At 37.6% G+C, this 140092-nt stretch overlaps 5 protein-coding genes across 5 annotated transcripts; 2 read left to right on the forward strand and 3 right to left on the reverse strand.

Annotated features, from left to right (window-relative positions):
• Positions 1–4634: 4634 nt before the first annotated feature.
• On the reverse strand, positions 4635–53435 carry LOC149081438 (TOG array regulator of axonemal microtubules protein 1). The gene is made up of 15 exons (XM_089238370.1): positions 51386–53435; positions 50127–50214; positions 46248–46364; positions 44533–44684; positions 40406–40443; positions 18029–18300; positions 17607–17824; positions 16449–16839; positions 13435–13501; positions 12132–12296; positions 10056–10248; positions 9453–9601; positions 8492–8647; positions 8163–8289; positions 4635–8062 (listed from the first exon to the last, which is right to left on the reverse strand). The coding sequence occupies exons 1-15, from the start codon at positions 53210–53212 to the stop codon at positions 7973–7975; spliced, it is 4050 nt and encodes a 1349-aa protein (XP_089094496.1). The 5' UTR covers positions 53213–53435; the 3' UTR covers positions 4635–7972.
• Positions 53436–55760: 2325 nt separating this feature from the next.
• Positions 55761–60274, reverse strand: LOC149081439 (THAP domain-containing protein 5-like). The gene is made up of 2 exons (XM_089237337.1): positions 59997–60274; positions 55761–56598 (listed from the first exon to the last, which is right to left on the reverse strand). Exons 1-2 carry the CDS (start codon positions 60093–60095, stop codon positions 56413–56415), a joined length of 285 nt encoding a protein of 94 aa, XP_089093463.1. The 5' UTR covers positions 60096–60274; the 3' UTR covers positions 55761–56412.
• Positions 60275–85356: 25082 nt separating this feature from the next.
• myd (stromal cell derived factor mayday) lies at positions 85357–99886 on the forward strand. Its single transcript, XM_089238372.1, has 6 exons — positions 85357–85800; positions 93055–93191; positions 93321–93428; positions 95017–95172; positions 95275–95438; positions 97778–99886. The coding sequence occupies exons 1-6, from the start codon at positions 85481–85483 to the stop codon at positions 97952–97954; spliced, it is 1062 nt and encodes a 353-aa protein (XP_089094498.1). The 5' UTR covers positions 85357–85480; the 3' UTR covers positions 97955–99886.
• Positions 99887–102271: 2385 nt separating this feature from the next.
• On the reverse strand, positions 102272–121577 carry Prim1 (DNA primase small subunit). Its single transcript, XM_089238373.1, has 9 exons — positions 121333–121577; positions 111897–112054; positions 111610–111784; positions 109570–109706; positions 108265–108323; positions 106142–106254; positions 104507–104604; positions 104205–104410; positions 102272–102544 (listed from the first exon to the last, which is right to left on the reverse strand). The coding sequence occupies exons 1-9, from the start codon at positions 121451–121453 to the stop codon at positions 102388–102390; spliced, it is 1224 nt and encodes a 407-aa protein (XP_089094499.1). The 5' UTR covers positions 121454–121577; the 3' UTR covers positions 102272–102387.
• A 48-nt stretch (positions 121578–121625) lies between these two features.
• LOC149081442 (mitochondrial inner membrane protease subunit 1) lies at positions 121626–127018 on the forward strand. Its single transcript, XM_089238374.1, has 2 exons — positions 121626–121758; positions 126488–127018. The coding sequence occupies exons 1-2, from the start codon at positions 121756–121758 to the stop codon at positions 126962–126964; spliced, it is 480 nt and encodes a 159-aa protein (XP_089094500.1). The 5' UTR covers positions 121626–121755; the 3' UTR covers positions 126965–127018.
• Positions 127019–140092: the final 13074 nt, after the last annotated feature.

Below are 140092 nucleotides of genomic sequence, written 5' to 3' on the forward strand. Positions count from 1 at the left end.
GGGTAACTTGAATAATGTAGAACAACACTGGGGGGCCGCTTAAGTGCTCTAAAACTTCGCCACATGTCACTCAAGGGATCTCTAAATGTGTTACGGATCGTTTAAGTGTTCTGGAACTGTGTTGTGGGTTACTTTAGTGATCTTTGAGGCCTACTTTAATGATCTGAAAATGTGCCACGGGCCAGTCAAATGCTCTGGAATTGTGCCACGGGTCATTTAAGCGATTTGCCAATGTGCCGCTTAGTTCATTTTTACAAAATTAGGTTTGAGGGGGGCAAGCCACATCAAATAACCTTCAGGGCCACATTTGGTCTGTGGGTCAAGGATCTACCATATATGGCTTAAAGGGTGGATCGCAATGAATTTTTTAAAGAGAAATTTTGAGGTCTCAGCCTTCAAATAGCACTGAAATTAACAGAAATCGATCATAATAACGTATAAAATTATTATTTTTTCGTTTTTCAAAATTTTAATTAAAAAAACAATATTTTTTGCATAAAATTTTTTTTTCTGTCTGCGGGGAGGCGTCCCCTATGCCCACGTCCCGCGTACGTTTCTGATCCCACCAACATGCGTTAGGAGGTAGGGGATAGTGCTGACGAGGGGGAGGGGAGGACAAGAATGGCTAAAAATTTGCTGACGTAATACTTGAACGGCTCCTTACACAAAACCAAAAGTTTTGCACTCGTTTTAGCACCCCCCCCCCCGCAGGACGTTACGCCCTACGCATTTGCAAAGGGTGCCAAAACCGCTACTGACCAGGGCCAATCTTGTAGCCAAACGACCATAGTACAACTGCCGCTCTGCCATCGTGTGGTCACAGTGACGGACTCGCATCACGAGAGCATAGGTGGAGATAGACCACGACCTCCTATATAACTAGGTGGTCGTGGATAGACTAGGGGAGGCACGGTTATTACTGGTGGGGGCATGATGATGTGCGATGTCACAATTCATATATACAGTATATCAGTCGACTCCACCTTCGACGCTGGGGGAGGGGGGCAGTATCTTCTCTCTCAACCTTTGGAAGTTCGTGGCCCGGTTGATATATATATTCCAAAGGTTGAGAGAGAGAATCACAGTTTTAGATTATTTGTGTAACTCACTCGTGCTCCTCGCCAGATGTAAACTATATTTTGCAAAAATATTTAGATATTTCGACTGAAGAGTTTAGACATCCTTAAAAATTTCAGCCCATCAAAACATCAAATGTAAATTTAATTTCTGTCGGTCCGCAAAAAAATTTCACCCTACCATGTGCGCGTGTAGCAGTCACATAAGTTTAAAATCCCAAAAAATACTCTCTAAATTTTTCATTTCTGTCTTCTGCCGTCAGCTGGTACGCAAATCTCTTTTGCAGGTCCACATTTTTTATTTCATTTTTGTCGGTTTACAAATTGTTCGCACTTTTTATCTTTTGCCGGTCCGCAAAAATTATTTCTCCTATTTATTTACATTTTGCAAGTCCGCAAAATGTTCCTCCAATTCATTCAACTCTTTTACTCGTCAGCAAATTATTTTTCCTTATTATTTATTTTAAATCAGCAAGAAAATCATTCCTCTTATTTGTTTATCCTTTGCCGGTATGCAAATTATTTTCCATATTGTTTTATTTATATAGGCTTACATATTTTGCCTAGTTATTTAGTCTTTTACAGAGTACGCAAATTATTTTTAGTACTTATTTTTTGCAGATAGGAAATTATTTCCCATATTGATTTTTTGCCAGTATGTAAATTATTTTTCCCATTTCTGCCGGTCCGCCGGTGGAAAAAGGCTGTGAACATCACCCTCTCGAAAAAAAACCCCTAGAAACGTGAGGTCCTTACAAGCTAGATCTGAAAGAAATTTGCAAAAATATCTTAGAGGTGGTGTATAGGGATTCACTTCTTTTACCTCCTCTAAACATGGAAACACTCCCAAGATAAACTCATAGAACTCGACGAAAATTTTACAGGCGTTAGCAGATGGTCAAAATATGTACTGTGAAAAAAAGTAGCTGCGGAATTACATTAGGAGAGAAGTAAATTGATGTTGAAAATTGTTTCTGGGATGCCAAACCCGTACAGTTAGCATCAATTGGCGAATTTGCATTTTCTTGAAAAATTAACGCAAACATCTAATGCGTTTATACTATCAAAACGTGCTTTATGCTGTATTTAGAGGCGTTAATATTTGAAAAATAGCTTCTCAAAAGTATCACTCGAAAACCAGAATATGCAGATTAGATGCATCACTACTATCTTGCATAGTTTACAAAAGTTATAGTTGATTACAATTGATTCAGTTCGAATGTGAAAGGGTTATAATTACTTTATAAATTGAAAGTGTTACAAATATGAGGATCACATTGAATAAATGCATAAAGCAGAAAGATATTTTACACCAGCTAGAGCGAGCGAATATTCTGGATGCATAGTTTCGTTCTTAGCAATCCAGTGCGTTGTTTGCAATAAATATGAAATCAGGATTCTCGAAATACCCAGGATGCGTTTCTGTATATAAGCATGCATGCATGCCATGAATATTTCCCACATGTTGACAAAGCGTGGTGAAGGAAACTGGTTGCGTGCAATGGATTGCACTTTAAAAATATTGTCTCGATGAAAAAAATCGATTTGCATTTGTTCAATCATAACTAAATCTGAAAATTTTCGAACGAAATTTTTCCACACCTGAAAACCGTACGTACCTATCAAGCGGTTGTATTAGATGAGTGGTTTTAGGTGGCATCACAACACACATGAACGATTTTACCCTGTGGCATAACACTATCAATCAAATCATTGTTTTTGAAGGGTGACCACAAGAATCCACTAAAATACGATTTCATCGGGTGTGCTCTTTTAAAATACACTTCCGATAAATATTCGAGCAGTTCTTTTTTGATACAATTTTCCCCGATTACGAAGCGGCGGTATAAATATTGCCAGCTTGAAACATTTTCTGCCAAACTTGAGTTCCGAATTGTCCTTTAGGTTCAGAATACACAATAAATAAAGACGATAGCAGCATTCCATCTTTGTTGATTGTTGGCATTTCAGTATATGAATGGATCGTAGCATGGCTAGATTGTGCGCGCAGCACTTTCAATCTGATTTGAACCCAAAAAATCAAGCGTTCTTTCTCTCCGAATTAATTTCTTTATTAAAACCAGATTGATCAGTATTAAACACCTGGTTATCCTTCAACTGCGAATTCTTAAAAAAAACATACACCACTTACATATGCTTTTGAAGCATTTATAATATGATCCTCATCATAAATATGCTTTTGAGCGATCATTTCAGTCATTTTTCTGCTAATAATTCTACATTTCTGTTTAAAATTACAGAGCCATTTTCCGGAAGCTTTAAATGGTATTTTTAAGGAGTCTTATTACAAGCCCAGCTTTTCAAATCCGAGTCATGCACGTTTACATGCCTGAGCCTTGCACCCTGAAACTTTAGAAAAACATGTTTTGGAATTTCGTATAGTTTGTGCCTCTTATCACCAAATTTGTTGACTTGATTTTCCCACAAATACATTTGAGACAAACTTTTTACAAATCTTTACTTGCTTTCATTGTTTACTGTGATTGCTTTACAGTGTTTAATTTTTTTACTGCTGCGCCAGTATTCAACGGCTGCTCTTTTAGTTTCAAAAATGGGATACTCTGGACTTCCTCATTTATCTCTTCATCTACATACATCTCAAAGTGAATTCTCAAATTCACTTCAGTCAATTCGATGACCCGAAATCCAGAGTATCTTCTACTTCATCACTAAACATTTCCAAATGGATCCAGGTTCTTTTAAAATTTCCATTATTTAATTTTTTATATTTATTTCGGCTTCTGTAAAATCTGTCGGCTACATTTCTTTAACAGAGAATTCGTGGTACAGCATCCACACCACATTGAACACATTAATATGTGGTGGCATTTTCTATTTGAAAGCCACAGCTGGTTTAAAAAAGTAGATTCAAAAACATTGAGGTATACAACAATGCATTTTCATGCGAAAGACTTTTCAGCATTAAACAAAACAACAAAAACTTATTGCAACTCGCTAATTTGTTTCACTTGTGTAAAATAAAAGTGTAGGAAATGCACAATTAGACTAAAACATATATATTCAAACTCAATATTTCAAACACTTTTGAATGCAAAATACCCAAAAATAACTTTACAACCGATTTAAACTCATTCGGAGGAAACACGGACAGTTCATTTAAGAATTTGCCGCTTTTCTCTGAATCCTCGCCAAGTAAATGTTGATTTGTATTCATTTTTCACAGCTTTTTTGTTGCAATTTCGCAGCTACTTTTTTAAGATTACATATTTTGAGCTATCAACTAACGCTTGTAAAAGGTCGAATTCTATGAGTTCAGCTTGGGAGCGTTTCCTTATAAGAAAAATGTAGATAGAGCGAGAACTTTTTCTACAGTAAGAACAAAAAATCAAGATCTGCATATAATGAGAAAATTCAGTTATAGCAACATTTTTTTAAAGCAATTGTGAGCTCTCGTCATAACGGGCTTTTAATTTTAATTCGCTTTGTTGGTAGAATCCACGTAAAAATATGAAGTTTCACCAAATCTTTTTATTCGTCACAACTTTCCAAAAATAATAAATGTAAACATTCCTTGACTAGGCAAAAAACTGAAGTATTTTTTTAATAAAAAAGGCACATTAATTCACCAGTTTATACAATCAATAAGACACATTGAATCAAATCACTATAGATAGGAACAAACAATGACATATGCGGGAAACTTTATCACAAGCTTATTGCACACTTTGATTGTATAATATATACATATATGTTCACTGATACAGTAAAACCTGTCAACTTGGACACCTCCCTTCATTGGACGGTTTTAAATGGAAACTGCCATAATTCTATAACACTGAATGTCCATGAGGCTGTACCTCTGTAATATCTTGGACAGATATGCAGGTGTGCAACTTAAACAGGTATTACTGTACATTTTTTGAATAAAATTTATTTATATTTAACAACAACCTAAATTTTTATCCCTAAGCGCACAGAGTTATGAAAATAACCGTCAGAATATAGTTATTTCACAGGGAGCACCATTAATCTCTCGTCAAGAAAGCAATGCATAGGTTTTTGAAAAGTCAGGAAATATTTAAAAAAATTCACGCCTCATGGAATATTGAAATAAGCACAGACACGCAGGAAATTGGGCTTGGTGTTTAAAAAAAAAGAAAGATGAGATTTATTATCGGCTGACAATACTGATGCTATGTTTTGTTCTGTTTCTCTCAAAGTTTGTAGACTTCTCGTCATATTGCAGGTAGTACAAGTTCGAATGTAGTGTAACCCCCCCCCCCCCCCACAAACAGAATTACCCCAGACACCCGTACACCATTCCAATTTTAATATTAACTTGAAAATGTTGTCCAAGACAGTGCATAACTTCAGGTTTAAAAAAACTTCATTTGTGTGCGTCTGTATTCAAAAACAAAGTTATTGGGAATATTGACAGGAAGGGCTCTCTCTCTCACCCAACATTTATACAGATATTAAGAAGATGAGCGCCAAATATTTGGGGAAGAGTCTTTGGTGTCCATCGGCTGCATACACGCTTACCCTGATGTGTATATTTTTTTGCTCAACTTTATATCATTCCGTGAAACATATATTTTTTAAATGTTTCCTGATGTTTGAATAACCTTGCACAATGTATCTACAGGGTTACCATAATTGAACTGACACAACTCAAGACCATTTGTAGTTTGATGTAACTACTGGAAGGACATTTTGTACAGGGACATAAGAAGCAGAAAACTTGCATAAAACGCAGGTAAGATAATTTACAAGTAAATGTGAATTCTTGTCTACATAGGCTTAAGTAACAGCATCACATTTGGTCTACAAAAGGATGGGGGGGGGGGACTTCAATCAGGACATTCAATTATTGTCAATTATTATTATGCATGTTATGTTGCCCCTCAGAAAGTGTGGTTAGTGAAATTATTTTACTTTCATGAAAAAATTTTGGAAACAGAAGTTTAAAGAAACTGGATTGCCTGCAGTCGTTCCGGGTCGAGGTCCGAAACATGAAGTCTTGGAAGACTTAAATAAATTGCAACTAGGATATTTGAAGACGCAAAAGAGTTCTTCAGAGATGTTGCACTTAGCTGCACAGAATGTTGTGCATAGGACGTAATTCTTGGTCCATGAGAATGATGTGTACATTGAACATGAATTTCAAAGTCACGAATAAAAAGTGATGTTTCAGTTCAGTTTCGCCACTGTACTTAATACCTTTTGCTGTCTAAGTCATTAACTATTTTAAAGCACTATATTTACCCTTATCAGCGAATTTTGAAACTAAATGAGCCTATGCACAATTACGCACCATTTTTAGATCAAACTTTGAATGGCTTTGAGTGTCAGTTTAATTATGTTTATACACACACAATTAACCATCTGTTGACTATCGATATAAAACATATCGCAGCCTGTGAGACTTCTCAACAAATGCTCTCACAGAAGCAAAAAGGGTGAAAACTTCATTAACAATAATCATAAAACTATTAAAAAAATTACCCGAAGATTGAAACAAAGGTAAAGCACACAATCAAAAATACAATGCTAAAAAATAAAATTCGGGAAAAGCCTATAACATTTGCAGTACCTGCAAAGCTTTTTAGATAAATGACTAGATTTTTATTTTCTTTGATTTTTTCATATAAAACATTTTCTAGTGGCAACAGATAGAATAACACATTCTCATATTGATATACATATTCTATTCACATTTTACAACAAATATATACAAATTTGAATCATTTCATTAAAAATAAATGACAGCGTTCAATATATTTGAATTGAAAATAAAAGCTTCAATGCTGTAACTAGTGTTTTCTCTGGACTTAGCAATGACGTAAGTCTTTGTGAAATGGTGGACAGTATACAAAAATGAAAGGCATATAGGTCAGCATGCATAATTTTTTTCTCAAAAGGCACAATATTTCCGGCAGGAACTATAATTATTTCAACATATACAAAAAAATTGCACGTCATTCGGGCATAGAAGGAATTACTGATGTTCCAAAGCAAAGATGGCTTAAATGTTTGTCTTATTTAAACTCGGGCATCTTCAACCTAATACTCGCAAGCATTACAGTGCTTACTGAAGAACCCAAGAGCACACATGACAATATCTTTGATTCAGTGTTAGTGAAATATTAATAGATTTTTCACCTCAATGAAACAAATATCACATTCACGAGGTGTTTGAAAATTAGCATTTATGTTGATTTCAATTCGTCTAAATGTCTCAGTTGCCACATAAGTGTTTTTTTTTATGATTGGAACAGATGCCACTCGAAAAGAAAAAAAAAAGATTGCAGCAACTCCCTTCCTTAAATTGTAAAGGATTCTTAAATATAAAAAGCATAAACCTGCTGAGCACTTATGGCAGGAAAGTATGTTTCATATAACCATGTGAATTGATAGGAAATCTTTAGTGTCATGCTGTCATAAGGCTACTCATTTGTTAGTGTCTAAATCAATGGACCAGATGAGTTCATTATCAGAAAAAATGATCTTCATAACGGGACAAAAATGACTAGCGTCTCAAATTATCGAGGAGAATTACAATACATAAATTAATGTTTCTAGCAGTTATACTGTTATCACATAAATTTAGTATTCAAATGGATCACATTAGCTATGTTAATATATATAACATATATTTTTTTTATGTAGTTTCATTGAATTTCTATAAAAGAAAGCTACAACTTACAGATAAAAGTATAGTTTCTTGGTAGCGATTGATATGTGAAAAAAAAAGGAGGAGGATAAAAGTTTGATGAACGAAGTCCACCTTCCTACCCACTGATGAAACATGTTCAAATGACGAAATGATATGATGGAGAGAGAGGGACTTATATCCAAGTGACCTCAGAACAACAGTGACTGTACATATCGTGATAACTGCAGTATAGACCAGTTTACATAGTCCTATTCAGTAGACCACTCCGTCTTGTGTTAACCCTGTGTGTCCTGGCCGAAACTTTTTCTCTTGGCATATCTCCAGCACCCTTGTTATTGGTAAGAGAATTGTAACAATTAAAAATAAACATTTTTCACACAATTAAAAACTTACAATAAACTAAAGAAAAAGAGTTATCAAGAGCTTACTTTCTTTCGAATTGTTTCTAAGATGTTGCTAATGTTGCGCAACGTGTTTGATTGCACATATTTCAAAAGGAATTTATCGAACGAAGGATGTTCCATCAGATTTTCATATATCCTCCGACCATAATACCTGTGAAATTAATAGGGATTAGTTTAAGGGAAAAACATCAATAAAACATCACTCCATTTTGGTATAACTAGAGATTACTGTACTTGGGAAAAGCATGTAAGTTATGTTACTGCAAAAAAAGGGAGAAAGTTTTAGAAATACATGCATATTTAAAAATGTTCACTTTTGGTAGTTTATCATGTATATAAATTTTTTCCCAAACCTTGTTAATGGAGTTCCATCCATGAGAAATTGTGCAGTGATAGGAAATACTTTTTCCGTGACGTCTTTGGCAGCTAATACTCTGGAGGCACCCATCTTTTCAACCACACCAAGCAACGAATGGGCGGCGGTTTTACGAACGGCACCATTTCGATGGCTGTAGAAGAATAATTGTAAAAATTAGTTTTTTTAAACGTATCATACAGTAAAAGATAGACACCATCTTTGAAGGTGTTTGCGGAGAATTTGCGACATCAGAGAAGATAAGCTATTCCGTGCGTTTACAACTCTATTGGAGAAAAACTCCCTGCAACACAACAACCTGGAATCATCCTTAACTAATTGAAACTGGTGTTCCCCCCTCCCCCGAGTCATGACATTTGAAAGACGGTGTGACAACATTTCATGATAGATTATATCAGTCCCCTTGAAAATCTTATATACTTCAATCATATCTCCACGATGCCTAAGTTGTTCCAAAGGAAACATATATTCAACAAATCAAGTCTCTCTTCATAGCTTAAGTCTTGCATACCCGGCTGTGCTCTAGTGGATTTTCTTTGCACCCCTTCAACAAAGTCTGTATCCTTCTGAAGATAGGGTCTCCAAAACTGTACGGCATACTCTAGGCCAGAACAAGCTAAGCCTCTGAAAAGCAGAATTATGACTCTGGGAGAGCGCTACGAGACCTTTTTAAGAATCGAACTGAGCATTCTATTCATTCTTTTGACAACTGTGGAACAATATTCAGTGAACAATGTAGAATTATATGAGATAAACAGTATATTATTTTTGAAGAATCTCTCCACACCATGCTACTAATTATGTCTGATTATAATCAGACGAACAAATATTTATTCATCGGTGAGCTATTCCTAATTTACTTCTTTTGACGTCTTTTTTAGGATAAACCTCATATATTTAAATTTCGGAACACTACGAAAGAATGAAACAGGAAATACCTGGCTCCACCAGCAATGATGGCTAAAGCAGCTTTGTTTGGTGTGACAGCATCCAACAGCAACTTCATTACTTTCTCAATGTCCTCACGGATAAAACCGACAGTTTCACCCGATTTGCTCAGAAGCGTGCTCGCAACAAGATCTAGATCCTATTGAAAAACATGGAAAATATAAGGGTTCAAAAGAAGTTTGACTAAAAATTATACTGATTTACAAAAACAGTAACCAATATAACATGAGGAATTAGTAATAATTATAAAAAAAGATACACATTACGAATATCAGACACCACAGAAGTAACACAGGATTCAAACTACATGCCTTTATTACCCTTTCCAGACGAAATATGCCCTAGTAGGCAACAGTGTGGAAACCACATGTGGCTTGGTCAAGATGTACCGATTCATACGGGGGTGGGGGGTGGTAAGGATCTAGCGAAATTCAAGTCCTTTTAGGATAACTTTATGTGGTCAGCAGTATTCCCAAAGCTATTACGTCTACTTAAATCGTGATAACCTGAGTTTACATACAGCAATCCCTCTCGAGTTTATCCTAAGAAAAAAAAAATAAAGGTGTCTAGTTTAAGCACAAGAGGAAACAAACCTGCTCCATATGCCTCTTCAAGGATGAGAACAGTTCCCCGACTGCCATTATAGCTGACCTTGAGACAGATGAACGCAGATTCTTCACTTCGGCGAGGAGACCAAGAACAACTGCATGAAGTTGGGGCAAGAGGGTATCTGGATGAAGTTGTGCCAACCTTGATATCGTTTGGATCCCTTCAATCTTTCCCATCCTTGGAGAAAAGACATGAATAATTATAATATTTATGAAGCAAGAGAATAATTATAAAAAGCGATCACATAATAACATAGGCATCCCTTGCTTTACGTGATTGATTGGTTCTGCCAAATAATTGTGTAAAGTTAATTGTATTTAACATGGGTGAGATAGGAAGAATGACAAAAAAATAAATTTAACTTCCAGCAGCAAAATAATTTTGTTTTTGAATGAATTGATTTTTCAAACTTTTAAATACATATTGAAATTTAAGTTATATGAATGAATTTAATTACAACTTTTCTGTTTTCAGTAATTCTGGTGTGTGAGTGTGGATGTTATCCTCCCTGAAGAGCCTGGTATGATACAGTCTAGATTCAGGTATATATAACAAGCAGCATTCTTTATTTCTTTAAGAAAACTTCAGTAACATGAGAATTCCCACAGGATTCGGAATATCTCTTGAAAATGTGAAAATTCTAGTTTCATTAGGATCTTTTCCTTTAGTTAAAATTTGATAGCATTGTCAATGTTATCAAAAAATGTTGATTAGTGAGATCTGGTGAATTGGATTAGAGAAGGGGTTTTCAAACTGTGAGCCAGCAATCTTTGTCAGGGGCACCACAAAGTGATGGACCTAACAAAGATTTTATGAAGAGATCCTTTGTTACACTGCTCTGGGGAGTCACAGATCAGCATTGATAGGAGGAAGGGAAGCCACGGGCGGAAAAAGTTTGAGAACCCTTAGATTAGAGCATTTGTTCCACCTTTAGCTCATCTAAATTATGAAAACAAATGGATTTTGTCATTTTAACTACGTCATATCTTTAATTTGCAAGCCCATTTTCATTTTTTCATGATTAACGTCAAACCCTAGGTCAAATTCTCCAGGTTGCGATTGCTAAAATCAACTTTTCAAAATCGTCTTATAGCAAAATCACGTACAGTGAGAATGCATAAAACGAGAAATATAATTAAAATATTATAATATATAAATACATTGCTGGAACTCACAAGAGAAGTGATCTCACTGAAGGAAAATTACGAAAAAATATATTTCGCTCCACCATTGACAAAAACCTGGCTACGCCAGTGATGATACTTTCAAGTACCACCAACTTTTCAATCCTGTAACATCTCTTACATTCGTTGTTGGTGTGTTAATATTTGAAGTATAAGGGCTACTTACAAAGTATAACTACTTTACGATTTACAGATGACAGCTGAAGTGTAGGACAAATAGTTTTTTAAATATGTTAATTAATAAAATTCAGTTAGATGTTTCGCCCTGTAAAACTGTTTACTGTATCACACAAAAATGTAATGCAGTAAGACACTGATTTTATAAAATGTTCTCTAATAAATTTATAAAAACAAATTTTATGGCTTTCTTTGTGGTAAATTAAATAAATATTCATTATTATGTATTATTCAACATATTTGAATTTTTATTTTTCTATTTTAAGCATATATTCTGACATCAATATTTATTTATGGCCATCTTTAATCACCTGATTGGGCATTTTGCCTTTTGTGGCCTTCGTATAGCGCAGACTAAACTTTAACGTACCAGGTAAATTAAATTGTTGTGTGCTAAATAAGTTTTTTTGAAAAAAATTTGAGGCCTTGCAGAACTAAAATGACTTACCAAAAAATTGACACGATGATCATTTCATTTTTTCATAATGTAGTAGATAAAGGTTAAAAGAAAAAAATGTTTATTAATAACTCCTCCAATAACTATTTGCTTATACCGTGACTAAAATCCCAGTGGAGTACATGATTATAGATCATGATAATTATCCTGTCTATAGTTTAGACTTAGAGACAATAAAAGTCCTATCATTTAAGAGACAGCCATTATCTTGAAATTAAGAAAAAAAGTAATAATCGCCTTACCAGGTCTCAGTTGACAAGCACTTCAATGCTTTCTTCAGAGCTTCATCTGGATTCGGATAAGGTGATAAACTTGCGTTCTGTGTGTCATCATAGAGATTCATGGAACTCGCAGCCAAATTTTTCTTGGACATTTGGCCATGGTTTCGCACCGCAGATTGTGCCAGTCTAAATTGAGAAGTTTGATAAAATGAATGGAAAAAAAACTACTTGTTTTTCTTTCAAAATTGTGAGTGTTATTGCGTTGGTTGGTTATGTTAGTGTTCATCATCCTTTCATACTTTAAGAACCCTTTACCCCCAACAAATTCATAGGAGGCTTGCATAACAGATATGTGTGTAAGTGCACTCCTAGAAATACATAAGAGGCATGTGTGTACTCCTAGTAATGGGTGAGACATTCCTACTCCTAGTAATGGGTGAGACATTCCTACTCCTAGTAATGGGTGAGACATTCCTACTCCTAGTAATGGGTGAGACATTCCTACTCCTAGTAATGGGTGAGACATTCCTACTCCTAGTAATGGGTGAGACATTCCTACTCCTAGTAATGGGTGAGACATTCCTACTCCTAGATATAAATTGGAAATATACAGTATTTGTGCCATTAATGCACAGGAAACTTTCAAACTACTAGAAATGCATAGTGGAGGAATGCTTACTCCTAGAACTTCACAGTCAATGCTCATATCCCTAGAAATGTGTAGGAGGCATGCTTGCTTCTAGAAATGCATAGGTGGCATGCATTATGAACGAATGCCCCAGAAGTTCTCAAACCCTCTATAATTGTGTGAAAAGTATACATGTTCTTATAAAAGTGTGGGAGTTGTGTGAATTCCTAGAAAGGTACATGAGACACAAACACCCTCTTGAAACATGTAGAAGTTGCTAATACTCCTAGAAATGACTAGGGGTTCTGTGTATCCCTAAAAAAATACCTATGAATCTTTACCCCCCCCCCCCCCCTTTTTGTGTATAGGAACAAATGTATATGCATAACTATCATTATACACTTTATTTTAATATTTTACTCATTTTATTTGTTAATAGTTTTTAAGTAACCACTGAATGACATATATTGTCCCCTGGGGATATAGGTATCACTGGGAATTGTAGAACAACAGATGACTGAAACTAAAATGTGCTTAATGATTTCCCAAGCACAAGAATATTTTCTAAAATCATCTTCTTTGAGTTTTGACACTGCATAGAATGAACGGTACTCCCTCATTATATTTAGCTGTTGAGGGGCATCATCAATACAAATGAGAATATGAAGGCACAAAAAAAACCATTGTCTAACTTACTGTATATTTCTTCTCGTTGCACTGGTCATTTTCAAAGAGGAAGACCTGGTAAGAGTTTTTGCAGAATCTGCAAACATAGTATGAAAAATCAATACAACTGAATTTTTTTTATTTAAATCAGATATTTTGATTTGAATTAACTGACTGCTTACTAATTAAAACAAATCTTGTTAATCAATAAGAATTAAGGCCATACCGAGGGGGAAGGACTTAAGGGGTCAGCCCCCCCAAAAATGTGAATGGATGACTGGTGGCAACTCAGTATCACATATGGTGCTGACAGATTTGCTGAAATAAGTAAATGCATTTGCTGCAATCAACAATTCGAGGGTGCAGGGCATTGTAATGTGGTAGGCCTGGTGCAACCTGGGTAACGCAAATTCTACTACAAGTCATTGTACCACTTGATTATTGCTTGGCACAGTATAATCTTGATGGTCCTTGCACCAATAAAAAACGAACTCCAACCCAAACCGAAGGTGCATATGCACCCTTGATTGGTTGATAGCAGGTATCTCAGCAAATCATTGGTGAAATATGATATTTGTTTTTGGTGAAGTGCTCTTGTGAACTCTTAAAAATTTGTCCAACGAATTTAGAATCACCCTGTATATTTATCAGATCTTCTATACTTCTTTTAACAAACTTTACTACATATCAACAACATGCATACCATACTAGGGGTTACATTTATTTCAATATTAATGAAGTTATATAAAGGAAAAATGGAATTTTTAAATTTTGTGATTTAAATCAATGATTTAAAAAATATCAAATGATTTAAATTGTGATTTTAATAACGATTTAAATTAAATTGGCGTACTGCAAACCAATTTAAAATCTAATTAACTAGAAATTGTATGAATCAAAGAAAACTAAAATAATTTACACGTATACAGTCAAATCTTGATATAGTGCCAACCCTGCTTAACACCAAAAATGCTTAGTGAACAAATGTACCATATATAAAGATTTACAACACGTTTAATTGAGGTTCGTTATAATGCTAAACTAAGATTAGCTCGTTTTGCAGAATTCTGCATAACCAATGATGTTGTTAAATCAGGGTTTGGTTAACTTAGTCAAATGCAAAACTTCAAGTGCTTGGCATAGAATGTCATACGTTGAACAGTTTAAAATTCAGACAAACGACCATTTTAAAACATCCTATTAGGCAATGATAAACATTTTTCAGCACAGGTAAAGCTTTTTGGAAACATTGCTGGAAGCCATCTTTTGAAATCACCCATAATGTCCCCAGAGAGATTTTGCTTTTTACCTCATCCGATGTCATAAAACGACATCCCTACAGATATTGTTTTAACAGTGGGAACAAGTAAACTATAAATTAATGATGTGCCACTGTCCACATGACCAAATCTCAGGCCGTTTGTAACTAACAGAGATTTGCAAAAAATATAAAATGCCTAGATAATACTTTTCATTTACCGTTTTATCTTCTAGAACCAAGTTTCGCAAACTTTTTGTTTCACATCACCCCCTTCTTCAGAAATTATTTTCTCTCATCTCCCCCAACTCAAGCGAGCCCATAGGATCTTATGTTATACCTGTAGCTTCTATTGCCCCCTTGGACCAATTCCATTGCCCAAGAGGGAGCGATATTGCCCACTTTGCGAAACAGTGCTCTAGAATAAAATTACATCATTTGCAGGAGTACATCTCTTATAAACATCCTGATGTGTGGCAAAGTCCACAGCAGTCATTTTAAAATGGTCCCTGGTCATGCTCAATTTATGGTTTATCGATTTCCACTGTTTAAACAGAATCTGCAGCGATGCAATTTTGTGTCATCAGACAAGGTAAAAGTAGCATCATGGGGCACATTCAGTAATTCTTCCAGAAAGTACATGGCAAGTGGAAAAACGGTATCACCCTAAAAAGGGATTATTTTGAAAATGTTCATGCATGAGGATTACAAAGTATTTAAGGTGAGGAATTTCATGCCAAGTCCCAGAACTTTTGAGCTCTTCTACATCCATTAATAAACACTGTTCATTCAACATTTTCTTAACGAATTTTATAATAGAATGAGAAAAAAAATAATGTTTTTAATTTTTTTAGGAAAGAAGAAAACGCTCCTGTGTTGTGTGAATCCTTCAATACAACTTAATGAATGCCAGGACTCTGCCACTGGACTTATCCCATTGCAGAGATATTTTCCAACCCAGCTTTGTGGCAGAGTCTGAAACAAAGTATGTGTGCACCTAACAGTCTGAGTCAACACCACCTACAGAACAAGGCCTCCGTTTGTGACAAAGTTTGTGACGTCACTGAAGAAGAAGGAAAAAAAAGGTAAAGATATCGCATGCTATATCCAATGGAAATAGTAAAACGGCCTTCTTAAGTGAAGTCACAAGCTTTGTGCGGAGGCCTTGTTCTGTAGGTGGTGTTCTCTGAGTGCATCTCAAGTGTTGTGTCTGGTTTCTTAGTGTTACCATATATATTTTGAATTGTGAATTAAATGTAATGATTGAGTATTTGTATTGTTGTAGGCCTGTTGCTCTCTGTGGTGAGACTTTTTACCGGGAAGATCAGTTCGCATTCATGCCTCAAAGTATTTTAATAGAACTGAACGTTCACACATTCAATTGGAATAAGCTAAAATCCCATCCATAATATAGTGGAATAGCTATTATTTATTCTCAAAAAACTGGGAGAAAATATTATCCACTTTAAATTATACTGTTCAACAGAATTAGAAGTGTTAATACAGAATCTATCATAATAATCCAAAGGTACACATATGTGTACCTTGTTTTAAATGATTTTCGCAATTACTCCTTTTCAAGTTAAGACCTGAGGCACATATATGTGTACCTAACTTAAATGGCCCTAGTAAACATATTGACATAAATTAATTAAAAAATAATTATTTTTAAAGGGCATTTTGACATACAATAGACGCAAATCGACCAAAAAAAAAAGAAGAATTTTTAGCAGTTTTGGCTCAGGTCAGGTGTGAAGAGAATATGTTAATAATGAGAAGTGTATACCACTTTTCTTTGGAGTGATCTGTGACGAGTTCTTCAAAGTGGGCTCAGGTGGCACAATAGGAACAAATGGAGGACTTGGCGATTTTGGTGGTGTAGATGACTTAGAGTGGCACAAAACATGGCTGCCATTTTGATCATTCCCATTAATGGTGACACTCTCATGCTGCGCTCTATGATCTTCAGTCTTCTCACTTTCTGTGGAATCGTCACTATACTGCTGCCGTAACTGCCGTTCTTTCTCCTCGTGCAATCGCCTCTCCAGAAGCTGTTTGTGTTCTTGTTGAGCTTTCTCTCTGGCGATTCTCCTTTCCTCGCTTTCTCTCAGCATTTCTTGTTTCTTCCTCAGCATTTTTTCTCTGGAAATTTTGGTTGTTGCGATGTTCAAAGCATCCTAGAATATAATCCCATACGTACTTACATGTAATAAGCAATCAATCATTCAAAAAAATTAATGTTGAACACAAACTGGATAAATGTTTCGCTGAAACTGCTAAAGGCTTATTTAAATTTGTATCCAAATTTGTGGCTGTACTGATGACACAGGACACCCTATTTCTTACTTACAGTAACATTAATATCACATATTCATTTTCTATTATTTTAGTCCAAGCAAATATCACCTCAATCACTTCAGATCATCAAGGCTCTACTATATGTAGGCTCAGTTTGGGACATAAGACTTTGCTTCCCAAGTACATACGTTCAAACAAAAATACTGTTGGCAATGAAATTATTATTTTCAAGTAAAATTTACAAATTTTTGGAATATTTTAATACATATTTTCCAAGTATATCACATTATAAAAATGTTTATCGTGTAGTAGAGCTTTGAGCTTCTATCGACAGAGGGATGTAGCTGGGCGAAGGATGGCTGGTCTGGTAATCCCTTCAGTGACGAATCAAGTTTGCCTCAGCAAATGCAAGAAGCACCATGGGGTTAGAGAGCTGGGTTTCCAATAAATCTATAACTTATAAGGACAAAATAAATTTAGCTGTGATCAACAGGGTTTTTTTTTTCATTCACAGGGATCATCTCTATTAACCAAGGTCATTGATATGAGACCCGCTCTCTGATTTAATTAGAATTCCTACTGCAATCACGGTAATCAATGAAATTAAGTTTATCATTAAAATAAAAGTCAAATAAAATTATAATACCGAGCCATTCAGAGGAGATGCAGGTGTCCGCTTGTCTATAACTGCTGGAGCAGAGAAGTTCGAATTTCTCCGCACGCTATACACATCTGGCATGCCAATGATAGGCGTTTGTCTTCCAGTTGTTTTGTAGCCATTGCTAGAACTGAGATTGTAGAGTTCTGCAGAAGGCCAACTTTTTGGACTTGGGCTAGAGGGTTGCCTGGCGTGATCATCTAAAACTAGTAAATAATTATTTTATTGTTATAGATTGAGGAAAAAAAAACCAAATTGAAAAAATAAGAAAGAAATTCTTTTTTCCCCCTATTTAAAAAATTATTAAATATAAATTGTAACAATTTTCATCACACGCGTCACTTATGACTTTAAAAGCCTAGAGTAAAAAAAAATAGCTGATGATAACAACAACATGGATACAATCTTACCAATGACATTTATATCGCTGACATTATCTAAAAGAACAGGGGCTGGTTGCGCCACAATGACATCACCGATCCCAGAACGAAAATATGATCCAATATTACCCATATGCTTGGATGGAGAAGCTGATTTCTCATTTGAAGATGGCGCCGCTGTTGAAGCAGACAGTTGTTTTTGAGAATCCCAATGAGGTAGGTGCTCGATCTGATTCAGTGACGGAGAGCGGACAAGGATGGTCTTACTCCCTACTGCAGAACCACTGGGAGATACTTTCCTCCTAGAAATTCGGTGAAAAAAAATTTGTCAAATTTTCATTCAATTAGTCTAAGAATGATAAAGAACTGCATTCTGCCAGTTTAAAAAGAGTAATCGTTTTGAAATTTGCTCATAATTTCAAATCATAAATCAAATGCCAACTGGGGGGTTTGCTGGAAAAAACAAAACAAAAAACAGCTCTATTTTCATAATTTTAGAAAAGAACTGTTGAAGTTTCAGGTTTTAAGTTAAGTGAAAAAATATTTTCCTGGTTATTATTTTCAGTTGTTCTGGGAGCTTGGAGCTACTTTCAAATACAAACGCTAAAGCCACAAAAAGCAAGTTGCCTAACAAAGTACAGAGGCGGGTTTATGGCTTTGACACCTTTGGACTATACAAATTTTACTGTCCTTCTGCTATTTTTGTCTAATTCTTTTGACCACTCACTCCTCAAATTTGTCATCCCTCTGGAATTGCCACCCTGGGATATAGACTGCTTAGCTGTCCCCCCCCCCTTTCATCCAGTAGATACACCTTTCTATGTATACATATATGTTCACAGTAAGTCGTTGGTACAGTAAAACCTGCCAACTCGGACACCTTCCTTCATTGAATGGATTTGAATGGAAACTGCAATAATTCTATAACACAGAATGACCATGATGATGTACCTCTATATAATATATTGGACAAATATGTAGGTGTGCAATTTAAACAGGCATTACTATACATTTTTCAAATAAAATTTATTCATATTTAACAACAATCTGAATTTTTATCCCTAAGCCCAAAGTTGTGAAAACAATTGCGAGAATATGGCCATTTCATGGAGCACCAAGTCAATCTCTCGTCAAGAAAGCAATGCATGGGTTTCTTGAAAAGTCTGGAAATATTTGAAAAAATTCACGCCTCATGGAATATTGAAATAAGCACAGACACATAGGAAATTGTATTTGGCATTCAACAAAAAAAAGATGTGATTTTTCTGAATCACCCTGTATAAGTCATTCTTTTGGTAGCTCACTTGCTTTCACGCTCTCAAAACACCTCTTTTGGTCACTCGCTGAACTGGGGATTTATGCAAGCCCCGAAATATTTATTATACAGGATACATATCAAATTATAACTGGATAAGTGTGAAAAATTTAAACATTCTTGACCAAAAGTTACTAAAATTTTCACAACTACAGAATTGCCATCCTGGGCTTCAGCTTATTAGCTCCCCTTCGCCATCTGCAAATACGCCTCTGGCTCCAATACCACTGGACTAAAAATTCATCTCACATATCTGCTAGTTTAAGCGGTCCCGGCTCCCCCGTAATAATGCTTCATTTCCCTTCGACCGGCGACTTTTCGGTTATTTTAGTAATAATTAGCAACTTTGCTCACTTTTGGCATCATTTCTGGCAGCAACTGGCGATTCCCCATGCTTTCCCTGAAACATTGTCAAATTTAGGTCCTCTTCCTCTTAACCAGATCATTACCCGCCGCTGTCTCAATGAAGAGATTTTAGCAGCTGTTTTTGAAGACCTGGGCTATGCTGTGGAAGCTGTGCATGCGTGTGTTGTGAACCTAACGTGAAGATTGTTGCTGTGTAATGCTTGTTATGTGTAGTGCTGTCATTTGCCGTCAATTCTTCCAACTATAGGTGAAGTGTAATGATTGAACAATTGTATCGTTGTGTTTCAATGGTGTTTTGTAAACGAGCAGTCTTACGTGTTTTCAAAATATATGAACCGTTTATGAATGATAATGAACTATAAATGTTTAATTTAAGAAGATCATTTCTTGCAAGAAATGTCAAAGCAGTCATCGACTGACGGACGAAGTTCGGCCGTAAAGCGGTGACTACCCGAAGAAGAAGAAAAAAAAATTGAGAAGCTTTTTTCACGATTACTTCGCACTGATCCCCGAGCTTCCGAAGTCTGATAACCAAGCATGTAAATATAGCCACAAGCCTCTCATTTGACCTGTCGGTTCAACAAGAAGAAAGTCCGAAAAGAACCGATTTGGTGAATCTCTCGGTCTTCATCATCTCCTGTGCTGACAGTTCATCCTGAATAAAGAATAACCAAGAAAAGAATCGATTCCATAGATCGATTATGTTCTGCTTGCGTAGCAATGCAATTCGAGTCGCGTACCAACGTGATCCCACCTTCGTCCCACAAAATTGATCTAGGGTTTATTCGAGAATTTTTCCCAAAAAAAAAAGACACTTGAATTCGAATCTTCACTGAAATCATGTGCAATAGTGCTTCATTTTCCACGATAGGCAATGTTTCGGTGAATTTAGCGATCATTGGCAACACTGCTTACCTTTGCTTGGCATAATTTTTCGCGGTAGTTGGCAATTTTCGGCATGTTCAATTTTCCGTATTTTTCCCTCTGGAAATATGGTCAGCCTAATTTCAATCCAATGGGATTGATTTAAATGGCCATATTTCAGAAGAAAAAACAGGCAAATTTCATTTATTTATTTACACATCTCAACAGGCTGAGCCCAATTACAGAGATGGGAAACCACCATGGACATTAAAAATACGAAAAATTAATAGGAAAGCGAAATAATTATAATTCATAGAATTTTACACGTTAAAAATAAAATCAAAAGTGTAGGAAATTGCTTGATAAAAGATAAATTATAATATTGCAGTCCGAAGAAGGGCGAAGACTCGGTTGCTCTCATTTCCGTTTTTTGTTCTTGCTGTTTTCACGACGAGTTCCATTACAGGCCAATACGTGACGACATTTCTCACGAGAGAGAGGCCGCGACATCCTAGATATCTTTCCGAGCCACAAACACTCATCGGTCACAAGTTCAATGGAACGGGTACGACCAAAAAGATTGGGCTGAAGAGGGTGGATTAGAGTTGAGAAACGCGCCCCGAAATAGGGCGGAACGATGTCCAAGTTATGTTTTTGTTTTTTTGCCGTCGAAACACAGAGCTCTTCGAATACAGCAAGCAGGGTAGGGTTATAACGTAACAGCGGGAAGAGTCGCGACTGGCATGTAGCCCGATCCGCGACCGTCACTTCACGTGCCAGTATGTACGTATGTTGTGCGTGTGTCTTGTTACACTCCCACGCAATACACGCAACACAATGAATAATAGAACATGGTGAAAGGAGAAAAGAAAGGGTAAAAATTTATTTCATCAAGGGGAATCTTTCCCTACTTTCAGTAATTTCGACAGAGAGACTTGACCTTAATTTTCTGGAGCAGCAAAAAAATAAATAAAGGGAAAACCCGAGTCCAAGGATAGGAGTTATATTAAGCACAGAAGTAATAAAAACTCAAAAATTCCTGCCGATTTCCTTATTTCAACATGCATATGCGACCAAAAGAAATTAAAATTACGGCTGGTCCGATTAATCGAGTCGGTTAATCAATCGTTAAAAATTTTAGTTGAGTTATTCGACTCGATCAATTCGATTATAATTTTTATTAAAAGTTTGTGAATTAACTTGATTTTTTTTTGGAAAAAAAACCGATTAGATATAAATTATGTTTTATACAGAACATTTTGGATAAGCGACAATATTTAAAATATTTGAATCGACATTTTGATGAAATTAGATTCAACGGAACCTGATGATTTCGGTTTCAAATTGAGCTTTATGGGAATTATAGAAGACAAAACCAAAATTTATCGTTTCCACTATGAGCAGTACATTTTCCGTATTCTTGGAAGCTCATCTCCTCACAAGCACCATTCTAGAGGAGTTTCTAGGCAATCAAACAACAGTATAATCGAAAGTAGTTTCGAAATCAGTCAAAAATAACCGATTTCTTAAAAAAAAAAGACAAGATCCAAGTGAAGAAATTACAGGTTTTGGCATATTAAATTGCTTGAATCGGGCAGCCTTAATTTCTATATTTGTTCCCATGTACAGGAATAGGTGAGTAAAATCAACAGAATATATTTTTATACCATCTTAACAATATATGATCACAAAAAATATTCGATTAAAATTCGATTAATCTATTAAAACTTTTTTTTATTAACCAGTTAAAAATTTTTTATCGATTCCCACCCCTAATTAAAACCATCATAAAGGGATATGTATATGTTACTGCCGCAGCCCGAAATCAGCCATTTCACGAATTAGCCAATTTAGTTGTAAATTGATCCGGTGAATGTTTGAATTTCGGGCTTTGGTTAGCCAGTTCACGAGCACCCGAGTGGCGTGGTGGTAAGATGCTCGTCTACCACCGTGAAGGTTTCCATCTGGTCTCTAGGTTCGATTCGGTGCAGTGAAAGAATATAGAACAAGCTATTTTCCCCCCTATAAAGCTTGAGGTGACCAGTGATACATGACGTCTTCAATTCCAACACAACTCGTTAACGGTTATAAATTACACTATAGCGATATGGTCGGAGCTGGTGTGTAGTGAAGAAGTAGCCAGTTCAAAAAGTGGCTGGGGATCCCTGGCCAAAGTCCGAAAAGAAAAGGCATGATTCGGGTCATCGCCATTTGGCGTATCTTTTGCGATAATTATGTCCACGTTAATTTGATCATTTTTATCGCACCACGGTCATTTTCTGCACACGAGGGCTAATTAGACCGGGACCTACAATTTATTGCCGATTCGAACACGGCAGCCTTTTTTTATACTTATCGAGAGCTTGGTGAGCAAACCCCTCGACGTGGGACTTCCTACGGTAGCAAGTTTCTGTGGTCATGTCGCCGTTTCCGTTGTACCAGTGTCAGGAAAGTTTCTGACAATGAAGAACCGGGTATCGAACTCGCGACATCTCTAAACATCTTTTGCCACTTCAGGCAAATATCTGATCGATCTGGGCTACCGCGCCCGTGTCCACGTTAGCTATGGCGACCCATCATATCGCAGTCACGATGCGATAATCATTTTTTTTCTTAAAATTTGACAGAAAGAACTATTGTTTTTTCCTCACTATCAAATTTCTCTCTTTTTCTATCTATCTTTCGTCACATGCAGCTAATCCAATACAAAAAGCTACTATATAGACATGCATCATGCGTTAGCGATAAAAAAAAAAAGAGTTAGGGTCTACCAGACCGTCTTACATCAGCACATCGAACATTGGTCAGGGGATCTTCAGCCACTTCGGGCTTTGTCATACATATAGATACACCTTATATCATTGTATCACAAATAATAATATATATTTTGTGTGATTATAGGCTTACGGTGATGCATAAAGCCTTCTTCCAACTGTTTTTGTTTTCATCAAGGATTCAATATGCATTCTTTAGATAGTTAGAGGGAGTGTAGCCCAATTCGGACCGACTTGGCGCATATATCGGACACCTATCATAACTGAATTCTGAACTTGAAATTTCTAAAGTAAGAACGATCTTCAAGACCTAGCATCGCCTCAAAGAGGGCCCTGGCAGGCTAACAATCGAAGAAAAATTCGATAGCAAGCACGTTTGACTGATGCAATCATTTTTTTGAACGAGGAACTTCGTGGCATCATAATTAGAGTGATTTGTGTTGTTGGCATTCACACACATTATCAATAGGCTCTAAGCCAGTGTTTTTCGACCGGTACCGGTCTCCGTGGGAATTTAATCATTATTTTCCCCTTGCCTCTGTCCGCAACTTATTTCTCCCATTCACTAATTTTTTGCCGGTTCGCAAATTATTTCTGTTGTTTACCATACAGTAATACTTATTTTTGACTGTCGGTCCGAACATTTATTAAGTTTTTCCGGTCCTCAATTTTTCTTCCATTTGTTAATTCCGATGCCGATCTGCAAATTAATTCTCCCATTTTCGCCGGTCTGTGTAATTGTTTGACCACTTTCACCGGTATGCAGTTGTAAAAAAGTTAGGGAACACTCACTCTGGTTATAGTGCCGGACTCGTGATGCGAGGATCCGGGTTCGAACCCCACAGCGGTGGTCGGCTGAAGTTGGTTTTCTGTGGTTCCCAACTTCAAGGCGCAAATGCGAGCCGATCTCCCCGTTAAAAAGTCTCGCCACAGAGAGCAACAGTCCTACAACGGTAAATCATTCAACCATAACACTTCACTCATAGTTAGTAAAACTGGGGGCAGATGACAGCACTACACATAACAAGCATTACACAGAAAACAAAACTTTACGTCAGGTTGCACTACACGTACACGCACATTCCCGCATGTATCGATTCGTTGGGGGGGGGGGGTGGTGTAGCAGTAGTAGGTAGGGGCTCGGGGATCCATGATGCAGCCACCTCGTTGGGCAATTTGCCTGTTGTGGCGTTGTATTTGTATTTGTATTTGCTTTACGCTATTTTAAACATTTAGCAACAGCAGCAAAAGAAAAATAGTCACTACATTTTCAGAAATTAAATTTATCTGACTACATTTCACCATGAAAATGTTTATCAATGTACTTCAAAATTAAGATTAGCAGAAATATATAAGAATGTTGCCCTCAACTGGAACAAAAATAGTTGCCTAAACTGAAGCAGTCGCGTTCAGTTGAAAGTATAAGTTCCGTATAACATGCAAACAATAAAATTTCAAACATAAGATTAGGCCAACCCTAATAAGAGCTGTTGTGTCGTTGTCTAAAACTTGCACTTCAATTTTGCTCGGGGATAGGGGGGGGGGGTTAATCCTAGGAAACCAATTCTTTGGACTTATGAAATGATATTGATATTAAATTTTCTAAACTATATATTTTTTTAAAAATTAATTACATCATTTCAAGAAAACAATAAGCATAATGTACGTACTTCATACTACTACATTTCGATAGATTGAAAAAATATTTAGGTGGTGTAAATTAGGAAACTTTCTCTTACCATCAAATTGTATTAATACATATATATTTTTAATAATCAAAGACCTCGCCAAATTATCAAACAACTCGTAAAAGGAAACATTTCACTGTATTGCCAGACACTGCGTAAGATGGGAGAGAAAAGTATGCTGCATGGAGACGGCATCACAGAGTAAAGTAGATCAAACACATCCTTTGTTTTTACACGTGCTCCATTGATCAATGATTGATGTGTGTATATGTGCGCCGAATCCAAGATTCGCATGGCGTCGGCAGACTATTATAGTACGGTTACCTACTCTGACACAAAAGGTATTTTTTTCCGGGTCTTGAAATCATACTAGATCCGTAAAGGAAGAATCTATGAACTTTTTTCCTCACACACTAGAAATCAGAGAAAAATAAAAAGGCCACAAAACGCAAAATACCCAACGAGGTTGCTATTTGAGAAGATAGATGATCCCCATAAAAAAAATATGGATGTCAAAATATTATCTTTACTTTGAAATAGGGCTGGGAATCGATAAAAACATTTTAACTGGTTAATCAAAAAATTTTAATCGATTAATCGAATACTTTTAAGTAGCTCCTATATTGGGGGGGGGGGGCGCGTATAGTATTTACTTACTTACTGTAAACAAACTTATTAGCCAACTTTTTTTATATTAATTGATGCTACAAAAATATATTTCATTAATTTCTCTCTCACCTATTAGCTAGATGTAAACAAATATTAGAATAGATTAAGAATTAAGGCTCCACACGCTTGAAGCAAAAGATGAACATTTTTGTCTCCCAGATCCTGGAATTTCTTCAATTAGGATCTTGGTTTGTTTTAGAAAATCAATCATTTTTGGTCAGTCCAGGGGTTCTCAAACTGTGGGCCTCCAACCTTTGTCAGGGGCACTGCGGAGCTATGTACCTGACAAAGGTTTTTCTAAAATATTCTTTGTTAAAAAGCTTTGGGGAGCCGGCGGAGCTCGCGGATAAGCATTGAATAGAAACATTGGGGCGCCGCGGGTGTAAAAAGTTTAACTCCTGGGTTAGTCATCTTTACAACTACTTTCGATCTTCATACTGTTATTTGTTTCCTTAGAAACAGCTCTCAAATGGTACTGGGTGGAGGGACGGGGTAGAGCTGATGTTTTGTGAATATGAAAAATACTGTTCACAATGGTGACAACAAATTTCACTCGTCTTCTAAAACTGAAAATAACTGAAAGAAAAACTTTAAAACTGAGCTGAAACTTTAAAGCTGAAATCACCAATTTTCGTTGAATCCATTTGTATTTCCTCCCGTCAAAAAAAATTTATCTAAATATTCATTAATATTTTTAAATAGGGTCACTCGCCTAAAATGTTGCATCTAAAAATATAATTTCAGACATCTAATCGGCTTCGTTAAACAAATAAAAATAAACTATGAATTTTTTAATTAAAAATTTTAATAGAATTAATCAAGTCGATCAACTCCACTAAAATTTTTAACTGCGATTAACAATTGATCGATTAACCGACTCGATGAATCGGTTAATAGGATCAGCTTCACTTTGAAAAAATCACATTGAGTATTAAGATATTTTTTCTATATGCTTCACTCTCGCGAAATTTGACAGTGTAATACAGGGATGCACAACCTCAAAGTGGTTCTTTACTATACCATGTTATTAATAAGATTTTCTGGCATAAAACCTACAAAAATACACTAAGGACGAAATCCTGTGTTGGGCTTTTTACGAAATTCTTCGATCTGAACTGGAATAAATAAATATGATGACATTTTATAACCGAACTCCAACCGAGATTACCGTTGTCCAAGAAATAATTACGAAACCCCGATTTAAGAAAGAAAAGGTCGTTACCTAAGATATAATCGGTTCACTCCAATAGGCATGGTTGTACGGGAAAAAAACCTCCGTTATTCTAAGAACACCACCAGATGTTACTGAACTGTTGAATAACCATAAATAAATACCGGAACCAATATAAGCAAAGCAAAACGCCTACTAAACACGTGGGCACCCGCACAGCACGGGATACGTGCAGAGAAAAATAAAATTCAAAGGATCACTTACCTGCATCGAAGAAAAATAACAAAAATATATACACATATCCGGAAGTAATCTCACGAATTAACACTAAAAAACGAGAGGAAGGAGAAAATATTAATAACACCAAAACCACTTTAAGCAGCCTGTTGCGCACTTTCCGTTACACTCACCCATATGGAAAACAACACTTCATCCGCACTTCAAAAAGTCCATTAGCCAAAAAAACGCACTAAACACTGCGTATGTATATTAGTCAGGTGCTTTTTGCTTCCTTTTCCCACATTTCCATAAATGAGTTCTAGTACATTGGGAAGTGGAGAAGGTTCACACGATAAATAGAAAAAGACAAAAGAAAAAAAAAATAGTGGGGAGAAAGAAACAATGTTCGTGGAACTTTTTCTCGTTGAAATGAATACAGATATACAATATATGAGAGTGTTGAGCACGTGGGTAAAAAATAGAGAAGAGACTTCCAAAGATTCTAACAAAAGGGAATGAATGACAAAAACGTGTGAGAGGAGACAAGATCTGTCTCAATACAGCAGTATCTATGGATACCTCGCGGACAACAAAAAAATGCCTGCCTCCTCGCGGGAAGAAAACACACTATGCAACAGAAAAAGGGGGACGTAACAGAGAAAACTCCAAAAATATAACTTTTCTCTCCTGAAACCAAACACATGAAAAAAAAAACCCCTTTCTTTCCATCGCAACTCGAACCTTAAAAATTATCAAGCTACCCGTTAGTAGATTCAGAAGGTTTAAATCATGCGTACACCAGGCTACTTCAACTCTAGACCTGCATTCGGTCTAAAAAATTATCTGAACCAGGCTACATTAAAGTAGGATGCAAGACGTTTGAAGTCAAATATAATAATGCAATATATATGAGAAATTATTAGGTAAACCTCAAACATTGACTTTTGTGAGGAACTCTGAACATCAATTGAAGCGAGTACTATCATTAACATACTCGTATGGCATGATGTCGCTCTCCACTTGTTTATGCAAGATATACTGAAAACTGGATGTTGTGTGAAGATGCTTATTATTACTTTTTTTTTGTTGGGAAGATGTAGATTTTTTTTAAGAAAGAAAATTCATCTCTGCCTCTACCGAGACTGCAGAAGGGATAGAGGATGAAATTGTCTATCTCCTCTGTAGCCAGACGATGAGAGTACACGTCCGGCAAACAAGAGGCCCAGGTCTATTCCCGGTAGAGGCAGAGATGAATTTTTCTTTCCTAAAAAAATCGACATCTTTCCAAAAATAATAACAATAGCAATCTTCACACACACAATATCCAGTTTTCTGTATATCTTACTACAATTAAGTTTATATCATTGTTTCCCAAATTGGACGATATCACCCCTTGGGAAAAATGGACAGTACCGGGAAAGGAGGCAATAGTTACAGATGCAATGTAGGATCCTATGGGATCAATCAGAAAAAGGGACGATGATACTTTTTTATATTCTTTCTTGGTTGGGGGGGGGGGGGAGGGGGGCGATGAACAAAAAGTTTGTAAAGCTATGGTTCATATTGATTCCAATCAGCGAGTTTTCACTTATATTTTGGCCCTTGAAAAAGAATTTCAACTCATATGGCCTGCAAGACACAGTCTGTGCTTTCCTGATTCAAATGTGACGAAGATATCGACGAGAATGAATTCACAGTATCAGGATATCAATTTATATGTGTGTGTGTATAGAAACTGAAGGTGAAACGGCCAAAACCTTATGGGATGGTAAAACCACGGGCCCTCCATATCCAGCAATAGGGCCCTAGGGGATGAGATCTGTCTTCTCAATAGTGAATTTTTGATGTGAAAAAAAAAGGAATTGCCCCGGGCTGGAGCCCTGTCAGCTACACTCTTGTAGAGGCCATGGGTAAAACGAATATGAAATCAATACGGCAGATATCTTTGATCCGTATAAAATCCTCTCCTGAATCATTCTCCCCTTTCACTGAAGTTTTTATTTTTGTCGCACCACAATTTCAAGACTAAGTGGGTGGCCACATTTATTGTTCCCCAATAAGAGGATAGATAATATACCCATTACATATACAGTATAATGATATATCCAATAAGAAGATAAACCTTTCTTAAAAAGGCTTTAAAATAAACATTATCAAACCTCTATTAAGGACAAAGATACACGATTCATACTAAAAGGCGCGCTTCCGCCATCGGTTCTGAGCGATTATGTAATTTTTAGGTCAAGCATTAAAACGATGTATTCTCTACGCTGTGCCGTTTAATTATTCGATCCTGCCAGGAAAGGAAAAGAAACCATGATATCATCAAGCTTTATATGGCGTTAACAACAGAGGCTCATCATACATTCCATTAGATTAAAAACTGGGATAAAGGCTCCCAAGAGAATGCACACCGAAAAAAAATAAAATAAAATAAAAACACGGGTTATGCGCACGCAATACCAAAAGCGTAATGATTTCGGACGCAGGAGGCGGAGTTGAAGACCGAAACTCTTGCGAAAACTAGATACAAAGAAAAATATAGGAGTGGGAAAAACAGGACCAAACACACGGTTGTGATACAAATTGATACCAAACACAATATTGTCTAAAAAAAAACCCGAGGGTGAGCATTGCATTATCGACTTGAATTCACAAACGTCACGCAATCGCCTTTTTTTTGAGGCCAAAAAATCCTCGCCAAACATTATAATCTTCTTTCATTTATGTATATTTATTCGTCATACACTGGCTTCGAATAAGACCAGATAATTCCATCGAAAAAAAAGAGAATGCAGTTTCCAAGAATATAATAATCATGATAATATCATTGGAGTCGATCTTGAATGATAAATAAATGATGGGCCCAATATTGTATAGTAAACCGGGTTTCTGTTACGCGAAACGAAAAACAATACCTAACCTAAACCGAAAAAAAACTACTACTATTGACAATATTCTCTGCGTGTGTGATGCCGAATACATTTTTTTTGGGTCCAAAATTTAAACAGGTGTGAAGAGTGGGGCCGCAAAACGGAATTAAAACACATTTATTTCACATTATCATACACGTACTATTTCATTTGGACCACTCAAAAGCACCCGATTGAATGATAGTAAGACTTGAATGATAATTTTGTATGATAGCAGCTAATTGGACCAGGATCTACATTTTAACCCTTTCCACTAATTTTAACTCCCGTAACATCCCTTACAAGCGTTGTTGGATGTTGGTATTTTGAAGTATAACGGCTGTATAACTACTTTATGGTTACCAGATGACAGCACAAGTGTGAAATAATTAATTTTTTTAAATATGTTAATTAATAAAATTCAGATGATTCGCTCCTGTAAAAATATTTATTGTATCACACAAAAATGTGATGCAGTAAAACAACTGCTTTTACAAAGTGTTCCTGAAGAAATGTATAAAACAAATTATGGCTTTCTTTGTGGTAAAATAAATATTCATTGTTGTGTACATACTTGGATTGTTTTTTTTTCTATTGTAAGCGTATAGTGCTGACGAAATTTTAAAATACCAGGTTAATCAAATCGTTGTGAACTAAATAATTCTTTGAGAAAATCTGTATTTTTTTGTTTTTAGGCTTTAAATTAGAACTAAAATGGCCTAATAAAAAATATACATGAAAATTTCATTTTTTTCTTAATGTAGTAGTGATAGGGTTAAAGCCGAATCGGCTGCGATGGCTTAACAGGCGACTTCAGAATCGATGCCTATCATTGGAAGTCAAAGCTTGAAAGCCCATAGAACCGCAGACGAGTTGATGCCCCAGCCGGGATTCGAATGGGAAGTTAGCGCACTAACTAAAAGATTGGTACTAATTACACCACCTTACTGCACAATCGAAATTGTGTTCATCAGGCTCATTAGTAATAATATATATATGTTATTTTGAAATTTCTAGAAATACTGCAATATGCTGATAGAAACTGATCCAGCCAAATCTGAAAACCCATCAAATTCTGAAGAAGGATTTTGTTCATCAGAAATTCGCGAATCATTTCATCATTTCCATTTGCTTATGTTATTATTGGCCTACATTCTATGCATATAACATGATATTTTCACCCAATATTATATTCATGAGACACCTATTGCAAAACTTCCGGTCCTTTTTTTTTCATCGTGAAAGCGATGGTGCATCGTTCAATGACCATTCAATATGAGTGGCAGCTCATCCGTCTTTCATAGGGCGTGTGTGGGGGAGGGTGGGAGGGAGTTACACGTATCGATGTTCAGAAAAACAACTCGGTGCATCTCAAGGCAACGGAAGGTACGAAGTAATCAGATAGGTGTTTTATGTAAAAACGAAAATGGCAAAGACGGTATTGATCTTTGCAGATGTTTTTGCGTCACCATTATGACCTGCGCACGATGGAGGTTTGTTTACTCATCTTCTACTAAAAGAAATGTATTATTCTCTTCCTCCTCCGATTCTGCGAATAACTTCCTCTTTCACTTACCAAGACCTACTTTACTCCTCTCCCACACGCACTCACACATTCAAAAAAAAAAAAAATTGATGATCCATAACAGACATCGAATTATAGCCATTAAAGAATCTGGGGACCATACCAATATTTAAGAATTCTCAAAAATTATTGAAAAATAAAATTTCCATCTGGCAAATGAGCCTAATTAGTAGCTGAGAGAGGCATTTTACCCAGTATTAAAATCGAGATTTCAAGTTGGAGGGAGAAACTTTTGTAAGATTGTTTTTCCTCACGATAATATATAATGCGGTGAAACCAACTAATGTAAAGTTTCGAAAAAATTGAGAAGGAAAAAAAAATAGCTACAAGGCATTCAAACTTGCTTAAATAAATACTTTTCTTTTTTTATATAAACACAATTTCTGCTAGATTTCAATTATAGTTTGCCACGGAAAAGAGAAAAAGAGCTTCGCTCATTTTTTCCCCACTTAAAATAGAAATTTGGCTTCAAAATGCTCATCAACTATCATTTGCATTCAAATTGCGACTCAAAACAGTTCTTTTTCCCCCTCCCAATGCGACCCAGGAAACCAAAAAAGTTGGGTACCACTGACGTGAATATGAAAATTTCGAAATTAATCGAGGCCGTAGAAGGCTATTTCTGCGCTATTCCGTTGCTCTGAAGAAATTCGATGTTTATATTTATAATATGAATATGAGACTCACCTCATAAACTGCTGATCCATAAATTTAATAAAACTTGACGGAACGAGAAGCGATTTTACAAGTTTCAAGACTAGCTGAACCTCCTCTAAGGGCTGAGCGCTTCACCCAGCCATTGATTAATGTTCCAATTCGAATCGCCTACCCTCGTCTTTCATCTTAAAGAGCCACCGTTAGATACCAATTTTGTCTACTTTGCCAGTAATTATTTAAGAAATTATTTACTATTATGAATTCATTCGCTCATCCGAATGCCCTTAAAAAACTCTTGTCTATTTGCTTGTTCCGCAATCACAGTGAACCAGGGATCGTTGAAATCATCTAAATGAGGTCTATCCGATGAAATCCATGCTACCCATATAGGTTTGCGAATTTTGATAAAACACTTCAAAATACAAAAATTTGACCCAAACAGTGTTTTTTCTTTTGTCGGTAGCAGAAATGTACAGTAAAGCCTTCGGATTTTCTGGGCCACATTGGCAAAATAAAAGTTTTATAAATGAGTTGATTTGGGTCATACATAAATAGCTGATGAGAACAATTTCACAGGCCAAACCTTCCATTCCCAGATAAGTAATACGATCCGAGCTCTTTTCCTTCAACTATTAAAAAAAAGAAATTTACCCGAAACGGCATTAAAAGTATTATTAAATTATTAATTTTGTGTTAGTTTGTAATATTCTTGTTGGGACACTCAGTGTCATCTCGATTTTCGATTTATAAGACATTCACGTCAAAGGTTAGATATCAATTTGTACAAATTAGTTGGTTGACACAAAACCACAGCATAGCGTGAGGGTCAACCAAAAATTCTAGTCACAGCTTGAAAACCGTCTGGTATTTTTTGAGGCATTAACCGAGGAGTTAATCATGGCAGTCAATGTAACGACGTTCGAACTTATGATGCTCAACTTGCTATCGACAAATGTTTCTCTGTAACGAAGTCACCGTGATCTTCGACATATTTAGCGGTCCTTCTCCTTGCATAAATAATGATGTAAAAAAGTATAAACACCAATAACCGGGGACTCAATGTCGCCCACGTGACTCTGTACGGGACAATCGCGTGCGGAGGTGACGTCAAACAAGTCTTTAAACAGCTCCTGTCACGCGATGATCGACCACGCGTCGTGCAAACATGTTGCGAATGTTCCCTTCTCACTACTCTACACACACACACACACACACACATATATAACGAACCGGTCGATCCAACGAAACGAATAAAACCGAATTCTGAAGAACGTACGACACATCGGGAAGAGAGACATAAAAGGGTGGGAATGGTAAAAAACATTTTTTTTTTCCTTTCCATTCGGGGTCATCTTTCGTGAGCCGACGGAGACGACAACACAACTATTCGATTACACGTTTTCAAACCAACACTGCAATAGTCATATAACAGCCAAATAAATCGTCTACGGATGAAAGTTGTTTGTGTTATAATAAAAAAAATGTCTCTTGCTTTTATGCGTCCGTTGGAAATGTTACGAGATTCGCTTCCCGGGTCAACATTCTTTCTTTGTATTATTAAATCGTGATTTTTCCTGTGAAAGAGTCACTTCAAAATCACATCCAAGAAACTGCTATAGTAACAGCAGAGGAATTTCGATTGGGCATCAACCAAAATTAATCAGATCAGAAGTTTCAAAATGAGTTGATACCCATTGAGGAAGACCAAGCATCTAAGACAACACATGATAAATAAACCAAAATCCTCAAAATAACTACCATGGAAATAACTTACATATCTATAGGTGACTGTGGTCGATAAAATATCTCAACCTTTCATTAAATTAAGACTCAATTTCACGTAACTCAGCAGAAAAAAAGCGTATAATTTGAGCAAAAACTTAATTAATGTTTACAATATTTATAGGCAAACACAATATTTGCCAAAAATGAAAACTCACAATTGTTTTTTATCCACATCAACAAGTATCGAAGCAACTAATGTTCTCTAAGTTCTTAAGGCACGTTTACATTAGTGCGCTGATCTTGTAACGTACGACCCCCTGCAGCGGTTCTAATCCGTTGGTGGGCACACAAACTTCCTTTGTTCTACTTTTCTTTCGTTTGTGTTTGTTGAAAAACAGATTCCCAGTGGGTCCAGTTCAAACTGCTCAAGAATCGTTCACAACCCCCCGTATAAATTTCTGAACAACCAATTTCGAATGCCTTACATTGCTTGATCCACGCGTTAATACAGGCCTTTAGACCAATGATTCTCGACCGGGAGCACTAAAATATTCCAGGGGAACCACGAATGAAAATCTCGCAAAAGGGGAGCTACGGTTGCTGATACGGGGGTCACAAAGAAGTTTGTGAAAAGAGTGACTAAAAAAATTTAATTTCAAACAAAATGCATAGAATATATTTTTTACAGTTTTTTCCCCCTATTCAAGTAACATTAACATAAGGAAATAAAAGTGCTGCATGTAATCTCGGTGGTTTACGACTTGGGCTGACAGTAGGCACTGACATAAACTATACAAGAGGTTTAAGCAAAATGGAGTAAGTAAATGGATAACTGTAAAGACAGGAAATTGTGTGTGTTCAAAGACTTTTCATTCAAAGAGGACTGCCATAAAGAAGGCAGACAAAGATTTGTTGACCATTCATTGACATAAAGCTATTTTCAGCCGGGCACTGAGTGGCCTGTTGGGGGTCAGAAAATCGAATAAAGAATGATTGCTCTGGGGTATATTTTATGAATTTTGAGAGGGGTGCCAATCTATTGCCTCTGCTAAAAAAGAAATAAAGTTGAATCCAGTTATAACGAACTCCAAGAGACTAAACCATACATGAGGAAAAATACCCACAAAATTTAATTTGTAAAACTACATTGCTGTATAACTTAAGAAACTGTAATCGGATCGGCATAAAATTGCTGTTGTTTCAGTCACAAGTCTTCATATGCAATTTATTTCAATATAACATATTTCAATAGAAAAATTTAATTTTAAATATATTTAAGACGGCCTTATCATCATTTGGTTTGCTGATTAGTTTCTATGTGCAATCCAAGCAGCTAATGTATTAAGACTTCCTTTAAGATTGACACCACACTCTTAAAAGTTTTTTAAGCAATATTGTAATGCTTCCTATTAACTGGCCAGCAACATCCCAAATAATTTCAATGTACTTTTCCTATTCGGCATGAACAATGTTGTGGACAGTAGAAAAAATTCTAAAAAGGCATATGACCACATTTCAAGCAATTTAAATCTGTTTACTTGAGTCTCACTGCTCTGCTGATTACTCAGAAAAGTGTAAGAAATTCTCACGTAAATCTTCACTTTGAAATGTCCATAAATGACTCAATACGTCTCTTTGTATCTGTCAACATAAAATTTATGGTATTTAGAGTTGATAATACGCATGCAAAACCAGAGTTCAGTGAACCGTTTTCACAATCTGCATAAACTGCATGGACTTAATGAAATATTTTAATATTGAAAGCTATATATAGGGATTAATCGTGGCCATAGTCAAACATTTCATAAATGTGAAAGTTGCTCATAAAACTGGGAGATTTATTCACTGAGGTGCGAATCCCCTTGAGCACAAGTGGAATTTGGAGGCATTTACAGACAACCCAGCCTCTCTTGGCCATTTTTCCTTTTTTCACCATACAATTTTTCCCTTCTGTTTCCTTCCTAAATTTACAAAAGGGGCTGTTTTCAGATCAAATTTCTGAAGCTGAACTATTTTAGTGCAAAAAATGTCCAATTTTTTTGGTGGGGGAGAATACAGTTGAACCCCGTTATAACGAACTCCAACAGACCGAAGAAATCACTTTGTAATAAGGAAATTTAGTTAAAAAGGAATTCAAGATTTTTATATTGTTCCTATGTAAACTTATCTGGGGGATTAGAAAAGTTTTTATTAAAACAAGATTTTTGCTATAATGGTATTCGTTAAAACCGGAGTCGACTGTATTTTATCTCAAACTATTTTTTTACGTGTATACACAGGGTGCATAGGTGACATGGCATATGACACTTCACTGGCGAGTTGTTGGTCCTAGAGACATACTTCCAACTAGATCCAAACCACATGCCCAACTCAGATGTCATTCATGTTGTGAGGGGTTGTATAGTTATCAAAATAAAAAAAACTTTTTATACTGTCCCCATGTGCCAAAGAACCCAATTAAGAAGTTATTTTGCTCTAACTTTCCAGATTCCAACTAAAGAGCAGTCACATTATGAAAAAAAGCCACTTCATGGTAGTTTATCATCCAATGAAATATGAGATTTGTACTGTATCGAAATTAAAATCAACAAACTGATGATTTTCATATTTGGAAATCTGATTATTTATATTTTTTGATGGGCTTGAAATCTTGTTAATGAATTCTTATATGTTCCCGTGAACGGTTTTGTCACTGCATACATGATTTTTCCGGAATGAATGGTTCAAACAAATATTTAAAAATTTTTCACACTTATTTTAATTCACTTTTTTAAATTCAGAGTAGGGCTACAACATGAACCTATATTCTTGATAGATGTATTATAGTTGAAAATGATGTGAAAGGTTGAACTTTTCAATTGTGACTCATTTGTGTGGCTACTCCCTCATTACTACTTTATCTGAATGAAGAGAATAAAATAAATAAAACTGCTTGCTACCACTTTTTTGCGATCATTATAAGAATGCATATTTTGGAAGCCACAACTGATATTTCTGAATGAAACCATAATCACTTACATAAAAAAAAATATATAATTTGTAAATAATACAAATTTAATCTAGTACAGCAACTAGATGACATTGTGCCATCTTCAAGCACAAAGTGTACATTGATTGAAAATAACTTATTCTATTTTTTTACTGCATTTTATTATGTTTATTTTGCTTTTTGTTATTTTCATAAATTAAAAATTAATCAAATTAAATTCAAACATATTTAAACTTCCGACAATATATGAATAATTATCTTCGAATGAGAAAACGGGGCAAGGAAGGGGGGGGGGGGAGTAGAAAATTAGTCATGTTCGCAAGGGGCCACAGGAATGAGAAATTGTGTGACAAGGGCCATCAACAAAAAAAAGGTTAAGAACCACTGTTTTAGACCCTTCATTCTGACTTACCTCAGCGTCTAAAGTGATCAGACATGCTATCATTTTGTCTGCTGAACAATCAGTGCAGAAGTGTCAGGTTGGTTTTCATGGGGACCCCCAAGTCAGCAAGATTATATGGTCGATTGTTAGTTATCTCTTCTTATGAAGATAACACTCATTATGTGTCAAAATTAAATATTCTTGGGATTAAAAACTTTTATTTCCTACTTCTGTTTATTGTAGGGTCTGAAAATGTAATAAAGACAAATTTTCGCATAAATTCCAATTACATCGCTCCAGACCAAAGGGGTCGTTCAATCAAGTATTACATCAGAAAATTTTTTGCCATTTTTGACCGCCACCCCCTTGTCAGCAAAATTTCGTCATAGACTCTGTCCCATGCCTCATAACACATATTGGTGGGATCAGACACGTATGCGGAGGGAGGGGGGGGGGGCATAGTGCGGCTCATGCCCCCCCCCGACAATCAAAAATTTATTTTTTTAATGCAAAAATCTTTTTTATAAATTAAAATTTCAGAAGAAAATACCTTTGTGTTATTATAATCAATTTCTGTTAATTTCAATGCTATTTGAAGAACTCAAAATTTAAGAAATTCATTGTGACCCACCCACAAGCTCTCACCAGCCCTCGGTCCGCGGACCAAATGTGGTCCTGTACCCCTAAAACCTAATTTTGTAAAAATGAACTAAGCGGCACATTTACAGATCGCTTAAGTGACCCGTGACACAATTCCAGAGCATTTAAGCGGCATGTGGCACATTTTCAGATCACTTAAGTGACTGTGAATGTGTCATGTAGTATGAATAAAGACAAACCTAAACCGATAATCGTTCAATTCTCGTCCAAGCCGGTGCGTGATCATGTGTTGAAGAAACTGAAAAATAAAAAAGTAAGTGCCTCACGAATCAATTACAGATGATGCAGTTCCAGAATACTTAGCGACCAGTGGCACATTTAGAGATCCCTTGAGTGACACAAGGCACAGTTTTAGAGCACTTAAGCGGCACACAGTGTGGTTCTGCATCACTCAAGTTATCCGCGGCCCATTCCCAGATAACTTAAGTGATCCGCGGCATAATTACGGATAACTTGAGTGATGCGCCGCACGATTACGGATAACTTGAGTGATGCGCGGCACAGTTGCAGAGCAACCACTTAAGCGGGCTGCGACACATTTCTAGAGTACTTTAGCGGCCTGGACAAATTTCCAGATTACTTGAAGGATCCGCGGAACATTTAAAGATCACTTAAGTGGCTCTGTAGAGGTAAAAATCTTATCAATAGGGAGAATGTTAATTCAGGTGCCCACAAACTATCGAAAGATTTTTCTCGTTTTTGGCGCATTGAGTAAGATGCCATAAAGAATATTTCATATTTTCATTAAGGAGGGGTTGATGACGTAAGCATCATCCAAATCCACCTCCCCCTTGTCATCAAAAGTAAGCAAACTGGAACCCCCCTCGATGCTGACGTAATAATTGAATGACCCCAAAATGTTTCAATAATGTTTTCTTATTATGAATACTAAGCTCACAAAATCTTTCTACATACTTTTCCTGAGCTGTTAAAATGTGAACATGCCAATATTTCAGTACTCAAACCTTTCAAACTAGGCATTTCAAATAAGAATTAAAAAAAAAAAAAAAAAAACACCATTTGAAACTTTGCTATGAATTGCTATAACAGATTTACAGAAAATACCTGTACTTACTCAATACAGGCACTGGGGAAAGGGGGAAAAATGCAAACAAATTATTTATATGCACCAAAAGTTTATTATTTACACATGGTTCCACCTGCTGAGATTTAAAGAAAAGAAGTTATATATTTATTTAACGCAATAAGTTTTTGATTCACATATAGCTTGACATCTGATGTAATTCTTGACCACATAACCAACTTTTTCTTTATCAAGAAATGAAGCTTTAAAAAATAATGAGTTGCATTATGCAGCACTAAAAATTTGTTAGGAAAGTTCCAGTACTGATCCTGTCTCTGCAAATCAATAAAGGGCTCAACAAAATCACATTAATCATCTTCAATGCATCAAATTCAATAGCAAAACCTGCAATTGTCCCTTTATTTAGGTCAAAAGCCCTAAGTCGAAATTCCTTGGGCTGAATTTTTTCAGTCTGCATTTATGCTATGACAAATGATCTGCAACTTATGCAAATGTAGAAAAAAACAAATATGCTAGCCAGATTGAGGAGAAGAAAAAAGATAAAACAACAGTTAAGCTTGAAAAAATACAATGAAATTGCTTCATTCCATTTAAAATTTTGTTATGGGAAACACTCTTTCCAATATAAAGTAAATCTGCAAAATGCGTTCAAGTAAAAATTTCACGTACTGCTGTACAAAAAAGTGGCATATGGTAGGTTCCATACACATTCACTGCACTAAAACTGTGAGGTATTAGTAAAAATAGCATGTGAGACATCATTAGAATATTTGGATTGGATAACACTAAGTTCAGACAGACATACAATTAAGAGCGTATGGGTCACTTGTTATGGCCTCTAAACACGTTCAGGTTTGCTTGTGCAAGTACACGCATATCTAGACAGTTTGATACATCCACATCATCCGGTTTACTTGTACTGGAGGAACCGATTTTGAATGAAGAAGCCAGTTCGTTCAGGTAAAAAAACTGTGCAGGCATACAAGATGACCCTTACACACATTCAGATTTGCCAGCACTGGTAGATTTGAACATGTGTAACAGCATTTAGAGAGGAATACGTGGAGTCATTCAACTCTGCCTCGAGCAACAAGATTACTGGTGAAAAATTCATGCAACTATGGCTAAAAATAAGTGTTGAGATATTGCATGGCATCATAAAACTTATTGTCATAACAGATGCAAGCTCAATTTATGCTGAAGGCAATCCACCAAAGTGCTGGAATTTTTTTTTTTTGCCAGGAAGTAATGGAAGTAAATTTTTATAGAGAATGTATTGTATATACTGTCTCAAACAATGTGTAGTTTTCTGAAGCGATGTGTTTCATATATTATTAGGAAAATGATGATATACATTTTTCACAATGAAAAAAATATATAACTTACGGGAGTATTGAGTCTTCAACGGCACTCCTCATTTCATTCTTTAAAAAAAGAAAAAACATTATTATTCTCCCAATAAATAATCTTAAAAAAAGCTGCTCAAGGAAAAATGTTTTGATACAGTTAAATTATCTAAAAACAAAGCACACTGTTTGGCAATGACTATATACTTTTTTATGGAACTCAAATTTGCATAATAGTAAAACCATATTATACCACAGATGTCAGAGAAAAATGCTTACTCCTGGGTTATAACATAACCACAAATACACTAAAGGTAGATTCTATCACTTCAATGAAATAATGTGGGGAATGATGTAACCTGGGATATATGCAATCATGAGGTATAATGATTCTTTAAAACTGATCCAGTCTTTTCTTTACACACAAGAAAAAATCCTATGCCATCCCTATTTAGCACCCAATGTTTATGCAACAAAGACACTGCAATAACAGATGACGATATCATTAAGTGATATATGTATATATTCACGTATATGATATGTATTAGAGTTTTAGTACATTTCTAAAAGATGCCAAATGAGAAAACTTAGTTGCTAATGTGTGAGACTCGCAATGCGCCGTCCCTTTACCTAAAAGAAAAGAATGAAATTGTACAATGTGATGTAGGCAATCTGCTTCTTAAGGTAGAAAAACCGACATAATTTTTGGAAAAAAAATTATGCTGTCAATAAACTCAAATCTAGAGATCATGGATTGGATTGAGAAATTTAGGCCACAATAAAAATTTTCTCATTACCACAGTGCCTTGGTGCCTAGGATTTGTCAATCCCTGCTCTGGCCTGTTCGTAGTACCCATGGCTTTAGTCAGTCCAACACGGACAGCCAGTCTGACTATTCTCATGTATAACATAGCTGTGGCTTTGGGGTTAGCCTCATCCTATCCTGACATTAGCTTTGAGATGTCAGTAGTGTAAGTTTGATTTCCTGTATGAACTGATGAAGTTGAGCAACCTACTGTGCATTTTGCTTTAAATATTATTATGATCTAGGCCAGAGGTATTCAGACATTGTGGGCCAAAACAAAATTTCCACGAAGAATGAGGGCCAATAAGCCATACAGCGGTATCTAATTTCACTCAGTTGTGTCTTAACACATGGGTCCGGTTGGGCCAGGGCTCTGATTCAAACAGGCCTCAACTATATTACTTGAGAATTTTACTTATTTTGAGATAGAATATCAGTTTCTATTATTTCTGAAATTATTTTCTAAGTGAATAGGCATTTCATTACACTTCTGAAGTTATTTTTACATTATACATGAATCTTCATTAATTTCGGAAATATTTTTCACTAATCATAGGAATATTTTTCATTAATTATGATTTTCATGACTTACAAAATACTTTGCCTCTAATTCGGAAATTATTTCTCTCTTTATTCTTCGCATTAATAGTTATTGAAGGAATAAAAATATTCCTTTCAATAATTTTAAAATAATTCCTATATTTTGAAATCATTTCTCTCAATAATCCTATAAATATTTATTTCAACAATACTATAATTATTTTTTTCAATAACTATGAAATTATTTTTCTGATTAGTAGTAGTTTTTTAAAAATAATTTTGAACTCAAAAAGTATTTTCTCATTGAAATTTTCTCCCAGCATCTATAAGTTTTGTAACGAAGTAAGCCTTTTTGTGAGTGGGCCATTGCAAAAAGCTTTGAGGGCCACATGTGGCCCACCACCCATGTGTTGAAGGACCCCCCCCCCCCTGATACAGGCATTCAAAGAAAAAAAGTTTTTCTATCTCCACAGGATGTAGGTTTATACAGCAGACATTGCAGTAAGAAGATTATAGACAAAAGAGCAGTAGGTCAAAGAGATTTGCCTTTGTCTGCAACAAATATGGTCAGACACAACAATGTGCTCATCTAAGTGCTGGTTACTTGCAGAGCTGGAAAAATCGTAGTCATCTTGTCAGCTGAACAAATTTTATAGGCACCCAAAATTTTTCACTTACGTCAGCTGAACAGCAATCTGATAACACCATATTACTGCAGGGCCAGACAAATTTATTGTGCCAGGTCGCCATGGCGACTAGAAAATTGGTATTGGCACATAAACTTTTCTAAATGTGGAGATAGAAAATGAGTTGATCAAATATGATTGTCTCACTTTCATTTTCCCAAAGAGGAGTCACAATGTAAATTACACGAAGCCGTGATCCTTCAGCCTGAAATTTTAATGCTTCTTTCCCCAATCAATTCTTTGACTTGTCTGTAAGTTGCACTGAATTTTATTTATTAATTTGAGAATATTCAGATGTTCTAGACGTACTAATATTATAAGGGTGGGATTATGTCACCATAATAAATAATTATTTTGAAGATTAAGCAGTATGGAAGCGTAAATAAACCTTTGCCCAATATACTTTCAGAAAGAACTAATGAAAAAAAAAAAACTACAGAGACAAAAACCAATCACAACACATTGCATTAGACTTGCAGTTAGGCTCTCAGCTTCCTTCTAACCACGATGTTTGATTTAAAAAGATACATTTTTTCTGCTGAGCAACTGTGAGTTAAAATTTGGTAACCAACAAAAGTGGGATCTCGAGTAAGCGTGATAGCTGTCATATTTATTCTCTGAAAACGGCACCCTTAATGTGTCGAAAAACATGAATTTCATATTTTTCTTCATACTTTTTCATTAGTTCCTTCTGAGAGATTAACAAGTGTCTATCAAATATTGTGAATGATCATGGCTGGCATCAGAACATTTTAATGTGGTCAATATTACTCCCCCACTATTTAATAATATTTGCCTTCAGTGAAAGTCTATCCAATCTTGTGCTTTGTTTTTCTACATGTAACATGTTTATTTTCCATTCCCTGATATTTGCATAAACATTATTCTGAGAAATTTCTAATAAATTGTTACATGCCGAAATGTGTGTGTTGTGAGTGTACGTGTGACACAAACATATTTATGTTGTCAGAGTTATGCTTGTTTCATGTTCTTTTGGTGGTGTCATCAGTCTTCCATTAATAACTACTGGATAACTTGCAGAAGTGTCAAAGTGGTTTTGGACCCGTGAGCGCTCGACTTGAGTTTTACATAGAATACCTACAGTTTTGAATTCATTTTGGGGAGGAGAGGGGTGCTCTACCACATAAATAGAAAATTTTGTAGGTGCTCAAGCAACCACAGCACCCCTGGCTCTGATGCTACTGATAATTAGACAATCTGAAACAACTCATGGGTAAACAAGTATCACCACAGCAACTGCATTCATGATTTGTTCAAGAGCAGTAAAAAGTGGACTGCCAGCCGAAGAAACTTGGTCTCAATGAAAAATATGCACTCATCATTGGCAAATGAAAAGTGACTGGGTTTAAAGTGTGCAGATGTAAAATGCAACAGTACAGCAAATTACAACACATCCTCTCAAATGGTCTCTGACAGCATTGTTTACCATACAATGAACAACATGGGGTATGAAAGTGAAAGACCTGTTTTATGGTCACAATATATCGGCCACTTAGAAATTCTTGTTTATGTTTCTGATCTAATTTTAAATAAAATTTGCAGCTTGCAATGCCAATTATCAATATCATCATAGCACTTGAAAAATTTTACTTTGAAATTTTTTGGGGTTTCACATTGTAAAATTTCTCGCTAACTTTTCAGGTTCATTGTCTCTCTTAATTATCATCTCTCAATTTTAGACAATGAACCCTTTTGGACAAATGAAACGATTCTTCTCACATTTTTCAGCAACAATCAACTTCACAAGTTTCATCGTTCTTTTTCTAACCCAGTGTTTTTTAATCTGTGGTCCGCAGACCTCTTGGAGTTCGTTAGTAGAATTGTTTGTGAAGGGTTTCGCAAGATTATTTTTTTCATTTACAACCATTGCATGAATGACACATTTTTTACATTTACATCGGAATTTATTTAATTAATTTTTGTTTGCAAATAATAGAAAACATTAAATTTCAGATTTTACAGGGAAAGGCGGCTTTGAAATGGATGTCAGATGTTATGGGGGGGGGGGGGGTCTGCAGCATCAAAAAGGTTGAAAAACCACTGTTTCAAGCCATATTAACCTTGGATTACGAAAAGATTCCATTGTAAGTCATTTAAAAAAAAGAATCAACTCACATGATAATCATTACAGTGAATGACACATCGCCTTGTAGCCGAACTAATGTCATATCGAACTGCTGGTTCAGGTAGCGGACTCGACATGGTATGCCTGCGGCTGGATACCCTTTCGAATGCTGGGCTGTCCTCATCTGTAGAACTTTTACGAGCTGTAAGACATATTGCAATAACATTAATCTGGATGAAAAACATAATTTGATGATATCAACATGAAATTAACATCATTAAATCCAGAGATTAAAAAAAATCATAATGTCTTTTTGTAGAAATTGTTGCCATATGCCACCAATACAGTCTATCAGCTGTTAAGGTTACAGCCAGGGCCACAGCTAGATGCTTGGTCAGCATGCATTTTGGCAACCCCTTGTATTTTTGAAGGAGAGGTTAAAGGGTGAAATTCGCAAACTCTCTCGTCTGGTGCCCAGACCTGCCCACTTCCCCCCAGTTGCTACCCTGTTTACGGCTGCAAAAACGGACACTTTAATAATTGTACCCAACCACCGATCTATTGGCATAAAGGAAAATTTACCATAGTTTTACTGTCTAAGAGGGGCAGCATCAGAATTATTCACTGTAAAATCTAACCTGTGCATTTATGTGAGTGTACTGCACAGGGTCGCAACTAAATGCTTGGTCAGCCGGGGCAAGCACGAATTTTGGTGCCCCTTGCAATGTTAAAGGAGAGATTGAAAAGTTTGTGTTACCACTAGTCCCGGGCACCAGACCTGCCTGCTCCCCCTAGTTGCAGCCCTGGTATTGCATGTGATGTATTCAGGTGCTATCTTCTATATGTTTATTAAAGACTTGTGTGTCTGGTCTTTTAATATCTTCTACAGTAAAGCGTCGATAACTCGAATTGAACAGGACCAGGGTCAGGTCCTATTGAACAACCCAAAAAGTAATAGATAACTAACTTTTAGTGGGTTTTGGGGGGGGGGTACCTGCTTTGTCCTTGATTTATTACACAACTGTCAAAACACATGACCTCTTTATAAGCGAGACTGACAGAAGCTTGAGGGCCTAAAAGAATAATTATTAATGGGGGCTTTTTTCTCCTTTTTCTAAATATAAATTTACTATAGACCTGCCTGTGAAAAATTCTGACCTGGAAAGCCACTGAAGAACCCAGTCAAGAGCTCAAGGGCCCCTTCAATCACTGTTAAGATTCCCTTAAGACTAAACTTACTTATTTTGTAAAAAAAAAAAAAAAAAAAAAGACACAAAATGAAAGAAAACTTGTTATTAGTATAAAACAGAGAGGCTTTGAAAAAGGAATTTCAAATAATTATCCAGAACCTCTAAGTTTCAAGACTTGAATTATTGAGACTACTGTATCTTTCAAATTGGAAGCAAGAAACTGGCATTGTATGATTATTTTCTGGTATGCACTTTAACTATTAAAGCCTGTTACTCAATGTGCCATGATTTTTGTCAAAGGTGAGACCGCCTCAAATTTGATCTAAAAAAATAAAATAAACTTCAGCCAGCCATCATTGTGCTACTTGCAGGGATCTAATGTAAACTTCAATGATGTGAAAGTATGGTAATGCAGTCTATGCTCAATTTTACAAATGGCACGTTTTACAAACTATTTTTTTTAAAGATCATTCCCCTTTTTACAAACTTTTGATTTTACCAACTAGTTGTTAAAAGTCTGTATGAATTCGAAAAAACAAAGGTCAACTGTACTTTTTTTTATTTCTATTACTTACATTGATTTCGAGTCAAAACTGGAATTCTGCTTCCAGGAATAACAGGTCGTGTCTTTGGACCATCATTTGAAAGTCGCATCCTATTTGGAAGCAGGTTTTGACCTAAATTAGATTGACCTGTAATGGAAATAAAATTTGCAATAACTTTAATTAAAACAATAACATTGGTTTGCTGTTTGAGAATTTTTCGTAATTACTCCACATCAAACACAAAATCTTTTCTAATGGTTTCCATGAAAGTAAATTTCCAACATGAAAATAATTTCCCATGCAAATGAATATACATGGCTTAACAATAGAACTTTTTTCATCCATCAAAAAGTGAAAAAGTTATCACTGTATATTCTTTGCATTATCCGGCATGTCATAAAACTTGGGGCTCACCAGCTTTTTGAATGTTCTGTCGAAGTCATGATATGTTCCCAGCATGGCAGGAAAAGTGAGGTTGCTATACTTTTAAAAAAAATAGCAGAAAACTTAATGGATCGCAAGTATAGCAGTAGGTTTATTTTTTCTGAAAAAAAAATTGCCTCCAACAACCCTTTTCACATTCAACAAGATTTCATTAATGGTGAATAAAATTTGCAAATGCCGATTATAAGAAAGCATATTTTTCTCATTGAAATAAAACTTGCATCTGGGGATTGTACGCCAATGCATACTATATGCAGGATGTTATGGAGGATGATATGCTGATGAATCAATCTGAAACAAATCAAAAATTTTAAAAGTATCGACCAGCTTTTTTTTAAACTTTTTTTCTTGATGATTTCCCATAGATTGACTAAGAGATAGGATATCAGGGTTATGAAAAAAACCTAATTTAAAAAATAAAAAATTTGATTTTTTGATTTATAATTAATTAACAGTTTACTTATTAAAACAAATCTTGTTAATCATTAAGAATGCATATTTTCATATCACCTACCTATTTTTTCATCTAATCTCTCAAATTTAATTTAGCATTAATTAATAAACTACAAACGAACTACAACAAAAAATAACATTAAAAATTTGTGTTTTTGTAACATGAAAGATTGTTGAGCCCAAATTTACTTCATGGATTAACATTTTTCTCAATAAAGAGCGTTTTTACTCATGAGGCCCTCCACCAACTTTAAAGTGAACGCTAGGAGGCAACTTGGTATCACATGTGGGTGCAGGTTTTCTCAATTCATTCAATATACAACCAAAGGGTCATTCAACTTCAAGTGATTGGAAAACATATTCTATTGACAAGACTGTTTCTTGCACAATTGATGAATGCATTTATTATGTGTTTCTGACTTGCATGATGTTACTTAGTAATTAGACATTTGCATTCTTCCACAGATTTAATGTTTTGGTAAAAAAATGAGTAAACTCTAGACTTTTCATTTTTTCTACTAAAATTTCAAGTGCAACAATATTTATTTTGGTATAACATATATTATTATTTTAAATCAGTAATTAGGGCATAGAATTCAAGGCTTTACTTAAAAAAATAACTTCGCTTTTTTTTTTATCAGGGTAACCCTATTGCCCCATTGTAATGCACTGAAAATACTTAGTACAGTAGCTTTTTATATTTTCTGAAATGTTTTCCATGTGCAAAATCTAGAAAGAGAACAGCTATCTTTCTGCAAATGTATTTGGGAATTCCGCTCAAATCTACATTTACAAGATCTTCTATATTTTCAATCACAAACTTTACCACATATATCAATAACATATATATCACACACATATACTAGGTTACTTTTAATATCATTGAAGTTAATACAAAGTAGAAACAAAATTTGAATTTTGTGATTTAAAACAATTTTTTTTTAAAAATTCAAGTGACTTGAATCATGATTTCAATTATGATTTAAATCAGTGTACTCTGTAGGATATTAACCAGATATTAACTAAGTAAGATTACCAGAAGCAGATTTATGCGTTTGCCGCCGGTCTGCTACACAAATTTTGCCACCTTCAATGCTAATTTTCTTCACCACTCATTCTCTAAATTTGCACCAATAGACAAAAGCCCAGTGCACTTTCTAGATTGTTATCAACCTGGCTCCTCTCTCTAGGTGACTCACTGACTTTGTTGCTCACTGTCTAGGTGATTCACAGACCTGATAGTTTGCTCTCTAGGTCACTCTTTAGGTCATTCACATGCTTGCATACTGTTATGATTACTCACATACTTGCACACACTCTAGATCACTCTTTTGGTATCTAGGTATCTCTTTGGTCTTGGTCACTTGCTATCTAGGTCCCTGACTCTTTTGGTGACAAACTGACCTGGTCTGAAAGTTAAGGTTTAAAAAAAACTTAACTTTTGGTTGTTCCTTGACCAGGTCCTCTTTGCTCCCTACACCACTCTTCCAGTCGTTCCCCTGCCTGGTCCCTTGCTCTCTGGGTCCCTGACTCTTTTGGTCACTCATATGCTTGCAAAATCTCTGGGTCACTCTTTTGGCTGCTCACTGGCCTGATCCTTTGCTCTCAAGGTCAGTTTTTTGGCTGCTCACTGACCTGGTCCATTGCTCTCTATATCACTCTTTCAGTAAGTCACTGGTCACTGACTTAAATTCTTGCTCTCAAGGCAGAGGCAAATTTATAGTTTCTCTGCCTGGGCTACAAAAATTTTTGCCACCCTTCTTCCACTTTACTAATTTTCTTGACCATTCATTCCCAAATAATTTTATTCATGTCCTCCCGCTAATTTTCCACCCTGAGCTATAGCCTGCTAATGCTAAGCAATGCATCTCTGAAGATTGCAAGATTAATTTATCTAATCAGTAGAGTCTGAAAGTTCAGGCAAAATGACATAAATCTATTTTTTCAAACTTTCTGGTAAAAATGCCTTTTTTTTAAATTTTCTTGCCATAAATGCCTATTTTAATGCAGTTTTAAGTTTATTAGTGAATTTCAGAGAATTTAATCTGTAAAACTTGGATATTTTGGGCATTGAAAACTTCAAAAGAATCGTTTTTTTTTAAATTTTCCCACTCTCAGTATAAATTATCATCAGAAAGCGCACCCCCCCTCCAGCCCCATTCAGATGCAACTAAGTGATCTGAGAGATTGTTGGCATGCATTAATTTTGCTTTGACTGGATGGTGTTAGACGTGAATGATTTTGTTTCAGATGAACACAGCTCGTGTAGAAAAGCAGAGGAAAGTTAGAAATTTGTTTCCCCACAGCCTTCACATAATATGTCTTGCTCAGTTTTTATATTGGACTTGAAATCAATTTAACTTGGATAATAATGTAGTTATTATGCACTGTAATTAAAACAATAGACGGATTAAGTGCAATAGATTTTTCAGCTTGTTTTTTGACCCTTAATACCTTAGGCCGGGATTATAGGTACTATAAAAGTTTTGTAAACTTGCTTTTATAAAACTTGAAAAATACAGCTAATAAGCTGATTGATTACATTCGAGCAAATGCAACCCTTCTGTTCATTGGTTGTACTTTTCAAGTTTCATAAAAGGACATTTACAAAAGTTTTACAGTGTAATCCCGGTCTTAGTTTTTAGTTATTTGTAGTTAATTTTTCTTCCTTGCCTATTTTAGGCATTTTTAGTGTTTTTTTTCCCCACTTATTTCGACCATTTTTAGTGCCTAAACTTCTGGGCTCTACTAATCAGTAAACCAACAGGTTGAACAAGATTCCTTTCTTTCTTTATGCTTAGCACCTAAGAAACATGGCATATTCATCTAATATTTTTGGAACTCCCAGTTATTGGGATGGTGCTTTTTTTAGAACACTTTTTATGGTAGCCCACATTCTTATTTGTGCTAGCGATTGAAGGAAAAAACAATTATAACAAATAGGTACATTGTTAACAATACATATGTAGGCATTGAAGAAAATGATAGACCTTATTGATTAAGTTATCATACCTTTGACTGTTTTCAGAGCGAGACCAGAAAGTTCACGATAAACAACTCGATTTTCAAGGGGAGACCTTCTTAAATAACTTGCGGAGTCCTCGATATGAAAAGAAAGAAACAAATCAGCAACATACTGCAGAATGCAGAAATAGATGTCCAGTGATTTCCTACAGAAGTTAAGAAAATTTGATTTGATTTAAAGCAGGGGTGCACAACCTTTCCAGTCCATGGACCAGATATACGGTATTTCTACCTCTCCAGGGCCAGAAACTTGTATAAAAAAATGATTATTTGACCTTCTTTGGGACATTCCCCATAATTTCGCGCGCTAAAACTTTTTCATAAAAAAGATGTCGTTTTTATCCCAGTAATTTCAACAAGGCTTTGCTGCATTTTTTAAATCAAGAGGTAAGATTGTTTTCATGACTCGTAAATTATATTATAATTATAACCCTATCATAATTATAGTCAAATGAATATATTCATGTCACATATTTGTCAAACGTATACGTTTTTTTGGGTGAAAAACATTTTGATTTGCAGTACCAAACATTTTTCCCGATTGACGATTTTTCAGCCATTTTACAGATAGTTGGCAACTTTACTTGCCTTAAAACTTTTTCAGCTGTAAAATGGGCAACTCAACCTGCTTTTGACAACTTTTTGGCAGTAAATGGAGACTTTATTTGCACTGACAATTTTTTTTACTGTAAATTGAGATTTTACTTCCCTTTGACAAATTCTTTAGGCCATAAATGCCTATTTTAATGCAGTTTTAAGTTTATTAGTGAATTTCAGAGAATTTAATCTGTAAAACTTGGATATTTTGGGCATTGAAAACTTCAAAAGAATCGTTTTTTTTTAAATTTTCCCACTCTCAGTATAAATTATCATCAGAAAGCGCCCCCCCCCCTCCAGCCCCATTCAGATGCAACTAAGTGATCTGAGAGATTGTTGGCATGTAAAGGGCACCTTCTGTAAAGGGCAAGTTTTGTTTCTAACAACTTTTCTGACTATAATTGGCAACTTGTCCTTGACAATTTTTTTGGCTGTTAACAGCAACCTTGCTTGACCACGTTTTTGGGGCTATCTCATAATTTTTATGAAATAAACATGGACAGCCTAGGTATTTATCATGCATCATGTATTGAGACTTGTCTATCAAAATAACTTTCACGAACTGGATATAACCTCTTGGCGGGATGAAGGATGTGCAACCCTGTTTCAAAACATTTGATTCAATGGATTTGACTGACATGGACACTCACGACTGTGTTCCTCGTTGTCAAATTGACATTAAGCTCTTCTTCTTCATCAGATCCTGAAAGCTGATCGCCCTCCGCTTTCACCATAAGAATTTGATCATCGCTCTTCGATTTCCCTGCTTTTGTTCTTGAAAACAGAACCCCAGAGTCAGATGTGTCCCTGCTTCTCGACGGAGGAGTGGACGAACTGGAGGAGCCAGATGCAGACATAATCCAGTCTATATCAGCACCATAAGAAAGAACAGCTTTATTTTGGCTGTTAGCGGAAGATGGTATGGAGATAGCATACGTTATGGTACCATCCTCTGGACATTTGGGTAAAATGCGGCGAGCAAGTCTTGCCTGAACAGCGGCCATGAGACCCTCGCCATCAAAACGCAGCTCTATCGAATCGACAGCCGCTACCAAAGACATCAAACGTGATGGGCCCATAGCTTGAGCTAAGACAGCAAAACATTCCAATGCAGCCAAACGTACCCTTCGTTTGGAATCGATCAATAATGGTGCCACCGCTTCACACATTGATGAAAACTCTAGGCTGTAACTGGGAAAAGTCAACACTGCTGCTGTAACCCTGTTGACTATTTCTTCTCTTAGTCTGGGATTACGGTGGTTTTTCATTTCGAATATGTTGTTAAGTACATCAGATGGTCTGACATGATGCATGAGCTTGTGAACGACTTTGATTGCATGTTCCCGAATGACAAGTTTGGTATCGCCTAAATGTCTTGCTACAGCTGACACAAACGTCTTTAAAAAACGTCTAATCTCTTTCCTGTATTTATCGATCAATAACTCATAGATACTCAACGTGAGGCTGACTATCTTGAAGTTTGAATCGTTGAGGAGGGACGCAAGAAACACCAAGAATTTGTCCATATCTGACATTTGATCACACAAGTCAGGCGTTTCTTTCAGTACTGCTTTCATATGCTCCACACCATCGATGCGGATCTTCCAATCACTACTTTTAATATCTTCCAATATCTCCGGTTCGAAGATCCCGAAGTCATACTTCAATACTTTATTTTCATAAGAATACGGCAGCTCATTAGGATTTCCCGAGAAACTAGACCTACTTCCCGAACTGCTGCTTAGACACGAATCGGAGAAATAAAACTTATTCAGAACCCTCTTGTAGGTACTCACTGCTTCTTCGTCAGATCTCTGCAAGTAAGAGTCGAAAATAGCCAGACCAATCAACTCGCTTATTTTCTGCAACGCGAGGAAGATGGGGTAAAACAACGAAGCGTCCCCGTGAACAAACTGCTTGGCCAGACTCTCGACGACGAGGCTCAGGTTCTCGTTGGCGAACTCGCTGGTGAAAAGTATACCGATACTTATGATGCAACCTTTGCGAGTGACATACTCTGGACTTTCGAGACCGTGCTGGATGAACATCTTGAGGAAACGGTGGAGATTATTCGTGAACTTCATGTGGAGGTGGAGAACTTGGAGGGACGACCTGCGGATGTTGGCGTTTTCGTGTCCGAGGTTCGACATGACGCGCGGCATCACCTGGAACATGCACGAGTCTATCTCGTCCTCGGAGTTCTGGACGATGGCGGCGATCAACAGCAAGCAATGGTACCTGACTTCCCACCTCACGTCGTCCAACACGTGCGAGAGCACCTCGAACACCGCCGTCCTGGACATGTTCCTGAACGGGAGCCGATTGCTGCTGCTCCTGATCAGCTTCCTCATCACTATCAACACCTCTACGCGCTTCGAAGAATTATAGTCCAGCAAATTGTGAAATACCGCGGTGGCATCCATGTTAGAATTTGGATTCTTTTTCGATACGAATATTTTGGACAGGGTACACAACATTTGACACAACGAGATCGCTATGAGAAAAATCAATGTCTAAAAAAATACCATTACAATTTTTTTTTCCCCTTTCTCGCAAATGTAGGACACTACGTTCACGTACCACCGGTCATTCAAATTCAATTGGAAATTAATTAAAATTTCAACGTTTACAATATTTCATAATTATATTGATTCTGGGAGACACCGGGACAGTGAGGAAATGACTCTTTTGACGTGTTTATTGAAGGGTTACAAAATAAATAATAAAAAAAAAACATAAACAATCTAGGACAACTTGCATCTTTGATTTTTATTATCCAGGTTTATTGGCTGCGAAGATCTTTTTGGGGCCTCTTCACATTGGAGGTCATGAATTGAATGGCATATGCGATGACCATATTTTATGAGAACTACCTCGTAATCGATTTCAATCTTTCGATTAGATGGCAGCACTTAGTATAAATTAAAAAGCGGAATATTTTCCTTCACTTCTCGTCTGCTTCTTCTAACGTTCACAGTTTTGGATAACTCCTTAGAGCCGGGTTTCCCTAGGAATATGTTTTTTGCGCAGCGTGAACCGAATTCAACCATTTCGCGCCGGCAGAAACGTGTTACATGATTACGCTACGCGTTTGTGTTTTCCTAGCGAGGCGCATCAGATCAGGGCGGCTATATAAAGTATATGGCTTTGGCATCAGCTACTCTGTCGTCTGCATGCTCCGGTTTGAAGGGAAGGGAAGGGAAAGAAGACGTGCGTCTACAGCCTGCGGTAGACCTAAGACGCCTTCATATACGAGCGGAACCATCAGGCATTCTGGTCCTCGCCGAAGGGTTGCTGCACGAAATCGTCGCTTCGGAAATGACCGCCAAACAGAGGGAAAAAAAATCGCGTCGGTAAATCTGGCATAGCAACCTAACAGAATTCCCCGCGCGCTAAAAATGCTTGGCAAAAGCGTATGGAAAATTCAATTTGTGGGAGAAACGAGGAATTTCCAGTAACGGATTTAATATGGGAAATAAACCACGTTTCACGAAATTATGATTAATCACGAAATTATTGGTAAACAACAGGTTGAATTCGTAACAGTTCGTGTGATGACGATCAAGTAATTAATCTTAAACACAAAAGTATATAGCAAAAAAAAAAATTCTTAACTTTTTTTCAGGTTTTTAGTGAAAATAAAATATTCCTATACATCCCTTACCCCGATCCTTAATTTCAGGGTAAAAGTGGCATACAAAAATATATATAGTCAATTTAGATTACATGAAGAAAATTTCTTCTGGATATTAAATGATTGTGTGAAGTTAAGGATTTGATAAACTACTGCCTCTAGATATTGGAAATTTAGTAAAAAAATTCTTAAATATTTTAGGAGCATTTATTTTATCAGAATTTTCTTCAGTAAATTACAAATTCTGAATAGCACACACAGGTTCAATAATGTAAATTGACGAGCTCAATGAGTGAAGAAATTTATTTATTAAAAAAATATTGAAACAATGTACATAACTGATGAAAGCAAGATTTTACAAATATCATTCACAATTTCACATATTTTTCTACACCATGTAATCAATTATTACGCTGCTTTAGAGTACCAGTAAACTTTGGGAATTACAAAAAAAATATGCTTAAATAACAGAAATATAGTTTTTCTTGAAACTGCGTGACCCAACAGCAATTAATCTATAAAAAAAATAATATATATATATATATATATATATATATTCAAAAGCAATACTTCAAGAGAGTCAAGATAAAAACTCTACTGAAAATTGAAAATTACAATTATGGCAAAAAAATAGTCTACGCGTACATGGTAAATACCCATATTTCGTTATCTTTGACCCTCGTAATAGGTGAATACAGGGGCGCAACAAAATACTTTGTCCCCCGGGCAAGCCAGAATTTTGGTACCCCCTTGCATGTAGAAACAGTTAAAGGGTAAATTCTGCACCCCTTCTGGTCCAGCGCCTGGGGCACCAGACCCACATGCCTCCCCCCCCCCCCAGTTGCAGCCATGGGCCAATAATAAGCTAATCTTAAAATCCTAATAAATGTATAAAAACATCACCACATTAGGATAGATAATCACTAGAGCCCGGATTATATGCACTAAAAAAAGTGGCAAAATATGCTCTAAAAATATGCAAAAATATGCACTTAAAAATTCAAAAATATGCACTTAAAAATGCAAAAATATGCACTTAAAAATGCAAAAATATGCACTTAAAATATAAAATTTGCACTGAAAATTTTAAAATATGCATTAAACACCCCCAGAATATGCATTAGAAATCTTGAAAAAGTCAAAAATTCCGAAATATGTATAAAAAAAAGAGAAAATATGCATTAAAAAAAGAGAAAATATAATTAAAAAAGAGAAAATATAATTAAAAAAGAGAAAATATAATTAAAAAAGAGAAAATATAATTAAAAAAGAGAAAATATAATTAAAAAAGAGAAAATATAATTAAAAAAGAGAAAATATAATTAAAAAATACACCATGCAAAAAAAAACGAATGTGTTTTTAAAATACATTTTTTCTATTAGTGCATATGTATTTCATTTTTACCAAAAAATATCCCCTCATATATATGTATACAGCATATGCAAATAACTTCTACATATTTTTTATTCAGGCATGTTTTTAGTTTTCAGTTTGTTGTAGCTGCTCAATAACGAAAATAGCAGTAATAAAAGAATTTCGACACTATTTCTAAAAACAAAATTAACATTTTGACACATCTCTAGAAATAGCCTTACAATAAAAGTTAGTAGTCGTAAAATACTTTATAAATATGTATTAATTCACTAAATGTTTTTCACATGCCGGGAAAAAAAAAAAAAAAAAATCGATGTTATGAAAATATTATGAACAATATTTATTTGGAAAATTATAAAAAAAAAAATTGAGTGAGCTTAAGTAAACCTTTAAAAATATGCACTTATACTGGAAATTCTTTGATTTTATGCATTTATATGCATTAATGCTAAAAAAGGCCAAAATATGCAAATGCATATGCACATATGCATTTGCATATAATCCGGGCTCTAATAATCACCAATAAAATACACACATTGATTCCTTTTAATAAATATATTTGTCTGTAGCTAGTATCCTCCAAACCAAGCTTTCTCTCCCCATCAAAAAAGTAAACAAATAAGCAAAGACGATTTTCTGGCTTTATAATGACAATTGAGAAAATAAGGTTATTTGAGAATATCACATACATAATCATCACTCAGAACTTTTGGAAGGCCTATATTCTTCTTCCGTTGAGGAGTAAGAAGTTTCGGTGGATTAGGAACCTGGAACAAGGTCGGCACAGCAGTTTGCTTTAACTTCTTGCAGCCATCTTGCCTTTTCAACTCATACTGGTTTTCTTCAAAATGTACCTAATTTAAAAAGGGACAATAACGAAAAATTACCACACAGCTTTTTTTTATACCTTAATTCAAAGTAATGTCAGGTAAGTGCATATTGCATCACACATAAGAATGATAAAACAGCATAACATACATATTTTTAAGTGATTAATATGGTACAAATATTAACGTCCAAAACAGTCAAAATTCCTTTTAAGGAATACACATCTGTTTTTCAAAGATGAAAAATTCTGCCCCAATTTCTCAGAATAGGAATTAAAATCTTCATTAACCATCATAATTAATATCTAAATACTGGACACTCATGGAATTCTTAATACCTATCCTTAAAGTATTTTCTTCAATTACAATAATGGGGATGTCTGAATCTGCTCTAAAATAACGCATCTGAATTTCCAGTAAACATAGTAAATGGCCTATTGATATCCTAACAGGATCTAAGAAGAAACCTTATCTAAAAGGATGCAAGCACCTTTACTTTATCACTAACAAACGTTGAATAGATTTGGACCTCACGCAGTCTTCCGTACTCTGCCACGAAGCTGGGCTACAAGAGATCTCATCAAAAGGATAAGTCCAGTGGCAAATTTCTGGTGCTCATTCACTAACAAAACAGTGTAGATTTGAACCTTCCGCTTACGAAATTGCCTAGATGTGTATTGAGTGAGCTGTGTAATATAGAGCTTTTCTATGAATTTGTGAAAAAGAGCTTGAGATGGACGATCTGACTGAAATCTGTAATCCCTATAAAAACACTCCCTACTAATCCCTGCCATTCACAATACTTGCTCATGAGTCTTTTTCTTCATTTAGTTAAAGGAAAAAACAGTTACTTGTAGCAGGACTTGACAAATACCACCAGGGCGCCATGGCGATGAAATGCCATTACAGATTTTATAAAGTAAATCATGTGATAAGTAAATTTGAGTCTTTTAATTTCAAGGCAGCATGTGTCTCCTAAAGTAGGAAAAAGATATAGAAAGTTGAAAAAAAAAAAAAAAAAAAAAAACATTATTCATTACCATTTTATTTGAGATTAAGATCACCCTTGGCTCCTAAGAAGTTTGACTGGCATTAATTTTTTTCCCTCTTGATTTGTCAAACCCTGACTTACATTTTTTTTGTTTGTTTACATTTTATATTTCGTATATCATTGAATCTATTGTGTACTTTTGTTTTACACATTACCAGTTTATTATTACTTCCATAATTTTTTTCATGCATGGTTATTTGTTTCTTGTTCAACGAAATTATCCTTTAATTAATCAAATTAACAGGATGGTATGAACAGAGTTTTTGGAACATAACCGAGGTGGTTGTGTGACAAAGGAAAAATATCAATGGAGATGTATTCCACATACTAGAAATATAGGATGCAACAGTTCATATCTTTATCTTTAGTATATACAAGTATTATCAGTGTGTTTACAATCTGGTCAATGAACTTAAAACCATTTTCATGAAATGGGGAAAATTCCACAGATGAATAAATAATTATAATAATACCACTTAAAACAATGGAGGCAGCACAAAATTTATATTGACGGGCAGTGTTTTGTGTGATTTGTTGTGAATTTGTGTATTGTGATAACGGGCATCAGAAATAAGTATATAGGTAGTGAATGAAAAAAAACTGATTTTCAAAAAGGTTTTTCTTGCTATCATTATAACGTGTTTCGCAATTGCATATCCATGCAATGAGATATGGTGGTGACAGTTGACGAAACTTCTTCTACTGAAAATTATGCACACATTGTTGAGTTTAATACTCATTTAAAAAAGTAATTGTTACGCATCTTTTGTATCACACTTACCAGAAAATGTGTTCATGCCAATGTCAATGTAAAAAAATATTAACATTTATAATGCGTTTTGACGGTTATAATGTCAATTTCTATTTTTTTATCTTTCTCATAGTAATTGCTAATTTGCCTCAAATATTACTCTCGGAACATATTAAATAGATAACAGACTGCAAAATAAATTCAATTGAATTTTTACCTCATCAGTTTTTTAATCTATGGCTTTTTTTAATTTGCTGAGCATCCAGTGTTTGAAGCGGCAGGCTTTTCAAAGCATTAAAGGGATAAATAAAAGTAAGATAGCAAGATAAAAAAACAGTACGTTATTGAACATTGAAGTTATTTTCATGTGTCTGTATGGTGTTGGGTCTGAGAAAAAAATTTAAACATTTCTGCTTCACAATACTTAAATGCGTTTTTCTCAAAGTGATTACTGGCGAATGATTTGACATTGTTATGCAATTTTTCACACTTACTAAGCTATTATAGGGATATAGATAGAATTTTTGAGATTCATTGAAAATTTTAAAAATGTTTAAATTTAAGAAAAATTATAAAAATGTCTAAAATTTAAAAAAAATAGAAATTTTAAATTCCGAATTTGAAAAAATTACTTTCCATCATACTTTCTTGAAACTCCAAAGAAATTGGAATGTATTATTCTTGAGAAAGAAGAAAAAACCAGTTTTTGCATGGGCAAAATTTAATCCTTGAGGTATTTGTTTCAAAACTCATGCATGTAGTGCGAGTGAAAAAATTTAAAAACCTTTTTCCAAGCAAGATAATGATTTAAGCTGAACATGCAATTAATTTTAAAATAGTAAGATTAAATTAATTCTTTGTAATTAATTTGCAAAGTAGTCACTGTATGTGCCTTGCAGTGACTTGCAGGAAAGAGGGAGTGCTCACCAGTCCAGTAACACAAACTAATGATACCAATCACAATTTTGTAGTCTGTTAAAAGAATTATGGGGCACAGAAAATGAAATCAATTGAAATACGACGTCTATCACATTAATTTTTAATCCCATTAAATTTGATTTTCAGTGAAGATACAATTTTAGCTAATTACTCCCAATCTGCAAGCGATAAGTCGCCAAACCAGCAGAGCTTACTACAGCAAGCAAGGATGATTGAAGAACCGATTTCCAACTGATTTGAAATCACCTTGTTCTCTTAGTTGAAAATGCCAAAATTAAAACATTTCTATTTTCCACAGAAAATTTGCCTCAAGACATAACAAAATAAGTTAAAATTCACTATAACAGTAATTCGTCGTAGTAGCGATAAATCGCCAAACTAAGAGCCGAGAAAGTGAGCATTCCACAATAAATTCATAAATAATTTGAATTTAAATTAGTTCTCTTGGTCAAAATTATGTACCTATGCATCTTTTCTCTTAAATCAAACGGAACAAAAAACCGGGAAAATGATTGAAAATCACCATAACTTTTATATCTAAACACAACACGTGAGCAATGGCGCCAAATATCGTCTGCTACCTCCAAACGATTTATTTTTTCATATAGTTCTCATTTAAAATCATTATCACAAATACGATTTTGAAAAAATAAAATTCACACAGAATAATTAAATTTAACTCACTTCACACAGGCGAGCTCCGTTTCCTGGTATGAAATCGTCTCTCCTGGAGTTCACGATCCACTTCTCGCGTCGTTCTTTTTCCGCCGGAAATCTAAACATTCTATAAAACCTTTTTTGTCGGAATTGGAACACTTTGGAGCCGGACAACAAGGCATTTCTGAAGTTATTTCACGAAAAAAATCGATAAAAACAACTACAAACACAATAAATTTAACTAATATATAGGAGCGTTGAAGGGACCCTACAATGCGATGATAGTAAGCAGTGCTACAAAAAGGACCAGAATGCCGCATGCGCCAGCCTGTGTATTAAGGAGTTCTAGGTAGACCCAAAACCAGCAACCAATCAAAAAGCAGCATTTTACGACGTCAGTAAATAGGGAGTGGAGAAGGTTTTTTCCTCTCATCTTCACTAGAGCTTTATCGCAGGATATGATCTTGGTTATTTGGCACGATTGTTGATTGACGCCAGCATACTTGGCGACGTTTAATGATAGATACGCTTAATTTTACAGGTGTTTTATAACCGCAATTAGTACAGTGGGTTAGAGCGTAAGGCCGGCGTTACACTATAAAAGTTTGATAAATTTTCTTTCATAAAACTTGGCAAAGATCTTTTATAAATTTTGTATTCAATTTTTTTTTTAAATTTATTTTATAAAGGAAATGGACCACATTACACTATATAAAAGATTTATATGCAATTGTTTTTGCAAAAGTTTTCGTCTGTTTGTCAGTCTTCGTTAGGCTGGTATTACACTATAAAACTTTGATAAAAATTCTTTCATAAAACTTGAAAAATGTAACCAATAAACACATCTGTTAAATTCGAGCGAACTTAACTGATCCGCCTATTGGTTGCATTTTTGAAGTTTTATAAAAGCGAACTTTTATCAAACTTTTATAGTGTAATCCCGGCCTTTGTCCTGTGCTGTTGCTGGTAGTAGTTATGGATGAAGAAATTTTTTTACCATTTGCTATAGGAAATTTATCATTTGCAACCTCTGTAATGGCCTCGGTTTTAAAAAACATGAAACTTATGTGGATGATTGTATTGGATGGAGTAATTTGCGGAAGAAGCTAATTATTTTGATGCATTACATCTTTAGCTAGGAACGCAACTTAATGAATAATGAATATGTCAGTTTATGAAGAAGTTGAGGAATACAACGCTCAGAGTAAAAGTTTAGCGACTAAATTGCCCGTGTTTCATCATATTAATATTGCGTCTTATATGTAACGGTAAAATCCCAAAGACTCGGGTTTTACCAAAGCAAGTTGGTGAAAGTCCAAAAAACGCTTGTAAACGTTTTCATTTCGGATTTTTACTAAGTCAAAGTCCGTTTTAAATGAATCAGTTGATCATCACGAACTTATTAGTTTCTGATGATGATTAGTTTATGAATAATAATTAATTGATTATAAACAAATAATTAATTAACAAACGAAATAACCACCATGATGAGTTTTGGATGCTATTTAAGTAATTGATGCTTATAATTAATTTACTCCTACCAGTTAAAGCCCGTTTTAATTAATTTAACATCATTAATTCAACCATCTTGATTAATTGATAATTGTTTAATAATTATAATTACTAGTGTGAATGATACTTATTGATGAATTAATAGTGATAAGTATTTAAGTAAAACTTATTTCGTCATGAGATGGCGCGTGGGGGTGCCGAGCATGGGGGAGATACGGGGGAGGGGGCATGAGGGGCATTGCCCCCCAGCATCAAAGATGAAGTCGACTGATCTAATCCATATATGTATAGATGAATTGACACATCATCATCATCGTGCCCCCAGACTTCCAAGTCTATCTCCGCCTATGATGCCGAGTGCGCTTTGCCCACTGATCCGCCTCTCCACGCATTGAGCGCATGATGACCCCGCACCCCTCTGGAAATGTCGGGACCCTAACTAATGGCCTTGAATACAAGTGAACCTAAACCTGGATGAAATGAGTAATTTTGTGGGAAGCGAAATAATCTAGTTGATCTATAGCAAAAGAAATGAAATTTCAAATTTATGGATTCGTTATTTTTTATTTCGTGAAGGGTTCGTTTTTCGGATACGGAATTTTGTGAAGGGTCCGGAAAGCGGACCCAAATTTTGGATGAACAGACCCCTAGTAAGTGTAAGTTTTTGTGCGCCACATTCGGCTCGGAGCCCTGGGACAGTGTCCCGATTACCCCAGCCTAGTTATAGATTCTTGCGGGTTTTTTTCAACAATAAATGTGATAGAAAATCAAGTTTTTCTTTTTTTAATCCAAGAAATACACACGGAAAAGAATCTTTTTTTCTCCCCAGAGAAGGGAGTGGCAAGTGAGAGGAGAAGGTAACGTAACAACAGGGTCGCAAATAGGGGGGAGCAGGCGGGTCTGGTGCCCCGGGCGCTGAACCAGAAGGAGGTGCCGAATTCACCCTTTAACTGCTTCTACATTAAAGGGGCGCCAAAATGCCGACTTGCCCCGGGTGACAAAATATCTAGTTGCGGCCCTGCGTAGAAATAACAGGTTTTTTAAGAGTTAATACGTCACAGTGCAGGATAGGAAGTGCATCAGCATAACTCTTTTATGAAACATTGATGAGGAGGCAATATTTGATAAAAGATTTCCACCTGATATTGGTTTACTATCAACTATCTTAGATGATAATGAAATAAATGTATCATCTATATGAACCAACAAATCCAGTGATGTGTCAGTCGAGCCGGATATAGCGAAGTGGCACGTGAAAAAAATTCGACAGATCCGATATTCGTGAAAACCGATACAACGTAAATATTCGAGTTTAATGAAGAAAACTGACTCCTCAACCTATTCGCGATGATGGAAGACGTGGTCCTCGAACAGACTTAAAAATTTAAAAAAATTAAAATTATTTACGTATGTATCACAAACATTAAAGATGTTCACGTAGCTTTTGAATAAAATATTAATACCCGTGTACTGCAAGTCAGTTGTTCTCAAAGTGTGAGTCGCAGCTTCTATGGGTGAGTCACCAGCCTTTATCAGAGCCAAGCATTGATGTGTAACTGTTCAGTGATTTGAAGTAGTACTTCAAGTATTAAGAGAGCCGTGGGTAAACCGTTGACTGAGACAAGGGAGCCATGGAATCATGGCTGTAAGTGATCCATTGAATTCTTATCAATATTTCAATGGTTCTAACGTTTACAAAGACTTTCTTTCAAACCTAGCAAAACTCCGGTCTATCGTCATGGGCAAGTTACTAGCGAATGAGTTGTGCCGGAAATGTACCTAACAGTCTGAGTACCTATCTAGTGTTGTCTGATTTTCCAGTACCTGATTGCAAGTACCAGAAGTATAGGGCCTAATTTACATAAATACTTTACTTTCGGAAATAATATACCATGCCATATATACCAACCAAATACCATAACCCAATTTCATATTTTCTTACCCCTCTATTTCTCAAACAATCATCACTAGAAGTCCTTCCCCCTTCCCCACCTTGTCATTAAAGTCAGCAAACGCGAGACCCCCCCCCCCTCCACCACCGCGAGTGGTGACGTATTACTTGAAAATATGAGACCCCTTGTAGCCCATATATATAAATGTGACCATTCGTTATAACGATACATTCAACATTATTTTAGTATTGCATTGCAGGTTCACTAGGACAGAATTGAATTCGTTATAACCGATAAGCATCCAACTGTTTGTTTCTGTTTTTGTAGGCTGATGTTCACGTATACGGCATTAAGATATTTGTAGCTCCCACTGACTACCTTACAACTCATTTTCTAATTTCTTTATGAAATCATAAAGTATAGCCTATACGTAAACTTCAGCAATTGAAATTATAGTATAGAAAGCATCAGCATTAATCTTTTTTCAAATATAGGACGAGGAGGCTAACTTTGATAAAATAAAACTTGAAAAAGAGCGACTTTTATCGAAGTTGCCCATTACACTATGAAATTTTTTTGTCAAACGTATTTTATAAATGATCTTTGACAAAGAACTTTCATAGCGTAATACCGGCCTAAGACACGCATTGCGAAGGTTGTGGGTTCGAACACTAACTCGACTGAGGTTTTTTGTTTTTCTTATTACTATCTTCGTTTTTTTAATGTATGATTAAATGTGATTCATTCATATCACCAGTATCCAATCAAAATAAGCATGCTTTTATAAATAAATGTTCTATTTATATCATGGCCCCCACAAGGGGTGGGCTGACAAGGCTCCAGCCCTGGGGCCCGGGACGATTTTTACCTTTTTTGTTTTTTCACGCTGTAAATTCATCATAAAGGGGGCCCGCATAAAATCCTGGCTTGGGGGCCCGGCTCCAGGATGTGGGGGCCATGATTTATATTATGTCTGACATGATAGAATCAAAACAGGATGAATCTTACTTGTTTTTTTTAAAATCATATCAAGTTATTGTCAATAGTACACAGCCCAAGAAATTTTAAGGATCAAACCCCTGTTAAAGCAGAAAAAATACAAATAGAAAAAACATAAAACTTAATTTTTTCAATATTTAAATTGCAAAGGTGATTAATAAACTAAAAAAGTAAGGGAGATATAGATGGCTTCTTTCTCAGCCAGAGATATCAAGGAAACAGTTATTTTCCGGATATTATGCTGAGGTGAGCTCGGAAAGAAAAGTCATCACGTCTCCGCCGGGACTCGAACCCAGGCCTCTTGCATACCGGGCAAGCATGCTACCATCTACACCACTGGAGACACATTAATCTGCCTTCCTAATTTCACGCACTGTGTCGTGAGGCGCTGAAGTAGAGGCATTAGTAGCCTCTCTTAACTTCAGGAAATGGCCCCCGGGTGGGACGGTTTAGAGAGATATAGATGGCTTCTTTCTCAGCCAGAGATATCAAGGAAACAGTTATTTTCCGGATATTATGCTGAGGTGAGCTCATCAAGGAAACAGTTATTTTCCGGATATTATGCTGAGGTGAGCTCGGAAAGAAAAGTCATCACGTCTCCGCCGGGACTCGAACCCAGGCCTCTTGCAGTGTCTCCAGTGGTGTAGATGGTAGCATGCTTGCCCGGTATGCAAGAGGCCTGGGTTCGAGTCCCGGCGGAGACGTGATGACTTTTCTTTCCGAGCTCACCTCAGCATAATATCCGGAAAATAACTGTTTCCTTAAAAAAGTAAGGGTTTTAACGCAGATTTCGCATGAATAGCTAATATGAAATGACATAAATTTTTTTTTTTTTCCATAGATTTTTTTTTTTAATTATAAAAAAATCCATGTTTATAATTTTTTTGAGGGAAAACTCATTTGTTCTTGATGTATTATATCCTCGTAACAGAAATTTTATTTTAAGTTTACGTAACAGAATGCACTTCTTTCAAATGTTCTCTGTAATCACAAAATGTTCTAAACTTTGCACACAGAACAGTTCCCTTCAAAGCAAGAAATGGAACCTTCACATAAAATTTTGTGGACATTTCTCACGTGTTTCCTTAATAAAGGGGGGGGGGGATTTACTTTTGAAATCCTTTTTTGCAGGCGCCACAAATTTCTCTCGCCAACATGACATACAAGTCATGGAGGAATGAATGTTATTCATTCCTCCATGCATACAAGTCCTTTATATATTCTAGAAACTTGATACAAGTCGCCAAGCAGGACAAGTCACCGCTAAGCGAGGAAGGGAGGGGGAATCTCCCTTTTTGGTGACGTCAAAATGATGCTTTTTGATTGGTTGCTGGTTTTGGGTCTACCGCAGGCTGCAGACGCACGTGGAAAGAAGACACACAAGAGTGAAGAGAATACCGGCAAAACCGCGGTGCATTTGACTCCTCCAGAAGCAATCGGCCAATCACGCCCGACGTAAAGCGCTGTCGTGAGGCGTATCGTGCCCTGTAGGGAAACGGTCCTACTGCTTTTATTGACGAGTGGACGACGTGTCGCGCTAAGAGATTCACGTTGCGCAACACGCCGTCCACTCACCAATAAGAAAAGCAGAATGACTGTTTTCCTACAGAGTGCAATACACCTCACGACAGCGCTTCACGTCAGGCGTAATTGGCCGACTGCTTTTGAAGGAGTCAAATGCGTCGTGCGCCGCGGTTTTGCCGGTATTCTCTTCACTCTTGTGTTTTCTTTTCCTTCCCTTCAAACCGGAGCATGCAGACGACAGAGTAGCTGATGCGAAGGCCATATAATATAATATAGCCAACCTGATCTAATGTGCCCCGCTAGGAAAACATTAACGCGCAGCGTGATTATGTAACACGTTTCTGCCGACGTGAAATTATACATTTCGGTTCACGCGGCGCGGAACACCTTGTGGTGTATATCTAGTGCGGCCTAGAAACAACAAATCGTAGATTCAGTAGTGCCTGAAAAATCCATCTCGTTGAAATGAACCTTATAATCGCCACGTGAATGACTTTTAATATTTTGGCTAGATGGCAACACCAATACTTTAGATCTAGGTTAGGGTTACCAGTTACGAGAAATGAGAAAGAAATGGAAGCTTGTGTGCACACACTAGATAACGTCTCACTTCTCTTCAAGAAAAGAGAAAAAAAAGAAACCACAATCATTTTCCCTACTAAAACTAGGGTTACCTACCGCCTCCTTTAGGAGGACATGTCCTCTTTTTGATGTCATTTCAAGCATCCTCCTACGTTTCGGAAAATTCGCTCTTTTGTCGTCCTTTTCAGGTTTCCGGAATTATTTTTCTGGGGAAAATGTTTTTTTTTCCCACTTAGAAACATATAGGCCTATTTCTTCACTGATATGCGTGTTTTTGTTTTTTCCCCACGAGCATTCACTATATAAAACCCGCCGAAATTCCCAGAATTTTTTCTGTTTCTGTTTTTTTTATCGATTCTGTTCTAGAGTTAGGAACCTTGAACCTTCACTCGTACGTCGGAGTGCTGTAAATGAGACTTTAACAGCTCATAACCCCTTCATCATCGCTCTGCCAACGCAGTAGTGCACTGAAGCCATTGTTGGTATAAGACAGTGGTCGGCAAACCGCGGCTCGCGAGCCACATGCGGCTCTTTGGCCCCTTAAGTGTGGCTTTTCCTCAAAATACCACGTGAGAAAATTAAATACCTCATTTGGCCCACTTGGCTCTATTCGTCGAAGCTGCGAATAGGCTCATTCGACGGGAAATAAATTGTACGATGTAAATTCAAGATGTCAAGTCTATCGACCCGTAATTTCAGCAGAAATTCAAATTCTAACGAAAATTCTAGATTTTTGCAAAATCATGTTTAGACACTCATTTTGGTCATTTTGTTCTCGCTCCTGTCCCCTCCCGAGTGAGTCATATTTTTCTCGGGGTTTTGCCAAAAGAAGGAATGAAAGCCTGACGCTGCTGTCACGTGACACTTCCGCGACCAATCAGGAGGATCGCAACTGGGAAGTTCGGGAAAAAGTGGTCGAAAACGAGAATTTTTAATAAGCGATCATTTAAGTATTACGTCAGGATTGGGGTGGGGGGAGTTTCTGATTTGCTGACTTTTGATGACGGGGGAAGGGGGTTTGACGGTTGCTTCCTTCATCAACCACCTTTTTTTGAAGATGTGAAATATTTTGAGCTCCGGTAGCAAGCAGTTTTATTAATTTTGTTCTCTTCATGCGGATAAAAGTAGTATATAATGAGGGAGTAGCCACACAGGAATGAATCACAATTGAAAAGTTCAACCTTTCACATCGTTTTCAATAATGTATCAAGGATATAGGTTCATGTTGTAGCCATACTATGAACTAAAATACGTGTGAGAAATTTTTAAATATTTGTTTGAAACATTCATTCCAGAGAAATCATGTGCGCAGTCACAGGGCCGGATTAACCATTAAGCAAAATAAGCACGTGCTCAGGGCATCCATCAGTACTAAAGGGGCACCATATGGCATTTTCTTCTTAATGCACGATTTTTCTTCAACATCCATCATCCGATAGAAGATCCTAAAATTTCAAGAACAATTCATTGTATAGTTGAAGATCATTATCACAAGAATGGCACGAAAGATGAGAATCTAATAATATTGCAAACTAGACTTCACATTATTGCCAAGTTTTTCGATTAGCTTTTCTCAATTTTCATGAAGTACGCCCAGGGCTGTCTTAACATCATCATACGCCCACATACAAAGCGACTTTTCTGAAAGAGGCACTACTACCTTGCTAAAAATTCCTACCTACCTATTTGCATATTTACTCTTTAAAATCGGAACCAGATCTAATCGTTACTTATTTGCCAGAAGTGACCAGATGGGCCCCATGCAGCAGAATAGTTCTACAGAATAAGTACTACATAGTATACCACAGATTAATACGAAGTTCTACAGAATAAGGACATGATTTTTGTGGGTCATTAGTGGATCAACTGTGTATTTTGATCCATAGAAGTAAAAGAAATGCTACCAGGTGTAAATTACAAACTTGACAATGTATCTAAAAAGAAAAAATACCCAATATATATAATGGTGAATCGCTAGAAATAAGATACCTATTGGCAGGGCCGCAACTGGATACTTGGTTAGCCGGGGCAACGACTCATTTAGGCACCCCCCCCCCCGTAATACAATACAAATACAAATACAACGCCACAACAGACAAAATGCCCAACGAGGTGGCTGATAAAAAGATGCCCATAAAAATACGGATGTCATATGTTTCAAAAATACAGCAACCCCATAAAAATGCAATTAACACAAATTACAAACAATATGTACACATGATAAAATATTATACAATGCCCATAAAGAATACTTATGGTTGTCTTATTCTAAGAATGGATAGCTTCTCGATTTAGCCCAACATGTTTATCGTATTTCTTTTTAAACGTGTCAATTGTGTTACAATTTACTACCTCCGAGGGTAAGCTATTCCATTTATTAACAACCCTATTAGAGAAAAATTCCCTGCGACACCATAACCTTGCATTGTCCCTCACCAATCGATACTGGTGTCCCCTTGTAAAAGCAGTTGATTGGCGGTGTACTAAAAGTTCATGGTCCATCCTATCCATCCCATTGAAAATTTTGAACACTTCGATCATATCTCCTCGACACCTGCGTTCATCCAATGTAAACATATTCAAAAAATGAAGTCTCTCTTCATAACTCAAGCCCTGTGTGCCAATAAGGACACGCGCAGCTCTTCTCTGCACCCCTTCAATCAAGTCTATGTCCCTCTGTAGGTATGGTCTCCAAAACCTTACAGCATACTCCAGTCCAGGACGAACTAAGCCTCGAAAAAGCGGAAGAATGACTTTAGGAGAACGCGAAGAGACCTTTTTGAAAATGAGACCAAGCATTCTATTCGCTTTTTTGACAACCGCTGAACAATGTTCAGAAAACTTAACTCGCTCGTCAATGAGAATTCCCAAATCTGTGACTCTAGTTGTATCCGGGATAGTGACACCATTCAACTCGTAAGAGAACCGTGGGTTGTTCGAACCAAAATGAGCGACCATGCACTTATCTACGCTAAACGTCATGCTCCATTCATTTGCCCATGCTGCAATCTTGTTTAAGTTGGTCTGGAGCAACTCCCTATCGCTTTCATTCCCGATTACCCCCATTAGCTTCACATCATCTGCGAATTTGCTAGTAATTCCATCGATACCCTGATCGAGTTTGTCGATAAAAAGTGAAAAAAGTATGGGGCCAAGGACACTTCCCTGAGGAACTCCACTTGTGACGTCTGTCCAACCAGAGAATTCCCCGTTCACCATAACTCGTTGCGACCTATCTCTTAACCACGATTCTATCCAATTCAGCAAGTTGCAACCAATCCCAATCTCGCGTAAACGCTTCAAAAGTTTACCATGTTGGACTCGATCGAATGCCTTCTGGAAATCAAGGTAAACAACGTCGACATTTTTGCTCTTACCCAAAGCCTTAGTCACGTAATCATAGAAGCAAAGGAGGTTAGTTACACATGACTTCCCCTTCCTGAACCCATGCTGATTATCCGACAATACATTATTCTTTTCTATCCACTTCACCTTTTGATGATAATTTCCAAAATTTTCGAGAGGGAGCTCGTCAAACTCACTGGACGATAATTAGACACCACTTCTCTACTACCCTTCTTAAATATCGGAACAACGTTAGCCAGTTTCCAATCTCTCGGGACGATACCCTCAGCAACACTACTCCTGTATATCTGTGCGACTGGCCCCAACAATTCATTAGCACCTTCCCTGAGAACCCTGGGATAGATATCATCTGGTCCTGGTGCTTTGCTTGCACATACATTTCTTAGAAGATTTAGGACCTCCACGTCTTCTACTTGAATATCGTTGAGGGTTTTATTACCCCATGCAACACCCGTATATCGAATATCCTTATCTCCATTAAAAACCGACGCGAAAAAGTCATTGAAAGCACTACACATGCCTACATTGCTCTCTACCTTAGAGCCTCCTATCGAGAGGGGGCCAACTGTCCCCTTACATCCATTATTGACGTATCGAAAAAATGATTTTGGGTCAGAGCCAATGTTATCTGCCAACCTAGATAACATTGCTATCCATGCTATCCGCACGCTATCCGTGAACCATAGAGGGTGTGATGCTGAAGGATAGGTTGAATGGTTGAATTTGCGCCCCTTTTTGTAATGTGCCTGGGGCCCCAGACTCACCTGCTCTCCCCCCCCCCCCACTAGTTGCGGTCCTGCCTATTGGTAATATTATGGCCATTATAAGATTCAATGGTTTCTCCTTGGAGTGTTAGTACAGCCTTTATCCATCAACCGTTCGTCGTAGTGGTATGGTTCTAATTTTAAAAATTCTCAAAGTATGACCAAAAATCCCCCTGTATGAGTTTTGAGGATGAAAATACAGTGTACGCAAGATAAAAAATGAAAATTTTTTTGCGATCCCCCCCCCCTCTAATTTCCAATCAGACAGTTGTTGCTCTTTCTCTTCTGAGCCCAACAAACAAATCGCATGTTTTTAACTGCATTATTCCCTGAGATATTTAAATTCACAATCGGAGGCAGGTACGGGATCAGGAGAATTTCGCAACCCAATGCAGAAAAAAATTTTTGCGGCTCCCTCTAAAAACATTTTATGTAGTTGTTCCCGACTTACAAACTTTTCGAGTTTCGAACATAAATCTTGGAGGGGAATTTTTTTTCAGCGAGAACGCCTTTCATTACTCTAATTTTTCTTCATTATTTCAGGAACGCGTTGATGGTCTGGATCGTAATCAAACACGATCCGTTGAGAGAGAATGACATTTAAATAAAATTTACAAAATTCATAGATTATTAATAATAATTAGCGCGTGGTCCATCTGCTGACACTTCATCGTGGCTCGAACCATATTGAACAGTCATAAAAATTCAACTACGTCTCGTTTCTCTGAGGCACTTCGGGCACGGCCCGGGGTGGGGGAAGCATGCGTTAAGAAGACACTGCCTAAGGTTCGCACCAGGCGTCCTCCTTTTTCAGTTTTGAATCTGGTAACCCTATCTGAAGACCACATAATCCGTGTTATATAATGTTAATAATCATCCATACTGTCCGAATGTTTTTGTGGAAAGAAATAATTATTTTTTCTACATAAAATCGATTATTGCAAATGCACGACTTTTGTTGCCGAAATTTTCGTCTCATAAAAAAATTTCATGCCAAAAAATGACGAAGAACTCTTCCATCATCTCATGAGTTACCTGAAATTTCGAGATTAAATGGCAGCACCAACAGTATATAAATCAAGCCTCTGGAGAGAGTAGGACGTCAGCGGTCTCCGCCTTGGTAGTGCTGAGAACTGCGTCCCCCAACATCTTTCGTCGGAACATCACGTGACTCGGTGAAAACAAACACGACACCCCCCTCCCCTCGTTATTTTCTTATGACATAAATAGGAGTTTAAAACAATGAATGAGAAAAATAATTTCAGCTTGGACGAGATAATTCCAAAATTAATGAAAGTAATTCAAGCATTAAAGAAATTAAAGATAATGTCAGCATTAATGAAGAAAATATTCTAGAGTTAATGTAAGAGATAATTACAGCAATGATAAAAGTGATAATTCCAAAATTAGTGAAAGAACTAATGAAAGCGATAATAATAAAATTAATGAATGATAATTCCAGAATGAAGGAAAAAGGTTATTCCAAAATTAATGAAAGAGACAACTTCAAAATTCATGAAAGAAATAATTCCAGCATAAATGAAAGAAACAAATCCAGAATTGATGAAAGCAATTATTTCAGAAGTAATGAAGGAAATAATAATTAATAAAGGAAATAAAATTCCAGAATTAATGGAAGAATATTCAAAAAATAATGAAGGAAAATTCAAGAAATTATGAAAGAAATGATTCCATCATTAATGAAATAAATAATTTAATCTTTTTTCATCTCCCTTTAGATGAGTTCTTCTCTCCATCCTTTTTTTAAATCTTTAAAACCCAATATTTAGAGACCGAACTGTACCTTTCTATGGGGAAATTGCCAGGCGGGAAGTTTGTTTTGACCGAGTAACGTAATTTCCTTGCATTTGATGTCGCTGCAGTCGCGGTGACTGGATGCTCCCTCTAGTAATAAGTCCGATCAGTAATGTCGTCTGCTTCTCTCCAGGTTACTCGTTTTCGGCGTCTCCTTGTGTTTTGAAAAAATTACTGAACTGGCAGTTCGAACTTCCAGTTCTGTTTGTGAGCTTAACTCGTAGGGAGCCGACTTCTTGTCAGTCGTCTGCTCATTAAGAGGCTTTTTGTTTTGGACACCTCCTTATGCTCAAATAAAATAACCGAACTTTCAGTTTAAATTTCCAGTTCAGTTCACGAGCTTTGTTTATAAGGAGCTGAGCGGAATAAAGAATATAATTTTTTTCACTTTACACTTCATCATCACCACATGAGTCACTTTTAAATTTGACATTAGATGGCAGCACATTACTATAAAGTGCAATGTGGAAAAATTCACTTTTTACGATCTTACCTGTCGTCTACTTGTGTGAGGGTCCTATGTTTTGGATGTCTCCTTGGGTCTTGAAAAATTTACTGAACTGGAATTTTGATCTTTCAGGTCAGTTTATAAGCTTTGTTTATAAGGGGCGTAGCTGAATGAAGATTTAGTTTTTTATACCTGAGCTTCTCGTCATCACCACATAAGGCACTTCTGATTTTGTAAGTAGGTAGCAACACCAACAATATTTTTAAAAATGAATGTCTTAAAGTATTCGTGAGTATTAAATTAATTTTAATTCCCTTTTAAAATTGTTAGTGCCATTGTGAATTCGCGGCAAATGCTACAAGGCAAAAAAAAACGAAAAGAAACTGCTATTGGCGGACGGCGTAACATTTCGAGTCACTGTTCATGTGAACATAATAGTGATTCATTATCAGGATTTCAAACCCATCGGAAAATATAAATAAGGGGCCATTCAAGTATTACGTAAGCAGATTTTCAGCCATTTTTGACCCCCCCCCCCGTGTCAGCATAAGTCAGCAAAACACTGACCCCCCTAACCCCCCCCTCCTTACCCCGTCAGCAAAATTTCGTCAGCAGCTTAGAATATTTCATATCTTCAAAAAGGGGTGGTTGATGACGTGAGCAACCTTCAACCCCCCCCTTATCATCGAAAATCAGAAAATCCGAAACCCCCTCCCTCCCCTCGATGCTGACGTAATACTTGAATGACCCCTAACCAGATTTTCAAGTAAGAAAATTATCAATTTGTTGACTTCAATTTCGATACGGTGAATTTCGTTGGATGACAAGCTGCCTTCAAGTGGCGTTTTGGTTCGTAATATGGCCGCTCTCTCGCAGGCGAACGAAGCAACGTGCGAGTTGGATTTAAAAACACAACACAATATTTCACATAATAGTCCGTACTATATTTAATATACAAGGCGCATAGGTAACGGGGCATATGGCATTTTACTGGCGAACCATTGGTCCTAGAGGTATACTTCCAGTTGGAAAAAGTTCCCGAATAATGTGTAGTACTCAGATATTTGATTCATGTTGCCAGGGGTTATATAGTTATTAAAATAAAAATGTTAACTTTTAATGCAGACACCCTGTGCCCCAAAACCCAATTGGAAAGTTGTTTCCCGATCTCCAACGAAAATATTCAACGTGTCTAAATGCAATATTCACTGAGATATTCGAAGAAAATTGGAAAAAAAAACATCATTAAATGCGAAGAAACCATTTTACCCGCATTTTATGCTGTTTTTTTCCCCAAATTTCCTCAATTTTTCGAATTTGCATATCTCGGTGAATATTGGACACTTAGAAACGTGAAATTATTTTAGTTGCCATCGGGAAAGACAGAGCAACAACTTCTTAATTGGGTTCTTTGGCACACGGGGATGGTATAAAAATTGGTTTTTTTATGTTATAACTATAAAACCCCTTACAACATGAATGACATATCTGAGTTGGACACGTGATTTGGTTACTTTTTCTAGTTGGGTATGTCTCTAAGATTAATGGCTCACCAGTAAAGTGCCATACGCACTGTTACCCATGCAGTCTGCATATACACGTAAAAAAACACAGTCGACTCTCGTTTTAACGAATACCGTTATAACGGAAAAAATATCGTTTTAACGAAAACTTATCTAATCCCCCCGGATAAGTTTACGTAGGAACAATATAAAAATCTGAAATTTAACGAAATTTCTTTATTACTCCGGTCTCTTGGAGTTCATTATAATGGGGCTTGACTGTATTCCCACCAAGAAAATCTGATATTTTTGCAATTTTTGATGGTGAAAGCAGTCCTTTTTATAATGATTATGTCATTTTACTTTTATAAATTTCAGAAGGAAACAAAAGATAGAAAGGGTGGGGAGAAAAAAAGAAAAATGGCCATGAAGGGGCTCGGTTGTGCGCAAATGCCTCGAAATTCCACTTGTGCGCAAGGGGATTCGGGCCTCACTCTCAGTTTTATGACAAAATTTCACATTTATGAGACGTATGCCTACGGGCACGAGATTAATCTCTATATATATATAGCTTTCAATATTAAAATATTTCATTTATACGAAGCACAATTTCAGTTATTTGGCATTTTCATTTTGACTCGAACTCCGAATCTTTGGCATTTAGACATCATTTCCAACGATCAAATCCACGAGGTTTTTGCAGATTGTGAAAAATGTGTCGCTGAATTGGTTTTGCATGCGTATTGTCAACACTAAAAACCACAAATTTTAGGTTGACAGATACAGAGATACGCATTGAGCCGGTTATGGACATTTCAAAATGAAGACTTGCGTGAGAATTTATTGCACTTTTCTGAGAAATCAACAGACGCAGTGAGTCTCAAATAAACGGATTTAAATTGCTTTAAATGTAGTCATACGCCACATTTTAGAATTTTATTTTTCTAATGCCCACAACATTGTTCTTGGAGGATAGGAAAATTGTATTGAAATTACTTGTGATGTTGTAGGCCAGCAGCAGGCTTATGTAGTAGGGCAGTTAATAGGAAGCATTACAGTATAGATTAAAAAAACTCTAAAGATGTAGTGTCAATCTTAGTTACTAAGTCCCAATACATTATCTGCTTGGAATTGCGTATAGAAACCAATCAGCAAACCAAATGACGTTAAGATCGTCTTAAATATGTTTAAAATCACGTTTTTCCTGTTAAATTGAAATGAATGGCATATGAACACTCGCGATTTTGAAACAACAGCAAATTCACGCAATTACAGTTTCTTAAGTTATACAGCAATGTAGTTTTAAAAAATTTAATTTCATGGCTATTTTTCCTCATGTATGATTTGGTTTCTTGCAGTTCGTTATAACTGAATTCGATTTCTTTTCAGTGGAGGCGATGGTTGTTGGCACACCCACTTCCCAAAAATTCATAAAAAAATACCCCAGAGCAATCATTCTTTATTCGATTTTTATAAATATATTCCCCATCAGACCACTCAGATTTAGAGGTGCCGCGAGTTCGATACCCGGTTCGCCCTTGTCAGAAAACTTTCCTGACATAGGGGTACAATAAAAAAAGGCGACTTGACCGCAGCAAAAAATTGCTACCGCAGGGAGTTCCCCCATCGAGGGGGTTAGCGCACCAACCTCTCGATGAGTATAAGAAACAAGCCTGCCGTTCGGAATCGGCAATAAATTGTAGGTCCCGGGGTCTAATTAGCCCTCGTGTGCAGAAAATGACCGTGGTGCGACAAAAATGATCAATGATCAGACCACTCAGTGCCGGCTGAAGATAGCTTTGAGCTAAACTATGTATGGCTATCCGTCTGTAATTGCATGAAAACGATGGGTTTTTTACAAGCTTTCATTTTTCACCCATCTACTCCTCGGATTGCATTTACTACCAGCACTCAAAAGAATGTCAATGAATGGTCAACAAATCATTGTCTGCTTTCTTTATGGCAGCCCTCTTTGAATGAAAAGTCTTCGAACACACACAACTTTCTTTCTTTACACTTACTCCATTTTGCTTTAAACCTCTTCTATAGTTTGCGTCAGGGCCTACTGTCACCCCCAAGTCGTAAACCCACCGAGATTACATGCAACGCTTTTTTTATTCCCTTCCTCATGTTAATGTTACTTGAATAGCGGGAACATTGCGAAAAATATATTCTATGCATTTTTTGTTTGAAATTAAATTTTTTCTAGTCAGAGTGACTAAAAAAATTTAATTCCACAAACTTCTTCGTGGCCCCCGTATCAGTAGCCGTGGCTCCCCTTTCGCCAGATTTTCATCCGTGGCCCCACTGGAATATCCTTCGGCCCCCCCTGAGGTCATATGGCCCCCGGTTGAGAACCACTGCTCTAGAGTAACTCAAGACATTCATTTTTAAAAACATTGTTGGTGCTGCTATCTACTTTCAAAATCAGAAGTGCCTTATGTGTAGGGTGACCATACGTCCCGTATTTCCCGGGACAGTCCCGGTATTTTCTGTTTTTTTGACTGTCCCGACTTTTTAGCTAAAGTGTCCCGATTTTTCCCGTATTTTGCACGAAGCCTACTTGAATTTTTATTCTTTATTGAAGTCAAAGATTGAAATTATTTTCAACTTATAAATTATATTATGATAACTGCAACTATAAATGAGTATATGAATCTCCCACATTTGTCTTAGTGAAAATTTTTTTTCGTGGAATTCATTTTAATCCACTGCAATTAGCAGTAATGCTGCATTTCCCGCCATTGTGATTTTTCCGTTATTTCAACAATATTTGGCGACTTTGTTCGGTTTTGGCGTCATTTTTGGCGATGTCCCGTATTATCCCGTATTTGGAATCCCCATGTCCCGTATTTCTCTCGAGGAAATATGCTCAGCCTACTTATGTGGTTATGACGAAGCTCAGGTATAAAAAACTAAATTCTTCATTCAGCTTTCTCCTTATAAACAAAGCTCCAAGGAGTAGTTCATAATTTTTTCAGGACCCAAGGAGATATTCAAAACAAAAGACCTCCACACAAGCAGACGACTGGTAAGATCGTAAAAAGTGAATTTTTCCACACTTCACTTCATAGTAATGTGCTGCCATCTAATCTCAAATTTAAAAGTGACTCATGTGGTGATGATGAAGTTTAAAGTAGAAAAACTATATTCTTTATTCCGCTCAGTTCCTTATCAACAAAGCTCATAAACTGAACTGGAAATTCAAACTGAAAGTTCGGTTATTTTATTTGAGCATAAGGAGACGTCCAAAACGAAGAGCCTCTTAATGAGCAGACGACCGAGAAGAAGTCGGTTCCCTAGAAGCTAAGCTCACAAACAGAACTGGAAGTTCGAACTGCCAGTTCAGTAATTTTTGCAGGACACAAGGAGACGTCCAAAACGAGTAACCTGGAGAGAAGCAGACGACAGATTCTGAGGCTTGCATCGAGCTTATACAATTGGAGGGAGCACCCAGCCGCCGCGACGGCAACGATATCAAATGCAAGGAAATCACGTGACCCGGTGAAAACAATGTTCCCGCCTGGCAATTTGCCCATAGAAATGTACAGTTCGGTCTCTAAATATTGGGTTTTAAAGATTAAAAAAAAGAGAAAGGTGAAAAAAGATTAAATTATTTATTTCATTAATATATACTGGAATCATTTCTTTCATCAATTCATGAATTTTCCTTCATCAATTCTTGATTTTCCTTCATTAATTCTGAAATTTTTCTTCATTTATTCTTGAATTTTCTTTCATTAATTCCGGAATTTTCTTTCATTAATTCCGGAATTTTCCTTCATTATTTCTTTCATTACTTCTGGAATAATTGCTTTTATTACTTCTGGAATAATTGCTTTCATTACTTCTGGAATAATTGCTTTTATTACTTCTGGAATAATTGCTTTCATTACTTCTGGAATAATTGCTTTCATTACTTCTGGAATAATTGCTTTCATTACTTCTGGAATAATTGCTTTCATTACTTCTGGAATAATTGCTTTCATCAATTTTGGATTCGTTTCTTTCATTAATGCTGAAATTATTTCTTTCACTGATTCTGAAATTATTTCTTTCACTGATTCTGAAATTATTTCTTTCATTGATTCTGAAATTATATCTCATTAATTCTGAAATTATCTCTTTCATTAATTTCGGAATTATCTCTTTTTTATTTATTTTGGAATTATTTCTTTCCTTCATTTTGGAATTATTTCTTTCCTTCATTCTGGAATTATCTTTCATTGATTTTATTATTATCTCTTTCATTGATTTTATTATTATCTCTTTCATTGATTTTATTATTATCTCTTTCATTGATTTTATTATTATCTCTTTCATTGATTTTATTATTATCTCTTTCATTGATTTTATTATTATCTCTTTCGTTAATTTTATTATTACCTCTTTCATCAATTTTGGAATTGTCACTTTTATCAATGCTGAAATTATCTCTTGCATTAATTTTGGAATTATCTCATCGATGCTGAAATTATTTTTTCATTTATTGTTTTAAACTCCTATTTATGCTATAAGAAAATAACGAGGATCGTGTTTGTTTTCACCGAGTCACGTGATGTTCCGACGAAAGATGTTGGGGGGGACACCGTTCTCAGCACTGCCAAGGCGAAGACCGCTGACGTCATACTCTCTCCAGTAATATAAGCTCAATGGAGGCTTGATTTATATACTGTTGGTGCTACCATTTAATCTCGAAATTTCAGGCAACTCATGCGATGATAAAAAGAGAGAGAGAGAGAGAGAGTTCTTTGTCATTTTAAGCATAAAATTTTTTTATGAGACGAAAATTTCGGTAACAAAATTCGTACATTTGCAATAATCGATTTTTATGTAGGAAAAAAATTCGGACGATTTGGATGATCGAACAAATAAGTGAAAATACGAATTATGTGGCCTTCAGATAGGGTTACCAGATTCAAAACTGTAAAAGGAGGACGCCTGGTGCGAACACTAGGCAGTGTCGTCTTAACGCATGCCTCCCCCACCCCAGGCCATGCCCGGAGGCATAGGTGGAGATTGACTTGGAAGTCTGGGGTGCACGATGATGATGATGATGATGTCAATTCATCTATACATATATACATACATTAGATCAGTCGACTTCACCTTTGGTGCTGGTGGGCGCCCTTCCCCCCCCCCCCCGTATCTCCACCCATGCCCTGAGGGCTTTAAGAGAAGAGGTGCCTCAGAAAAACGAGACGTAGTTGAATTTTTGGAGAATTTTTCATGTAGGGCCTGCAAAAAATCCCTTGGCTCGGGGGTCTATGATGCTATTACGACGATCCTTCCCGTCAGCCCCACCCTTCTGGGGTCATGGAATTCCAGTGCTTTATTCCTATTAATTTACATCAATTAAACAAAGACAGAAATAAAAAATTCGAAAAATGATCAGTTATCGAATTGCAACGTATATTTGATAAAGTGATGATGAAGCGCCCTATAGACGTCATAATCATCATCAGCATCGCTTTGAGGGGTCAGGAAAAGGGTGATCCTCATAGAAATTAGTGTTAAAATATCCGATTTTACTGTCGAAATGCGGAAATTTGGTGGGGTTTTCTGTCACATCGATAATTTTAAAAATTGTATAGGATTCTCAATTTTCGAAATATTGAGTTCGCTTAGAGATATACGAAGCCCAGGAGATTAAATATGAAGTAATCAGCCGGACCTACTTTTGAGTTTGATGTTCATGCAATAACAGTGATTTCGACTTTTTATTTATATCTTCTCAAGCACGAAAATGAAAATGTGTGTGTATTGTCTTTTAATATTCAACTGCATAAATTCATATAGTTTAGGTTGTTTTAATTATGGGCCCATAAAGTGCATCGAAAAAAATTCACAGCTTTAATTAAACACTTTTGGAAGCTGAAACAGGCAGATGTGGATAATTTGAAGTTCAGGAGGGGGGGGGGGGAGAAATCGAAATACTTAGCGCCCCTTATGAAAGTAAAAAAATATATATAATATTCATTTTTACGTTTCTTTAAATCTAGATTTGTTTATTTCATGAGTCGCGCAGGAAGCCACCATATTGGTTAACTTAGACGCAGTTTGCATGTCCCTCGAAGAAAGAGGGAGATATCACGTGATCCAAAAAGCCTCATTAAAGAAAACCCGGGAAGCGCCGGGTATTATAGCTAGTGAAAGAAATAATTTCACCGAGCTGATAAAAATTCTGCATTAAATACGGGGGGGGGGGGGGGGGATAATTTCCAGATTCGAAATTATACTTACTTTTCACAGGATTAAGATAGTTTATCGATAAGACATTCTATATTAAAATTATTTATAATTAATTCTACTATTCTTTATGTTAAAATGTTTCCGCATAGCCTATTTCTCGTTAATATGAAAATTCTTGTTTCTCTGTAATTGCTTTTTTTTCTTCGATTGAATTACTCACGGCATTGACAATGTTACCAAACACACTTTTCAACAGTGAGATCTGTTGGTGCTCTGTTGCATCTGAGAATTTGTCTCAGCTACATCAACAAACCCAAAGCATTTCGTCGTCAAAGGATTTAAGTATGTTATATACAGGGTGCAGGGCGTATGGCGAACCGTCGATCCTAGAAGTAAAATTACTAATACTTCCAATTACAAATGTATCAAAATAGCGTATAGTACTTAGAAATTTATTCATGTTGCCAGGGGGTTGTATAGTTATTCAAATGCAAAATATTACCTTTTTATACTGTCACCGTGCGCCCCAAAACCCAATTAGGAAGATGGTTCCTAATGATGGTCTCTCCTGATGTCAACAAAGAAGAAGAAAAATCCAATTTTTCTAAGTGCAACATTCACTGAAATAATCCGAGAAACGGAGGAAATTAGGGGAAAAAAACAGCTTTAAATGCGGGTAAAACGGTTTTTTTCCATTGCTAATTCATTGATTATTATAAATTATGTTAAAGTTATCAGTTATGTTGCTGAATTCAGAATTATGCTGCTAAATGGTAAATTCGATTGCTAAATGGTAAATTCGATTGCTGAATGGTGAATTCGATTGCTAAATGGTAAATTCGATTGCTGAATGGTAAATTCGATTGCCAAATGGTGAATTCGATTGCTAAATGCTATTGCTAAATTCTGAACTCGATTGCTACATTCTGTTTGCTAAATTCTATTGATAAATTCAAAATTTCATTGCTAAATTTTAAATTCTATTGCTAGATTCTAAGTTATGTTGTTAATTTCGGATTTATGCTGCTAAATGCTGAATTCTAATACTAAATGCTAAATCAGATTGATAAATGCTAAATTCGATTGCTAAATGCTAAATTCGATTGCTAAATGCTACATTCGATTTGATCACTCATTCCTCAAATTAACGGTCCTGAGTTATAGGTCGTTATGCCCCCCCCCCAAACAAAACACGCCTCTCTCTCTCTCTCTCTCTCTCTCTAAAGTCACTCTTTCCATCACTCGCCATGCTGGCACATTTCCCTGATCACTTTTTTTTTTATCATTCTTTTGGTCGTTCGCTGACCTAGTTTCTGCTCTTCTATGGTTGCGCACTCTCTACGTCACGCTCTCTAGGTCTCTCTCATTCTCGTGTCATCTCTGGGGTTGCTCTTTTGGTCATTCACTGACTTGGTCCATTGCTCTGTACATCATTCTTATTGTCGATCTTGTGATTCCTCACAGCTTTGGTCACTCACATGCTTTCCACATGTTCTAAGTCACTCTTACGATCGCTCATCCACCTTGTCTCACGCTCATGCCATGGTCAGTCACATGCTTACAAACTCTTATGGTCACTCTTGATCGCTATAGGCCAGGGGTTCTTAACCTATAGGTCGCGACCCAAACTTGGGTCACCGGGCTCGCAAGATGGGTCGTTGTCCAAATCCAAACAGTCCAAACCCATTAAAAACCAAGGAATCCATTAACAAGCATGGCTGGGGGTTCCAACTGAAACGTAATTCGCAGGGGCTTCCGAGAAGGGTCGTACGAATCCACTAAGCCAGGGACTTGAGCTATGTGTCACAACCCAAACTTGATTGGCAGGGGTTTTCGAGCTGGGCCATAAACATCCACTAACAGCCAGGGTATCTTGAGCTGTGGATCACTACCAGCACTTGTTTGCTAGGGGCTTCCGCGGTGGGTCGAACAAATTCACTTACATCCAGGAATTCTTGAAATATGAGTGACTTCCGAAAGTTGTTGTGCAGGAGCTTGCAAGATGTGTCGTACAAATCCACTAACAGCCAGGCTCTCTTGATATTGTGGAGGACGACCCAAATGTGATTCGCAAGGGCTTCCGTGATGAGTCGTACAAATCCACGTGCAGTACTGTTATAAATGCACTTATTGCGTCACTTTTTTTCACTAATTTCGAAAAACAAAGTCACGTGGGTCGCGAAGCTGATCTTGTTGCTGATTTTTGGTCGCGGCTGGAAAGGGTTAAGTAAGAATCCCTGGTATACGGTATAGGATTGGTGAATGTTGTATTTATATCCTATTTTTTTCTTTGGAAATAGTTGTATGGCAATAAAAAAAAAAGAAAAAAGAAACTACAGTACAGTAATACCGTACAGGACATCACGAAGATCATTATATATGTCTTTTCCAGTTGTAGTGCCTGTTAATGAGTGTTAGAAATAATTCCTCTATCCGTCCATCAGCATCTATGCAGCGCATGAAAACCATGAGTTGTGCAACCGATGCATAATCGGTGGACTCGTCTACAGCTAAAGAAAAATACGCACATGTTTTCAATGTTTCCAGCATTATTTTCTTGATGGAAGACGCAATGGCATCAAATATCATCTTGCAACAGTATACGAGTGATATTCTTAGCAGCATTAACCATGGTTTTGCGACATTTTTCTGGTATAAGTTCTGCAAGGGTGTCAACTGCAAAAACTATTCAGAAGCTACTAAGAAATAATGAAAAAAATTACTGAAATGATTAAATTTCAAAACTATCAACAAGTAATTTAAGAATTGATTAAAGCATTCGAAATGGGGAAGGGGATGGATCTCCTGTTTGATTGAGGGTCTCTCTGGCCCCCGACGAGAAATTAAAATGCTGTTATCCTGGGGCAGCGGAGTCCCGTTCGCGAGACGGATAACTCTCCGCATTAGAAATTTTTGAATTTATTAGGTGAAGCTCAGACACTTTTTTTTCACTAAAAAACAATTTAATTTATATATATATATATATTGTTACGAACTATGGACGATAGATGGCGCGCTCCTTTATCGCAACCTTCCGTTGGCAACGAGAATTGATGCCGGTTTCGGTTTCTCGGAGGAAGATGCTATTGGTGAGAAGTCCCGCCCCTCCAGACATAGGTTCAACCCCTCCGTACAGTGGCGCCACCGACTAGGAAACTGTAAAATAAAATTTTGTGGAATGTTATATTTCTCGAAGTTTCTATCCGGGTTATAAATACCGTGGCGCTCACAAGATGGCAGGCAAAAAGAGACTCGAATAGAGAGATTCGATGGAAAGTCAGTTGTGTTTAAACTTTGCGATTAAGTTTTGATAGCTCTCAAGCCTGAAAATACGTGTAAATTGTTGTTTTGTAAACAAATCTGTGTTTGTCCGTCGAACCGCTTCTTGTTTTGCAACCTCGAAGTCTTGTGGAAAATTATCCGGAACAATATATATATTTCGCACTTTTATTACCGTGAGCTCAGGGACCCCTGAAAGCGAGGTTCCGATGCAATCGCACTTGTCAACCCAGGCCATTTATAAGAATTTTAAACTGGTGGGGCACTAGGAAAAAGGGCACTTGAAGCGGAGTAAGCTCCAGTGTGTTCCGTACAAATGACATAGCAGGCAAAAATTTCAAATTAAAAAAATAATAATTTATTTTAAAAGATTTAAAAAGACATTTTTTTTTAAAGCCTGTGTACCAGAAAACATGCTCACTGCCGACAAGGCCAATCAGATGCCTCCATGCAGAATAGTTCTACATCACGTTTAGTGTACCACCGTTCCAGTTTCTTTGGTAGTCACACCAGCCAGGAAGTAGTTACTGTTAAAAACAAGCAAAAGGGGGAAAGGACCCTCAAGAAGAGAAGGACTGTGCATACTACTCAGTGATGCCCTACAGATGAAGGAGCCTGTTTCTCGCGTAGGCAAACCGGGCACGTGCCCCGGACCCACAAATTTTCAGAACCCTAAAATTTGTTGCCTATTTTATTTTATGCACGGCCTACATGCCCTTTTACCCTGCGTACGCTTTTCCCTCAAAGATAGAAGAGGCCGTCTTAAGAGTATCATGGGCCCCCGGACGGAGCGATTTTTCTGAGGCTTCCCACACTTGGCTAGAAACGCCTGCCCACCTAATTGCATGCTTGCTCCTGAAAATTTTTTTATCCGATCTAGTTTTCATGAGGCCCCACCGGGTAGTGTTTGGTTGTGCCCGTGCGTTAAGTCGGCACTGATAAGGGGAGTCCTAAATATTCATATTTGCGCACGGCTAAAAAACTTATAGGTTAGGCCCTGAAGACCGGCACATCAAAAGAAATTTATTTTTGGAGTCACTTGGATTTTGAATCAATGCAAGGCTGTGGCGCTGCGATCGCAACCGGGTTCTGCGTGGGGGAAGGGGAAAGAGAAGTAAAGTAAAAGTCTGGATGAGTGTTCATTTATCACCCCGCGGTCGTGACGATTAATCTCATGTACACAAACAAGTCGTCGCATCCTTTTTCCCAACAATATCAAATTTTTCAACGTTTGGAAACTTTTTTCGGCGAGAATTGACACTGTTCGGATTTGGGATCTCTATTTTTCTCGATTCATACTTAAAAATTTGTCTTTTTTTTATGCGGTAAATTTTAATTCAATAAGATCTAAAGTTTTTCAGCAATTTTAGCGAAACATTTTCAATTTTAACGAGACGATAGGCAGTGTCCCGTATTTGCTTGAAAATATATGGTCTTTTTAGTTATGACGTCAGCTGGAAGGATAGTACCCAACAGAAATCAGACGATCGATTTTTGTTTTTTCAATATGGCAACACTCTCCTTTTGTTTACATCACACAAGGATTTTAAATGTGTTTTGGGTGATGTATGAGCATTCTTCCCTTGAAGACATTCGACGTCCGTATTCAGCCATCATCGCAGGAAAAAGGAAATAGATGTTCATCGTCACCGCGACGCCATTTCTATGCGCTCTTCTCGCTTGCGGTTATCCTCACCCAGTCAAGTTGAACAAGTCTCTGGAAGAATCCCCATCGCAGAGGCACAACACTAACAATGTCGTCGACAAGAATCAGAGGGGAGCTTTCCTCCCGTCGAAGCTGAGTTATGACGTCGTCAAACCCCCGGATCACTTGACCGGGGTCAAGATGGAGCGGGATGGCCATCTCAACAAGCAATTCAGGAAAGAGGTCATCGTCGGGAGTCCCGAGAAGAGAGGCGACAGCGACGAGGACCTACTGACCTCGATATTTGAGAAGTAATCCATTCCTCGTGCTTTTCACATTAAAATGTCATCACGTGTTAATGTTCTTTATATTCAATCCGTTTGAAGTGTACCACCATGAATGTGGCCTCAAGAAACTTATTTAGAACCGCATGGTGATAACAATTATTTAATTTACTCATCTGACTCCATGAATTGTCACTACTCAAAATCTTGATAATCAAATAATTAATTTATTAAAAACATAACTTCAGAACTGGTTAACATGTTAAAAACTTATATAACTTAAAACGGATAACGGGGATGCATAATGTAAAAAGTTAAATACTGGAAAAGAGAGAGAGTAAGAGTGAAGAGCGAGTCGTCAACCGTATTTTATACAACACTAGCGGTGACGTCACATCGACATAACACAAGGTGCGATGACGTTACAACATAAAAACGTAACATAAAACATTCACACAGCGACACCTACAATACTCCCCCACGAGTCCGGAGGACGGTACATGAAAAATTATATCATTTCAGCACAAATCTAACTTTACGGCCGGATCTCGTGACGTAGGGCTTAGGTTCAGTAATAGAATCTGAAATTTTAGGATCAAATTCATTATTGAACATATGAGCAGGTTTTAACCTATCTATTGAAATAGTTTTGACATCATTATTAATTTGAACTTTGAAAAATTTATCAGTCCTTGATAGAACTTTGTAAGGTCCTTGATATGGTTGCTGAAGAGGACGGCGAACGGAATCCACTCGGACGAAAACGTGTGATGATTTCGCCAGGTCCTTGTTTATGAACACTTTGGATGAACTATGGTGGCTAGAAGGAACTGGACGCAGTTCGGACATCTTTTTGCGAAGTCTCAGAACGAAATCTGAGCGAGACACATTCTGACTAGAGTCTCTGAAAAAATCGCATGGAAGACGTAGAGTAGTACCATAGACCATTTCGGCTGGAGTGGAACTTATGTCCTCTTTGAAGCTGGAACGTACACCAAGCATTACCACTGGTAGGACGTCTACCCATCGTTCAGTAGCATGACACATTATGGCAGCTTTGAGTTGTCGATGGAACCTTTCAACAGCGCCATTGCTCTGTGGATGGTACGCTGTCGTGCGAATGCGGTTAACACCAAGTAGTCGTGCTAGAGACGTGCAGAGTTCGGATTCGAACTGGGTTCCGCGGTCGGTGGTAAGCACTTCAGGAACACCAAAGCGTGCAATCCAGTTGGCGAAGAAGGCAGCAGCAACAGTCTCAGCAGTTTGGTCAGGAATTGGTATGGCCTCAGGCCAGCGAGAAAATCTGTCACAACACGTTAATACATAACGGTTGTCTCTTGATGGAGGAAGAGGGCCAACTATATCCAAATGAATATGTGAGAATCTGGCTGAAGGTAGGCCAAACTCTCCTATAGGAGACTTAGTATGCCTTCCGACTTTAGAACGTTGGCAATGAAGACATGTCCTGCACCATTCTTTGCAGTCCTTGGTGAGAGACTTCCAAACGAATCGTTTGGATATCATTTCCACTGTTGCCTTGGCACCTGGATGGGATAAACTATGAATAGAATCAAACACTTGTCTTTGAAATGTTTTAGGAACGTAGGGTCGCACATTTTCAGTCGACACGTCACAGTAGAGTTTAACATCGGAATTAGCGAAAGTCATCGGCCTAAGCTCAAGACCGGTACCGGAATCGACAATCGATTGCAAATCAGTGTCCCCAGCCTGCGCGCTAGCCATCTCAGTAAAATCAATTACAGTAGGAACTTTAATTTCTGCTATGCGCGAAAGAGCATCAGCGACTGAATTTTGTTCGCCTGACACGTGTCTGATATCAGTCGAAAATTGACTTATGTAATCGAGATGTCTTATTTGGCGAGCGGAGCATTTCTCAGTTTTCTGAGTGAAGGCGTATACCAGAGGACGATGGTCTGTGTACATGGAAAAGTTACGGCCTTCTAGCATGTGACGAAAATATCGTACTGCTGAGTAAATGCCTAGAAGTTCACGATCGTACACACTGTACCTTTTCTCAGTTGCTGTGAGTTTACGTGAAAAAAATCCAAGTGGTTGGACTTGTTTTTTTACCACTTGATGTAAAACCGCTCCCAAAGACGTATCCGATGCATTGACTGTGAGCGTCAAAGGTGCATCTAGTACTGGGTGCGCCAAAAGGGCACAATCAGCGATCTATTTTTTGCACAATGAAAATGAATTTTTCGTTTCATCCGTCCAATTGATCGGCGTTAGATCTTTTTTGCGTTTCCCTTTCACGAGTTCATGTAAATTTGCCTGGGCATGAGCAGCACCTTTCAAAAATCTGTGGTAAAAATTAATCAAAGCGAGAAATCTTCTCAGCTCATCCACAGTTTTAGGCAAAGGATAATCAATTAATGCTTGAACTCTATCGGGAATGGGAGAAATCCCTTCACCATTGACAGTTACGCCCAAAAAATTGATTTCATGTTCACCAAAAACACATTTTTCAGGATTAATGACTAAATCATGATCGCTCAATCGTTGAAAAAGTTTTTTGAGATCACTTTTGTGACTTTCCTCATCAGCAGATGCGACGAGCAAATCGTCTAAGTACGCATAGACAAAATCTAGATCAGATAGAATACTGTCTATAAATCGCTGGAATGTCTGAGCAGCATTTCGCAGTCCAAAGGGCATGCGAATGTACTCGAAAAGTCCGTGAGGTGTGATTACTGCTGTTTTTTGAATATCTTTCGGTTCGACAGGAATTTGGTGATAGGCCTTTACGAGGTCTATCTTAGAAAAAATAGATTTTCCTGCAAGACCAAATGAAAAATCTTGAATATGCGGTAGGGGATAACGATCGGGTACAGTTATGGCATTGAGCCTACGATAATCTCCACAAATCCGCCACTCACCATTCTTTTTGGGAACGAGATGGATTGGACTCGCCCATGAACTTTTTGAGGGGCGAACGATGCCCTGCTTAATTAAGCTGTCGAACTCCTTTTTCACAGCTAAAAGTTTTTCAGGCGATAGTCGCCGGGCCTTAGCAAAGACAGGAGGACCATTTGTTTCGATATGGTGAGTGACACAATGGGATTTGGGATCAAAATTGAGAATAAATCTTGTTAATTGAGGAAATGCGCCTAGCAATTTATGGTATGGAGATGTTCCGGAAATTATGGTCAGTCCTAAACTAGGTCCTGGACATTTTAGACCAGCAGTGGTCAAGGTAGTTAATTTGTCAATAAGACATTTGTTTTTTATATCTACCAGAAGTCCAAATTTTTCCAGAAAATCTGCTCCTAATATAGGATGCGAGACATCTGCCACAATAAATGCAAATGAAAATTTGCGCCGTAAGCCTAGATCTAACTCAAATTGCTTGTTGCCATATGTGAGGATTTTTGATCCGTTGGCGGCAAAAAGACAAGATTGTTGCGGCTCATTAATTTTCGTATAGGCCTTTGGATAACAACTAATAGCTGCACCACTGTCAACAAGGAAACGTAAACCAGAATTTTTGTCACAAACAAAAAGGCGACTTTGCCCCTGGAATTGACCTGCCGTCGCACTAACAGGGGGGCTAGTCAGTTTTCCGAATATTGACATGGTTGCACGCATTTATTGGCTTTTTGACCAAATTTTTTGTGGTACCAACATAAAAATCCTTTTTGTAAACGATCGTTAAATTTTTTGTTGCGTGAAGTTGATCGGCTGCGATCACTTCGGTTATCTCGACTTTGAGAACGAGTTCGAGAGAGCCTTTCGACTTGTTTAGTCAAATTTTCGATTTGGCTCTGCAATGATTCAAGAGTCGTGCTTGATGGACCTACACTAGATACAACTGAGTGTGAAGGAGAAGCCTCTATAATTTTATCAGCTATGACAGCCAATGATTTGAGTGGGTCCTGGCACACCGAGAGAATTTGTTGTACATTTATTGGTAGCCGTTGTTTCCAAAGTGTGGCTAAAGCCTCATCGGAAACTTGATTCCCCGACAAATTTTGCATTTCATTCAAGAGCTGTGAAGGCTTTTTATCACCGAGTTGTAGCTCTTGAAATAGCAATTTCAATCTCGCAGATTCCGACTTTGCGAAACAACTCAAAACTCGATCTTTAAGAGTTAAGTAACAGTTTTCAGTGGGAGGAGAGCGAACCAGATTACTCACGTACGAAAGTACTTTTGCATCTAAAGCTGATACCACGCAATGAAATTTCGTCAGATCCGCAGTGATTCCTGCTGTGATAAATTGACTTTCAAGTTGCAAGAACCACAAGTCAGGATCTGAATCCCAAAAAGGTGGTGCGCGAAAAGCGACGCGAGCAATACCGGGTTCTCCAACCACGGTGTCAGATTTATCTGGCATTGTTTTGCAAAACAATTTTTTTTTTTTTTTTTTTTTTTTGAATTTAGAATAAATTTGAGATTGCACACAAGTTTATCTACGGTAGATAATTTCAGTGAGATGGCCAGCGAACAAGACCGAAAACCGCGATCCACAACGAAAACCGAGACCGGCACGTGCCTCGAGAAAAGACCAAAAAACTTTCACTTACCGACTAAAAACTGTCCTTTTACAATACTTGGCAACGTTGACGACGGACACAATCGCTCTATAACTAGTTGACTTGGAGCAGCGATGAAAAAGATTTGAGCAAGCTTTCTGTAGTCACCGTCACAATCTGCGAGTCCGGTTTGACCATTTGGAAGTCCGGTGAATCAATTTGTACGTCCGGGTCTACCATTTTGTACCACCATGAATGTGGCCTCAAGAAACTTATTTAGAACCGCATGGTGATAACAATTATTTAATTTACTCATCTGACTCCATGAATTGTCACTACTCAAAATCTTGATAATCAAATAATTAATTTATTAAAAACATAACTTCAGAACTGGTTAACATGTTAAAAACTTATATAACTTAAAACGGATAACGGGGATGCATAATGTAAAAAGTTAAATACTGGAAAAGAGAGAGAGTAAGAGTGAAGAGCGAGTCGTCAACCGTATTTTATACAACACTAGCGGTGACGTCACATCGACATAACACAAGGTGCGATGACGTTACAACATAAAAACGTAACATAAAACATTCACACAGCGACACCTACAGAAGCATGGTTTATATGATTTTGAGTGTTTAATATTTGTACTGGCTTTTATAATAATAATTCAATTTATTATTATTTTCTTGACCATTAATTCCACAAATTTGACACCAAAGTGAAAAAAGCCAAAGCTTCCTCTCAGAGTGACCCTCAGAAAAATTCACCAACAAAAAAGGCAAATAAAGGAAATTACAAAAACTCTTTATGCATTTTGACGTGCTGTGGGTGTCGTCTCCAGAGGATAAACTCTCTCGCTGACCGAGGATCCCGCTTGGATTGAATACCAAACCTTAGCTCTCGGTTGCTCAGCGGAACGAAAAATATATGTCTGCTCACGTCAAATGTCGTGAACAAAATTAAGTTGAGTGTCTGCGTGTAAGTGTTCTCTACTGTCCTGATTGGCTGCTCGTGAAATAGAGCCATCTGATTGGTCTATTTGAATTTTCGTACAATTCCTGCTCGTAATGAACTTCAGCCATGGCATTGAGATGGGGGGGGGGGTGTTGATTTATTGCCGTTTACCAATTTATTTTTGAATGCCCGAATATATGTACCTTCGTAGAAGTCTAAATCAGTCGTGTACTTTACTTTATGAAAAACTACTGCTTGCTGAAATTTGAATCTATGGATCTCTTGCCAGCAGTGAAGACGACACCCAGAGCATGTCGAAATGCATAAGAAATTTTCGTAATTTCCCTTATTTTCCTTTTTCGTTGGTGAATTTTTTGAGTATTACTAGGTAAAGTTTATCTATTCCTCCATTAGAGTGACCTACATTACACAGGGGTGCTGAAATTCATGCTGACAAAGTCACATTTTTGGTTTTTGTCGCCTTTGAGGCTATACAAATTGTGCCACCCTTCTCCCATTCTAGTCTAAATTTTTTTATTTATCTTACCTCAAATTCACTACCCTGTGCTATAGCATGCTTGGTCTCGCCATTCCTGCAAATACACCTGTGTCTCTAAGTCATACTTTTGGTCACTCCCCATGCCCATCCTCTGAGTCACTCTTTTAGTCATTCACATGTTTGTACATGCTCTAGGTCAGACTTCTGGTCACTCACTGGCATGCTTCCTTGCTTTATAGGTCTCTTTTGGTCATTCACATGTTTGGTCGTGGTGTAACTCACTATTTTTCCCACTCGTGTGCTTGCAAACTCTAGGTCACTCACTGACCCCTCTGAACTTTCTGCCCTGGGCTATATACAAACTTGAGGCAACCACAGATACATTGTGTCTACATTTCCAACCCATTAATCGCAAAAAATTTCAATATAGTGATATGGCCAGAGCTGGTGTTTGGTAAAGTACACTACAGTCGAATCCCTTTATAATAAATACCGAGACAGGAGGAATCACTTTGTTAAAATGAAATTTCATTATAAAGGAATTTCAGTCAGGTTACCTAGCATTGTTCCTATGTAAACATATTTGGGGGATTAGAAAAGTGTTTGTTAAAACGAGATTTCCGCTATAACGGTATTTGACTGTATAACAGGGGTGGCCAACCTTTTTCTGAGCTGCGCTAAAATCATGATTATTTTTGATGCACTTGCCACTCTATGTATTTAACAGGGGTGGGAAGTGACAAAGTCCATTTCGGAGCAGCAAAATATAGGATTCTGAGCAGATATTTATAAATTAGAGCAGCGAAATTAACTTGCAAGAATATTTTCATTAACCCCCACCCCTTTCAAAATTAAGCAACTGCACTGTGGTTTGTTATCAAATATCTTTTCATTAGCTTATTTCTTGTTTTTGGTGTTTCAGGCTTTTGAAAGTGTTGTGTCAATCACTATCTGGCCCAGAAAAATACGCAAATACACTATTGGTGCAGGATGGCACAAGATGTTAATTTTGGCACAGTGTGGTGCAATTGGCGCAGAGTTCCCACCCCTGATTTAAACATGCACACCATATGTCCCATTTTTACATGACATAAGCATTCTTGCCATTCCTGCAAACTATTGTTTGGCTGCCCTCTCATTTTTTGCAAAAATGCTCAGTTTATTACTCTTCTAAATTGCTTTTATTTTTGTCATAAATTTGATTATTGCAATCTAGATTGTGCTTGTACGTATATTGATAGAAGTTCGGACAATTCAATTATTTTGCATTCAATATGTTATGATAGATTATTTAAGACGCGATAATGTAATAATGAATCAAAATGTTCTAGGGCAGACGTCAACCGAGATGCATATCTAAGCCAGGAAGAATTAGAGACGTGGATTGCTCAAAAGGTCAAGGAACATTTTGTCAAAGCCGTCCGAGAAAATTTCTATATTTTCACATCTTTGGATAAAGATCATAACGGTAAACAACTTTAAAATTTCAATTTATTTTCTTCCTCATGCATTTCGTAATTTTACCCTAGTTACATGATACATGTGCTTATAAGTAGAGTGTTTATCATATTTGTGTCTGAGACAGTTTTTCTTGCAGGTAGAGTAAGTTGGGACGAATATCATATCAGTTTTATGATGGATCAAGGCTTCAACGAGTCGTACGCTAAGAAACATCCAGAAAATCACAAAAGTCTTCAAAGGAAAGGTAACAGCAGTTTTTGCTTACATTTAGATTTCTTTAACATGTGTATTCTTGCATTTATCCTTTGTTTAAGATAGTGCTTTAACTCCCAAGAGCATGCAAAACTGACAGGCCCAAATTCAATTTTTTTTTTTTTGTGGAGCCAGAGCTGGATTTAGGGCTTTGCCACCTGTGGGTGATTCCGCCGCAGTTTTCCCATTCTAGTCTGATTTTCTTGACTGTCTATTCCTCAAATTAGCTTCGCTGGGACATAGCTTGCTTGCCCCGCTGTCTCTAGATGCGCACATGCTTTCACACTCTCTATGCCACTCTTTTTGGTCACTTTCTGACCTGGTTCCCCACTCTCTCTCTATTTTTGTCATTCACATTCTTGTACACTGTTTCGGTCTCACCTATGGTTGCACACTTTCTCGGTTGCTCACTGACCTGCTCCCCGCTATTTATGAGAAAGCGTAGAAAACTCTTTTGGTTGCTCACTGACATGATCCAATGCTTTCTAGGCTGCTCACACACTCTCTAAGTCACTAACTGACCTGGTCCCAGTCCCTGCTCTCTCAAGTGCCTTTTTTCTTTTTAGCTCGCTGATCTGGTTTTTCACTCTATATGCAAAACCAGATTTATGGCTTCACCGTCGGTGGGCTATTTTTTTTTGGGACATTTTTTCTGCCCTTCTGAAGTTGCTGCCATGGGTGTAGCCCCACTTAAGCTTTTGGGCCAGCTTTTGTTAGCCATGACCGGAGAAGACAGCGTTAGACAAGCACAGTCATTTTTGTTCATGTTAATTTGTATGAAACAACATTTCACTTTGTCTGACTAACCAGCGTGCATTGCGCCATACAAATCAATGTGAGCAACAATGACTCAGCTTACCCATCTAGCATTTGTACCCGGGGAAAGAAAGCATACATAATCTTTTTTCTCCTATAAAGTTCAAAGAGTGGGAAAACTCCCTTAAAAAAAGCAGCATAAAAATTATTTGTTCCCATCCGATATTCATATCCCCCCCCCCACCTCGATTCCATGTCAAAAGTAACCATTGTTCAGAGGTTTTTTGCAATGATGTCTATGGGACGCGTTCGGTTCCAACAAAATGTGGCCGTTGTTTGGGGATTACCATTGTTCAGAGGCAGCCATTAGAGGAGGTTTTACTGTACTTACATAACAAGAAAATTCATGCACTAACCTATCTTTACTTCAAATTATGGTAGACAGATGGCAGCAGTGAGAATACAAAACAAGTACTACTCAGACAACATAAATGTGTTAGGACCTCACAAACACTCAGAATACACATTCCAAGGTGTACAAATTTGTTGGAAATTCTGCAGTGCAATGTGTACAATAAAGTAGTAGTCCTCATCATGTACTGCATCAAAGCATCAGAAATTATACATTGCAGATACAGGTTAGTGTAGTCCATGAATAGATCCTGTGAACAAAAATCTAACAAAAGTCTTCACATTTGGTTGTCTATGCTGTATAATAGTCTATAATCAGCACAAGTTTTATTCATGTCTAAAACTTGCAGCTGTCTAGATGGCGCAACCCACCCATTTTTCTTTTAAAATTAGTGTCCTTAATTCATTTTTAGTGAAAGAAAAAATACTCTTGGATAAAGCTGCATGGTCAGAAGCCGCCAATTCCGATCCGGATGCGCTCAACATAGACGAGTTCTTGACATTCCGACATCCAGAACACAGCCACGTTTCTCTACTCAATATGGTGAATGATATCATAGACAGTTTAGGTATTCTTTTTTTTCTCCTTCAATATCAGTTAACTGTGAGTATTTGAAATTTTATCGATAAGATTCTTTTTTATTACTTTAAATATTTTCTGCTGCTCGTAGATACCGACGGAGATGGAGTCCTGACGGAGGAAGAGTTTTCGGAAATGCCAGACAGTGAAGAGAGCAACAGGACAAGTTCCGAAAGAAGGATTGATAGGATCAAAGAATTCCACGAATCGATCGATCTCAACAGAGATGGTGTCGTGAACAGACAAGAGCTTTTGGTGAGTATTTCTATGAGAACAAGTTCCGAACATTACTTAAAATTCATTCACACAGTAAACTAATTTGACTTTCAATTTATCTGTAATTGATTTAGAAATATAAAGAACATTCTCATAACTCTTCACAGAGTATTATACTTGTAATTAATGTCTGAAAGATCTGTAAAATAATCGATAATGTAAAAACTATCATGATGTTTTGTACAATAACACTATGTAACAAAAAAAAATGTTTCTGTGTTTCAGGGTAAACCTTGTTATTTCTATGTTTGTTTGGCTTGAATAATCATGAAAATGCTATTATTCCCCCTCTAACTTTGCTTTTGTGGGGAGGAGATCGATATGAATTGGTCATTTAGGGGTCATTCAAGTATTACGTTAGCATCGAGGGGGGGAGGTTTTGGATTTGCTGACTTTTGATGACAAGGAGGGAGGAGCGTTTGAAGGTTGCTTACATCATATACTTTGTCTCCACATTTTAGCTGATATTTTCAATGTGTTCATCCTTTATACTCATGTCAAAAGTTGAGCATAAGGCGTAAGGTGTTTTCTTTTGATGTTTAAATTTTTAAAATTTAAATTATTAAAAAATGTTTTCGATTTCTGATGGTTTTGTAGAACAGCACATGCTCTTTCCCCCTTTACGTACTCCTATGACCAAGTGTCCACCAATTCTGACAGGGAAATCACCAGATACAGTATAAACCAGTGTTTTCTAAAGTAAGCATTATCGCATATGTGGGAAGATAACGGATACAATGTAGGATGTGTTGCTCAGAAGAGTGAGAGAGGCGATGAGATGAGAGTAACATTTTCTTGGGGGGGGGGGGGATGAGGCAGCGATGAACAAAAAAGTTTGAGCAACTACTATGATCTACACCAGTGTTTTATCCACCGCGAGGCTGCGGCCTGATACCGGGCCCTATCATCAGTCAAACCAGGCTGCAAGTGATTCAATTTTATTTTTCCTCATTTATTTTCCATTAGTTGTGTGTGTATATGACTTGTGGCTTTCCGCTCACAAAAAAGAAATCAACCAGGCTGTGCGCTTCCAAATGTTGAGAACTACTGATCTACACAAACCATATATGTATTTGGCGATTTTCCCAACAGAATTGGTGGGGACACGGTCATATGGGGTATTCAAAAGGGCTGCATATGGGAGGGTGAAGGGGGGGGGGGGCACGTGCTTTCCCACAAAACCATTAGAAATCAAAAATTTTTGTGGGAAAATTTAGAATATCAAAAGAAAACATCTTTGCATGCCATCTTAATCAATTTCTTTAAATTTAAAATGCTTTTATAGAAGATTAGTAATTCAAAATTTCTTTAGAGGAGATTCTTGTGTTCCCCCTTTCCAAATCTTGTCCCACCCCCGTAAATTTGATCCTGTGTACAACACAGAACATATAGTCCTTAAATGCACAGAATATAACAAAGTGTTGGTTTGTGCATTATGCTTAACTCTTGGACACAAGTTGAGAATTCTTTGGTAAAGATGCTCATTTGGGTAAGCACCTATCTTTTCTTTGAATTTTCGAGAATGTGATTTGCCATTTGGCAAAACATTGGATTTTTATACATATTTTCGTTTTTCCACAAGCTCAAGTTGGTTTTTGGTCCAGCTGTTACGTAAGAACCAGTTAAGCATGCGAACAGATATATCCCAAGCTTCTTTATCGGCCTTTAGCTTTTTTGGGAAGTTCTTTATATTCCACATTTTTTAGTGTAATTACTGTACATATGACACATTACATCCTCATGCTCATATAGAAAAATTCAAAGAAGGCATGCTCGCTTATCCAAAAAGAGGATCTTCACAAAAAAGATCTTGACTTGGTACACCTATGTAAGAGAGAACACATCTCCCCAAAATAGCTTGAAAATTATTTTTGGGAGCAAAAAAAGAATATGTGAAGTATGTGAATTAACAAATAATATGGGAACTACGATGGAAAAAGTCCCATTATTTCTTAAATTTAGAATTTTATTTCAACTCTAATTTTATTTTCTGTTAAATCATATATGATGTGACTAATCAACTAAATCTTTATCAGTGTGAAAAGTTTTTAAAAAAATTTTCAGTATCCCAGTCACCCAATGGTAGATGGCAAATTCTCATATATCAATCTCATCACCACAAAAGCAATTTAAAGCAAGAAATTGCTATATTCAGTCTATTTTAGCCGTAAACCATTGTGAAAGATTGGTCCGCTAACCAAGAACAAAAGTTGTTACATAGTGTAATCATTCCAATGTCTTTCTGATGACTGGTAGTTTTTCAGTTATAAGGTCTTGGAAACTTTTTATTCCTGAGCAGACTTTTCACTTTGTTGCAGATGTATAATGACCCAGAAAACCCGGTACATTCCAAAATCGAAGCAAAGAAATTGATGTTGCAGGCAGATCTGAACAAAGACAACAGATTATCGTTGAAGGAGATGTTGGCAAAGAAAGGCGCCTTCTTGGGAAGCAAGATGATAGACTCGGCACGTAGTTTTCACGATGAGTTTTGACTGTGATAGGACTTTTTATTTTTTACACATGCATATAAGAGATTATTTTTATCAACAGGTCAAGCTGGTTATCGTTTATGTTTATACAGGGTACTTTGAGATGAATGTAAAACAAACTTAAGAAATGGCAGAGACAAACATTTTTTGTCATCAAATATGAACTATGTAGTTTAATTTCAACAGCAAAGGCAATAGAAGACTCTTTTTTGGTATATAACAGCGCTAGGAAAGAACGATTACGTCTTTCTTGCCACGATTGGCTGTGCCAATCACCTTCACCATTCTACGATATATATGATTTCAGCATGGTAGAGCCCAAGCTTATTTTCAAAGTGAAATGTGGAAGTAATTAAACAACTGTGCTTTTCTGGGCAAAAAAGCATTGGGGACGGTTGGCTTGCACTTCTTAACCTCCGCAAAAGTTCTGCTATCAACATATATCAATCACACAACATGAAAAGTACCTAAACTGACCATGTTTCTTTCATAAAAACACAGGATATAAAAAAAAAAATCTAAACATGAGTAAAACTGGCATTTACTGCCGAAAAAATTATTAAAGGCAAGTAAAGTTGCCATTTAATCCAAGAAAAAAATTGTCAAAGGCAAGTTAATCTGCCAATTATCGATAAAATTGTTGAAAAATGATCAATCGCGGGAAAATGATGGGTACCACAGATCAAAATGTAATTCACAAAAAAGGGGGAAAAAACTGAAATGTTTGACAAATATCTAAATACAGAAAAAATTGCTACAGCAGGGAGTCTCTCATCGAGGGGTTAGCGCACAAACCTCTCGATGAGTATAAAAAAAACAAGCCTGTCGTTCAGAATCGCCAATAAATTTTAGGTCCCGGTCTAATTAGCGCTCGTGTACAGAAAATGATCGTGCTGTGACAAAAATGATCAAATAAGGTTTTATTCAAATACATTTTACATAACTATATGCAATTATGATAGTCATAATTATCATAATTGTACTTCATGAAAATAATCATGTCTTGTTGAAAATAAGATGAAAAACTGGACTTTTTATAATTAAAAAGAGTTAGGGCAGCCAAAATCAGGGGAATATCTCGTTAAATACAGGTCATATGGTCACAATTTACATACAAGTTTCTGGCCTGCGAGCAGCAAGAATACCGTGTATTTGGCCCATGGACTAAGTTGGTTGTGCATCCCTGCTCTAGACGAAATGTTTGGCCACCCAGAAATTTTTATCTAACATTAAATAAATATTTGAGGCTCCACCTGGGAAATTTTTGCCAAATTAAACTTTCTTCGATCCTTGATAATGAAATAATTTCACTTTGGATGGGGAAACGATTTTTTGAAAATATGTTCACCACCAATAATGTGATCTCAAAGCCGCAAATCTCATCTTCCACACATTTTATCATTACTGAAGCTCTTATGACCGCCCTGTATATACAGGGTCCATACTTTGGTCGTCTTTAGTCCTTTTGCCCTTGCGTATGAGCAATACCTCTCTCTGAGATGTGGAAGCAGGGTGTGTGTGTGTGTGTGTCTGGTCCTCTAATGTTGACCCATGTTAGGACAGTCTGGAAAAAAATATGTACCCTTTGTTTTTTACCATTATGGCGACTATTTTCTGTTGTCTATGTGTAAAACATGCTTTCCAAAAATCTCTTGTATTATCAATATAGAAAATTGCGAAATAAATTCACATTTCTATCGCTAATAGATCCAAAGAAATGGCAAGGAACGTTCAACTCATTGCTAGATTTCTTGAATTTTTTCAGAGCCAAAATTGAAATTTTCTCGTTTAGATTGACCAGTTTGACCTGTTGTTGGTGAATGCTTACTATTATAAATAAACATATATATATATACAATATTATATACAATTATATATCAATATGCACATTATAGCGATTTTTTTAGAACTGATTAAAGTTGTGTTATCAACTAACGGCATCAATCTTTTCATTATTTTGACATTTTAACTTCTTTGCTGCAAGATAACAAGGTGTGTTCAAAAAGTTGCAGAGCTTGTCGCTGTTGAGTTTTCACCTCATTGGTACGGATCATCTTCAAAATTATCTCCCTGGGATCAGATATGCCGATTCCAGTGAAGGTCATCCAAGAGCTGTCTTTTGATTAGGTGCCCCATTTAAATTGGTAATGCTACCCTAAATTTCTGTGAAGACCCAGAATTTGCGTTCTTTTAAACTGCCATTCAATCTAGTCACCAATTCACGTGAATGGGTGTGGGGAGAGGGGAAACATAGTTTATTTAAAAAAACTGCTGTATTTTGACAGAAACACAGTTGTAGAATGGCTCTTATAGCTCAATCGCTCTAGTTAGTAATGTATTTTGACAGACTTGAAAAAAATGCATCTTTTCGGGATTTATACTCATTTTCATTAAAAAAAAATTCCCTGACTTCTTCAGGTTTTCTAGTCAAATTTTCCAAAAATCCAGATAATTTTTTCAATCAGAAGTTATATATAATTAATTCATATTAAAGATAATCAGCCAAAAATGGCTGAAAATCTGCTGACGTACTACTTGAAAATGGCCCCTTATTAGTAATTACATTTTTCACATTTATTCGGGTGTGGTAGCCCAGGTTGATAAGATACTCACCTAAAGTACAAAAGAATGTTTAGAGGTGTTGCGAGTTCGATACCCTGGGCTCGCCCTTGTCAAACTTTCTTGACACGGATACAACAGAAACGCAGACGACCGTAGAAAAAGATTGCTACTCCAGGGAGTCCCACTTCAACGGGTTAGCACACCACCTCTCAAAAAAAGCTGTCATTCAGAATCGCGAATAAATTGTAAGTCCCTGTCTAATTAGCCCTCGTGTGCAGAAAATGACTGGCGCGACAAAAACGATCAAAATGATACACATGCATTTGTAACATATCACCCTTTTGGGCCCATATTTTTCATTAATCAGCATTCTAAACCCTAGCATTTAACATTAAATGATTCTGCGGGAGAAGATCCGGTAGAGTCATCAGATCTGAGAATATACATGGTGTTTAAAAAAAAATCACTGTTTCATCTGTGACAGTCAAATATATAGTTGGCTTCATTACTACTACTAAACTGCACATGCACCTCATCCATATTCCTCTGCGGAACTTTTAATGAATTGGTGCATGTTGTGAACCCAACATGAATTTTGTTACTGTGCAGGGCTACCAGGTTCGAAGCACACTATGACGTCACTTTCCCAAATTTTCACAGATGGTACCACAAGGAATCGGCATTGAATTTGCTTGAACCTGTTTTCTTTGTTTCTGAATGGAATATGTTCCCCCCCCCCCCCCACTTCCCCTTCAGTGCACAGCATTAAATGTTGATAAGCATGCAATGGTATTCTTAAAATTGGAGATGGTCATTTGATCATTTTTGTCGCACCACGGTCATTTTCTGCACACGAGGGCTAATTAGACCCCCCAGGACATACAATTTATTGCAGATTCCATGGCAGGCTTGTTGTTTTATACTCATTGAGAGGATGGTGCGCCAACCCCTCGATGGGGGACTCCCTGCGGTAGCAATTTTTTCTGCTGTGATGTTGCTGTTTCTGTTGTACCAAAACTAGAGATGGTGCAGTTATCTTCTTCTAAAGCAGTTTTTCGGACTGTCTTTTTCATATTATCCTGGGGCAAACTGAGCCATAGAATAGCATCTGTCCTGCTTGAAGGCAACTAGAGTTCTTGTATTCTGGGAATTTTTTGAGGGCGATTGGTCAAAGTGTGTAAACATGGGTGGAAAGGAAAAAAAAAAAAAAAAAATACACGTAAAACACTATAGATGAAGAGATGTGCAATGCACAGGGTTTTTATCAGCCCATTCTAGATTGAAAAGTTTTCTTACCATTGATCGTTTTCGAAGAAGAAATACACATGTGGAAATCATAATATGCACGCACATGCACCATCAAGTGTTGCTCACTGAAGTTACCTTACAAAATGATCGCGACTGAGCTTTCCTGATATTTTTAGACACGCTTCCTATGATGGGCAGTTGCAATAAGTTTTCGAAAACACTTTGTATGGAGTAACGATAAGATCGCAGCAATATGGTCTTTCACACAGACTTCAGAAATCTTTGTTTCTCTTTGGCAGTTTCTATGGTTTTTTTGCATTCCACTGCAAGATTTTAGTAAAAAAATTTTTTCCTGACAATTCTTGGTTTTACCTGACCCGTATAAAACCCTATTGTATCTTTGATATAACAAATTTGTCACGCCAGACGAAAAGGAAGAAATTCGAAACAGCTAGAGTAAACAAAAGTTTGTGCAAAATTCTAAAATAAATTTCGCCAGTTATGGAATAGTTAATGAAAAAAATAAATTTATTCACATGAACAAAGAACTGTGCAAATTAAAGGAATACTCCAACTCGTTTCTTGCAGTAAACACTTCAATATGTATAAATAAAGTCACGGGACTTTCACGAATCGTTACATAGTTTTTCTACGAATTTCTCGAAAAGCTTGATGCTATGCTTCATACTCGTCTTATGAGCTGCTTGAATCTTTTCACCGTCATTTTGTGTGTCTTCGCTTTTCATTCGGGAATCATAGGAATTTATTTCTTCACACACTTGACTATGAAGAAAAATGAGAGTGAAAAAAAGTCAATATATTAGGTATGTTGAGAAAAAATATCCATAAGCTTGGATATTTGAAACATGATGAGCATTTACTAACGTCTAACTAGCGATTCGGCTGCTTTATTTCACTAAAATAACAAACTAAACTCTTTCAGACATCTCCCCAATAAGTTTCTGATAATGTACAGGTTGTCTATAGTTAAAATTATCACATTCTGAGCTGTCTGCAGCTGTAACTGCTCACCACTAACGCACTATCTGTGATCTCTGATGAGCAGAGTTGGTCTGATTTTGCCTAACTCGAAAAACCCACCAAAAACTACCCCTCAAAACTGCACTTACTCGCAGACATTCATCTAAAGAGAAATACATTGATAAATCTATGTAGGCCTATTTAACCCAATTTAGATTATAGGGGGTTAGAGGAAAAAAAGCCCTTGAAAAAACCCATTTTATAAACTCATTATCATAATAAGATGCAAAATGATCCCCCCCCCCCCAGAATTTTCCGTAATGAGCTACCACTGATATAATAAATAAATAATTTCCATAAGCTACAGCATTTTCCTCAGCAACTTATTTTCCTCGTGTCTCTTTGTCATAAACCCGAGAAAAACCCCAGGCTTTTGCCAACCCTGCTGATGAGTTTCTTCAACTGAGATAAGTTAGGTTGCAAATCTGTGTTCCATAAAATATTGCATGGAAGCATTTCGGAAGTGTTCAAGACAATTCAAGATGGAAGTTTTCGGCCATTCACCATACAGTCTAATGATTTGCCCACTTATCTCTTTTTTTGAAGTAACATCTCGCAAGACAACACTTTCAGAACAACGACGAGATAAAAAATTTAGTTGAAATGTAGTTGTAGTCTGCAACAGAATTCTATGACTCTGGGCTATAGAAACTAGTACAGTCAATTAGTCCCCGGCTCATATCCGGGTGCTCCCTATCTGAGCACTCGTGACGTGGTGGTAAGATATTTGTCAACGACCATGAAGGTTGCAGTCAAGTCCCAGGTTCAAACTGGGGGAGGGGGGAAATATAAATGCAATATTTTTCCCCAACAAGCTTGAGGCAACCACCGATAGATGGTGCTTTCATTTCCAACTCAACTGGTAAATGACAATAAATTGTCATTGTACAGCAATGTGGCTGGAGTCGGTGTGCGGTGAAGCAGAAGTAGTACAGTCTATTCACGTTTTTATGAACAGACTAAGACAATTAGTTGGTAAATGGGAAAGCAAAGGCTTTCAAAGAAATGACATACTGTTCGGGACCAGAGGACTGGTACATAAATTGGAAGTTCGTAAAATCGAAAGCAACTGCATCTGGACAATTCTAACAGCGTGTATAAAAATAATGCATCAAATAATTTGCAGCCGATTTCTTGAGAATGAATACCAGCTATTGTATTTTCACTTTTCGCAGCCTCTCACATACTATACTATACTTTTGTGTGAATGGTACAAGAAAAATATAATAAGGTGCATGCCAATTTGACTCGAGCACCACACTTTTGAACGATGAAACTGAATTTCAGTGTATATATACATAATACACGTTACCTTCACCAATAACATGCTTTCAAACACTTTAAAGATATTTTGTATGCTCAGAACAACGATGCAAGTATTTAGATGGAAAAAATAAATTACCTTATAGTTGGCACACTGGTTGGATCAAACTCGTCAGCGCGCCTAACATCAATGGGCACACAAATCCTGCCCGTCTTTGGGTGAACACAGAATGGAGCTTTCAACAAATGGTTAAGACCTTTGGTCACGTTAGCATCTAGACGAGGGTAGCAAAGCTGGAACATAACCTCCAACGGGAAATGCTTGTTTTTCCCAAATTTATCTTTCTATAAAGAAAAATTGTAATGTCAAATAATTTAAAAGACTAGAGTTCCTGATAGTTATCTAAAACGAGAAAGTGGAAGGAAATGAATGTCACTCACTTGGTCGGATACTGTATCAGTCACCCTCAGAAGCTCTTTCCACCTACTTTCGCTGGACTTCTGTTCTCGCAAGCTACTCTTTAAAAACTTTTGAGCTGGTGGAGCTAAAGTCAAGGAGAAACTAAAAGGCGCATCAAATGGAAAAGATGTGAAATTATCAATTTGAATTCGACGAGGAAGCCATAGCTGCCAACTTTGGAGCATGTGAATTACAGAGGTTTATCTAGAATTCAAATTCTGTACAAAAATAAATATAAAAGGGATTTTTGAAAAACACTGTAGGGATCTTTCATTAATTAAAGTAAAATTGTCTCAGATTTTTCCCCCAGGTAAAAACTTGACCACATGCAAGCCATTACCAATTAGCATGAAGTCGCCAACCATCACCAACTAGCAGTCATTATTGGAGTTATTTGAGAGTGTTAATGAAATAATTAATTTCATCGGGCCCTGAAATGGGGCATATGGTCAAAGCAGATACAAGTCATCTAGTCAATTTCAAATATCGAAAAGCCGAACTGACACCGGGTCTTTGACAAATATTTTGCCCCCCCCCCAAAATGAAATATTTTTTTGCGATTTGACACAATGCAGACAATTTAAATTATGCTTGTGATGCCATTTTAAAACAAAAGCAGGTCTTTCTCCTTTGTAAACTTTTCGGGAATAATTCTTCCCCCCCCCCCCCAAAATAGAGATTTCTCACAATCACGGTTGAAATTGGCCAGATATACAAATTTTTCAGGAGCCCGAGTTGAGAGATGGAGTAGAAATTCAGGAGACTTGGCAGATATGGGCAGCTCTCGCTTTACGCTGTTCCTGTCACTTTAAAACAAGTTTTGGTGAAATAAGGATTTTAGTTAATTCTTGGCATAATGATACCTGCATTACATCTACAGCATAAAACAGGGCTACACAGCAGAAAGCTGTAATAACGAAAGCAGTAGTATACATCCAGCAGAAGCATGGGCTGTTTTCTTTTAAACATGAGGTTCGCAGAAAAATTTATAAAAATAATTGAATATGGATTAAGATATCTCTCAGTACAGCTATGCACAAAGAACCTGCATAAACGATATCTCGATATACAGTCAATGCTCGTTATAATGACCATTCCATTACAACGACCAGCATGGGCATCAACATCCAGCAGCAGGGTCCTCAGGCTGGGATCTTTGGAAAAGGACCATAAACCAGACTTTTTAAACGCCACTCTGTAAGGTATTTATAGCATGAAAAAAATGATGAAAATCTACCTAGGCACCTGACTTGGAGCGAAGTCAGCTCGTCTCTTGTGGAGGACATGAGGACCAGTAAGACAAGTCCCAAAAGTTTTTGTATAGCGACATCCTATGTATTCTTTTTCGATGTACACCTGATAATCAGTTTTCAACCGAAAGATGGGGGTTGTTATAACAAGCATTGACTGTATTTAATATGTACAGTCAGACGGGCTTATAGCACAGTTAAAGGGGGCCACAAAAATATTTGTTGTATTTATCAAGATGCCAAGAACTTTACTTTTTAGTAATCTGAAAATGAATTCTTCCATTATTACTATAAAAAATAACACACACCCACAAAAAAAAAAACAAATGTAACGATATCAATAAGTAAATCATTTGTAAAGGATATCAGTATCTCTACATAACGCAGCGATCTTATCTATGCTTTCATTCGTGTCCAAGATTTCTTGTTTTTTCAGCATCAGGTCACTGAAATGTGCCTCGATAATCTTTGCAGCTTCTCTAAAAAATAAAGATATTTATTAATGGATAAATATAATTCAGGCAAATTCGCAACCATAAATTTTAGCATGCAACATTCTAAGTCACATTTTTCTTATAATTTAGAAAACCAAAAGATGGCAGTGTTAATCTCTCGCAAGATACATTAGAATAAAAAATCAGGGGCATTTTCCTCATAAAAGTATGTACAACAACCATTTTCAATATGATACCATGGCCAATGTACGGAGTCACATAATCCAATATCAAAACTCACAATGAAACCACATCCCAACAGCAACACTAAGTTCATTGCCAATTAGGAAACAATCTAATAGAGCAAAATCACAAGCATCAGCTCGCTTTTATGTTGACCTCAGCATTTGACTTGACTGCACATTATTCTCTCCATTTGAGCAAAAGAGCCCTTTAGATTCATGGAGGCAACTGGGAGGGGCTCTGGTAGGTCCATCAATGGGGACAGTTAACAAAAAAACACCAAATTCAGAGGATGCAAAAACCTGTATAAGGGGATGCATGGTTTGTGAGGGCTCTTCAGTTCATAGAATCTGCATTGACTATTAACAGCTTTAAATCTCAGACGGGATAGATTTAGGGTTTTGCTGCACTTTTCCTATTCCGGTATAAGTTTTCAGACTACTCATTCTTCAAATTTGCAATCCTAGGCAATAGCCTGCTCAGCCTTCACCCCTAGAAATATGCCTAGTCACTCTTTTGGTCATTTTCCATGCTTAAACACTCGCTTGGTAATTTATTGGTCATTCTGTCATTCACTCTGAACTGGTTTCTCTCTCTCTCTCTTTAGGTCACTCTCACGATTACACACTTTTTAGATCACTCTTTTGGTTGGTCACTGATCTAGCCGTAATCTAAGTCACTCTTTTGATTACTCACATGCTTGTACACTGTCTTTGTGGCTCACATGCTATACATCATTCTTTTTGTCATTCACCTGTTTGCACACTTTGTTTGTCACTCTTTTGGCCATTAACTAACTTGGTTCCTCACTCTATTGGTCACTCCTATGCTTACACATTATCAAAGTCATGCTTTTGTTTGCTCACATGCATGTACACATTCCCAGTCACTCATCAACCCGGTCTCTCACTCTGTAGGTCAATCTTTAGGTAGCTCACATCTTTTACACTGTTTTGATTATTAACATGCTTGCACACTGTTTTGGTCACTCAATCTCTCGGCAGAGGCAGATTTAAGGTTTTAAAACTTGTGACCTAAGAAGAAAAAGTTTGCTATCCTTCTTCCATTTAAGTAATTTTCTTAACCACTCATTCCCCAAACTTGCCACCCTGGGCTATAGCCCTTTAGGTACCCTGTTAATAAGCTTCTGATCCCAGATGCACCCACCCTCCATCAACGCTTTGATATCTCAAAGGAGAAGTTAAGCTGGAGGTGCTTCGTCCTTCGATATCAATGCCAGTTGAGCAACCAGTAGAAAATGTCAAGCTAGCCCTAATGGGAATTCCCAGCTCAGCAATTTCATGTGGTCAATCTTTAGCTATGCCTTTCCCGAACATGACAATCATTGTGTATCAAACAGGTAAGGATTTAAACATTTTATTTGAAAATTTCCATTGGTTATAGGGTCTAAGAATTTATTCACACTGTCTGTAAGTCGAGCAGAGACAATGATGCTATTGGTTACCATACAAGCTGTAAGGTGGCAGTAAGATCTCAGAGATGCGGATTGTAGACTAAGTTTCAAAGGTTCCCCAGATTTACGCATTAGCTGTGATTACTGAATGGTTTTCGAATACATATGTGAAACTATTTAGACGTTATTGAAGTCATTACGTAAATTTTTTCATTACTTCTGACCTCATTTTAATAAATAAAGCTATCTTGAATTGCATGAAGACTGAATCTCAGCCCTTGTTTTCCAATTTCAGTAAAGTATTTCAATGTCAGAGCTTTGAAAAAAACCCACCATAAATACATCTAAAATTGTATATAACACGAATATTGACATTTAAAAATTCCCATTTGACTTACTCAATGCTCGGATGCAAGATCTCTGGAAGAAAGACTTTTTTGGCGACTGAATCACCGCCCTGAAAAAAATGTACAAAAAATTAATATTAAGAATGTAATCATATGCAGCGCTTAATGAATCGAAGAAAAAAAAAATGCAAGTGACAGTCAAAATTTTTTAGAAGCCACATGATTTTTTCTCCTCTTCTTTTCCACACAAGACTTGACGATATATTTTCATGTTAGCAAATACATAGACATAAATCTTGTGTTGCCCTCAGACTCCAATTTGGTCATCACACATGATAAATCACAATTTTGGACACCAAAAATTCTTTCCCAACCCAAGAGAAAAACTCCAATATAATTTTTTTGACTTCTCCCTGATTATTCTAAGGCACATTTCTGTATTATCCTCAGACACCAGGGTTGTACCTGCTTCAACTGGGGACAGTTTAAACCAACCTAGTCTATATTAGTTTTGGCCATTCTTTCGACCACTTCAAGTGGTCAAAACTCAAACTTCATCCACTTTTTTCCCATTAATTCTTATAAAGTAGTCATGACACTGCAAACATGATACCGCCTTTTGCTTTAATAACTCAAATTAATGACTGAAGAAATGAAGTATGAATATCTAAATGTATATACATATTAGTTAATCATATTTGAGTAGAGATTTACTGTCAACTCAAATTAAATCGAATTTTAAAAAAATCCAAAATCAAAGAATTATCAACATATATATCAGGGTTGGTAAGGTTTTGTGGTCATTATAGTAAAAGCCAGATATATATCCCGTTATAACGAATGCCAAGAGACCGGAGGAATCACTTCGTTAAAACAAAATTTCATTACAAAGGAATTCCAGGTTACCTAGCATTGTTCCTATGTAAACTTATTTGGGGGATTAAAAAAAGTGTTCGTTAAAACGGGATTCGATTGTATATATACACACGTTTTTACCATATTGTCCAAACCTTTATTTGAGAAAGAATCTATTTTTGCAGGGATAGTTTTTATACATCATGATTTTTATTTTTCTACCATATCTATGACAAAAACTTTGTGTTTGACAAACACAAAATTAATACACATTGAAATTTTAGGTGGCAACACAAATTTTTTAATATATCCCATGGCGACCTGATACCCAAAATTGGCGTGATTTCACAATGATTAAAAAAGCGAGTCTAATTTTTTTTTAATTATCCGAATTCACGCTCAAGCATTTAAAAATTTTAACGGTGAATCATTTCTATTCATTATCATGGGTAAGATTCTTTGCACGCAAATAAAGCTTCATACAGTGAAACATCATCATACCTTCACAATGGTCAAGTATTCGACAATGGCCACACGTGCTGCGGGAGAAAGTTTCCTGGCCTTCTCGTCGCAGATCCAGCAATGAATACCTCTCCGGCCCGAATATACCCAGAGTAAATGCTCGAAACCAAAGTCCTCTGAAAATAAAAGTCAATTTCAGATACAATTTTCCAATAGATACATTAATGTGATTTATAAACTTAAAAAAATCTGTGAGTGATCACTACTCTGCGATGAATTAAAATTTAAGACAATGAATTAGATCAGTTTGTCCAATACGGCGGTAGAAGCTGAATGAATGAATGAATGCCAGAACTCTGTCACCGGAATTATTCCATTCCCAAGTTCTCTTCCAGTCCAGTCCAGCTTTGAGGCAGAGGCTGGAATAAAGTATGTGTACTTAACAGTCTGAGCGCATATCTATTATTGTTCCTGATTTTTCGGTGCTGCCATCTATATTTCAAATTGTGAGTGAAGAGTAATGACTAGAATATTCACGTGGTTGTAGAACTATTGCTCTCTGTGGTGAGACTTTTTAATGGGGAGATCAGTTCTCATTCTCCCCTTGAAGTTGGGAACCTCAGAAAACCAAACAATCATCACTGTGGCATCTGGCGTTTGTACCCAGATTCTCATGTGATGAGATACCATCACTATGACTACTCAACCACCATAGCAGCTAACATTTCAGCAGTATGGGATGTGGCTACAGCACACCAACTCCAGTCATATCATCATAGGGCAAATTTTCTACTGATGCAGTTGACTGGAGAAATTAAAATATTGGTGGTTACCAACAGACAGCGCCTTCATTTGAAACCCAATCTCATTAATGGCAGTAAATGAAAAAAAAAACCAGCAAGGTTTCACTGTATAAGCATTGCAACAGATCACGATCTACGAAGAGTGTCGCATATTGTTAAAACGCTTGAAACCTTAAAGTTTAGATTAGTGTTTCCCTGTTGTGTTGAATTGTAGTACGTTGGAAGATTAATCGATAACTATATTCATAATTACGAACTTTATTTGGCATTAATTGAACAGGAAAAATATTTTTGAATACACATCAAAGGTGAGGGAGATGTTAACGTCATTGTCGCCATATATTTAACTGTTGTCAACTAAGACAAACGCAATATAATCAAAATGATCACTGATTACTACGCCCTCTATCAGGAATTATTGTAACTAAAACAATAATAAAGATACAACATTCCAAAAGGGTTTGAGATGCACCGTTCCCTCCATGACCAGCAGTGGCGGTAGAAGTTGGACTTGCAACATGGGATCTTATCAGATGCATAGGTGCCAATGCCCAGACTCGCAAAAATCTATAGTTTGTCGCGTGATGAAACATTTTGCTAATGAAGGAAATACATCATACAAATGAAAGCAAAAATTAAGATCTTTCCGGGTGACCATATGACCTGTTTTCCTGGAACATTCCTATATTTCCCAGTGAAAATATTTTGGCACTCCCAACTATTATTTTTCAAATAAAAATTATTCTACGAATATTTTGTTCACATATTTGTCAAGTGGGATGGTTTTTTTTTCGTGAAATTTATTTTATTTCACTGTGATTTGCAGCAGCACTTCATTTTTTACCATTGGCAACTTTTTTTGGCAAACTTAGCAATAACTGGAGACTTCGCTCAGTTTTGGTAATTTCCAACATTTTTCTTGAGAAAACATGGTCACTGAGATTGCAAGGAATGAGGGATTTTTTTGGGAGATTTTTAATTTCTGCGAAGCACGATTTGAGGATTTTTAGAGATTTTTTATATGAAGATACAAAAAATCGAAAGAATCTGCTTTCCAAGCAAAAAATTTTGATAAGGCTGAAAAGTTGGAAGCCTTTTTGGGTAAATTGGAAGCATCAGCATCTATGCGATAATGATAGTGATATGAACTGAAAGACATCTATGTGGATGACTCGACATGGAGGATAAGAAAAAAGAAGTTTTTGAAAGGGGGCGAGATGAGATAAATAAGTTTGTGAAACACTACTTCAGATGGTCAGGTTATCAGCAAACTCACCCCTCATGGCACGATCCAAGATCTTTAAAGCAATAGTCATGAGAGGCCAACACTTTCGGCAGATGTCCGCACCGCTACAGCAGTTCCTAACTTCATCATAGTCTGTCATATCTATGTCGAAAACCAATTCTCTCTCCACAGCACTGAAAGACGACACTAAGGAGTGCTCTCTCGGCTATATAAAAACAGAAATGGTGTAGATAATCTCAGACATTAAATAACTTGTAAAACAAACCAACAAAATAAAACATTTTCACTGTGAATATAACATAAAAAAAAGTATTTACCCTATGAGAATATATCGCCCCAATATCTATTTTATATGGGCTGCACGAGACAACCTCTTTCTTAAGTTCGGCCTCGTCCTTGAATGACTTGTATCGCAGGTACACATCATCTTTCAGCGTAAACGAGAACTCTCGATTCATGAAAGTCGTATTTTTCTCTAAGAGCCAGAATGGAACAATAATTTCAAAGTTGAATTATTTTATTATATTTCTCGAACTATATAACAGGGTGGATCGAAAAGTATAGGAAATTTCTTTTTTTTTGAAAATTACTTTTCGCTTGGGGGTGGGAAAGTTGTGTCTTGGGTATATTAGTCTGTATACTTTTTTTTATTGAAATCCATTCATATCAACACTTCGATCCACCCTACTATATAATGAGCGACACATATGATAAAAAATCTGTTGAAAAAGTGAAATAAATTCCCAATATATGGACTACGGCTGTTTTACTCAGGGTTGGTAAAAAAACCGGTTTTTTTGAAAAAAAACCAAAAAACTGGTTTTTTTGGTTTAAACCGGTTTTTTGTTTTAAACAGTATTAACATTAAAAAAATGAAATTTCTGAAAAATCATTCAAACTTCTAATAATTAACTAAAATAAAATGTTTATTAATGTAATTAACACTATTCCCATATTAATTAATATACAAATATTTATTACATTTTAACAAAAACCAACTTTGGCAATTTAATTATTTTTTGCTTAACTCAATGGATTACTGTGTGTTTGAAAACTCTTTTAATGTTATTATTAATCATATAATATATGAAGGTTTTTCTCCAGTTACTTTCAGTATACTTAATTAGGAAGCTATTTTGTGAAAAGTAATAAAAATTAGGTGAATATAATGTTAATGAAGCATAAATAATGCAGATTAATTAGCAATGATTTACGATGTACAGGGTGATTACAACTAAGGTTCTGATTTCAAAACACTGTAAAAAAAGGATTGTCAAAATGACTTGAAAATTGACATGAATATTCCTGAAAAAATTCAATTTTATTTGACAAATAGGGGAAAAAATACTTAAAAATGTAAAATTAATGACATCATCCAACATGTGGGAAATTTGCCTGCAGAATGGAAACGATAGACAGTCATGGCAGAATGATGCCTTAATTATAGCATTTCACGATTTCATAATTCATGGAAACATCACAAAAAACGAAGTAATTGAACAAATAACTACAACTTACTTAAGAAATGTTAAATATGTTGTCCAACCTGAGGTTGAAAGCACAAAAATTGTTCAACAACAGAATCGGAGTATGCCATGGTCATGATGTGGATGCGCTTGCAATTCAGCTTTATTAAACCAAACGCGCCCCCCCCCCCCCCCGGTTAATATTCCTGAGGAACTTCTAACATATCGGGACTGTGCTGGAGATTGCAATTCACCAAAGTTTGCAATCTGACCACTGTTTATAACATTTTGAGCTACACCCACAGCCAGAAGTTGCAAGGGTTAAGGTGCATCCTGTCAAAATGGGTCTTCAGCAGCTGCTTTGCTGGTATTGCAATGCGCATCTTGATTCTATCCACCCACTGATGCTGTGGAAGTGCCGAAATGATGTGGTTGCACAAAATAGATTATACTGCTGGCCAAGTACAGCATCGAAGAGTTGATCCACTTTGCCCAAGAATATTTAGAAGACACCAACGAATAAGGCAAATACACAAAAAAATAATAAAAGTCCTAATGCATTTCAACACCAATGGGTGCCGTCTTCAGAGGAAAAATTTAACCACTAGTTCCGCTGACCGAGTTTCCCATTTTTTGTATACCAAATCTTCACGCTCGGTTGCTCAGCGGAAGAAGTACGTCTGTTCACTTCAAACGTCGTGGTCAGAATGAAGCTGTGAGCCTGCGTGAGATACTAATGCAGCGTCCTGATTGGACCTTTGCGAAATAGTGCTATCCGATTGGTCCATTCGAATTTTCTTGTAATTCCCGCTCAAAATGAATTTAAGCCATGGTGTTGCGATCGGGAGTGTAGGTTTATTATCGTTCACTAGTATATTTTTGAAGGCCCGAATATATGTGCCTTCGTAGAAATCTAGATCAACTGTGGACTTGACTTTGTGAAAAACTCTCGCTTCTTGAAATTTGAATTTGTGGCCTTCTTGCCAACAGTGAGCGGCGATGGTCGATTTTTCACATTCCTGATTCTTAACACAGCGAGCGTGTTCATTTAATCTTGCTTTTATGGGTCTCCTTGTCTGTCCTATATAACCAAGAGAGCAATCACCACATGGAATGTAATAAATGCCCCATTGTTTATTCTCCGGTATAGCATCCTTAGGGGGCATGAAACCAAAGTTTTTAGTGGGCACATCTATGGTTGTTAGATTAAACTTTTAAAGAATCGGTTTGATCTTCAGTGAGAGCACTGGATCGTAGGGTATGACTACACTTTCTCTGAGTGGTCTCTCTGTAATATTTTCTAGAGTGGTTCCTCGTGCCGGTTTCAAGAATTTTCTACTTAATTCGTCAACGATCTTGGTGTTGAACCCCCTGTCTATCGCAATTGCTCTGATGGTTTCAAGTTCATGGTCTAAAGTGTTCCGATCTGAACAGATGTTAAATGCTCTCTCTACAAAGGTGCGAAAAGACGAAAGTTTCTGTTGCATAGGATGGCAAGATCTGAAATGAGGTGGTAATGAGACTGCGAAAGGCTTACAACAGACCGAGGTTTGGAACTGTGATTTCCGTTTCGTTATTAATACGTCCAAGAAAGAGAGTTCATTGTTAGTTTCGAATTCGGCTGTGAACTGAACATGAGGGTCTATGTCATTCATAATGAGTAATAATTGTTCCAAGTCATCTTTAGAGCCGTCCCAAAGCACAAAAGTATCGTCCACGTATCTTCGATAAAATGAGAAGGGCACAACGTTCAATAGCTTACTCTCAAAGTCGTCCATATATATATCACACAAAATCGGCGAGATGGGATTGCCCATTGCTAGACCATCTGTCTGGGTGTAAAACTTGTCATCGAAACTGAAGGCTGTTTGTGAGATACATGTGAAGGTGAGATTGCAAATTTCTTCTACTTCGGGTTGTGAAAAATTGTGGCTTTTAAGTCGTCTTTCTAGACAGCTAATACTACCACCTATGGGAATGTTCGTAAACATTGACACTACGCCGAAAGACACCATGTTGAGCTGTTTGGGTTCAATTGTACGTATTATTTGAGCGAAGCTAGATGAATTTCTAACTGTATTATTATTTGACTTAGTGAGTGGAGAGAGAATTGGGACAAGAAATTTAGCGAGCTTGTATGACGCTGTACCAATGTTAGAGACTACGGGACGGAGAGATAGTGTTGGTTTGTGCACTTTGGGTAGGCCATAGATCCGTGACGAAATGGCGTTTGATGGAATTACGCTCTTTTTTGCATGCTCGGGAAGAGAGACACTGGTTTTTACCACTTCTTTCAATTTTCTCAAGTGAGAATCAGATGGATCTTTCTTTAATTCTTTATAAGGACCACTCAAAATATGTGATGTCATCAAATCCGAATATTGCTCTTTAGGCATTATCACAATTTGCCCACCTTTATCTGCTCTAGATATTACGATATTATCATTTTGCAGTTGTTTGATGCTTCGACGTTCGCCCGGTGAGTAGCCTACGGTGACCTTCTTGTTGTTCTTTCGCTCATTATCCACCAAAATGTTGGATACGAGATGTCTCAGGGTGTCTTTTTGTTCAGGTAGAATCTTACTGCGTGAAACCGACTTCTCTATAGGGGCGATGAAATTGATTGGGTTAAATTTAGGTTTGTCGCAGAAATTAATTCCCAGTTCCAAGGCTTTAGTTTGCATTTCTGTCAATTGGTTTCCAGTTAAATTAAGTATTTTAGCTTTATTAACAAATGGGGGTGCAGACAAGGAAACAATATTAGATTGTAATTTGGAAAATTTCTTGTTGAGGGTGTCCTGATGACGTTTGGACTCCTTCACAGTTCGCCAGTATGAATTTTGCTCTAAGCTAGGGGATAATGGCGAAGCACAGTGAAAGCCCTCGCGTTGAGCTAATTCCAAATGAGACCGTTCTTCGACGGAGGCTAGTGCACTCCTGAGATCTTGGATGAGGCAACGAAGTATAATAATTTTACTGCGATACAGGCCTTTGTTTACATGGGGGGTTCTCTCTAACGAGCAGGACAGATTCAAAAATTTCGGGGTGATCCCCGATGACTTACATTTCAACAGGAACCGAATCCTATTCAGCAGGCGCTCACGCTTCCTTCGTAGTTGCGAAAAGATGTTAAAAGTATTCATGACGATAGACCCGTTGCCGTCTAAAACATAGAAGAGTTGATCCACTTTGCCCAAGAATATTTAGAAGACACCAACGAATAAGGCAAATACACAAAAAAATAATAAAAGTCCTAATGCATTTCAACACCAATGGGTGCCGTCTTCAGAGGAAAAATTTAACCACTAGTTCCGCTGACCGAGTTTCCCATTTGGTTTGAATACCAAATCTTCACGCTCGGTTGCTCAGCGGAAGAAGTACGTCTGTTCACTTCAAACGTCGTGGTCAGAATGAAGCTGTGAGCCTGCGTGAGATACTAATGCAGCGTCCTGATTGGACCTTTGCGGAATAGTGCTATCCGATTGGTCCATTCGAATTTTCTTGTAATTCCCGCTCAAAATGAATTTAAGCCATGGCGTTGCGATCGGGGGTGTAGATTTATTATCGTTCACTAGTATATTTTTGAACCCCCTGTCTATCGCAATTGCTCTGATGGTTTCAAGTTCATGGTCTAAAGTGTTCCGATCTGAACAGATGTTAAATGCTCTCTCTACAAAGGTGCGAAAAGACGAAAGTTTCTGTTGCATAGGATGGCAAGATCTGAAATGAGGTGGTAATGAGACTGCGAAAGGCTTACGATAGACCGAAATTTTAGACCACTTTAGACCATGAACTTGAAACCATCAGAGCAATTGCGATAGACAGGGGGTTCAACACCAAGATCGTTGACGAATTAAGTAGAAAATTCTTGAAACCGACACGAGGAACCACTCTAGAAAATATTACAGAGAGACCACTCAGAGAAAGTGTAGTCATACCCTACGATCCAGTGCTCTCACTGAAGATCAAACCGATTCTTAAAAAGTTTAATCTAACAACCATAGATGTGCCCACTAAAAACTTTGGTTTCATGCCCCCTAAAGATGCTATACCGGAGAATAAACAATGGGGCATTTATTACATTCCATGTGGTGATTGCTCTCTTGGTTATATAGGACAGACAAGGAGACCCATAAAAGCAAGATTAAATGAACACGCTCGCTGTGTTAAGAATCAGGAATGTGAAAAATCGACCATCGCCGCTCACTGTTGGCAAGAAGGCCACAAATTCAAATTTCAAGAAGCGAGAGTTTTTCACAAAGTCAAGTCCACAGTTGATCTAGATTTCTACGAAGGCACATATATTTGGGCCTTCAAAAATATACTAGTGAACGATAATAAACCTACACTCCCGATCGCAACACCATGGCTTAAATTCATTTTGAGCGGGAATTACAAGAAAATTCGAATGGACCAATCGGATAGCACTATTTCGCAAAGGTCCAATCAGGACGCTGCATTAGTATCTCACGCAGGCTCACAGCTTCATTCTGACCACGACGTTTGAAGTGAACAGACGTACTTCTTCCGCTGAGCAACCGAGCGTGAAGATTTGGTATACAAAAAATGGGAAACTCGGTCAGCGGAACTAGTGGTTAAATTTTTCCTCTGAAGACGGCACCCATTGGTGTTGAAATGCATTAGGACTTTTATTATTTTTTTGTGTATTTGCCTTATTCGTTGGTGTCTTCTAAATAAAGTACAGCATCATCTACTTGCACATTTTGCACTACTTGCACTTTTTTCCTTTTGCAAAAGAAACTTCCATTGCTTAAGGAGTATCCATGCAAATCTTCAAGTCATTCTGATCAGTACTTATTGTATAGTTTTGGAATCAAAACTTAAATTATAATCACCCTGTATATAGCTGATTATTTTTCATAAATCTGTTACTACTATACAGTAGAACCTTGATTAACCGGGCTTGACAGTGTGAAAGTATTAAAAAAACAACTATTGAATATATTAAGACTGGGAGATATACAGTAGGAGATGTGCTACTTATGGGAAAGAAAATGAAAATGTATGTGAGGTAATGTAACTAGAGTACACTGGTCTTTGTCCTTTAAGGACAGCTGGTGTCTTTATTGGATTATAGGACCACCTGCCCCTAGCATGATGGTGTCACTACTGTTGCTGCTTCTTTGTGAAGGGAAAAAGAAACCCTGTGAGATAATACACCACTACATTTCGATGTGTGATGCAATCCTTATTCATGAATTTGCTAAAGATAGAGCATCAGAATGTAGCCAAAGGTTAGAAAATGTTGCAAGAATGAGAAATTTTGGCTTTTGTATATAACTTTAAATAACTAAGATACTTCATATGAAAAATATATATATATTCTGGCCACTTTTATGAGCCTTTTTGAAAAAAACCACTTACAAAATCTTTTGTCATTTAAAGATATACCATCAGAATGTACCCCAAGGATATAAAATGTGGTAAAAATGAAGCGTTTTGGCTAATAATGAACCAATATGATATTTTTCAAGGAAAAAAATGATATTTAGGCAACTTTTATTTGATTTTTTGAAAAAAACCACTTGGTTTAAATCGAACAACCCTGGTTTCACTACTTTTTTTTGTTTTCATAGCCAGAAACTATTTAATACTATTCACTAGGGGATATTTCGCCTCTATCATTTCACCTCGCTATTTTGATCTGGTACATTTCACACCCACAAAAATTTTGACTGCCCTGACCGGAGTGAGAGACCACATGAGTGAGCATGACTGTGAGTAAATGAGAATGTATGGGTGAGTGAGTGATCAAGTAGTTGAATGATCGTATCAGTAGCCAAGTGGCTGTATGAGTAACCAAGCCCCTGATCAGACGAGTGACCATTTTTATGATCAAGTTGGCAACAATATGATGGTTATCTATACTGTCACTCACTCATTTGATCAGGGAAGGTGAAATGTCCAGGGCAAAATATTGGAGATGAAATTTCCAGATCCCTCACCGACTAACTTGGTCACTCATAAGGTTATTCACTCATGAAGCATGCGGTCACTCAACCCCCCCCCCCCAGTCAGTCTTATGACCATTCACTTATAGGGTCACTTGCCCAATCACTTGGTCACTTTCTAGGTCACTAACTCTGTGATTCGAATGGTCAGGGAAAACGAAATGTCAAAGGCAAAATTTCCTTAAACCATTCGTTACCAGCGGGACAATACGAAACATCATAATGAACCAGGGTTTAAGCTGGATAACAAAATTCCTTTCGCGAAAAAGCAAAAATGGTGGGAATAAATGCTACAATGCTAATGTAATGATTGATGGTTGGATGTCTACTCGTTTCGTACCTCCTGTATGCATTTTTACGAAAGTAGCTACTACTTCTTTCGCATCCTACGATTTTCTTCTGCATTTTGCGAAAAATGTGACCGTAGCTTAAACCCTGTAGTGAACCTCAAAACGAATGTTTGACAACTTAGTAAATGAAATGAAAAAAAAACCACTCTTACTACAATATTATTTTAATTTTCACTCCTTGATCGCACCATGGCCTTACCTTCTTATGTATAAGCCTATCCAGGCATGGCCCTGCCTCACATCCATTGGGGGTGGGGCTATGCTATGAGATCTTGCATTACGTTTCTCAAAAATATGTTATAAACGGGCAGATCTCGATAAAACGTTTGTCACCTTAGTACAACTCATTTCGATGGTTTCAATTAAGATTTCTCTTTTAAAGTGTTTTCACCCATACGTTTTTTATTATAGATTTTTTAGAAATGTTATACGTGGGATGCACTATATAGGCTAAGACGTTACTTTCCATATAAGTATTGGAGGGGGAACTGTGGATCCTCTTTATTTGAGGCACACGGCATGCTTCTTATATCCTGAAGACATGCGACCCCAGTCTGCCATCTTTGGTAGGCCCCAAGGCCATGATTTTCCACAGTCATTAGCTGTGGAAAATCATGTACATTTTGAAGTTTGAGAAATAAATGTATAATGAGATTCATCCTGGGCTGGGGCCATGATGTTGAGATGACTCTGAATGGAACCTCCAGGGAATCTCGCTCCATTTAGTAAAGGGGTCTGCTTACAAAAAATTCGGTTCAACATAAATTTAATCAAAAATTCAATTCATCAAATAGAAAGAATGGGAGGGGAACAGGTGCAGTATAATCCAGATCGCCAAGGTGCTATAAGTCGCCAATGCCGGCGTAATGGTGATGGGTTGCCGTTTCTTCTCTCTTGCTTTCTAGAAGCTTCCATTACCCATTCATTATAGATGGAGCTTAAAGCGCGGGCAATTCAAACGGATAACAGCGTTTTTTTCTCTTTGTTCTGTAGCGTCGTTGTCTTTGATGATTCCCGATTACCTTTTGCTAGTTGTTGTTTTTAGCACGTGTTTTCAAGCGTTTGAACACCCATTTAGTCTTTTTCATTCCGATCGTTAGGATTACATTTTCGTTGACCAGTAAGGTTGTATCCTTACCTTTTATTATAATTATAACTTGTTGGTTCGAGCATTCTTATGTTTGCTTGGCCATCAATAGCAACCTACAATCATTTATAATCCAGATCTTATTTATGTCAAATTTTTTATTTATTTTTTTAATATAGTTTTCTATGCTGGCGAGTTTTTTCTTCGCCGTCCGTGGTTCAACGCCTGGCGTTGGCGACTTTTGGTCGGGTCGTCGGCAGGGTTTAAGCTACGGTCGCATTTTTTGCAAAATGCAAAAAAGTAGTAGCCACTTTCGCAAAAATGCGCACAGGCGGTAAGAAACGAGTAGACATCCAACCATCAATTATATTACATTAGGGGTCATTCAAGTATTGCATCAGCATCGGGGGGGGTTTCAGATTTGCTCTTTTGATGACAGGGGGGGGGGGGTTTGAAGGTTGCTTACGTCATTAACCACCCTTTTTGAAGATATGAAATATTCTAAGCTGCTGACTAAATATTGCTGACAAGGGGTGGAGGGAGGGTCAATGTTTTGCTGACAAGGGGGGAGGGGTCAAAAATGGCTAAAAATCTGCTGACGTAATACTTAAATGGCCCCTTAGCATCGTAGCATTTTGCTAAAGCTTTTCCCCCCATTTTCGCTTTTCTGCGAAAGGAATTTTTTATTTTATTTTTTATACAGCTTAAACCCTGGTCGTCGGACATGTTTGGCGCCGAAAAAACAGTTGTCAAAAAATCGCCAATCTCTGGATTACACAGCATCTGTTCTGTGAGTCACGGGCCACATGGGCAAAAAAAAAAAAAGAAGGTTAGGAAACACTGATATGATATAACTGATACGGAATAATAAGCATTACCATCATTGTATCTCAGCCATTTGTAGTACAAACCGAAAGGAAACAGACGTTCGTAATAAGTAGGGAGTAGATCTGGGAAAACATCTGGGTGGAAGACGTTCTTGTCGCTTTCGACACCCATTTCTTACTGTTTTTAATTTGTTTGCTAAAACCTGCGACACCCAAACAACGACTGGGAGGAAAGCCCGCGCTTTTCTAATGAAAATATTTTTGGACCTACTAACACGAAGTGGTCTCTTTGTCTCGGCACCATACGGTCTTCGTGCCAGAATTAATTCTCACGTCTACCGTTTTGCTGACGATGAAGGCAAAAAGACCAAAGCACTTACAACTGCCGAAAAAGTTGAAAAAAAGTTTGTTTATAAACATTGCGGGGGAGTTGATTCAGATGCTCGACAATATTTTACCGGAAGAAATAACGAAATGGTGAGAATCAGATTTGAATTAATTTAATTTCATGTTCATTTCTAGATAGATTTATATGTTTAATGACCATTCCGAAAAAAAAAACTCATTGTAAAATCATTACCCACTCATTTCGAAATTGAGTCCCACAGTTGATATAGGTCAGTTGTTCTTAAGCCGGGTTTTCCTAGGATTTGTTTTTTTGCGCCGCGTGAATCGAATTGGACTATTTCGCGTCGACAAAAACGTGTTACATAATCACGCTACGCGTTTGTGTTTTCCCAGCTTGGCGTATGATCTCAGGGCGACTATAATTATAGTATATCGCCCTGGCATCTCAACTATTCTGTCGTCTGCATGCTTCAGTTTATAGGGAAGGGAAAGAAAACACAAAAAATGAAGAGAGGATCGGCGAAATGTGCGACGCACGACGCTTTTGACTCCTTCAGAAGCAATCGGACAATCACGCCCGACGTAAAGCGCTATCGTGAGCCGCATCGCGCTCTGTAGGAAAAAAAAGTCATACTGCTTTTCTTAAGCCGGGTTTTCCTAGGAGTAGGTTTTTTACGCCGCGTGAACCGAATTGGGCCATTGCACGTCGGCAGAAACGTGCCACACACGCTACGCGTTTGTGTTTTCCTAGCGTGGAGCATCAGATCAGGGCGGCTATATTATAGTATATGGCAGTGGCTTCAGCTATTCTGTTGTCTGCATGTTCCGGTTTGAAGGGAAAGAAAACAATTAAAAATTGAAGAGAAGATCGGTGAAACAAGCGGCGCACGACGCTTTTGACTCCTTCAGAAGCAGTCGGCCAATCCCGCCCGACGTAAAGCGCTATCGCGAGCCGCATCGCGCTCTGTAGGAAAATAGTCATACCGATTTTCTTAATGGTGAGTGGACGGCGTGTCGCGCTGAGTGATTCACGTTGCGCGCGGCTCAGAAAATCTTCTGTTAGGGAAACTCGGCTTTTAGTAGGGGTTCTTTGAGAGGTTTCAGCGGAGCCATATTTACAGGGGGGGGGGGTTTGCCCGCTAAGACCCCCCCCCCATTCTCCCGAGAAGAGCAAAAGGAGGAGAGGGACTGGCACATCCCCCCCCCCCCCCCCCCATAAGAGCAAATTTGAGGAATGAGTGATCAAATAAAATAGGAGAAGGGCAGCACAATTTTTACAGCCTCTCCATATTTTGTAAAACCATAAATCTGTGTTCACCTAGAAAGTTAGGGATTAGAAATCATTCAAGTACCAAAAGGGTGACCTAGAGGTTTCGCGAGCATATGAGTGAGCAAGAGAGCAGGTGAGTGATCCAGAGAGCGAGGGATCAGGTTTTCTTTGTTCAAGAAAGTGACTAGCTGAGCGAATGACCAAAAGTGTCTAAAAGAGCGAAGGAACAGGTCAGTCCGTGACCAAGAGAATGACACTACAGGTCGGTGAGCTACAAAAAAGAAAACTATATAGTTAAAAAGCATGTGAGAGACCAGGTCTGTGAATTACCAAAAAAAGTAACCTAGAAAGCAAGGGATCAGGTCAGCGATTGTACATAATAGTGACCTAGAGAGTGAGGGACTAGCTGAGTGAGTGACCAAAAAGTGATAAAGAAGTGGTAGTACTAGCTCGGTGAGCTACAAAACAAGTGAATAATGCAGTTAAAAAGCATGTTAGTAATCTAGAGAGTGAGGGATCAGGTCGATGAGTGTCCAAAAGAATGGTCTAGACCAAAAAGTGGTTAGACGAGCGAGGGACCAGGTCGGTGAGTGACTAAAAGAGGGACCTAAAATGCGAGGGGTCAGGTCAGCGTGTGTCCGAAAGAGACCTACAGAGAGGAACTAGCTGAGTGAGTGACTAAAAAAAGTTGACAGGGTGAGTCAGTCAGAGAGGATTTGAACTATAGAGTTTGAAAAGCATTTGAGTGACCTAGAGAGTGATGCCACCAGGTCAGTGATCGGCCTAAAGAATGACAGACCAGGTCGTGGACATGGGCAGAGATACAGGGAGGACGCACTGTCCCCAGTGTTAGAGGTGGAGTCAACTGATTCAATGTATATGTGTATATGTATAAATTGATATCATCATTGTGCCACCCCAGACTTTCAAGTCTATCTCCGTCTATGGTCGGCAAGTCTCTGATAAGTTACCTAGAGAAAGCTCACAAGCATATGAGTGACTGAAAGAATGGCTGAGTAATATATGGTCCAGACTCAAGTAAAAAAGGGTATATGAATATGTCTCTCTGGCGAAGAAATCATATGGAAGCCCCCTTTCCTAGGGTTTAAAATGTTCAGTTGGTCGCCCTTGATAAAATTCTGTTAAAATTTGGGGGGGGGGGGGTCATTAAATTATGGGGTTCCTGTTTACACCAATTTATTTTTGCTCAGTGCTTAAGTATTAATATAACTCTGAATATTTGGTGCCATCTATAAACAAACTGAAAGAATGAGACAGGTTATAAAAATAGGTGCTGCCATCTAATATTTATTAAAAATAATAAAACTCACATCTAGTACCATCTTTGAAAACTAGATGGCAGTAAACTCTAGATCATCGCCCCACCCCGCTCCTTCTTCATAAATTTTTTTATTTCATCTGTCCCCCCCCGACACAATCGAACCCATAGGATCCTACGTTATACCCATAGCTTCTACTGCCCCCAAGGGGAGATGGAATGTTCCAGGGGGGCGGTAGAAGCTACGGGTATAACATAGGATCCTATGGGTTAGATTGCGTTGGGGGGTGGGTGAGTGGGAGAAAAAAAAATTCTGTAGAAGGGGGCGATGTGTGTGTGTGTGGGACAAAAAAGGTTGGGAAACTATGATCTAGACCAGTGATTCCCAACGTGAGCGTCAACGCCCCCGGGGGGCGATGGAATGTTCCAGGAGGGGCGGTAGAAGTTTCGGGTATAGCATAGGATCCTATGGGTTAGATTGCGTTGGGGGGGGGGGGTGGTGGGAGAAAAAATTTCTGAAGAAGGGGGCGATGATCTAGACCTAGAGCATAGAGACCAGGTGGGGGCCCCATGCATAACAAATTCCAGGTGAGCGCGAACCCCCCCCTCCCCCCCACCACCACCACACCCTGGGTATGGCGTTGATGTCTATATTATATTATATCCCATACAACTCAATCCATGCCCTGCGGGCCAAATGTGCCCCTCGGAGTCATCCGATGTGGCTTGCGGCCTCAAGCCTTGTGTGCGGGGGGGGGGGGTGCCGCGGGGTCGCTCACGTGATCTGTAAATGCACCGCCGGTAACTTGAGTGATCTGGAATTGTGTCGCTTAAGTTTCCCGCGGTGCTGTTACATCTCACTTGCGTGACCAGTGGCAAATTTACATATTGACTTCAGTGCATGGCCTCCACATTCTGGAAAAGGTCCCGTAGGCCTTAAGCATCAACTGGGTTCCCCCCCAGACAGACTTTTCACAGGCCCTTCTATAGTGATTTTGCAGCATGCGGGGGGGAAATGGTAACTGTCCCGGGGCCTGAGGCAACAGCCGTGTCGTGTCAGCTCCCCATAAGGGTTACCTGCCATGTTTCAGTGATCCGCGTGTGTGTGGTACAGTTCCAGATCACTTTGAAGACTCGCAGCATATTTACAGATCATTCAAGCAGCTCATTTACAGATCACTGAAGTAACCCGTGACGCTGTTTCTGGTCACTTAATTAAATGGAGTGACACAACTAATGAAGTGGCCCGTACTGTCCTGAAAGTCGAGCACTTCCTCTCTCTCTTTGAGCTTCTCTATCCCTTACATAAATGCTCAACCCAGTGCGAGTGAGCTAAATGTGGCCCGTGACCCGTAACCTAATTTTGTAAAAATGAACTGAGTGGCACATTACCAGATCACTTATGAGTGACGCACAGCTCATTTTCACTTCAATTATGTGGTCCGCGGTAAATTCCCGGATCACTTTTGCATCCCGTGACGAATTCACAGATCACCTTAGTCACTTGTGGCACATTTACAGATAATTTAAGTGGCCCGCACTCTTGAGAATGTTGGGCACCCTCGCTTTCCATCATGCATGCTCAACTCATGGCCTCCAGAGTCATCTGATATGGCCCGTAACCTTAAGCACGATTTTGGAAATATTAACTCTGCGGAACATTTACATATCACTTGATCGACCCGCGGCACAGTTCCAGATCACTCAAGTTACTCGTGGCATAAGTACAGGTCACATTAGCAACCCGTCCCACAGCTTCATATCACTCACTCGGCCCGCGGCACATCTGTAGATGACTTTAACGAACCGCGGCATATTTACAGATAACTTAAGTGACCTGCGGCACAGTTCCCTAGCACTTGAGTGGCCCGCGGTGCAGTTCCACATCTCTTAAGAGACGCGTGTCATGTTTATAGATCAGTTGAGTTACCCGCGGCACATTTATAGATGACTTAAGTGGCCCATGGTGTAGTTTCCACGTCGCTTAAGTGGTCCGCCACATATTCCTAAGGTCACTTCAGTGACCCTCGGCACATTTCCAGAGCACTAAAGTGAACCGCGGCACATTTACAGGTCACTTGAGTGACCGGTGTTGCAATTGCGGATCACTTAAGCGACCCTCGCTCTCCTGAAGTTTGAGCACCCTTGCCTTACATCCTGAATGTGTGCTCCTAGGCTAAGTATTTTCACCGGTCCCCTTCATAGTAAAAATAAATATGCCAAGATTTATTATGGTCTGGGGGTAAACAGAAATATGCCAAAAAATGCTGAATGTATTTCTTTCTTTTTTTTTCTATCTCTCTCAACAGGTGGCGATGGCATCGTTCCAGCTCGTGAAGAAGCTCCTCCGCAAGCCGATCCGCATATCACTGTACGCCGGATACTGCTGCTGCGTAGGCTACTGCGTCACCGAGTACTTCTGCGATTTCGTGATATGCCAAGGTCCTTCGATGGAACCTACGATACACTCGAACGATATAATGGTGGCCGAGCACATCTCGGTGTTCCGGAATCATCTCGCCAAGAACGACATCGTGATATCCAAGTCGCCGGTCAATCCCAGAGTTTACGTGTGCAAGCGTATAAAGGGTCTTCCGGGAGATAGGGTCTGGACCGGGGCGAGCCTGTCGCAGGTGATACCGTTGGGACACGTTTGGTTGGAAGGCGACAACAAGCACAACTCCACCGACTCCAGGACTTACGGACCGGTTCCCATGGGATTGATTCGTAGCAGGGCCCTGTGCCGCATTTGGCCCTTCGGTAGGGCTGAGTTCTTCCAACGCTGAATCGTGTTCATAATTTCTATTCAAATAAGTAAATAAATAAAATTGTCTACTTTATGTGTGTGGAGTTCAATGTGAAAATGTAGTCACCATTGATTTGTGGTACCTCAGACACAGGGCCGTCTTATAAAACACGTGGGCCCTTTCGGTTCCAAGCGATATTTCTTGAAAGCGATAATTCCTGCATTTATGGAAAATAATTCCGGAATTAATGAAAGAGATAATTTCAGCTCCAAAATAAATGAAAGCGATAATTCCAGCATTAATGAAAGATAATTCCAGCATTAATGAAAGATAATTCCAGCATTAATGAAAGATAATTCCAGCATTAATGAAAGATAATTCCAGAATTAATGAAAGGGATAATTTCAGCATTGATAAAAGTGATAATTTCAGAATTAATGAAAGGAAAATTCTAGAAGTAATGAAAGAGAATTCCAAAATCAATGAAAGAAGTAATTCCAAAATCAATGAAAGAAGTAATTCCAGCATTAATGATAGAAGGAATTCTAGCATTAATGAAAGATAATTCCAGAATTAATGAAAGATAATTCCAGAATTAATGAAAGATAATTCCAGAATTAATGAAAGATAATTCCAGAATTAATGAAAGAATTCCAAAATCAATGAAAGAAGTAATTCTAGCATTAATGAAAGATAATTCCAAAATTAATGAAGGAAAGTTCCAGAATTGCGAAAAGAAATTATTCCACATGAAATTATTTAATCTTTTTTCACCTTTAAAAGAGTTCCCCCCGTCCTTTCTTTTAATCTTTAAAACGCAATATTTAGAGACCGAACTGTACATTGTTATGGGGAAATCGCCAGGCACAAACTTTGTTTTCACCGAGTCACGTGGTTTCCTTGCATTTGATGTCTCTGCAGTCGCTGTCCTCTCCATAAGCTCGATGGAGCCGTCCGAAAAACAAAGTGCCTCCAAAAAAAGCAGACGACAAGTGGGTCATTCGTTCAGTTTGGTTCTCTACAAACGAATCCAACAACTTGAACTGGACTTCAAGTTCAGTTCTTCTGTCGGTAAATAGGAAGTCGTCCGACACAGAGTTCTTCCTACAAAGCAGACGTTGAATTAAGCTGACCATATTTCTTCGAAAAAAAATATGGGAATTCGCAATCCCAAATATGGGAAATCGTCAATTGTCGCCGAAAATAACGCCAAAGGCAAGAAAAAAAAATGCTAATATATGACTGAAATGATATAAAATTGCCAAGTGGCGGGAAATGAAGAGCTGCAGCAAATCGCAGTCGAAATTTGTGAAAAAATGTTAAACGTGACAAATATGTGCGATCAATTCAGCTGAACTTACTTTTACGAGAGTAGTTCGTTTCGTGAATGTGCTCATAATCCAGAACATTCGTATGTCGCATCAAACCTTCCCATAGGAAATGATGGAAACTCAAATGCACTTCGTTTCACAGTCTTCTCTCTCTCTCTCTTTACAAAGGAAATGTGCAATGTGATCTATTTTAAATTATGTGTTGTACTTTCACTTATTTTCATGTCGAGGGCTCTATTATTTCCGGAATGGCATAGTAGAACGGAGGGTCTCATCGCGGAAAGTCGGTCATGGTCTCACTTAGGGCCGTCTTAACAGCACCATCTACCCTCATGGCAAAATGATATTCTGGGTCCCCCCCCCCCCCCCCAAATGGCTGAAAGTACCTACTTATAAATTTCTGTGCTTTCTTTCGAAAATCGTAGCACCAAACCTCAATTATAACGAGGACCTGCTATGCATGCACCTGAAGTGCCCAGGTGTGCCCATGCATCGACACTGGTCTCACTCTGTAATTTCTGTTTGCGTGTTTCAGTTGCACTCAATGGAATATCCCTTCATTGTCAGTTTAATCTTCAAAAGGCAGATGGCAGCACCTCACCACATACAATACTGTATCGTCTTGAAAACGAGAAAATTGGAACACCCGAAACAACTTGGAACACGCGATGTATCTCTCTCACCCACAATAGGCATCAGATTATTAATAAGTAATGCACCACAAAAGAACCGTGGCGTAAACCACGGCTCCAAATACGCAATATCCACTCCTGCAAGTACACCCATGTTTTTAAAGTCACTCTTTTAGTCATTCACATGCTTCCACACTGTTTTTATCACTTATATGCGTGAACACTGTTTTGCTCACTCACGGGCATGCAAACTCTCTAGATCACTCTTTTGGTCACTCACGTGTTTGTAGTCAATCGCATACTCCATACGCTCTGGGTCACTCACTGATCAGGTCTCTCACTCTGTAGGTCACTCATTTGGTCATTCACATGCTTGTTCAAGCTCTAAGTCACTTTTTTTCACCAGTTACGTTCTTGCGCACTTTCTTGGTCACTCTTTTGGTCATTCATTGACTTGACGGGGGAGTGTCAAAGTAAATACTTACCCCCAGATGACACAGTCAATCGTTTCTTCTAGTTGCGGCAGCCATAGGCAAAAACTTATATTGTTATGTCATCTTATATTGTTATATTGAGTCCAATGCCCCAACATTTGTCAAAACCTCGAAAGAACGGAACCTCCCACACCGGACACATCCATTTAACTGACACTTTTTTTTAATTACGTCATCAGGACTCGATGTTCTTTTACTCTACGTTTAATATGGCCACTCCTATTTCAGCGGACAAAATTTTTCGGTATATGGGTGTCCGTTATCAAGAGGTTCTATTGCACTACGACGCAACACAATGCTGAATATATTGCTCTATATTCTGCATTGTGTTGCGTCATAATGTGATAGAACCAAACAATACGCAATGCATGGGAAAAATAATTGACTGATATTTAACTCCCCCCCCCCTCCTACAACTTTACACACCATGATGGCAATTAAAATAGGGTTACTAGATTCGAAAACTAAGAGAGGATAACGTTTGCGCGTGCACCCTCGGTAACATTACTTTTCTTAATTTCCACACCATATAGCACCACTATACTAACAAAACAAACCGCCACCACAATAATTTTTCCTAACTAAAATGGAACTGTTAAAAGGAGGGGGGGGGAGGGGAAGACATGATAAAATAACGAATAACTATCCTTTTTCCCCAGCTTATAATAAATTGTTCACACAGTCTGGTCAGTTTTATTACTTTGTCTGAAACATTGCGAAAGAATTCCTTTCTCTACCCTCAGAGGGTTTTTTTTTCTTTCCGGAGAATTGCTCTTTTTTTGCCAGATGCGATTTTCTGTAGGAATCAGCACTGTTTGCATCCTATTTTCTTTGTTTCTGAATGGAAGAGGTAACAGCCTTCTTCCTTCTTCCTCCCCGCTTCAGTATTCAGTTAGCTGTTGGTGAGCAAACAATGGTATTATTCTTAATGTGTATGTTGCAATTTTCTTCTTCCACAGCCGTTTCTCCAACTGTCCTTTTCATATTTTTACGAAAATTATGTAAACAGTCCTTTTATCATTTGTTATGTATTCGCCTGTAAATAGCCATTACGCATTTCTCTGTAAATCTCGCCAAATTGACGACAAACTTGGCACGTCTGCCGACAGCGCGATGAGTTGGGGACGTTCATGACGAAAAGAGAAGAGGTGGGACCTCACGAGAATATTGTAGAACCCTCTCGAACCTTTATAGCCTGTATAGCGCCACCACAGCAGAACTATAAGGCGTTTTGTTGAGGTTTTACAATACGAGATCTCTTGTATGTGAAAGAAGCCGCTATCTGTTTAGCGTGTTTCGTCAAATCGCTGTACGCGAATACATGCAAATGTAAATGTGAAATAAATGTGTTGACCTGGAAATCGATTCGTGCTTTGTCAACTCGAGAGCTTGTCAAAGCCATTATCCGGAACAATTTGGTGTCAGAAGCGGGATAATTCAAGGACTTCAATGGTAAAGACGTGGACATGGCCTACATGCGAGAACAGCTGAATCAGCTGATGTCTGTGATAGGATTGGTGAAATCGAGCATTGTGGACGAGATGAACACATCTATGCCACCGTCAACACCTCCATCGCCACCGTAAATGACAAGATAGAGACAACGAGCTCAGCCGACGAGAAGCTTGCAAAGAGGATATCGGATCTTGAAAAGAAGATTCAAGAGCCATCCTCTATCGTAGATCCTCAGCACCAGGTCTTGCCATTCATAACTGACGTCAAGTGGCTCTGAACACCAATCCATCGACCTGCGGTGAAAAGACAATCTACAGAACCCAGCTCGAGATGGTTGTCTCAGCTGCGCACGGATGGAACTGTTTTCTCAAGGCCTTTCACCTAGCCGTCGCACTCCCAGGGAAGCAGCCGAAGTTCTACAGACACTCGCCGCAGAGGAACGATCCAGCTACTAATTAAGCTCTGACGAACGCACGGGAAGCTGAGTTCGAAGAGAACTACCTAAAAGATTATCGGCTGCAACTGCAGACCAGGCAGCAGAAAGAAAGTGAGACATTGCAAGAACTCGCCATGGACATCGGAAGCCTTTCGCAGTTGACGTATCCCGATTGCCCGCCAAACATCAGACATGGATTGATCCTGTAATGCTTTGTCGATTTCGTCAAAAATCCGGACATTCAGCAGACGCACACAAGGATGTGAAGAGGGCCCTCGTGTACGCTATGAAATTCGAAGCAGCTCATCGGGTTTCGAGCAGAGAACGATGAGTGATTCGTGGTGCGGTCGTGGAGGACTTTGCATCGTTTCTGGCGCACACTTCAGGAGTTTTTTTAATTCTATAATTAATTTCATTTCTCTAGACAATTAAAACAACTCCTGAAGAGTGCCAGGAACAATTGTGGAAATCAGAAAGACAAGTCACTGGTGTGTGCTGGAAATGCCATGAGAAAAAAAATCACTCGCGGAGCGCATGCTGAATCACGGCTGCCCGTACGAGAGATGCGCTATATGCCGAGTGTACCACGTCTCACAGCTGGATGCCCGTGGAGACCCATGGACTCTTTGTGAGTGGCGAAATTGATGGACTTCCATGTCGGATGGATTTAGATCAATCGTGAGCAATCCCGGCACCCATCTTGAACAAAGCTTTTCCATTTCTAATTTCTCGTGGAGAATATTATGAACCCGTTCTATTGAAATGCCCACAACATTAGCTATCTCAAGCAACTTCCAGCTGGTATCTTCCACGACGATACCAAGGACTTTTTCAATGATTTCCAGGTTGATGGCCTAAACCGTATCGATACCGGAGCCAACGTGAACATCGTTAGGAGGAACCTGCCTCAAATATCCCAGCAGTGACTTCTCTACGTGCCACCATCGTTTAGGCAACAACTACTAATAAGATTATTTTTCTATAGTTTATTTTTATAGTTCATAAGTTTATTTGAGTCTCACTGCGTCTGTTGATTTCTCAGAAAAGTGCAATAAATTCTCACGCAAGTCTTCATTTCGAAATGTCCACAACCGGCTCAATGCGTATTTCTGTATCTGTCAACCTAAAATTTGTGGTTTTTAGTGTTGATAATACGCATGCAAAACCAATTCAGCGACACATTTTTCACAATCTGCAAAAACCTCGTGGAGTTGATAGGTGGAAATGATGTCTAAATGCCAAAGATTTGGAGTTCGAGTCAAAATGAAAATGTCAAATAATTGAAATTGTGCTTCGTATAAATGAAATATTTTAATATTGAAAGCTATATATATATAGAGATTAATCTCGTGCCCGTAGTCATACGTCTCATAAATGTGAAATTTTGTCATAAAACTGAGAGTGAGGCCCGAATCCCCTTACGCACAAGTGGAATTTCGAGGCATTTACGCACAACCGAACCCCTTTTGACCATTTTTCCTTTTTTTCTCTCCACCCTTTCTATCTTTTGTTTCCTTCTGAAATTTATAAAAGTAAAATGACATAATCATTATAAAAAGGACTGCTTTCACCATCAAAAATTGCAAAAATATCAGATTTTTTTGGTGGGAATACAGTCAACCCCATTATAATGAACTCCAAGAGACCGGAGTAATAAAGAAATTTCGTTAAATTTCAGATTTTTATATTGTTCCTACGTAAACTTATCCGGGGGGATTAGATAAGTTTTCGTTAAAACGATATTTTTTCCGTTATAACGGTATTCGTTAAAACGAGAGTCGACTGTGTTTTTTTACGTGTATATGCAGACTGCATGGGTAATAGGGCGTATGGCACTACTTGCGAGCCGTTAGCCTTAAAGACATACCCTACTAGAAAAAGTATCCAAATCACATGTCCAACTCGTATATGTCATTAAGGTTGTAAGGCGTTGTATAGTTATAAAATTAAAAATCCAATGTTTTATACCATCCCCGTGTGCCAAAGAACCCAATTAAGAAGTCGTTGCTCTGTCTTTCCCGATGCCAACTAAAATAATTTCCCGTTTCTAAGTGCAATATTCACCGAGATATACGAATTCGAAAAATTGAGGAAATTTGGGGAAAAAAACAGCATAAAATGCGGGTAAAATGGTTTCCTCGCATTTAATGATGTTTTTTTTCGAACTTTCTTCGAATATCTCCATGAATATTGCCCTTAGAAACGATGAATTTTTTTGTGGGAGACCGGGAAACAACTTTCCAATTGGGTTTTGGGGCACAGGGTGTCCGCATAAAAAGTTAACATTTTTATTTTAATAACTATGTAACCCCTGGCAACATGAATCAAATATCTGAGTACTACACATTATGCGGGTGCTTTTTGCAACTGGAAGTATGCCTCTAGGACCAATGGTTCGCCAGTAAAATGCCATATGCCCCGTTACCTATGCGCTTTGTATATGAAATATAGTACGGGCTGTTATGTAAAATATTGTGTTATGTTTAAGCCAACTCGCACGTTGCTTCGTTCGCCTGCGAGAGAGCGGCCATGTTATAAACCAACAGCCACTTGAAATTAGCTTGTCATCCAACGAAATATCAGATTTTCACCGTATCGAAATTGAAGTCAACAAATTGATAGTTTTCTTATTTGAAAATCTGGTTAGGGGTCATTCAAGTATTACGTCTGCATCGAGGGGAGGGAGGGGGTTTCGGATTTTCTGATTTTCGATGATAAGGGGGGGGGGGTTGAAGGTTGCTCACGTCATCAACCACCCCTTTTTGAAGATATGAAATATTCTAAGGTGCTGACGAAATTTTGCTGACAGATGGGGGGGGGGGGGAGAGAAGTAAAAAATGGCTGAAAATCTCCTTACGTAATACTTGAATGGCCCCTTATTTATATTATTTTCCGATGGGCTTGAAATCCTGATAATGAATCATTATTATGTTGACATGAACAGTTTTGTCACTGCGTTACGCAATGGCAAAATCCGTATATACCGGGTGACTCGAACTGTTACGCCGTCCGCCAATAGCAGTTTTTTTTTTTGCCTTGTAGCATTTGCCGCGAATTCACAATGTCACTAACAATTTTAAAAGGGAATTAAAATTAATTTAATACTCTAGAATACTTTAAGAAATTCGTTTTTAAAAGTATTGTTGGTGCTGCTACCTACTTTCAAAATCAGAAGTGCCTTATGTGGTGATGACGAGAAGCTCAGGTATAAAAAACTAAATTCTTCATTCAGCTACTCTCCTTATAAACAAAGCTTAAGCCGGGTTTTCCTAGGAGCAGGTTTCCTGTGCTGCGCGCAACGCGATTCACGCAGCGCGACGCGTTGTCCACTCACCAATAAGAAAAGCAGCACGACTGTTTTCCTACAGAGCGCAATACGACTGACGACAGTGCTTTACGTCGGGAGTGATTGGCCGACTGCTTCTGGAGGAGTCAAATGCGTCGTGCGCCGCGCGTTTTGCCAATGTTCTCTTCACTCTTGTATGTTGTCTTTCCTTCCTTTCAAACCGGAGCATGCAGACGACAGAGTAGCTGATGTCAGGACCATATACTGTAATATAGCCATCCTGATCTGATGCGCCACGCTAGGAAAACACAAACGCGTAGCGGGATTATGTAACACGTTGCTGCCGACGCAAAATTATACCATTCGGTTCACGCGGCGTAAAACACGTATTCCTATTAAAACCCGGCTTTATAAACTGACCTGAAAGATCAAAATTCCAGTTTAGTAAATTTTTCAAGACCCAAGGACACATCCAACACATAGGATCTCCACACAAGTAGACGACACGTAAGACCGAAATAAGTGAATTTTTCCACACTGCACTTTATAGTAATGTGCTGCCATCTAATGTCAAATTTAAAAGTGATTCATGTGGTGATGATGAAGTTCAAAGTGGAAAAAACTATATTCTTTATTTCGCTCAGCTCCTTATAAACAAAGCTCGTGAACTGAACTGGAAATTTAAACTATAAGTTCGGATATTTTATTTGAGCATAAGGAGACGTCCAAAACGAAGAGCCTCTTAATGAGCAGACGACAGAGAAGAAGTCGGTTCCCTACGAGTCAAGCTCACAAACAGAACTGGAAGTTCGAACTGCCAGTTCAGTAATTTTTTCAGGACACAAGGAGACGCCGAAAACGAGTAACCTGGAGAGAAGCAGACGACATTACTGGTCGGACTTATTACTAGAGGGCGCATCCAGCCACCGCGACTGCAGCGACATCAAATGCAAGGAAATTACGTGACTCGGTCAAAACAAACTTCCCGCCTGGCGATTTCCCCATAGAAAGGTACAGTTCGGTCTCTAAATATTGGGTTTTAAAGATTTAGAAAAGGATAGAGAACTCATCTAAGGATGAAAAAAGATTGAATTATTTATTTCATTAATGATGATTTCATTCATTTCTTTCATAATTTCTTGAATTTTCCTTCATTATTTTTTGAATATTCTTCCATTAATGCTGGAATTATTTCTTTCCTTCATTCTGGAATTATCTTTCATTAATTTTATTATTATCGCTTTCAGTAATTCTTTCACTAATTTTGGAATTATCACTTTTATCAATGCTGTAATTATCTCTTACATTAATTCTAGAATATTTTCTTCCATTAATGGTGAAATTATCTTTCTCTAATGCTGAAATTATAACTTCCATTAATTTTGTAATTATCTCGTCCAAGCTGAAATTATTTTTCCATTTATTGTTTTAAACTCCTATTTATGCCATAAGAAAATAACGGGGGGGGAGGTCGTGTTTGTTTTCACCGAGTCACGGACACACGTGGGGGACACAGTTCTCAGCACTGCCAAGGCGGAGACGGCAAGAGAGATTGGAAGAGTTCTTTGTCACTTTTTGGCATGAAATTTTTTTATGGGACGAAAATTTCGGCAACAAAATTCGTAAATTCGCAACAATCGATTTTATGTAGAAAAAATAATTATTTCTTTCCACAAAAAAAATTCGGACAACATGGATGATCGAACAAATAAGTTAAAACACGGATTATGTGGTCTTCAGATAGGGTTACCAGATTCAAAACTGAAAAGGGAGGATGCCTGGTGCGAACCTTAGGCAGTGCCGTCTTAACGCATGCTTCCCCCACCCCAGGCCGTGCCCGAAGAGCCTCAAGAGAAGAGGTGCCTCGGAAAAACGAGACGTTTGAAATTTTTCGAGAATTTTCCATGTCGGGCCTCCAAAAAATCCCTTGGCTCGGGGTGCCGGTGGGGGGTGGGGCTATGATGCTCTTACGACAATCCTGCCTGTCAGCCCTAATCTTGTGGAAGTCATGGAATTCTAGTAATTGATTCCTTTACTTCTATTAATTTACATTATTAACACAAAAATAGCAATAAAAAAATTCTAAAAATGATCAAAGTTATCGAATTGCAACGTATATTTGATAAAGTATATTTGATTGTAGTGCCGGACTCGTGATGCAAGGATCCGGGTTCGAACCCCACAGTGGTGGTCGGCTGAAGTTGGTTTTCTGTGGTTCCCAACTTCAAGGCGCAAATGCGAGCCGATCTCCCCGTTAAAAAGTCTCGCCACAGAGAGCAACAGTCCTACAACGGTAAATCATTCAACCATAACACTTCACTCATAGTTAGTAAAACTGGGGGCAGATGACAGCACTACACATAACAAGCATTACACAGAAACAAACTATACGTCAGGTTGCACTACACGTACACGCACATTCCCGCATTTACGATTCGTTGGGGGGTGCATGTGTGGTGTAGCAGTAGTAGGTAGGGGCTCGGGGATCCATGATGTTCTTAAGTCAGCCACCTCGTTGGGCAATTTGCCTGTTGTGGCGTTGTATTTGTATTTGTATTTGTATAAAGAGACGATGAAGCGCTTTTAAAGTATGACAAAAAACTGATGTCTGTTCAATATGATTCGAGCCACGATGTCCACGCGCTAATTATTATTACTAATCTATGAATTTTGTAAAATTAATTTAAATGTCATTCCCTCTCAATGGATCGCGTTTGATTACGATCCAGACCATCAACGCGTTCCTGAAATAATGAAGAAAAATTAGAGTAATAAAATCCGTTCTCTCTAAAAAAAAATTCCCCCTCCAAGATTTATGTTCGCAACTCGAAAAGTTTGTAAGTCGGGAACAACTACATAAAATGTTTTTAGAGGGAGCCGCAAAAATTTTTTTCTGCATTGGGTCGCGAAATTCTCCTGAGCCCGGACCTGCCTCCGATTGTGAATTTAAATATCTCAGGGAATAATGCAGTTAAAACATGTGATTTGTTTGTTGGGCTCAGAAGAGAAAGAGCAACAACTGTCTGATTGGAAATTAGAGGGGGGGGGGATCGCACAAAAATTAACATTTTTTATTTTGTGTACACTGTATTTTCATCCTCAAAACTCGTACAGGGTGATTTCTGGTCACGTTTTGAGAATGTGACCAGAACACACTCCAAGGAGAAACCATTGAATCTTATAATGGCCATAATATTACCAATAGGCAGGGCCGCAACTAGTGGGGGGAGGGGGAGCAGGCGAGTCTGGTGCCCCAGGCGCATTACAAAAAGGGGCGCAAATTCAGCCATTCAACCTATCCTTCAGCATTACGGGGGGGGGGGGGTGCCTAAATGAGTAGTTGCCCCGGCTAACCAAGTATCCAGTTGCGGCCCTGCCAATAGGTATCTTATTTCTGGCGATTCACCGTTATATATGTATTGGGTACTTTTTCTTTTTAGATACATTGTCAAGTTTGTAATTTACACCTGGTAGCATTTCTTTTACTTCTATGGATCAAAATACACAGTTGATCCACTAATGACCCACAAAAATCATGCGCTTATTCTGTAGAACTTGGTATTATTCTGTGGTATACTATGTAGTATTTATTCTGTAGAACTATTCTGCTGCATGGGGCCCATCTGGTCACTTCTGGCAACCAAGTGAGGATTAGATCTGGTTCCGATTTTCAAGAGCAAATATGCAAATAGGTAGGTAGGAATTTTTAGCAAGGTAGTAGTGCCTGTTTCAGAAAAGTCGCTTTGTATGTGAGCGTATGATGATGTTAAGACAGCCCTGGACGTACTTCATGAAAATTGCGAAAAGGTAATCGAAAAACTTGGCAATAACGTGAAGTATAGTTTGCAATATTATTAGATTCTCATGTTTCGTGCCATTCTTGTGATAATGATCTTCAACTATACAATGAATTGTTCTTGAAATTTTAGGATCTTCTATCGGATGATGGATGTTGAAGAAAAATCGTGCATTAGAAAGAAAATGCCGTATGATATCTTTTTGGTGGCGCCCCTTTAGTACTGATGGATGCCCTGAGCACGTGCTTATTTTGCTCAATGGTTAATCCGGCCCTGTGACTGCGCACATGATTTCTCTGGAATGAATGTTTCAAACAAATATTTAAAAATTTTTCACACGTATTTTAGTTCATAGTATGGCTACAACATGAACCTATATCCTTGATACATTATTGAAAACGATGTGAAAGGTTGAACTTTTCAATTGTGATTCATTCCTGTGTGGCTACTCCCTCATTATATACTACTTTTATCCGCATGAAGAGAACAAAATTAATAAAACTGCTTGCTACCACTTTTTGCGATTTTTATCACTACAAGAATGCGTATTTTGGAAGCTGCAACTGACATTTTCTCAACGAAACCACAATAATTTACACAAAAATAAACTAATTTGGAAATAATACAAATTTCATCCAGTTCAGTAACTTGATGACATTGTAGCCGTCTTCAAGCGTAGAGTTTACATTGATTGAAAATAATTTATTATATTTTGTTTTTACTGTATTCTATTACGTTTATTTTGCTCTTTCGTTATTTTCATGAATTAAAAATTAATCAAATTAAATTCAAACATATTTATATACTTCAGACAATTTTTGAATAACTATCTTCTAATGGAAAAAACGGGCGGGTGGGGGGTAGAAAATTATTCATGTTCGCAAGAGGGAGCCATAGGAATGAGAAATGGTTGAAAGGGGGGGGGGCATGGACAAAAAAAGGTTGAGAACTACTGATTTAAATGACATCAAAAAAGGAGGACGTCTGATTACCCTACCCCACCCAGGACGCTTATATTAGAACGTTCCGGTCACGACCCCCAACTTGCGTACGCGTCACCCATCTTAGGTTCACATCGCCGTTGCTGTCTTCCCACTATCGGTGGAAGTCATATATGCTAAGCAAGAAATTTATAACTGTTTTTTTTACAAAAGTAACTATTAAAAGTAAATATTAATATTTCTACACCATCTCAATTTCGAAATCCCGTCGCCCGTAAATCCCGGGCACAACGCCGGGCACTTCAACTGGTCTCTACATAAACAGCCAGTTTCCACTATATCTTGTACCGCGACGTAGTAATTGAAATCCCACCTCTATATGTTGAGAATTCGCTATTGTTGAGGGATAGTCATCTTATTTACCCAATAAATTTATTACTAGGAAAATACATTACGGTAAATACGTATGCGTAACAAGACTTATTTATCTGATTGAGTTTTCTGCCCATAAAAAACACGTGTGCAAACACGATGACGTCCGTACAATGATTGTTATGTGCCCTCTTCTTTTCTCTCTATCTTTCGATTCCAAGAGATACAAGCATTCGTTATGTTTGACATTCTACTACCATACCTATCTCATTTATAAATGCCAGCTGAGCTCAATATTTAGCGACACTCGGTTGTAATCCTCTGTAAGGGGAAAAAGGAGGGACACGCTTTATACTAATACAAGAAAACATAGCATTTTCTTGAACAAGAGTCTGTCTTAGTAAACACATTCCTCTTCATGTT

The sequence above is a fragment of the Pholcus phalangioides genome, unplaced genomic scaffold (genome assembly GCF_987345545.1).
Source record: "Pholcus phalangioides strain wild (caught in Gottingen) unplaced genomic scaffold, Ppha-v1.0 ptg000010l_1, whole genome shotgun sequence".
NCBI classification, from domain to species: Eukaryota; Metazoa; Arthropoda; class Arachnida; order Araneae; family Pholcidae; genus Pholcus; species Pholcus phalangioides.

What these genes read in the sequence shown, in the direction of transcription:
- LOC149081438 (XM_089238370.1), bottom strand. Translation starts at nt 53,212, where the DNA reads ATGTTGTGTACCCTGTCCAAAATATTCGTATCGAAAAAGAATCCAAAT. An exon ending in CGCTCTGAAAACAGTCAAAG is followed by an intron (nt 46,365 to 50,126) that starts GTATGATAACTT and finishes TTTCCATTACAG; the next exon opens with GTCAATCTAATTTAGGTCAA. An exon ending in AGTTTTGACTCGAAATCAAT is followed by an intron (nt 44,685 to 46,247) that starts GTAAGTAATAGA and finishes TATGTCTTACAG; the next exon opens with CTCGTAAAAGTTCTACAGAT.
- myd (XM_089238372.1), top strand. Translation starts at nt 85,481, where the DNA reads ATGTTCATCGTCACCGCGACGCCATTTCTATGCGCTCTTCTCGCTTGC. An exon ending in CTGACCTCGATATTTGAGAA is followed by an intron (nt 85,801 to 93,054) that starts GTAATCCATTCC and finishes AAAATGTTCTAG; the next exon opens with GGCAGACGTCAACCGAGATG. An exon ending in TGAACAGACAAGAGCTTTTG is followed by an intron (nt 95,439 to 97,777) that starts GTGAGTATTTCT and finishes ACTTTGTTGCAG; the next exon opens with ATGTATAATGACCCAGAAAA.
- LOC149081439 (XM_089237337.1), bottom strand. Translation starts at nt 60,095, where the DNA reads ATGTTTAGATTTCCGGCGGAAAAAGAACGACGCGAGAAGTGGATCGTG. An exon ending in ACGGAGCTCGCCTGTGTGAA is followed by an intron (nt 56,599 to 59,996) that starts GTGAGTTAAATT and finishes TTTTTAAATTAG; the next exon opens with GTACATTTTGAAGAAAACCA.
- Prim1 (XM_089238373.1), bottom strand. Translation starts at nt 121,453, where the DNA reads ATGGGTGTCGAAAGCGACAAGAACGTCTTCCACCCAGATGTTTTCCCA. An exon ending in GGGCGATATATTCTCATAGG is followed by an intron (nt 111,785 to 111,896) that starts GTAAATACTTTT and finishes GTTTTTATATAG; the next exon opens with CCGAGAGAGCACTCCTTAGT. An exon ending in CTTGGATCGTGCCATGAGGG is followed by an intron (nt 109,707 to 111,609) that starts GTGAGTTTGCTG and finishes TTTTATTTTCAG; the next exon opens with AGGACTTTGGTTTCGAGCAT.